The sequence below is a fragment of the Lycium barbarum genome, chromosome 4 (assembly GCF_019175385.1).
Source record: "Lycium barbarum isolate Lr01 chromosome 4, ASM1917538v2, whole genome shotgun sequence".
Classification (NCBI taxonomy): Eukaryota; Viridiplantae; Streptophyta; class Magnoliopsida; order Solanales; family Solanaceae; genus Lycium; species Lycium barbarum.
Genome location: NC_083340.1, coordinates 131,444,828 through 131,577,099, shown reverse-complemented (window position 1 = coordinate 131,577,099; position 132,272 = coordinate 131,444,828). Strand labels below are relative to the sequence as shown.

Sequence of the window (132,272 nt, the reverse complement as noted above, 5' to 3'; positions counted from 1 at the left end):
AGCTATTAGATGGATTTAATGACCCTAATTGTTGCTATTACCTCTTTTCCTAACCTCTACTTTCTTTTCCAAGCAAAGTAATGGTATTAAGGCACAAGTAATGTTGTACACCATCACAAGACATTAATGCTTGAAGATTTAATAGAAAACACCATTAACATACAAATGAGGTATGAATATGAAACCCAATCACATAACTAACACATTTGGTCCCACAACCTTAGCTAAAAAGATTAGCTACTAATATACATTAAAGGTAAAGCAATAATGTAAAGTGTATTCATAAAGCTTACAAAGTATTGAATGGAGAAGATGACAAAAGCAAAAGAATCTCCTAAAAGCTTCACCAACCAATAATAAATGAGCTCCACAAAAAGACAACTTAAAAATCTGTAGAATAATCAGTCCAAAACCCTAGAAAATTTATTTATAGAATGTCCAAAACGGGAACAATTTCCAGACAAAAATACCCCTGCGCATCTGGTGCGAATCGCACTTGGTGTCGCATGTGCAACCTACGAGTCGCAGGTTGCACCAAATCTTCGCAAGTACTGCATCTTCAATCAGCTGTGCTGCGGCATCTGCGGCATCAGTTACGACTCGCATGTACCACATGCGATTCGCATGTGGTGCTCGCATGTGTTGCACCACTGTCTTCCTTTTTAGCAATCTCTGTCAATAGATGTTGCAGCACCTGCGACTCGCATGCAGTACATGCGATTTGCAAGTGATGTTCTGGTTCATTTCAGCTGGTTTTTGCTTCATTTTGCCTCAAGTCTCTTCCAACACATGTTATTCTACAAATTAACACAAAAACATGATAAACGACATCAAAATTACTTGGGGATTTACAAAAGACTAAGAAGTTGGCATCGAATGTGCCGTAATTTCATGGCACGTCAATAATCTATCCATTTGATCCGGGTGACACCTTGTGTGATTTAAGAGCACTATCTTGGGAGAGTCCTTGTTTGAAAAATGAGAGTGTCCTTGTTTGGACATTGTGCTGCATGTCAAATAGAACCAATGTAGAGTTGTATACTTCATATTTTGAATCCATTGGTTTTATTACTTTATTCTCATGTCATGAACCTTTGAAAGATCAACTTCTTGATACCGCATGTGTGCAATTGCTATCCATGATTGTCATTGATATGTGGTTATACCACAAATTTGTTCATCCTTGGCATAAATATGTGATTATGGTTTTGTGTGCTAACCCTCAATCTTTGAGGAGTATGTTTTCGTATGTCTTCCCTTGGATTTTGCTAGGTTCGGATTCGAGGACGAATCCTTTTGAAGAAGGGGAGGATGATATGACCCTACTTGACACACCTTATTTCAAGACTTATATCTAAGGCGAAGATATGGAGCTTCAAGCTCTAGAAGCGGCATGGATGATAAGGATGGTGTTGAAGGCCTTTGGAGACCCATACAATCCACATAATGAGGCCTATGACGTGTGGGAGGTAGCTTGGGCGAGGCTTAAAGATAAGGCTACAAGAAAGAAGGCCGACACTCAAACTGGCTAGAAGCGCAAAAAGGACAGAAATGCAAAAGTGGCCAAACATGCAAAGAAGGGACATACATGCAAATGGTCGCAATTACAAGCTCTGAGGATGGGATGATGGCTATTTGTGCAAGGGAGAGACATTTCGGATTCCAAGCCAACATCCAACTAGCCAAACAAGGCCCTTGCCTCATTAATGTCATATTTGTAATAACTTAGTCTTCTTTAGTCTAGGTGTATAAATACTAAACTTAGCCATTTTCTTCACTTAGACTTTGATGATGAATATTTGAGAGATACTCATATTTTGAGTGATAGATTGTTAGGTAGAATCTAGTGTTAGTTTAGTCATATAATGGTGGATTCCATTGTTGGTTGTAGAACCTTTTATTTCCAATGAATTCATGAAGATTGTTCATTTGTGGATTTCAAGTGAACTTCTTGCCTTGATTCATATTGCTTTGGTTCTTATGGAATCGAGTTCATATTAGAAGGATTTAGGTTTCGTATACCTAGGTTTGTCTATAGAATTCTACCATTCGAGTCAAGTATTTATCTCTATTTCTCATCCCCTTTCTTTCTATCCTTAATTTTTGCATTTTGAGTTGAATTGGTCCTTTCCCCAATTCGATTCGTATCAATTCATACCCATTTTACATGATACGTTGATATGAACTGTGATTGGTACTGGGGATGATAAGTGAGAAAGGAACATCCGAGATTATGGACAGACTTGATATGGAAGCCATCTCTGGGCTGTGTGCGGAGTGACTGATACATGGACTTTGCGGGTCCCCTATGGGTCATGAATATAGAGACGTGGAGGATATCCGTCATAGCATGTGTTACGAAGACAGACAGTTGGCCAGTGCATCTCATTGCATTGCATATGCACTTATTTACTTCACTCATATATATCATTGATTCTGCCTTGGTATTTATATCACGTGTGTTGTTTTGATCTTGGATTGTGTTGTGATTGTACTAGACTGCTCGCATGCCTATCTTTTAGTTTATTTCTTATATATATGTATTATCTAATTGTTGTCGGCCTATGATACCTACCGGTACATGTTGTTTGTACTGAAACTACCTTGTTGTACTCTTTTTCTGAGTGCAGAGTTCATAGCAGGTTCCTCCTCCGCACCTTGTGAGTGATCCCAAGGCTCAGGTTTAGAGTGTCTAAGGTGAGCCTCTGATGGATCCCGCTGCCCGGAGACTCCTCTATTCTACTTGTCTTATTTCATATTCTGAGGCATTTTTTAGTATTTCAGACTTGTATTTCTAGACTTATGTATTTTAATAGCTCTTGTACTATTCAGACCAAATTCGGGATATTATGTCTAGTATTTCCGCGTGTTTAGTTATCTATGATTTGAGACTATTTATCCTTTTATTTACTTTCTTATGCTTTGGATTGGTCGATGAATAAGGGAAGGGTTCGCCCACCAGGAGGGTCAGTGTAGGTGCCCGCTCGACTCACGAGTTAGGTCATGACAACTAGGTGGGACCTAGTGACTTATTTTATTAATGAATGAAAAAGTTCAACAAATACAGAAAAGAAAAGAAAAGACAAAATGCAAAATTAGAAAGACAAAAAGGACATGAGGCGAGAACATCGGCCCTAAAATCTAGGGTTTTCCATTTCATTTGTGATTTCTCACCGGAGCTGCTGGTGCTCAGCGGATTCATGATGTTTCCTCTGAGATTCAGCTGATTTGAGGATATACAAGTGTGGCACTCAACAATTTCTCTGATAATCTTTCTCTCCTCAATTTCTTTCACCGTCGATTGACCAATAGAATTGACTTGGAGTATCTCAAGTGAATCTCGATGATTTCCAACTCGTTCCATCTGATTTTTACTCTGGTAAGCTCGTTCTTCCTCTATCTCTTTATGGCCCTTATTCTTTTGTGTTGGAATTGTGTTGTTCATTTTTTGTCTCCAGTGTTGACTCGGATTGATAATGATCTGAGTAGATTTAATTTTTGTCGATTCGAATGAGCATCTGGTGATGCTAATACCACGAATCGAATAACCATCAAATCTATTCGATATATATATATATATATATATATATATATATATATATATATATATATATATATATATATATATATATATATATTCTGCCAATAATTTCTCTGTATGTGATATTTGTGTTGCCTGTTTCTGTATCCTTTAACCAAACATGTATGATCTAGTATGGTTGATAGTTTTCCGGCACTGCTGTTGCTTTTATAATTTTGTTGTACTGTGGTATCTCTATATATCTTTGCATATGTACCTGCACACATTAACAACAGTTAGAAAATAAATCCTTCACATTCTCTTCCAAAGGATTTGAATGTAAGGATCTCCTCTTCTCCATTCCTCTTCTAGTTCCCCTTTCCTTAGCATCCTTTGATTCTTTGGTATGGTATCCACAACTTGTCACTATTCACTATCCTTTTACCTTGGCTCTTCATGTCGTGAAATGAAGTGAATAGTATATCTTCCAAGGCACTTCCCATGTCCTCTGAATGATGTTTTTCACTAATAATGAATCAGTTTCAATCCTGATCTGATCCATCTGATTATCTCTCATAAATCTGAGTGCCTGTAAAATTGCTAGTGCCTTTGCCTATGTGTTAGTGCTATGAGCATCTTCCATTTCTTTAGCTTGAGCTTGAATGACATCCCCATATTCATTCCTTATACAGAATGCCCATGAACTTCTCCCAGGACCCCATAAGTATTACCTTGATCCATCCACTTTTAGGCATTTTCGACAAAACTTGAGTCACTTTCACCTTAGAATTGTGCTTTTGTAACGCCTCTATCACAACAGTCCATCTATAAGGTGTATACTTAAAGTTTTTTCTCCTCAATTTCATGAATTGGATCAGAGTATGGATCACCTGGTAGATGATGTCTCATGGTATTTCTCCTTTCCACAATTCCCAAATAATAATAGTAGGGACAGCAAGATAAACACATTTAATGTGTGCCTTTCTTGGAAAATCCCACCACCTATTAATTATTTGAATAACTTGAAGATTCTCAATATTTATCCCCACTGGCCCACAAAAATATTTCCAAATAGGTTGAGTAGTTTGAGAATGTAAAAAAAACATGGGAAATGTCTTCTGCTTTTAGATGTTGACAATAATTGCATCTGGAAGGGAATGGATGACCCCATTTCTTTAATTTATCATCTAAAGGTAATTTGAATTGCCAAAACTTCCACATAAAGAAAGATATCTTTATTGGTAATCCTTTTATCCACATTTGCTCATAAAGGATACTAGATTCCTTCCTTTGTCTAAGCAATTGGAAAGCTGAACCTACAATAAATTTACCTCTTGATTCCACTTTACAGTAAACCTTATCTGCTTGCATGCTCTCCTCTAGTGGTTGAATGTTCTATATTATATGATCTGATTTCTCTCAATAGCTCTTCATTCCACTATCCTTCCTCCACTTTTTCTGTTACAAGAATGATAGTTGAATCATATATAAAATCTGATAGAGTAATATGATATAATGCTCCCAATCATGTCCAGCAATCAAACCCGCAATAGGAATTGCCTTGTTGAATGTTCCACATATTTCATGTTCTATGTCATCTCTATGCTTGAGCATTTTCCTCCACACATATGTACATAACTTGATAGGAGCTATCACAGCATGAAACTTCTTCAGACATTTGTTACTAATAAAATTCCTCCAAAGGGATTGCTTGGTCCTCATATTCCACCACGACTTTGCAAAAAGGGCTTTAGATATATCTTGTAAGCTTCTGAATCCCATTCCTCCCTCTTCTTATGGATTACATAATGTTGTCCATGTTGCCCAATGCTTGCTAGAATTCCCAATTGAATTGCTCCAAAAGAACTTTGCAAACAGCCTATGTATCTGTTCAAGAACTCCATCAGGTGGATTACATGCTTCAAGTAGATGTATGGGCATACTCTGTAGGACATGCTTGATCAGCGTTGTCCTTCCCCTAATAGATAGCAACTTTCCAGTCCAAGAGCTAAGTCTATTTTGAATCTTTTCAATCAACTCCTTATAGTGAATATTCAGCCTCTTACCATAGTAAATTGGTACCCCCAAGTAAGTAAAAGAGAGTTCCTTCTCTGGTATTCGTGTGACATTGTACACCATCTCGTTGATAATTTGTGAGGTCAAGTGATGCATGTACACTGCACTTTTCTGTTTATTGATCCTCTGGTCACTCACCTCCTCATACTCTGTCAGAGTTTGCATTACCAATCTCATGGACTGTTCATCAGCGGAGGTGAAAATAATAGTGTCATCTGCATATGCCAAGTGGTTGACTTATGGACTCCATTTTGGCACTCAATTGCTTGCACTATTATTAAATTTTGTTGGGTCCAAAATTACTATAAGGGGATTTCTCTCTCCCAAGCTCACTAGTGACTTCTTGTGATAATTTAGGTGTTCGCTTGTCTTTCTACGTATCATGTCTTCCATTTACAGATGAAACTCTTAGAAATTGATTCACCACTTTATTCTTTTTATGGTCTAACGGGATCAATTTTGAGTTGCTCACATTTCAATAAAGGGTTAGCATTTTGACTTGGTGATAAAGCATCTCTTCCGCCACGACTTAGAATGGTAAAAACTCATTTATATCAGTTATTTATATCAAATTATTAAATGTATGACATGTGTTTCTTTATGATTTTTTAAAACTTAATATATATAGTTAATTAATACATATTTGTCATATAATTAAATCATCTATCTTGATAAATTAATATGATTTGGGATAAGCACCGGTGCAAATAAAATTTTAGCACTTTGAAGTTTGAATAGTTGTTGTTCAAGTAGGGCGGATGTAGCCTTTCAACTACAGGTTCATCCGGATCATAACTTTTGATAGAACACACACACACACACACACACAGATATATATATATATATATATATATATATATATGTGAACCCCATCTAAAATTTACCATGATATCCATATTAATTGACGCATATTTTTAATGGACTTGATAAATTTTTTGGAATGGGTAATTAATATTATGGGTAAAATAGACAAAAAGAAATTGTCTTATCTTGATATGTTAAAAGTGACAAGTAAAAGTGAAAAGAAGAAATAAAAACTTAAAAATTGTACCCATTAAATTTAAATTTTAGATCCGCCACTTAGTACAAGAAGGTGTCTTGGATAAACCACTATCTTGAGGGGAGGAATATTGCATGTTTAATCTTATTTTGTTTAATGTTCGTGTGCATAGTAATGAAGTTTACTTCAACAATAATTGATCATCTAGATAAACAACTTGCCTATTGGTCTATGTCAACGGTCCTAAAAAGGAAAGTCCTCACCATGAGCATGCTTTTTTATTACACATTAAATTTATCTGTTTTTTAATAATGTTAGATATCTCACGTACGTGCTATGTTGACCCAAAGACAGAGAAGAAAATAATTAGTGTTTCTTGCTCCTCATTACCTCATATAACAAACCAATAGTTAAAAAATGTAGTTGGAAACGTGACATAAGAATTTTTTAATTTCTATTTGCTATTCCCCTTGTTGTTTTCCTTTCCTTGTCTTCTGGCTAGCTGTTAAATTGAGACAGAAAGATTAATGTCAAGACATCACCAATTATTTAAAGTAAAAGCTTAAGGATTATCGGTGATTATATATAGCAGCACTACATCTCTGACCCTAATGGTCCTAATTAACCAAACCAAGGGCGTGTTTGATATGAAGGAAATTATTTTTTCATGTTTTGTCGGTCAAAATTTTTAATAAATATTTCTTTAGGAAAACAACTTCCTTAAAAATGATAAAATGATTTCCGTAACGTAGTAGAGCAAAAAAAATCTCATAATTGACATTCCACATTAATTGCTTCTTCATCCTCCAACACACCCCCACCCCCATAATAGGGGCAGAGCCATAATGGTTGACAGGGGTTCATCACAACTAAGTAACTTTAGTTCAAACCCTATGTTTGTGTTTGAAAAATATTCATTTAATATGTATAAAAAAAATCTATCACGAAATCAGTAAGCAAATATAATTGTGGTTAGAACTAATAAACTAAAAATCTAGTCTCTGCCTCCAATCCTCACCATACACACTCCTACCCTTCACCCCACCCCCATTGTATATGCCTAGATTATATAAATACTTTTAAGATAATAGTTCGCTTACTTATCGAACACCAGAAAATAACTAAGAAGCTTCACTTATTTTTCAGGAAGACATTTTCCGTGAAAAATCATTTAAACATTTTCCATTGTATCAAACACACCCTAAATGTCATGTGCATTTTTTTGGTGGTTAATCAGCAAAATAAATAAAAATAATTATCAAGATCAATTATATATTACTAGTATATCTTTAACTAGGTAACCTACCAGCGCTTCGTGCGGTCATGAATAACATCATTAAGCTTAAGGTAATTTTTGGTAAAACTAAAGATATTAAGAACATCTCAGCAAAAATTAGATGATTTGGCATTGTTAGATATCTTAAGAACCGTAAATAATGATTAAAAAGGTCTTGATGTTCGATCGATTTTGTCTTTTACACATATTTTTCGATGCGTAATATTTGTTTATTGATATAATCATCTTCTCAAAATTGATTGATCATTCCTGAAATAATTGATCGTCACTTTTTCTATCTTTTTGAACACGAAAAGGACATAATTGTTAATTTTATGGGTACACTACTCATTTTCAAGAATTTCATGATGTGAAAATTTTCTAAACTTATCACCGATTAAGATTAAAGGTAAGTTTAAATCAGTCAGCCCCGTTAATAAACGATACATACAAAAGAGTTTTGACTAAAATTAAGTTAGTGATTTTGTTGATCGGAAATTGCTAGGCACAACCTTCTTCCGGCAATCTTCACCCTTTAAAGTCATTAGTTGATCCGTGACATTAGTTCAATTATCTGGCTAATAACAAAATGCAAAAAGGGAAAAAGATAAGAAAATAAATTAAAAAACAAAGGCAGGGTACTTAGGAAAAAAAGGCGAACAGATTGCCTTATTGTAAACAACCGCGATTTACTCTCCAAAACAAAACTCTATCATTAATTTAGAAAATACAAGTTTCAACATTATTATTATTATTATTATTATTATTATTATTATTATTTTGTTAGAAAAAAGATAGGAGAACCGGGGGACATGAGTAAAAACTACCATCTTAAGGATTTAGCGTTTAGGAATGGAGTTTATAATTTTGCAAGGGCTAAAATTTCAATACATAGATTTAGAAAAGAACTATTATCTGAGGAATGAATGACATTACTAAAGCTCGCGTCTCTAATATAAACACTTTCTGAGACATTTATATAGTTAACAAAAAGAACATGTGAGTTTGAAATAAAAAATTCCTGGAACTGTTTGAATATTGGAATAATATCAAGGGAAAAGCGAACTTCTAGGCTCAAATTTTTCTACAATTATATGGGGACCAACTAGTTTTGCCAAAACTTTTCTGCAATCAAATAACTCCTCAGCAATAAGACAAACAAAGTAAGCATTTGCTCATTTGATTGGATAACTTCATATTTTCTTGGAGTAATTCATATTATTTGCATGCTTTTGATAATGTATATTTTATTATATATTACCAATAAGTATATTCAAGTTTTATTTATTAAGAAATTCCAAGAACTATTAACAATTAAAAAAAAAATCAAATTGCTGCTTATTATATAGGAAAACTGTAAAGTATTACCAGTTGTAAACTTATTTAAAGTATGTTTGTATGAAAGCATGTGATTATTACGTTAGATATAATAATAGAAGTTAAGGAAGAAAAAATTAGTAAGTATCCAAATAACATTTGAAAATTATAAAATGTCAGTTAATAATAAACTTAGATTAAGCACATCAACAAAAAGTAATATTATTAAAATTCTGAAAGTACAAAAAAAATGATTATTGTCTGACAGTTGATCATCATGCTCTTCATTAGTTAGAACTTTTCAAAATTATAAAAGCATTAGTTAACAAACTATCTTGCAAGAGAAGGAACAAAAACTAATTAATTTCGTTTAATACCTAAAAAAAATAATTAATTACCATCTAATCTAACAATTTTATTTTCTTTTTCTCTCAAACTAAGATGAGACTTGTACTCTTCTAAATTCTAACATTGAATCCCTTCTAAAATAATGAATATGAGTTTTCTTCAAACTTCTTACATTGAATCCATTCTAAAATAATGGATATGAGTTTATAGAGCCCATTTGGCTTAGCTTATAAGTTACTGAAAACAGGTTATAAGCTGTTTTCAGTTTTTTTGAGTGTTTGGCTGACCAGCGTATAAGCTATTTTGTGCTTAAAATAAGGTCAAAAAAATAAGTTGGGGTAGCCCAACTTATTTTTTACCCCAACTTGTTTTTTTTTTTTTTTTGCTTATAAGCTGTTTTTTAAAGCTAAGTCAAACGGGCCCATAATCATCTGTAAGCACAAATAAAAAATTTAATTACCTAAATTATCAAATAAACAACAACATAGTTAGTGGTTGAGAATGATCTTTATTAACTTACACCTTCTCAAGTTTTTATAGCCTCACACTCACCCATATGATAGTAAGTTTTTTTGGTACCCAGACTAAATAATCATCATAAAATTTACCATTTAAAAAGAATTAATAATTCAAATTTGCTCATTCTAAACCAGAATATTATTAAAGTTAGTGATGTTTTCTGCTTTTTTTAGATCAAATTTAAGTGATACGATTATATAGTGTAAACAAAATTTTCTCTATACATATCATAGGCTATTGTAACATGTTATGTTCTTAGATTATCACATTACATATTAACTTAGAAACATCTACAAATTGTCACTGCATATATAGATTAATGTCTCGTTAATTACCCTTTAAATGGCTAGTTGAATGCTTGTATTTCTTGGCACAACTTTTAAGGTGCATGATCCTAGGCTGTCAAAGCCTCCAGCCACTCCGGTGTGTACAACCTTCACGAAACACTTTTCTGTTTGCAAGAGTAAGTTGCTCATTGATAAACTGAATGCTAGATAACATTTTCGATAAAGCCTACAATATGAAAATGAACGTCAAACCATTGAACTAAGACTAAAAGTAGAAAGGATTTTTGTGCATTTACCTTGGGTACCAAAAATCTAAAGTTGAACGCTCTAAATTATTTCAAAATATTCAAAGACAAAAGTACCCAACTCTGTGAAAAAAAAAAAATAATCAATATCTCATGAATAGTTTTAGAGTGAAGTAATATAGAAAAACAAAGAATAAAAGTTGTACAACTAAAACTATAACTTTAGAGAGAATTTACCTTTTCTGTTTGCAAGAGAAAGTTACTGATAGACAAAATTCTAGATAATGTTTTTGACAGAGCCTACAACATAAAAATGAGGCCGAGCCATTGAACTAAGACTAAAAGTAGAAAGGATCTTTGTACATTTATCTTGAGAACCCAAAATCTGAAGTTGGACACTTTAAATTGTTTCAAAATACTCAAGATAAAAATAATTAAAATGTGTGGGAAAAAAATTCAGTATCTCGTGAATAATTTCAGAATAAAGTAATATACAAAAAGAAATAATGAAAATTGTACAACTAAAACTTTGACTTTGGAGAGAAGTTTGCGACGCACATCAGATATAGCAAGTTAACAACCTTGACATGGAGAATTTTATGTGGTAAATAAGCTCCAAACGAAGAGGAGTATAAAATGTACCGTTTGGGATAATAAAAAAAAGTCATCGTGAAGGTGACTGGAGGTTTTAAACTTTAAACATCACCATTATTTAAAAAGTTGTGACCCTTCCATTTTGTAAGTTAAGGATGGAAATTTAATATTTTTTTTTTCTAAAATAGAGGGAAAAAGGCCAAAAAATGACAAAAAAATAAAATAAATGACTTTCTAAGCTTTTGAGACATGCCACGTCACCTGGTCTATGTCTTGCAATTATATATATATATATATATATATATATATATATATAGATATTAAGTAAAATCATCACTTTCCTTCCTCTTTCCTAACTTCCACTCCTCTCCCCTACATCTCTCAGTATTTCTCACAGTATATATCATCACTCTCTCTGCACCATTTTTCTCAAAACTAATTTCCCTTTCTTCTCACCAAAGCAAAACATCCACAACAATTTCATATACAGAAATTAAATGAATATGGAAATGATAGATTTCAACTTTGACAGTGCTGGTACTACTCCTTATATAAGTGCTCCTTCGAGTCCTCAACATTTTGGGACAGCATTCTTTTTCAGTGCCCCAACAAGTCCTACTCGTATATCCGCCCTATATAGAGAAACTAACCTACACATTACAATGACCTTGATGGCGGACATGAATTGGAGAAAAGCTCAGTAATACCAGCAGCTGACGAGCTTTTTGATGGCGGAAAAATCAAGCCTTTAATAAATTCGCCCTTTGAGTCCCCGATATCACCAAAGCGGAGGTTCAAACATAATAAAAAGAGCACAATTGAACCAATTGTAGAAGCCAAGGAAAGAACTCAAAACTCTATAAGAAATAATTCTTCAGGTTCCTGTAGACACAAAGCGACGAGATCAACAAGATCATTATCTCCTCTGAGAGTATCGGATTTATTGTTAATTGATGATGATGATGAAAGTATTGATCAAGAAAAAACAGAATCCTCTGTTTCATCGTTGATATCGCTATGGAATAGTTGGAAGTTGAAAGACTTATTGCTATTCAGAAGTGCTTCTGAGAGTCGAGCAAGTAGCAGTACAGAAGAGTTAAACAAGTATTCTCTAGTGAAGAAAATCCGTCAAGAAAATGTGAAGAATTCATCGGAATTGAGTTCGAGGAGGAAGATGAGGAGACCGATTTCGGCTCATGAATTGCATTACAAGATGAAGAAGGAGATGTTGCAAGATATGAAGAAGAAAACTTCCTTGCCATATAAGCAAGGTCTACTTGGTTGGCATGGTTGCTATGGCCTCGATGATACAATTTCAGCTTACATGACTCCTCGTCAATAGTTAATAATCTGATTCTTTCCATGTGTAATTACATTTATTTGTTTGATATACACTTCTGATTTCCACCTCATCCGATGTGAATGTTTCCAATGATCCCTTGCCGGAGAGTTTGAACTTGATGAGCTCAACTTCTAAAGTTCTTAATATTGAACTCAATTTATTGGGTTCAAAATTTAATATTTTGGTTGCTCTAACCATACAAAAAAGGTCTCTTGGTTGCTCTGAGCTCGATGATATAATCATAGTGTACATGCATGACGCGTTGTCAATAGTTCTTAGGTAGAATAGATTGGGACACCTTGGAACCTGAAGACTTTCATTTAGTGCAGTGTGCACATCCGAACTTACGCTGGCATAGTCACCCTTTTGAACAAGACATTTCAGTATTTTTGACCCTCTTGACAATCCAAGAAACAGAGGGTTTGTAGCTTTCACCAAAGCTGAGTATAAATCAGTCGCTTCCAGTGGTGTTGAACTGTGTTGGGTCCAAAATCTCCTGTCGATCTTATCCTTCTACGTATCTTGTCTTCCATTCACGGATGAAAAATTTGGAAATTGATCACCACTTTAATCATTTTATGGTGTAATGGGGTCAATTTCGAGCTGCTCACACTTCAACAAATTAAAGGATGAGCATGTTGACCTACTGACAAAGCCTCTCTCCTGCCACGACTTCGAATGGTAAAAACTTATCTGCACTAGTAAATTATAGTATCAAATTATTAGATGTACGCCTTGTGTTTCTTTATGATTTTTGAAAACTTAATTATGGTTAACGAATACATATTATCACATAATTAAATCATCTATCATGGTAAATTAATATGATTTGGGTTAAACACCTGGTGCAAATAAATTTTTACCACTTTGAAGTTTGAATAGTTGGAGTCCAAGTAGGGGTGGATGTAGCCTTTGGGCTTCAGGTTCATCCAATTCGGAACTTTCGACATAGAGCGTAGATATTACTACTATATATAAGGGAGAATCCTCATTTTTTGTAGTCCTTACATGATTTTTTTTTATCCCTTTTTACCCTTACTTGAAATTTTTATAACTTTATAAATTGTCACACATTTTAGTAAATTTTAAGAACTTTTAGGGCTTTTTTTATGCCACTAAAAAAGATGATGTCATCAAAAATGTTATAATGACCCCCACAAAGCATACTCATACATACACTACAAGAAATATGATATTTAGCTACGAAAATACTAGCTACGGCGAAAAATTCGTCACTAAATGTTCACTATTCGTGACAAAAGTTTCATTTCGTCCTTAAATACATGAGGCGTATATTTTTAGTGACGAAACACAAAAATTCGTAGCAAAGTTTTGTCCCCTAAAGTTTTCCTCCAAAAAAAGCGTTGGCGCCATTTATTGAGTACTATTAGCCACGAATTTAAAGTTATTAGTAACAGATTATTTTGTCATTAATGATGTACCCAATTTGTGACAAACTAATTTTCGTCCTAAAATAAGTTAAATGTTTTAGACAAAAAACTTTTGTCGCAAAAACTATGTTGATACATTAGTGACAAATTAAAATATGTAGTTAACCATTGTAAACTTTAGCCACATAATTTTATAATTAATTGTGACTTTAATTTTTGTCACTAATAGTTCGAACAATTAGTGACAATTATATTATTTGTCTCTGTTCAACTTACAAATTAGTCACAATGCAATTTTGTCACAAAAAATATAAATTTGAAATGGCTACGACTTAAATTTCATAGTTGAATAGTGCAATTATTGGCTACAAAAAAATTGTAGTTATAAAGAAAAAGATTCAGACACATCTCGATCTAAACAAAATAAAAATTAGAGTTTTATCCGTCAATAGATATCCCCTGCAAGCATAATTTTCTTTGAAATACTAGACCATACTACTGACAAGCGACATAACCATATTACATAATAAAAGAGATAAAATGCCTATACACATATTTTTAACTAATATACCACTAAAATTTGGAGACGAAAACTTTTGTCGCAAAAACTATGTTGATACATTAGGGACAAGTTAGAATTTGTAGTTAATCATTCCAAACTTTAGCTACAGAATTTTATATTTAATTGTGCCTTTAATTTTTGTCACTAATAGTTAGAACAATTAGTAACAATTGTATTATTTATCTCTACTCAACCTACAGTTTAGTCACAACGAAATTGTCACAAAAAAATATAATTTTCAAATGGTGACAACTTAAATTTCGTAGTTGAATAGTGCAATTTCGATTCTATTTTCTTCATCTTTTCGCGTCTTCAATCTACGGATAACTGAAAGAAAAACTATGAGGCCAGCTAAAAGAAACTTTCTGCACTTTTATTAATCAAATAAATGGAAGGCCAACATGTTATACTAAGTCTTGACCACTATGCTTAACAAATATTTTAGAATGAATGGATAAATTTATACTACTGTTTGAACTGGATTCAGAAAGGTAACAAAGATGGTGAGAAGGTAGACCAAGAAATGCAGTTTAACCTTTCACATAATTTAGTCATTTTGCCTTTTGTGGACATTCTTTGCTTGTCAATTTTAGTTAACTCGTTCCAGCAATATAATAATTATTATAACAAGAAGAGGAATCTAAAAGAAGTCTTCTCAACACCTTCAGACCTTCCCAACATCACAAGAAATAGAGGCAACGCTGTAACCCAGAATATGCCATTAATGCACCAATCATCAAGAAAATTGTCTCATGTTTGGTCAATCAAAATGTTTTGAAAAACAGTTTCTCTAAGAAGACAAGTTTCTTAAAAATTAGGAAATGTTTTAGAAAATATTTTGCATAAAAAAGGTTTCCTTTGTACTGAATACACCCATCATCTTATCTTCTGCTTTATTTTTATGGATAGTCAAATGATAGGTCGAGAAAAGCAACACCCAGATGCAGAATATTAAGTGAAAAACTATATAAGATTTTAAAATTTTAACTTAAATTATACAAGTCATAATTACATGATAAACAAAACTGTAAATTGTTCCATTTTTGAACATGCTGAAGATCCACCCGACTAATCCGAACGCGCCGAGAAGGCCCGCTAGGAGGGGGGTGGGTGAGTGCTTCCTACCGAGATGATCCTCATTTCCGAAATTAGAACTCGAGACCTCTGGTTCAAGGTGAAAGGATCCTTAACAACCCACAACATCCTTCGGCGGTAATAAACAGTTAAATCAGCAAAAGCGCAAAGCCGCTTCCAATTCTTTCTCATCATCGCAGTTGTATCCCAGCAAATAGGCTCGAGCTGAAGCAGTATAAGGGAAAAAAGGTGAGTAAAAGGAGTTGAGTGATTAATGAACCAGAAGACAAAATTACAACTAACATACCAAAACGACCCAAGCCCATGAATGGCTCTGCTTCGTCTTGTCTTACAAGCTTGTTGTTGGTCCTGTATTTCCACAAACAAAAGAAAATTAGCTATAAGTTCAATATAGCGATTTATATATTATAGAAACAGGTATTTAAAACATTATACTACTTTGATATCTTTAAAGTAATGCTACAGGGAAGCAAAATATAGCATAAGTAGTGAGATGCTACAACTCTCCCAACTCCCAAGGATGTTTTTCTAGGCTCATCATACAAGCATCAGGTGCAAACCAATCCTCACAAGCATATATTTTGACCTCAAACATGTTGTAAGATGTACTAGATCCTCAAATATTAAAACAAGCTATGTGAACAATAAGAGTTTCTTGCACGGATGGAGATATTACTCCCACAGAAGCTAGGATCTAAAGCATAAAAACTACTAGCAAAACACAATCCAAGAAGCAGTAGACTAATTGTTTATGCCTTCCTCTATTCCTGTTGTCTTACTCAGATTATATTAAGTGGAAAAGGTATACCACACATTTACATTATTACATATAGACACGATTTTCACTTTAGAATTGTAATACTTTTCTTTTAAAGGATAGCACACTCTGTCACCTATAATGACCATCTTTGTCAGAATGGGAAATTAAAATTAAGCGCATCTAAAAAGGACCTTCAGAAACAAGTGAATTTTGGAACATCACTATTCATTGTCTACTTATTTTCAGAAAATAGAATTTCAAAAGTTGGCGCACATAAACTTTTCATGTGCCCTTAACCGTGCACATTTTTCCGGAAACAATGAATTCCAGAATCGCCGTAAGCTACATGCAGGTGCTTACCACAGTGATTGACCATTCAGTTTACTGACAGAATTCATTGATCATACAATAAAATGAAGATCATGTTTATCAAAGGCTCAACTCAAGAAAACAAATAAAAGAATGCAATTCAGCAATTCAAAATTCATGGCTATAGATTAGCATACTGCTCCGTGTAACACTTTTCCTCTCCCCAATTTTCATTTCCTTATAAATTGGTCAAATCTTAACAGAACACTTTAAAGCCAACCGGCACTACCCAAAACGCACTTCTACGCATCTCCTAATTTCACCTGGTTACCTAGACTTCATTGGCGAATGAAATCGTCTTTCAGACAATATATCGAACCGGTTATGTGCATAACTTTAACCAACTTTTTTGTGACAACGGGATAATAGAGTTACCCTCCCCAAAAGTGGTAATTATAGTTCAACAATCATATATTCATCACGATCAAACAACAGCACCAGATTCTCACGATTTGTTATCTAAATTCCACACAAAGAAACCACAGGTATAGAAATGATGAAAACAAAATTCTGCCAGCAAAGAGAAAGCAAGGGAGAGGGAGATAAAGAGAAGAGAAGAGGAGCATACCTCGTGGTCGTGAAAGGTGTAGGGGAGTCGGGGAACTGGGAGTTACAGTGAAATAAATAGGAGAGGTGAATGGTCTAACACTTACTTGGACCCAAAATAAGGCAAACCATCTGAACCACAAAACACTTTGCGACTTCTTTGTGCCTGCCCTCCATGTAACTGGCAGAGAACTTTGCACTGTTTTAAGCAAGAAAACTTTTGCACTATTTTAACCAAGAAAAGTTTTGCACTATTTTAACCAACTTCAACCCCTTAAACCTGTCCAATTAATTCCAAATAACATGAAACTTGGTATATTAGTAAAAAATAATATAATAAACTATTCTAAAAAAGAAAATTTCAAAAAACGACTAAGAATTTTGAAATCGATAGGTTGTCTCCCATCAAGTGCCACATTTAACATCGTGGCACGACGTGATTCAACTTTATCACATTTCTCGCCACTTTGAGCATAAGAAATGGCTCCCCAAATTCATTTCAAATCTAAAAAGGCATATTAACCTATAGACCTCATAATCAAACCCAAAAAGGCATATTAACTATAAGAAATATCAACATATTTTAACAACACAAAAATATCATCATAAAGTACGATCATCAGCCTTACAAACTAAATTTAAACCCAATATTCACTCCAGCCATTCTAACATCCATTCTAACCACACAATCACATTTTCATATATTTAATCCAAATTCAACGAACTTTAATAGTTGTCATTAGGATTACTACCACCGGATGATCTTCTTGTGTCCATGGGTGATGTAGGTTCACCATCTACATCACTTGGCTGCAAAAAGAAAAGAATCAATAAGATCTTTGAATAAAAACCTGATTTTTACCAACTCCTAAGCTTTATTCTCTAGTCAAAATATTTAAACCCAACTCCTACGTTTCACGAACAATATAAGTTATATTCAGAAATCATCCTCCTAATTCACTGAGAAGAAGCAACATACAGGATCATGTCACCACCACTGGCTGAGGACACATAAGGGATGTTATACCTGGAAAATTTTAGCCAACTCTATTACCTTATGAAAATAGTTAATGCCACAACTGAGGATACTTGCATGAAACTAAAATGCTAAAGGGAAGAAACTGAGAAATGACACTAAATTGAAGGTAAGATACAACTCCATTGAACTTTTAATGCGGCAAAAGTCAGAGTAGAGGGTGTTGGGAATAAAATAGACCCGCAAAATAATATTCACGGTATTAGTGATAAACGCGGAACACTCAGTTATGGTTAAATCAGCAAGAATAAAATGCAGCAATAATGACACCAAGATTTTACGTGGAAACCCTTCTGAATAAGGGAAAAACCACGGCCAAGAGGAGCAGCTGATATCACTATAGTAAGGAATTTTACACTGTGTAGTAACGAGTACAAATACTCCTAAGACCACTACACCCTCAAAAGAAATAACACTCTTTTGATTTTCCCACCTCACTACAATATCACTCACACTCTATTTTTCTTCACAGACTATTTTCTTACAGTCTATGGAATACCTCACTTTTGCTCTCACTCAGATGTATTGTCTGAGATTTTGGTGTGTTACAAATGAACCATAAGCTGCCTATTTATAGGAATGAATTTCCTATGGTGAGGTAAGCGCTTACATCACGATTATGATGAGGTAAGCGCTTACATCATGAAAATGTGAACAAAGAAATTGGCTTGTTAGCCAAGTCCACAATTGTTGCCAATGTATAATTTGTCAAAGGAAGAAAAATCTCCCTTTCTTAAAATATGGGATAGGGGACTGGACCCCACAAATCTCCCCCTCCAGTCCCATTCACCTGAAGGAGGGTACACTGGCTTCTAATTTGAGTGCATGCCGACAAGTTCTTTGCACGATTCGAACTTGTCTCTCGGTACCGCCTTGGTCAGCATATCTGCAGGATTTTCATTCGTGTGAATCTTCTTGACTTGGAACAATTCGCTTTCCAATTGCTCACGAATCCAATGATATCTGACATCGATGTGTTTTGTTCTCGCATGGTACATGGAGTTCTTGCTCAAGTCTATTGCACTCTGACTGTCACAATAGACAACATACTCCATTTGCTGCAATCCAAGTTCTTGAAGGAATCTCTTGAGCCATATCATCTCTTTGCCAGCTTCAGTAGCCGCAATATACTCCGCTTCCGTTGTAGATAGTGCAACACACTTCTGCAACTTTAACTGCCATGATATAGCTCCCCCTGAAAAAGTAAACAAATATCCAGTAGTGGATTTTCTGTTATCAAGGTCACCTGCCATATCAGAATCTGTATAGCCCTTCAAAATTGGATTTGATCCTCCAAAACACAAGCATTCATCTGATCTTCCTCTTAGATACCTGAGTATCCACTTCACAGCTTCCCAATGCTCTTTCCCTGGATTTTCGAGAAATCTGCTAACAACACCGACTGCATGAGCAATATCTGGTCGAGTGCATACCATTGCATACATTAAACTTCCGACGGCAGAGGAATAAGGAATCTTGGCCATTCTCTGTTTTTCCTCTGTTGTTGTAGGACACATCTTTTTGCTCAATTTCAGATGACCAGGAAGAGGTGTGCTAACCCACTTAGCACTCTTCATATTGAAGCGCTCTAGTACACGTTCTATGTACTTTTTCTGCGACAAATAAAGCTTCTTTTCATCTCTCGAACGAGTAATTCTCATGCCCAAAATCTGCTTAGCATGACCCAAGTCTTTCATTGCAAAAGACTTACTCAACTGTTTCTTCAACTCGTCAATCCTGGAAGCATTTTTGCCTACAATCAACATATCATCCACATATAGCAGAAGGATGATAAAGTCACCATCAGAAAATCTTTGTACAAACACACAGTGATCTGAAGAAGTCTTCTTGTAGCCTTGCTCCCCCATAACAGACTCAAACTTCTTGTACCACTGTCTGGGAGCTTGCTTCAATCCATAGAGACTCTTCTTGAGTTTGCATACAAGATTTTCTTTACCTTTTGCCTTGAAGCCTTCAGGTTGTTCCATATAAATCTCCTCTTCTAAGTCACCATGAAGAAAAGCAGTCTTCACATCCATCTGCTCAATCTCCAAATCAAGACTAGCAGTCAAACCAAGAACTGTCCGAATGGAGGACATTTTCACGACAGGAGAAAATATTTCGTCAAAGTCAATACCTTTCCTTTGACCAAATCCCTTAACAACCAATCTAGCTTTGTATCTGGGCTTCAAGCTGTGTTCTTCGGCTTTAACTTTGAACACCCACTTGTTCTTCAAAGCTCTCATGCCCTTAGGCAAGTTCACCAACTCATAAGTATGGTTCTCACGCAGAGATTTCATCTCATCTTGCATGGCTTCAATCCATTGATCCTTGTGCTCATCTTCCATGGCCTCCTCATAACATTCAGGTTCTCCCCCATCAGTGAGTAATACATACTCATTAGGTGAATAACGGGAAGAAGGAACATGCTGTCTAGTAGACCTTCTAAGTGGAATATCTGACTCATCCACGACTTCATGAGTAGGAGCATCTACTTCATCAATAGCAGCATCGTTATTATCATCAACATGTTGATCTGGAACATGATTCTGGGCATCACCATCGTCATCGAGCCCACCAACTTCATCAGCATTTGTATGAGGAACTTGATCAAGATTAACTAAACCTTCAGAACTTGAAGATTTTATCTTCTCCGCTTTGTTAATATCTTCAATGGTTTGATCCTCCATGAAGATAACATCACGGCTTCTCACAACCTTCTTCTCAATTGGATCATATAGCCTGTAACCAAACTCATCAAGGCCATAACCAATGAAGATGCACTGCCTTGTCTTGGCAGTTAATTTCGACCTTTCATCTTTAGGCACATGTACAAAAGCTTTACAACCAAACACTTTCAAGTGGTCATAGGAAACATCCTTTCCATACCAAACTCTGTTTGGAACATCACTTTGCAAAGCAACCGCAGGAGATAGATTAATAACATGTGCAGCGGTCAATAAAGCCTCACCCCAAAAGGAATTCGGCAACTTTGCTTCAGAAAGCAAACATCTGACTCTTTCCATCAAGGTCCTGTTCATCCTCTCTGCTAAACCATTAAGCTGAGGAGTCTTAGGAGGAGTCTTCTGGTGTCTGATACCCTGTTGCTTGCAGTATTCGTCAAACGGTCCACAATATTCACCACCGTTATCAGTACGAATACACTTCAGCTTCTTTCCAGTTTCTCTTTCAACTGAGGCCTGAAACTGCTTAAAGACACCCAACACTTGGTCTTTAGTCTTTAAGACGTAGACCCAAAGTTTCCTTGAGCAATCATCAATAAAGGTAGCAAAATAAAGTGCACCACCCAAAGTCCTTGTCTTCATTGGACCACATAAATCTGAATGCACCAACTCAAGCAACTCTGTCTTTCTTGAAGGAGGATGAGACTTGAAAGAAACTCTATTTTGTTTTCCAGCCAAGCAGTGCTCACACTTTTCTAATTTAGCACTTTCGAAATTTGACAATAATTTCTTTTTGGCCAGAACATTTAGTCCTTTCTCGCTAATGTGGCTAAGCCTCTTATGCCATAACGTTGAAGAGCTATTGCTCTCAACTGCATTCACCATATCAACACAGGTAGAGGCCGTAGTCCAGTATAGACCACGACGCTTTTCGCCACGAGCCACAATCATGGAACCTTTAGTAAGCTTCCACTTTCCAGCACCATTGGTACTGACATATCCCTCATCATCCAAAACACCAACAGAGATCAAGTGCAAACGAACATCAGGTGCATGCTTTACATTGTTTAAAACTAGTTTAGTTCCAATACTAGTTTTCAAACAAATCGTTCCAACACCAGCCACCCTGGATACAGTCTCATTACCCATACTCAAAGTTCCAAAGTCACCCGGAGTATAGGATGAGAAAAATTGCTTCCTTGATGTCACATGAGATGCGGCACCACTGTCCACAACCCAGCTTGACTCATCACAAGCAATATTTATCAGATCCGCATCAAGGACAGTAACAAGATCTTCTGTAGTGACAGCGGCAACACGATTGCCATCTTCTTTCTTTTCCTCCTTTTCTCTATTCTCTTTTTTCAAAATCCGACAGAACTTCTTTGTGTGCCCTTTTTTCCCGCAATGATAGCAGTCAATATCTTTAAGTCTGCTTCTGGATTTGCTTCTATGATGTTCTCTATTTTGAGAACCACGATTCTTGCCTCTCCCCCTAGTGTCAGTCACCAAGACATCTGATGAGGAGGAACCTTGAGATTTTCTTCTCATCTCTTCATTTAAAAGACTGCTCTTGGCAAGATCCATAGAGATCACACCATCCGGAGCAGAATTTGATAATGAAGTTCTAATAATTTCCCAAGAATCTGGTAGGGAACCAAGTAGAAATAAGCCTTGAATTTCTTCATCAAAATTAATACCCATAGCAGATAACTGGTTCATGATCCCCTGAAAAATATTCAGATGATCTGTCATTGCGGAACCATCGTGGTATTTTAAACCCAACATTTGCTTTATCAGAAACATCTTGTTATTACCAGTTTTTCGAGCATACAAACTTTCAAGATGCTCCCATAGGGTCCGAGCATGTGTCTCTCCAGAAATATGGTTCAACACATTATCGTCAACCCACTGTCTAATAAAGCCGCAAACCTGCCGATGCAACAAATTCCACTCTTCATCTGATTTATTATCAGGCTTTTTATTTCCAAAGACAGGTTGATGAAAATTCTTGACATAGAGCAAATCTTCCATTTTGCCCTTCCAAATGGCATAATTTACGCCACTCAAAGTAACCATTCTACTAGTGTTGGCTTCCATCGTTTATCACAAATACAAATATTATTTTATTCGAAGACCAAAGTAATTCTTTTCTGATGTGGAAGTTCAGACTGTGCTGCAACCACAGAGCATACTCAGACAGAACCTTGGCTCTGATACCACTTGTTGGGAATAAAATAGACCCGCAAAATAATATTCACGGTATTAGTGATAAACGCGGAACACTCAGTTATGGTTAAATCAGCAAGAATAAAATGCAGCAATAATGACACCAAGATTTTACGTGGAAACCCTTCTGAATAAGGGAAAAACCACGGCCAAGAGGAGCAGCTGATATCACTATAGTAAGGAATTTTACACTGTGTAGTAACGAGTACAAATACTCCTAAGACCACTACACCCTCAAAATAAATAACACTCTTTTGATTTTCCCACCTCACTACAATATCACTCACACTCTATTTTTCTTCACCGACTATTTTCTTACAGTCTATGGAATACCTCACTTTTGCTCTCACTCAGATGTATTGTCTGAGATTTTGGTGTGTTACAAATGAACCATAAGCTGCCTATTTATAGGAATGAATTTCCTATGGTGAGGTAAGCGCTTACATCACGATTATGATGAGGTAAGCGCTTACATCATGAAAATGTGAACAAAGAAATTGGCTTGTTAGCCAAGTCCACAATTGTTGCCAATGTATAATTTGTCAAAGGAAGAAAAATCTCCCTTTCTTAAAATATGGGATAGGGGACTGGACCCCACAGAGGGCTGGAGCAGAGAGGTAATCTAATCTTTTACAAGCAAATAAGCAGAATGGAAAAACACAACAATACAAAATCTGGCACCTGAGAGATTCCAAATAGCTAAAATCATAAGTTCAATGAGAAATTGAGAATCAAAATGATATATATGAAGGAGTGTATTCACACAAGATTCTGGTGATTACATTCACATAACAGTGTCAATTATAAGGCACAACACTATCCAGATATATAAAGTAGGAAAATAAGGTAGTTAAAGAAAATGAACATTTTGTGTACATAACTTATTGTGAAAGTCGGCAAATAAATTATGATAATATTTTTTTCAAATAACTTATTATGAAAGACTGCAAGTAACTAGCTCTTTTCCAACCAAAAGAAAATGAAAAGAACATATTGTGCACAAAAAATCGATAGAGGGCGATATAGATTGATAGATGGCACTGATCTTATAAATTAATTTGCTGGTAAGAATTTTCAAAAGAAAGACATTCTTACCTTCATATTTCAAGTCATTTATTATATGATTCATTTACGAAACGTTACAAAGGAAATTCAAAATAGTAACTTTGGGAATATAGAGTTATTTACTCCGAAGTAGCAAATAGTATATTTAAACGATAACACATAGTCAAGAGTGGCATCTTGGTGATGCACCTTCAAATTCTCCAAGTTAGAAATTAGGGACCCTCCTAACAACATAGCAACCAGAAGCTCATTTTATCAGCCAAAAATTTCTTTCACTACTCTGGTTCTTCTTCTGCTCGATATGTTTTTTTTTTTTTTTTTGGGATAAAAAAAGTGCAGTCATAGCGGATAAATCCATATAAGGTCGCTACTTTTACAGTTTTCAAACACAAGAATATATACAAAATTCAATCAGACAAAATCTGCAAATAACTTATGAAAGTCATCCCCCTGAAATCCGCTAAACAAGATACAAAACTCAGAAGAACTATTAACAGGTAACTAACCTTACTATTATGAGATTACATCACAAGCCAATGTCGTCGCCATCACCTGTGCTATCAGCTTCATCGTCATTAGTACTAGTATTACCTCCATTCTCCTCATTATCACTTATGTACTCTACCATAGTCTCATCCTCTTGGTCAGAATCTTCTTCGATATAATCAACTTCAACTTCTGGTTTTGTTTGAGCCTCCAATTCAATTACATTTGTATACAGGGTAATCGGTTCAACATCATCTCTATGTAGTTTACTCAACATATCCACCGTATCATTGACAATCGAATTACTTTCAAGTGACATGTCTTGATACACATCATTATTTGTAATATGCGACTCATCACTTTCTGTCTCTGAATTTTCCTTCTCCGGGACATCATATAAGTGTCTATCTTGAAATTTGAGCACAATTCGCCAATTTTCCCCCAATTTTGGGTCATCAATGTAAAATACTTGTTTTGCTTGAGTAGCTAGTACGAAAGAATCATGTTCATACCAAAATCTTTTAACACATATGCTCGTAAAATGTTTATCTTTTTGCATCCCTGTTTTCTTGCGAAGATCAAACCACTTGCATTTAAATAGAAAAACTCGATTCTCATCAACATACTCTAACTCAATGATGTCAGTTATAATACCATAAAAATCAATCAACTCATTTTCATGATAGCCTGCAACAACTATACCACAATTCTGACTTTTACGTAATTCATCGCGTCGTTGAATAAGATACCTAACACCATTTATAACATAGCCAGTATGTTTTCTTCCACGCACATCAGATTCCATTGCCAAAGGATATAATTTCTTGATAGACATTGACTTGTCCTTATTATATAATTTCAAAATCTATGATTAAAAAAATATAGCGTTCAATTAGTAAAGAAGAAAAAGATTAAAATTTAAACACAACAACATGATTATTATCTTAAAATCACTTACTTTCCTTTTAAACCATAAAGGAAATTGTTCTCTGTGTTTCTCTTCTATATTCCCAACATCTTGTTTCACCAACTCTTCTTTATGCTCTCTGCATGTAAAAAAAAATTATTTAGAAATAGTATTAAAAAAATAAAAATATCAATATATAAATAGAAAAATTACTCACTGAAGAAAATATTCTGCTTCTTCGCAATTATTCAACACATACCACCGAGCCATATCAAGATCTTTCCTTGGTATGGCATCATAATCTCCATCTCCAAATGGTCTAGCACTCTTTGAATATATGTCTAGAACAGGTTCATCTTTCTTGCTAGATCCATCATCATTTCGATCTTCACGATTAAATCTAGTTTCGATGCCGGTAAGATACATAGAGCAAAATGTCAAACATTCATCAATAATATAGCCTTCTGCAATAGAACCTTCTGGTCGTGCCTTGTTTCGCACATAACGCTTAAGCTTGCACAAGAACCTCTCAATTTTGTACATCCAACGATATTGTACTGGTCCCCCATACATAGCCTCTCGTGGTAAATGCACAGCCAAATGTACCATAACATCGAAAAAAGCAGGTGGAAAGATCATCTCAAGCTTACATAATATAACAATTATATCCCTTTCAAGTTGTTCTAAGTCATCTCGTCTCAATGTCTTACAACATAATCGTTGGAAGAAATCGCCTAACTCAATCAATGATGAAGAGACATTTTTATTTTCAAATCCACGAATAGCAATAGGTAGCACTCGTTGTAACAGGACATGATAGTCATGACTTTTGAGTCTACTTATTTTACCATCATCCTCACTTACACACCCTGAGATATTTGAAGCATAACCATCAGGAAATTTAACATCTTTTACAAATGCCCAAAACTTTTTTTTTCTCTTTTTTTTGACATATTATAACAAGCAGCTGGCATTGTACAACTAGAACCATCATGTTGCAACCATGGTTCTTTTCTTATGTTCATATCCTTAAGATCTTGTCTTGCTTTATATGTGTCCTTAGTTTTCCCATCAATATTTAATAAAGTCCCCAGAATACTCTCACAAATGTTCTTTTCTATGTGCATGACATCTAAATTATGCCGCAACTTCAAGCTCTTCCAATATGGTAACTCAAATAAAATACTTCTCCTCACCCAATTCAACTCTTCAGGAACACGTTTATTTTTCTTATTATTTGAGTGTTTTCCTGGTTTATAAGTACTGAGTAAATCCAATTGTTGCAAGACATCATCTCCTGAGAGCTCTTTTGGTTTTATTCTTTTTTCTGTCTTCCCATCAAATTTCTTGCTTCTTCTCCATGGGTGGCTAGCTTCAAGATACCGATGGTGACCCATGTAACAAATTTTACTTCTTACCCTCTGTGAAGGTGCATCCTTATTGCAAGTAGGACATGCCATGTATCCCTTAGTGCTCCATCCAGATAAATTACCTAATTCATAAAAAAAGATAATATATGTTCAGTAGCAGAAGAAGAGTTCTTCTCCTTGAGAAAATACAATTAGCTGGCTGCGTCTATTACCTAAGGCAGGAGAGGAATCAAAGACTATTTCAGAACACAAAGAGGACAGAAGACACATTGCTGAGGCCAGATCATCCAAGATATCCATTGTAGAGGGACACCAACATCTCGACTAGCAAAACAGCGTGAGAGGTTTAATTTTTATCCTTAGGCTGTTTTAGCTTTGTAGTGCCTATGTAAAGATGATTGAAGTACTAGAACTGGGGCTTTCTGTCCTGTTTCTAGGGGGTCCTGTGTTCGAACTCTGTATCTATTTCCCTGGTAATGCAATATGTCAGTTACAAAAAAAAAAAAACTAAAACTTTGACTCCTTCAACTGTTCTTACAATATGATATCAGTAGTCTAATAATAAATAGTATAGATTATTAAAAATCTGTGAAAGTAAGAAATTTCACAACCTACCATAAGCTGAAAAGTCATTTATGGTCCATAAAACAGCGGCATGCATCTTAAAGCACTCCCCAGTTGATGCATCAAGTGTCTCTACACCATCACTCCATAACTCTTTCAAATCATCAATCAAAGGACGCAAATAAACATCAATATCTTTTCCAGGTGCTTGAGGACCAGGAATAAGCAATGACATCATCATGAATGGGTCCTTAAAACATTTCCAAGGGGAAAGATTATAAGGAACGAGAATGACAGGCCACATACTATACGATGTGCTCATGTTACCGAATGGATTAAAACCATCAGTTGCAAGACCGAGTCTTATATTACGAGGTTCTTGTGCAAACCACTTATGATTCTTGTCAACTCTTTCCACGCTTCAGAATCAGCGAGATGCCGTAACACATTCTCTTCATCAAGATGTTTTTCTTTATGCCACCTCATGTCCACACTTGTTTTTTTAGACATAAATAGCCTTTGAAGTCTCGGCTTTAACGGAAAATAGCGCAAGACTTTATGAGGAATCTTTTTATTCCTTCCATTATCAATTTTCCACCTCGAAGTACCACAATGTGGACACTCTTGTTTATCTTTATGTTCAGCCCAGTACAACACACAATCATTTTTGCAAGCATGGATCGAAATGTATCCTAATCCCATTCCTTTAGATGTATTATTTCATCCAAAAGGCAAAACGCCTTTAAACTACTGCTATGAGTCGCCTGGAATCAGTGGATAAACTCCATCCAGTAATTATTGCAAGAACAAAAAGGCAAGCTGCGGCCAGATTTTTTGGGTTTCAACTTTGGCTTGTGCTTCAGGTGTGAATAAGAGTTTTATTTATAACTTTCTTATTTATTAACTTCCTCCGAATCGCAACCAAATTAATGAAATAAGTACCAACAAATCCACATATAAAAATCAAGCCCCAATACATTCTTATTCATAAATCAAAACTCAGTATTATGATGCTAAGAATCAAATAGAGAGGAAAAGGACAGCGAAAGTATGAGGAGAAAACTAGATTGAAGTACAAGAGAAGATTTACCAGAGAAGACGAAGGGCAAAGAGATGCAGTGTGGAGCGATGGCTGCAACTATTTTTCTTTTGAAAGGAGAAAGAGAAGAAGCTGCAGACTTGCGGCACAATTCCTTAAACAGGAAAAAACACTCCTAAACCCAATAAACTTTCAGTCTTAGAGTTTAATTTTTATATGAATCTAAAGTAGTTAAACGGTGAAACACTCCTAATGAGGAAGTTAGTACTTAATAGAATTGTAGAGATTCTTTTTAATATGAGGTAAAATTCTACTCCCTCCGTCTCAAAATATTTGTCGTCCTTACTAAAAATACTTAACTTAAAATATTTATCATTTTATTTAACCAAGTTAAATTAAGTAGCTTTTTTAAAATAGTCAAAATGCTAACCTAATAAATGCTTTCTTAATGAGCATGTAAATGAAAAATGCGACAAATATTTTGAGACGGAAGGAGTAATTGATTTACAAGTGTTAAATGATAGGACTTCATACTGTAATAATTATAATCCGAGTTTAACCAAAGAAATAATAATAATAATAATAATAATAATAATAATACGAAATTTTAGCTACATAATTCAAATAAGGAAAGGTTTAATAGTCAAATTTTAATGAATTTTTGAGTTTTCAATATTAGGAAAATATTAAATAACTATTTTGTTTATTATAGAGTCTTTTAATGAAGGACAAAAAGTTAAATCAACATTTCTAAGGTCCTTTATGCTTTTAATATAACTAGTTTCTATAAACGTGCAGTTGCACGTTATTGTCAATCGATCTCAATCTTAGTTAATATATATATCTAAAATATTATTTGAAATTAAATATATTTATTTTATGATGTACAAAAATATTACTTGATCATGTCCACTTAATATTTCCCATTAAGGGTGTGTTCGGTATGGAGAAAAATATTTTCATGGAAAGTGTGTTCTGGAAAATAAGTGAATTTTCACCACACAAACTTTCCATTTTAATAAATTTCTTATAAAGGTAAAATTAAATATGAAGCAGACAATTCTAGAGCGATAGGGGTGCAGGCAAGAGGACGGGGATAGAAAATCAAAAAAGAAAACTTTTAAATTTTTTTTTTAAAAAAAAGGTCAATTTTTTTGATAGGGTGGTTTGGTGTTGGGGCGGGGGAGGGAGGGGGTGGGGGTTGTAGGAAACCAAAAAAAAAAATTCAAAAATGTTTTAAAAAAATATTTTCTTGAGGGGTTGGTGGGGTGTTGGGCGGGGGAAGGGGGGATGGTGTAAAAAATCAAAAAAAACTTTTTAAAACTTTTTTAAGAATCTAAAAATATTTTTTGGAGGGGTGGGTGCTCCCCCGGGGGGGTTGGTGGGGATGGGGTGGGTGTAGAAAACCCAAAAAAAAAAAAAAAAACATTACAACTTTCTTTTCGGGTGTGCTCGATATGGAGGAAAACGTGATCTTGAAAAATAAGTGAATTTCAACTTATTTTCTCATGTTCGTTTTGGGTAGTGGAAAATAAGTGAATTTCTTACTTATTTTCTCATATTTGTTTGGTTGGTAGAAAATATTTTTCGAAAAATACCCACCCAAGCCCCGCCAACTCCACCCCAACCCTACCTCCCCATACCACACAAACCCCCCACCCCAACCACCCCCTCCCCTCCCCCCAATTTTTTTTCTTTTTGAAGTTTTTAATTTTTTTTCCTGGTTTTCTACACCACCACATCTCCCCCCCCCCCATACAGTGGACCCATACCACACCAACCCCCACACTCACCCCTCTACCCATTTTTTTTTGAAGTTTTTAATTTTCTTTTCTTGGTTTTCTATACCACAACCCCCCACTCCCACCCCCCGCGGGACACCCCCCCCCCCCCCCCCACCCCCAAAAAAAAAAATTCTTAAAAAAAGTTTTAAAAGTTACTTTTTATTTTGGATTTTTACACCCCCCCCCCGGACACCCCACCCCCCCTCCAAAATCTTAATTTTTAACCACACAAACTTTCAATTTTTATAATTTTTTAATAAAGATAAAATTAAATAGGAAGTAGAAAATTTGGAAGGGGGTAGGGGGTGCATGCGGTGGCTGTAGAGAATCAAAAAAGAAAACTTCTCAAAACTTTAGAAAAAAAAATGGAGGGGTGGTGGGGTATCGGGAGGGGGGGGGGGGGCGGTCGTGGGGATGGGTGGGGTGAAAAAATAAAAAGGGAAACTTTTAAAACATTTTTTAACAAAAAAGAAAAAAAATGGTTGGGGGGGGGGGGGAGGGGGGATGTGTTGGTGTAGAAAACCTAGAAGAAATGTTTTGTAAAAAAAAAAAAATTGGGGAGGGGGGTAAGGTGCGGGGGTGGTGCATGAGTTGCGGGAGTGGTTTGTGGGGAGGGTGCATGGGTTGCAGGAGTAGTTGGAGTTTGGTAGTTGGGGGTGGGGGTAGGCGTGGGTGGTGCAAAAAACCAAAAAAAAAAAAAAAACTTTTTTTTTCAAAACAAAATTATAATTTTTTTTTTTAGGACGGGGGGTTATGGTGTTGGTGTGTCGGGTGGGGGTAGTGGCATGCACTTGTGGACTTATTTTCCCTACTTTTATTAGGGAAGTTATTTTCCTCATTTTTGAGGAACTTGTTTTCCTAAAGAAAATATTTTTCAAATTTTTTGACTAAAAGAACATGAGAAAATTGGAAAACATTTTTCGAAAAATAAGTGAATTTCTACTTATTTTCTCATGTTCGGTTGGATAGTGGAAAATAAGTGAATTTCTCACTTATTTTCTCATGTTCGGTTAGTTCATAGAAAATATTTTTCGGAAAATACCTACCTAAGCCCCAGCCCCAGCCCCACCCCCTATCACCTGCACCCACCCTTCACCACCCAACAATCACCCTTGAACGCACTACATCTTCACCCACCCCTACCCCATACCACCACCCATCCCAACCCCACCTCACCCACACCACTGCTACCCCCAACCACTCCACTCACCCCCTCCCGATTCTATTTTATATATTTTATTTTACTTTTTTTTAAAAAATCATTAAAAATAAAAAAATTCCTTACCCACAACCACCCAACCCACAACAATTTTACACACAAAATTTTCATGTTTTATAAAAGTAAAACAACCGGGGTTTTGAGGGGGGGGGGGGGGATGGTGTAAAAAAAAAAGTCTATTTGAAAAAAAAAATGTGAAGAGGTGGTGGGGTGTTGGGCTGGTAGAGGGGTAGTGGGTGGGGTGGTGTGCATGGAGTGGTTGGGGTTCGGTCGAGTGTGGTGATTGGTGGAATGTCACTTGTGGACTTGCTTTCCCTAGTTTCATTAGGAAAGTCATTTTCCTCATTTTTAAAGAACTTGTTTTCTAAAGAAAATATTTTCAACGAACATGAGAAAATTGAAAAACCATACCGAACACACCCTAAATGATGTACATCCTTTAAGTTTTTACATATGAAAAGATATATTAGAACTAAAACAATCCAATATTAGGAGTTATTAGTTAACGGAAGAGCATTTATATCTTTGTGATTGGTGGTGCGAAATGTAATTAACATTTTAAATTTAAGAATTCAATAATTAATGAAATTCAATCAACCACTTTATTATAATTTTAATTTTTCCAATGGTGTAGCAGTACGTAGAACAAAAAATCAAAGAGCAAACTCGAGCTTGGCTCGGCTCAACTTGAGCTCGGTGATACTTTGACAAAGCTTAGTTGAGCTCGGCTCGGTATTGAAAGACGGAAATATTGATGAACATCTCTCCCCTTTTAAAATATAATGAAATAATTAATGTTAATAATATACAAAAACTTAAATACATTTATAATAGCTAAAATGCTCAGTCATATTATTAATGCCAAGAGCCTTTTTCTTTTTTGGTCTCTTTATTTATTTGTATTTATACTTATTTAGTGGCTTCAAACTTCTAAACCTTTCCAAATTCTTCATCAATATTCATTGATCTTCTAGATAATATTTTTATATATAATATATGATATGAAAGTATTTCTCTCCCAGTCTCCCTGTATATCTCCTTTTTCATATTTATTTTTAGTTAAATACCATTAAGCAAGCTTAGTGGATAATTTATTAATCAAATAATAAAAAGAAGTCCCACTATCTTCAAGCAACACATAACATTAAAAAAGGGAAAGGGGATCAGGTCATAACAACAAAACCCTAAAATGTAGCTTAACAATCGTATATCTAGTGCTGGGTTTGAGCACTTCTCCACTTCCTAAGTTTTTGGGTTAATCAAAGGCACCACTTCCTTCAAATTCGTTGTCCTTCTAATTCCCACCAAAGAGAATTACAGAAAGCTGAAACATGGGAAAAGAAACTGTTTTTTGGCGCTTACATTTTTTCACAATTTTGGCTCCAAAAGAATTTCAGGATAACCACCATATATATGAGAAAATAAACGAAGAAGTTACATTGGAAAGTGAAGCAGAATTTCTGCACCTGAGCAAGAAGACCAGGTACGTATCATTCCTCCTTTTATCTTTAAACAAGATTAAATTGATAGTTATTTGTGACAATGATATCTTGAATGATTTGTTCATTGATTATTTGTTGAACATCCATTCATCTTGATTTATATTTGTCTCATATAATCAATCTAGAAGCTCGAGAAAATAAATTACTATAAGTTTTTGAAACAGAAAGACTCTACTTTACTGTGTAGACTACAATTTCGTGCAGTGTGTATATTTACCGTTGGTGTGTGGCACATAACGAGTGAAGTATGACATTATTCAAGGCATCTATTGAAATAATTTCTCCTCTGTTTTGTTCATATTGGCGTTTTCCCATCGGGTTTCGAGGGAAGGATTGATTGTGAAAACATGGTATTAAAGTATGTGTTTGGGTCAAATGATTAGAATTCGGGTGGGTAATGACAAATTGAATCCGGATGAATCGAACCGATATCTTTTGAGATGAATATTTTGTAGGTTAATTAAATATTTTGTTGAAACCAATGGGTATTTCTTCACGAGGCTCGATATTTATTAGACCACAGCCTCCTGTTAACACTGTAGCCTATATAAGTTTATGAAAAAGTTTCTGTGCTTTCACATTTGGAAATTTCCTGCATAAATATATCTTTGGTATGTTATACTGATTCTTTAGTACGCTAGTGATGCTTGAAAAATTCAATTAGTAATACAACAAGAAGACATTGAACTCTTCTTAATAAATGACGTGCGTGAGACTTTCCAGCTTCATGATTTATGTTCTTTCTGGATTTTCCTTTAGTTATCAGTGATTTGGTGCTTTTATATAACTACTGATTTGTTAATCCAGTTTACATCTTATGAACATACTAAAATTAGATATTGTGTTTTGTAGAATTTTGCAAATCAATGGCACCAGGAGGACGTATCTTCAAACAAACTACACTTACAGGGAAAACTATTCAAGCTACTCAATCCCCGGATGAATCAAATAACCTTACTCCCGTTGTTAATACAGGTAATACGTTGTATTATATTAGTTAGAATTAAATTATTTAGTTATTGGCCAAATTGGAATAAAAACATTAACCTTTGAAACTTTCATTTATGTTAAACTAGTAAAGAAAGAGATAGACATTAGCTCAGTATTTGAGGATGGTGAGAGTGATATTGGGCAAACGAAGTACTAGGATAAATGAAGTTGATTCAGTTCACTCTAGCGAAAATCATTCAACCACGAATGATTGGAATGATAAGCAAGTTTTTTTTTTTTTTTGGGTCAAATGTGTAAATTTTATTCAACCAAATTGAGCATAATTACCCTACTGGTCCTTTATGACTCCAGGAACCAGTTCAAGGCAAGATTAAAATGAAAACTAAGCTATATTACAAGGATTCCTATCTATAGCTATACAATGCTTTTAAGGATATGCTTGCACAGTATTCAATACTCCTGTCCATTTGTACTGTTTTTGTCCAGCGATAGGCAGTTCCTGTGCAATGTCCTTCAAGATGGTCATGCTATTCCTCCTTTTTTGTTGGAACCTCCGACTATTTATTTTTTTTGGTAACTAACTTTCCATTAATCACCAAGTAGTCATTACAAAGCCATTCTTTCTTTTACTAGATACTAGATATCATGAGATGAAGATATAATAAAGATATTTTTGTTTTAGGAGGAACATTTATAGATATTCAGAAGAAAATTGTGTAGCATGGGAGTGCGGGAGATGAGTGTTAAATAGGAAGATTTCTTTCTTTTACTAGATGTCATGAGACGAACATATAATAAAGATATTTTTGTTCTATTGAGCTAGGAGGAACATTTGTAGATATTCAGAAGAAAAATGTGTAGCATGGGAGTGCGGGAGATGAGTGTTAAATAGGAAGATACAAAATTGTATCTATACTATTGTGGCTGTATTGGCCATTTTCTTTTCTTGCTGAAGGTATGGTGCTAGGTTTGTATTTTTAAAAGGATGAGAAATTGAAAAGATTATAAAGGATAGGTTACACCAAATCCACGCGCCTCCCCTTGAACTAGTTCAAATTAATGGCTTATAGGACACTTCGCTACCCGAATTAGGAGGTTAGGATGAAAACGATAAATGTTGTTGTGCTAATTACTGTTTGCTAGTAAAGGTTTGGATGCATCATCTGAACCTTGTCCTATTTTTTGTACATATTGAGGAAAATAGACAATCTATAGGAGGTGCAAGTATAAAACATGCAATATCAATGTATGATCGTTTCAAATGTATAACAGCGCGACAAGGTTCAAATGAATCATCTTAAATACAAAACATGCAATATCACATTATCAGATTGCTTGAAATTGTGAATTTCTTCCTTGAGACTTTGTCTGAGTTTTTTTAACTCATTGTTCCTTTGGAGTTGGATTGTCCTCATCTATGTAAGCAATTCACATCTTTTGCTTCTTTTTGTTGCTCTTTTACTGTTCCTTTACAATTTCAGTTGTGGCATAGTTGGGGAAACCTATGACGAATACCTTGAGACCAAAAATTGCCTTTGTCTTCAAAACAGCTAGAAATTGAACTAAACCATCCATGACTATTTCTTTTGATAAGCAAAAATTATTGTATTAACAGTAGTGCCAAGTTGGAACTAACCTGTTACAACTAAAGCCTTGTGTATTTTCTGCACAAAGAAGAGAAATTTCAGTATTAAGCTTGTCATCACCTCTTTTATTGTTTGTCTGCACACTCGATCTTTATTAATGAGGCTTAAAAAGTGAGTGAGGTTTAAAAACTTGAAGTAACATTTGCCTGTAGAGTTACCATTCTCAGTTAACATATCCCTTGTTAAGTAACTTTTTGAAGTATCTTTTGGTTGTTTCTCCTTGTATTTTGTATGTGCAAATCATTTATGGTTAGGTGCAGGTCATTTTTCATAGCAAAAAAATGATGGAAGCTTTCCCGTTTCCTAATTCCTTTATACCTTGCCATATATATTCATCAAGAGTTCAGTTTCCAACATGCCAATGAAGTTGTTGCCTTTGGCATCAAGTGAAACTGGACATAATCTTAATGTACTGTGCACTCATTTTCCTTGATACTTGGTAATAGATAAAGCTAATGTACTTTTCTTTCTCCAAGTATTAGATGCACACTGTTAAGGGGGTAAAACGTTTTGTTTTCATGGTGAATGTTATTGAATATTTAAAAGTCTACAAATGTTCTTAAGGTCTTGCCATCTTACTTATGTAGCAGAGGATGTTTGGAAGAGGAGAGAAAAAGATACTATTTTAACATTAGAAGATGCTAAGAATATATATTTGTTTGTAATAGTATCTTGAATTCTTGACGGGACATAGAAAGGAAAAATGTAATTTCTCACTTATCATTTACTCCTCTTTCCTGTAACTTATGTGCATATACTTAATTGTAAGAAGGGCTTTTTTTTAAGCAAAGTCCACTAGGCTTTTTGGGCCTAGGGGTAGTTTTATTAATTTTCTAAAAAGCAAAAAATACCCCAAAGGGAGTGTACAAGTAAGAAGGACTAGGCCTTACCTTACTAATCCTATGATGCAAAAGCCTCTAAACTAAAGGAATGGAGAAAAAATGAACTAGAAATGATCAAATAGGCTATGATCATCACAAATTTTATAAGACACTCTGTGATGATATTACACATGATAATACTAAGATAATGAGAAAATAATACAAGAAAGAGAATAGAGTCAAGGCCCTTGTTCTTTGAACTTGTCAAATCTTCTAATTCTTGTAATTCTATCACCTTGTCTTGTTCTTCTAGCCTTTCCAAAATATCTTGGAACTTCATCAATTTTTCTTGGATCTAGTCGACTTATTTGAAATGGTAGGAACTGCCACTTTTTGTTTTGCTTGCCTCATTGGAATATGCCTTGGGATGAATTCTTCAATCTTTCCGTCCCAACTCCCTTTCGTTGTGTGACTTTTATTTCTGAATTTTCCACTTTGCACCTGTCTAGGTGATATATCACCCTCCCTAGCAGCATTAAAAAAATTCTGTGCAGTAGACTCCTCATCCATATCAATTCTAGCCTCTTCACCAACTGGAATTGCAACTTGCAAATTTCCTTGGGACTCAATTTGCACCACCAGGTTCTGCTGCTTAGCATTGTTCATAGGATCTTGCTGCACGATTTGCTTCTGCTTTGTTCCTGAATTCCTTTTATTCTTTATCTGCAAAGAATTCTGAGTAGATGCATTTCCTTTCCCATCAGACTTTGCTACATTTGCATGTTTGTTAGTACTATTTCTATTTTCATAAACTGCAACTAATGGTCCTATCATTCTCCTTTGCTATGTGTTGTTGCTGAGCTTTGACTTCACTTGCCCTCACCATTTCATTGTCACCTACACCATTTATTTTTGATGCACTTTGCTGTTGTTTGTGACCGAATTTCACTGGAGAATTAACTTGAATTCTGTGCACTGCTGGACTGCTTTCATCAACCAAACCTTGCACCTTAGCACCAGATTGAGCTTCAGTACCAGGTTCTACAACCATATTCTCCTGAACACCAATAAATACATCATCCATGTCCTTGCCAAACATAAGATTAATGGGATCTTCTGATGGTTCTGAATCACCAGTCTGCTCATAATTAACTTTCTCCTCACTATTAATTTGATCCTCCTCTAAATCTTCTTCAAACTGCTCACTCCATGTTTTCCTTTCTTCACCAGTTCCATAAGTAGTAGATGGAACTTCTAAGAAAGCTTGTTTCAAAGTAACAAGCTTCTCCACTACTTGGCATTGATTAATAGGAAATATAGCAGTAGTAATATTTTTCATAGATGGCTTCGTGCTCTTTATTGGAGTGTAAGCTTTGGCATTAACATTAACTTGCTTCTCACCAGCCTTATCAGCTACATGAACTGAATCTGCAACCAGTTGTACAGCAGTTGGACTTTCTGCAACCTCCACAAACTTACCATCATCAACAGCTGCAACAATCAACTGCTTCTCCAATCCAATCTTAGCAACATCATTCACTACTTGATCTGCAGGTGTTATAGCAAATTTTGTCTCCATATTTACCACATCTGCAATCTCGCCTTCTTCCACATTTTCTTCAATCTGATCACTCCACAAATTCCTCTCACCACTAAAACAAGTGGTGGAAGGAACTTCATGGCAAACCTTATTCACAGTGGCCTTCTGCACCTTTGGACTTGAAAAAGAGGCTTCAACCCACTGCTTAGTCTCACCAACATTAACACCAGTTTTTGCATTCTTTTGGGCCTCTGGTGTTGCACTCAGTTGCTTATCAGAATTCTCATTCAGTGGTTTTGCCACTACAGGAAATACTGAGCCATCTGCTACCTTTTGTGAAACTGAATGAACTGGTGCATTAACCAACAGTTTCTGAGTATTTCGAGCAGTATTTGTACCAATCGTACCCTCATGAACTTCCACCAACTGGTTTCCTAATACCTCTACCTTTTCCCTATGAGCATCAGAATCTGCTACAACCAGCTGCCTACCGGTAGCATCATCAGCAATTTCCACTACTGATACCTCATCCTCACCCTCCTTTAGTACTGCAAACTTGTTTTTAGTTTTCACAACATCAAAAATTACTGCAGCAACATGTTTACCTGTATCTTTTCCTCTAGTTTCTGTTGTTTGTAAAGCCATTTGTTTTTGCCTTTTGCTATTAGCAGTTAATTGCTTTTCCAACATTTGTTCTCGCACCTGGTCATCTATATTTTCCACAACCTTGTCTGCTATACCATTTGCACCATGAGCCTGTAAGAAGGGCTTAAAAGTTGAATTGTGTGGTTTTTTTTTTTTTGATAAGACTTGTGTGAAAACGTGTTACAAGACCAACTGAAGGATGAGTTGAAGTATTATGTAACAGTTTCTAACTGGATTGCACTTGAGTGAAATTTATCTGGAGGCGAAATTGCTCATATAAGTTGGTAACGAATTGAAATAAGGTCCCTAAGTTATTGCTTTCTTCTTCCTGTTTCCTTCAGATGATTCCCCTAGGATCAGGAATGGTCATGGCAAGACTAGAGGGAAAGTTCTTGAAAGGATGAGGAAGACTATGGGAAGCAAGATGAAAATTGAGATCCCAGTTGGTAAAGGGAGGCCAACTAAGCCAACTCAATCAGCAAAATTATCCAATGAACTAGGGATAATTGCCAGAAATTTTCTTTCGCTTCCAAACAAGTGGAAGGAACTCACAAGAGAGGACAAAGATGCAGCACTAATTAGATGCCACGTAAGGATTCTATACTCTTGTAATTTTATTACATGGTAGTGATTATAGTGAGTTCTCGTCTTTTGGGTATTGTTGTTACTCATCCATCTATTTATTTGGCAAACTCATCGGCTATATCTATCTCCATCGAAAGCTAGTAGTAAGTTAACTCATGTATCCTTCGCTTACTACGTATGGATCTAGAGTACTCACACTTGACCTACAATCATTTTCTGTGATGTAGTACAAATTTTTTGAACTGCAATTTATTCTTCCCTAAGTTTTTAAAAATAATCTATTTGCATTATCTTTTTTTTTTTTTGGCCTGTTTGTATGAAAAAAGGAAGAGTTTAGTTTAAACTCAATCTCCTTTTCACCAAGAACCTTATGATTACTACTTAAATATGACATAGGCAATTTTATCCATACAAGATATGAATTAAAATTACTTTTAAGGTGAAATCCCCGTTTTCCAGGACATATCAAAGTTTTTCACAACGGGTAATTCTAGCTAGTTCTTTAATATCTAGCATCACACTCTTCCTGTGACCTGCTATTGTCCAGTTTTCCCATATTTTTTTTTAATTCAAACTAGGACTCCTTTGATCATTGATGGGCAAAAATGTACATATTGAGTTTGGCATACCAAACTTGATACATGACCATTAAGATGAAGCTAGTGTAATTTGTCCTAACCCAAAGTTTGAAAAAATGGTCTGCTTCATGGGGGTTCATATCTAATGTGGGATGGTTTAGTGAGTTTGATTCTAAATGATGGAAGGTTCCACCTATCCATATTTTCAAGTCCTTTAACAAAACTAGGGAGAGTAGGAAAAGAGTTGAAGGTATGGTCTTCATTAAAATCATGACTCAAAGCTGCAGGATTGTTTGCTGGTTTATTGGCTTCTCTGAAGCAATGACTAATTAGGAAATCATGCTCTTCAAAAATTCTTTGGATCTCCATAATTTGATTGAGAATTCTCCAGTGAGGTTTCCATTTTCTTTTGATGCACTTAGTAAGCAACATGGAATCTGTTTCTCCCCAGATCCTTGTGAAACCATTCTTGGAGCACCATTGCAATCCATAGAGTAAAGCCACTACCTCAGCAAGGTTGCTGGTGCCAGGCACTATCTTCATATAGTAAGCAAAAATGACCTTTCCTTGGTTGTTTCTGATAATTCCTCCTCCTCCACAATTTCCATTCAAGCAGCTTCCATCTAAATAGAGTTTAATATAAGGGGCCTCGGATTTGTACCAGTTGACTCTAGTGATAGTATGACGTTGTATGGATGCTTTACTGGCTTGGCATAGACAGCTCCAGTTGTTTCCTAGCTTTGCATTTCCAAATTCCTTCTTTGTAACCTGCAAAACAGTGTTCAGGATATTAGTACTAATTCTATAGAATGAAGGTTTTTCGAAATCAAACTTGTTGCTACATCTTGTACTCCACAATTCCCAACAAATTATTTGTGGTAATGTTTTCAAGATATAATCAGCAATAGGATTTTTGTTTTTGATATTCCACCAGTTGAGCAATAGCATTTTTAGATTCATGTTCCTGAATTCAATGCCCAATGGTGTTGCAAAGTAGTCCCACATTTTTCTAGCATGTTCCCCTGCACAAAATAAATGGTCAGTATGTTTTCAAGCTCATTAGTCATATTAGAAGGTTCACAACAATAAAGTCATTGCCAATAATCCATTTGATATTGACTTCAACTTCACTTCTAATACCACAAAAAGCTTTCCAAGAATAAGAACCCCCTTTTGACCATTGCACATTAACAGGATGTTTCCCATTCAGATATATTAGCCGATGTGATGATTAATTATTGTTTTAATATAAAAGGAATTTTGATTGTTCGTGTGTTTCTTCATAACATATCTGTTTTTTAGGAGAAGTTTGTAATTGATTTGGACGAGCATTACGTGAAAGATAGTTGTGAGGATATTTTGAAAAATAGAAGCCGACAATGGCGGTACAAGTTAAAATGGCTATTTGAAAGCGCACGTTCGGAGGAAGAAGCTCGTAAAATTGAAGTGCCAGAGTTGACCCGAGAAAATTGGAATAAGCTTTGTGACATGTGGGCTGATCCAGAGCATAAGGTAATTTATATTCATGTTATTATCCTTGTTGATTAAGCTACATATATTTATATGTTCTTTGTAGAAACGATGCGACATAAACAGGGCCAATCGAAGTAAGCTTAAAACTAATCATTTCATGGGGTCAAAAGCGTTTGTACCGGCTCGTGTTGAACTTGTAAGTTATACCATTTTTGTTCTTTTTTACTAACAATATTTTAGTTCTACTTCATATTAATATTTTATTTTATAGGCTGAAAATGGAGTAGAGCCTGATAGAATCGAGTTCTACAAGAGTACTCATTACTCGACTGAAAAAGGATGGTCATCTCTAGAGGCTGAGACAAACTATGTAAGAAAATTATTATTTTAATACCATATCCATTGCATTTGTCCGGGTAAATATTCTTCAGAAGTTGTGTCTTCCTTCTTTTTGTCTTAGAAATCGAGATTAGCCTTGAATAATTCATAATAAAAATTTCTTGTGATTGAACTTTAAAATAATGAAAATTCTACTTTACAACAGAAAAAACTACTCAAGTCAATTCCCGAGCGAGTTTGGTGAATTCCATTTTACCAAGGAATATTGATTTTGTTATAGTCTTCCCAGAAAACTGATTTCCAATCTAGATGTTGTGTTCGCTGAAAAAATTTGTGTGTTGTGCTGCTATTTGGTAGCGTGATTTTCACTGCAATATAGTTGTATTTACTGCTAGATTTATAATTAATTTAAATAATATTACTATTCTTATGCAGTACACCATGAAAGATTTGAAAGATATATATACTTCGGGAGAGCCAGGAGAGCCTTGCATGACTATTGATCAAATTATGGATACTGTACTTGGTACAAAATCGGGGTACATAAAAGGTCTCGGTTATGGTCCGAAACCTGATACTACCAGAGCCACACAAAGAAGAACAGCAGAGTTAGAAGACTCCCTTAGAAAGACGAAAGAGGAAGCTGCTAGTGCCCAACATGATTTACAGAAACGATTAAATGCAGCTGAAGTTGTGGTAGAAACCCAGCAGTCCAAGATAGAAAACCATCATTCCCGGATAGAAACTCAGCAGGCCCAGATACAAGCATTAAATTCTCAATTGGTTACTTTAGCAGCACGCCAAGAGGAAATGTTTAAAAAAATGCAACATTTTGCTAGCTCATCGCCATCAAGGTTAGAAGTAACACAACTTTACATGATAAGTTCTATTTTTGTTCTTTTATTATATATGCCTCTTATACAACTGTACTCATCAAAACTGGAATAAACATGAAGGAAAGAGTAGTACTCCTCATAAATCTAGCTCGACACTTGAAACATAAAAAGAGTTACTGCTATTAGGAGAAGATATTAGAATTGTTGTTGTTGCAGCAGTCTTTGAGATATTTATTTATCCAGGATAATACTCATTAATTGGTGGTCCTCTTTCATATACTAAACTAGACTTGAAGTTAGGAATAGTTGATTGTTTTCATGATTGCAGATTTGCAGTAATTAGTTTATATGTTCCAGTTAAGCTTCTGCAAACTCGTAGTTTTTTTTTTCGGGTAACTAACATTGTATTATTTACCAAGTAAATCTGTACAACTCAAACAAAAGAAAAAAAAACAATCACTACTGTTAAGAATATTACTATTCTTACTCCACATAACCTGTTTAGTGTTAAGAACAGGTCTCAAAAACCACGAATCTACAAAGCTTGAACCGAGACAATGTAGTATCACATTTGGGAAAAGCAATACTAATAGCAGCTTTCATGTTCCAAAAATTGTTTTGTACCTTCTACTCCAATACTATTTATTCTTCTAATGAAAGCAACAGAGTTGTTCAATGTTTTCATACCCATAATGTTGCTTATGTATTGATGATGTTCCAAATTGATAAACCATTTTGATGAACTCAATTTAGCTTTGGATTGTGCGCTCATAACCATTGAGCTTTGAATTCTTCAACTTCTACACTTTAAATCTAATCTTATTTTTCTTCTCTCTTTTCCACAGGTATTAAATGTGGGAATTGAATCAAGACTGATTGCAAGCTAAGTGTCACCACATTATTAGTATTTTGGAAGAAACCTGCACTATCTGTCTTAGTTTAGGAGTAATATTTCGTATATTTCAGTTGGATTGGTACTTTGGAAGAAATTGCATTGTCTATCTTAGTTTAGGAGTAATATTTAGTATATTTCAGTTGGATTTTCTTGTTAGTAGACATATTTTACTTTTATTTAGGAGTTTGTAATAAGATATGATCTCAGTACAATTTTAGTTGTTAATTATATGATCATGGGTGAATTGTATCATTATCTGGCATGTTTTATTATTTTATTTTCAATTTATAGAATTCTAATTTTAAAAAGTATTACCTACAAAATAATTAAACGTCATTGAATGTCTATAATTAGTGACAAATATTTTGTCATTAAAGGATTAATTTTTGGCGACGACTAAACTAAATTTTTCTAGACAAATATATTTTCGTCACGAAACAAATTATTTCGTCATAAGTTGACTACATTTAGCGACAAAAATAGATTTGTCCCAGTATCCTCCTCCTTGTTGGGTACGAATTAATGTTGTATGTTATGACAATTGTAATTGTCACTAATCATGACAATTTATAGTGACAATTTTGTTTTTTGTCAGCAAAAGCAATACTATTAGAGACGAGATGATAGATTCAACTACAAAATTGTAAACTTTGTTTATAACAACAAATTTGTCACTAATCCCTATACGTTTAGGGACGAAACATTTTTTTGTATATAAAAGGTAGTCTTTACTAACGAAATTACATTATTTCAGCTACAAAATACATATAACTTTTGAGACAATTGATATCGTCACTGAACAAACTAAATAGTTAGTGACAAGGTAGTTTCGTCGGTATTAATAGTCTCTTTAGTGACAAAAACACACTATCAACTACGATAATCTATCCTTTTTATGACAAATATGTTAGTCACAAATACTATGCATTTGGGGACGAAAGGAAGATTTCGTAGTTAATAAACTTTATTTAGCGACGAAACACTAAGTTGTCTTTGTATACTTTTAGCGACCCGCTTTTCGGGACGAATGATTGACGAAATGTTTTTCGTCACACAAGATTTTTGGTGACGAAATATGACTTATAAGTGACGAAATTATTTGTCCCTGATAATCGAATTTGTTGTAGTGATATTTGAGTTTTTTATGTGAAAATATTATTAAACTTTTTTTCAATATATCATTGTTAAATACTTTTAAAATTTATCAAAAATGTAACTAATAGCCTTTCCGTTTTCAATCGAAAAATGAAATCCGAAGTATGGTAGTTAATTAATCAAATTTTACATGCACACAATTTTAACACAAAATTATCTAATAACTTACTATATTAAAAGAGGAACTATATTATTTTTATACATATTCTAAAAATGTTTGAAAAACATTGTATTTAAAGAAATAGAATTTCGATACAGTAATAATACTAGACAATTGCAAAAAGTATATTTTTTACTATTAAAATATTTTGTAAAAAATCGGGTAATATATTTTATATAATTTACGAGTAAGAATTTTTTTCATGTTAAAATTAACTATTTTGTCCTAAATTATATAACATATTAATTATCCGGTATTTTGCAAAATATTTTTGGTAAAAAATAACTTAGCCAATATGAGTTCAATTCAAAGAACTCAAATGAAATTAATTTAACATATGAAAAGATCAATTTGGATCATCAGGGACTTAATTTCAAAAGTTAAATTAGAAGAGCTTTCAATTATTGATTTTTTTTTCCTAAAACAAATCTAATATATAAACTTCCGTTAACATGCGTTTTTATACTTTAATATTTTAGAAGTCTTTCAAAAACTGAAAGAATTACTTTCCGTAGTTTCCTTTCATTCCTTGAATTGGTTAATATACAAAAATATCCTACCTAAAATAGGAGAGTATAAAATATTACAAAATATTCTAACCTAAAATAAGAGATTACAAAATATTTACATAATCTATCACACCCCCGCAGTCGAAACGGGAGGTTTACGAACGCTGAGACTGTCACGAAAATCTTCAAAAAGGACCCGAGGAAGACCTTTAGTGAAAATATCTGCAATCTGATATCGGGACGGGACATGAAGGATTCGAACTTGTCCCCGCGCAACCTTCTCACGCACAAAATGAATGTCCATCTCAATATGTTTGGTGCGTTGATGTTGCACCGGATTACCGGACAGATATATGACACTCACATTGTCACAATATACCAACGTAGCCTTGCGAATCGGACAATGTAGTTCCAATAAAAAGATTGCGAATCCAGCAAGACTCAGAGACAACATTAGCCACACCTCGATACTCTGCTTTAGCGCTAGACCGAGAAAAAGTTGGTTGTCGCTTTGACGACCAAGAAATCAAGTTGTCACCCAAAAATACATAATACCCCGACGTAGAACGACGAGTGTCCGGACAGCCACCCAGTCTGCATCGGTATAGGAGACAAGGTCGGTGATCGATGAGGGGTAGAGATGCAACCCATGGTCAAGAGTGCCCTGAACATACCGCACAATCCACTTAAGAGCATGCATATGATCGTCCCTCTGATTATGCATATGTAAGCACACCTGTTGGACAGCATATGAAATATCTGGTCTCGTGAAAGTGAGATACTGAAGAGCACCTGCGAGACTACGATAATGAGTGGGATCTTCATAAGGAGCACCCAAAGTAACACAGACCTTCGGTTTTTTGTCAACCGGAGTGAGAGAGGGCTTGCAAGATGACATACCCGCGCGATCAATGATTTCCTCGGCATACTTACGTTGAGAGAGGAACCTCCCCCCCTTGTGACGGGTCACAACAATGCCAAGAAAATAATTCAAAGGACCTAAATCCTTCATAGCAAATTCGGAACCAAGCCTATCCATGATGGAACGACGGAGAGCGTCTTAGGATGCAGTGAGTATAATATCATCAACATATTGTAAAATGTATGCCATTTCAGTCCCCGTATGGTAGATGAACAAATAATTATCAGACCTGCTATTAGAGAAGCCAAGGGAAAACACAAAATCTGCAAATCGTCTATACCAAGCACGTGGAGCCTGCTTAAGCCCATAGAGAGACTTACGCAATAGGCAAACATAATCAGGATGTGTGCTATCCCGAAAACCCATAGGTTGATGCATATACACAGTTTCCTTGAGCTCACCGTGAAGAAAAGCATTCTTAACATCCAGTTGATGTATAGGCCAATGATTTGACAACGAAAGACTAAGAATAGTGCGGATAGTTGCCAGTTTCACCACCGGACTGAACGTCTCACCACAGTCAATGCCAACCTGCTAAGTTTTTCCATCACCTACAAGTCGGGCTTTATGCCTCTCAAAATCACCATTAGACTTTTCCTTATGAGTAAAACTCCACATAGAACGAATAACATTAACATTAGGTGGACGGGGGGCCAAATCCCACGTTTTATTCCTAACAAGAGCATCAAATTCATCACTCATAGCCATTTTCCAATTCGGGTCACGAAGAGCGGCCAATGGGTTACGAGGTAGAGGAGATTTCGTAACCGTGGTATGTAAGTTAAACTGACGTTTAGGCTTGACAATACCTCGTTGGCTGCGGGTGACCATGGTGGAACGGGGAGTGGGGATAGGCGGCTGGACAGTAGCAAGGGGACGGGGGCTGGCAGTCGGGCTAGCTGGGGGTGGAAGTCGGTCCAGCTGGGGCTGCCTCACCGTAGGACCAACAGTGGTGACGGGAGGCAGTGGAGGAGCAGTGGTCGGCTGGGCAGCGGGCGGGGAGGGGGCAGGTCTCGATTTTTGGAGGTGATGAAAAATATAAGGGGAGATCCCTTCATCCAAAAAATCGTATGTATGGGGTTGAGGAGTAGGAAAGTTAGCAAAGGGAAACCGAGTCTCATCGAAAACAACATGACGACTAAGGATGATCTTATTTGATGATAAGTCATAGCATTTGTAGCCTCTATGGTTTGATGGGTACCCCAAAAATACAAAAGGTGTAGACCGGGCCTGCAACTTATGAATCGTAGTTGACGGGAAAAGAGGGTAGCACAAACACCCAAAGACCCGAAGGTGAGAGTACATAGGTTCCTTATGATATAGAGCATGGAGGGGAGATTTATGGTTCAATAACTTGCTAGGTAAAATATTGAGTAGGTAAGTTGCCATTTGCAATGCATGATGCCAAAAGGAAGGCGGAAGAGAAGCGTGGGCAAGAAGAGTTCGCACGACATTATTGATAGACCGAATCTTCCTTTCGGCCTTCCCATTTTGTGAGGACGTATGAGGACAAGAAAGACGGAAAGACATCCCATTCGACTCACAAAGACGCCAAAAATCATTATTTTCATATTCTTTCCCATTATGACATTGGACATTTTTTATTTCTCATTCAAAATGCGTTCGGACATGAGCCCGAAATTCTAAAAACTTAGCAAAGACATCAGATTTCCTAGCTAAGGGAAAAGTCCACAAATATTTCGAGAAATCATCAAATAAAAGAACATAATATCGATGACCCATGGAACTTAAGACAGAAGAAGTTCATAAATCACTATGAATAATATCAAAAGGCATACAAGTGTTCAAATTAGACGAAACAAAAGGCAACTTAATATGTTTTCCAAGCACGCAAGAACGACAAATACTAGAGCAACTAGAATTATTACATTCAATGCTTTTATTGATCCTAAGAGAATTCAAAACTGACGCTCCCGGGAGACCCAAACGATCATGCCAAAGAGAAGAAGACAAAGCAGCAAAGATTGATGGAAATTGGCTGTGTTTGTGATGGTGGTGGTGATGGGATATAGATCGCCCCGGTTCTCACATCTCATTAGTGGCATCCCCGTCTGAAAATCCTTCACAGAAAACCCATATGGATCAAAATTAACAGTCACAGAGTTATCAGTAGTGAACTTTCTAACAGAGATTAAGTTTTTAATGAGTTTTAGGGCGTGGAGGACATTTTTCAACGATAAAGGAGGGTTTGGGGGAGGCAAATGAGTATGACCACAACCGTGAATTGGAATTGAATGACCATTACCAACAACAATACCATGATGATGATTGCTCAAATTAGAATAAGACGAGAGATTACCATTCGTGGATGTCACGTGAGATGTGGCACCGGTGTCCATGTACCACTTCTGGTCCGAAGGATTCATAGTCATCGTATGCATTGCTGATTCGATGACCGTGGGAGCATAAGACGGGGCATACATCTGCTGATACGGGGCAGCAGCATACATCTGCTGCGGAGGCTGGGGAGCAGGGCCGAGAATGCCCGGCTGTTTAGCCGAGGGGCCTTGCGAAGACGTCAGCCAAGTTGACGGATACGGGCAAGGTGGCACGGCCCATTGTGGAATCCATCCCCAAGCATAATTTGGAAGCTGCCACGGGTGAGGAGATGGGTGACGCGGCCAGTTTCCTGGAGGTGGCTGGGAATTTCCGCCGCTGTGACCACGGCTGCCGCCACGGCTGCCTTTGCCGCCACTGTTTCCACGGCCAGCGCCGTTCCGACGGCCAGAATTGCGGCCTTTGTTGCTGTTTATTTTTGCCCCTGTTATTCACAGTGGGTCGTCTGCATCGCCTGTTCTCGGTCCTCCAGAACGAGTGAGGAGCGCGCCTCGGTGAAAGGAGGCAATGGTTTGCTGTGACGAATCTGCGTTCCCACACCCTTGAATGCGTCGGTGAGACCCGAAACAAGCTGAAGAACAAGGCGGGAATTGGAAACCGGAGCCCCCACATTTTTTAACTGATCGGAGATGCTCTTGAGCCTTTGACAATACGCAGACGCGTTCGGGAAGTCTTCCATCCACTTGTGGAAAACTCTTGTTCTAGCATAACGACACGGGAGTTTTGATGGTCTTGGAAGATGAAGCGATCCCAGGCTTCCATGGCCGTTGCTCCAGGTTCAAGAATAGTAGTAAGGAGGTCATTCGAAATCGTGGACTAAATCCACTGGAGCACAGTCGCATCAAGGGTCGACCAAAGTTCTTTGTCGTCATCGGAGGGAGGGGCTGCCTGCTTCTCTTTCTCTGGTACGATGATATGGTGTATGACCCTATGGGATTTGGCGTGGATTTTAAACAATTCCGCCCATGTATCGTATTGTGCATTCTCCATTTCAAGAACCATAGGAATGTGATTACGGATGTTGGAGACGGCGAAAGCGGGGTGAAAAGATGATTTGGAGTCGGACATGGTGGCGGAAAAAGGTGGCAGCCGACGGAGCCAGGGCAGCGGAGAGGAGAGAGGAGAGGAAAAAAAAACCCTAGACTACTCATACCATGAAAGAATTATTTTCCGTAGTTTCCTTTCATTCCTTGAATTGGTTAATATACAAAAATATCCTACCTAAAATAAATAGGAGAGTATAAAATATTACAAATTTTCTAACCTAAAATAAGAGATTACAAAATATTTACATAATCTATCAAAAACGTCAAACTGTTGTTACAAGAATAAAGACCCAACAACAATTTAAAAAAAAAATATCTACAAATTGAACTTTTAATGTCGGTTTGGGTCCGGGCTTAGCACGGGCCAAGTGACACTAGTGTATATATTCAAACTGATGTTACAAGAATAAAGGCTCAAGAACAATTTTAAAAAAATATATCTACAAATTGAATTTTTAATGTCGGTTTGGGTCCGGGCTTAGCATGGGCCAAGTGACACTAGTATATATATATATATATATATATATATATATATATATATATATATATATATAGATATATGTAAAAATATACTAAAATCTCAACATATATTAAATGTGAACTCATAATTATAATAATAGTACAATGAATTCAATGATAAAATCATAATAGTTGTACTCGTTAAATTTAAATTTTGAATCCGCTCTAAATACAAAGAGGGGTGTCTCGGATCAACCACCATCTTGAGGCTGTGTCAAGAATATTGCATGTGTAATCTATTTTGTTTAATATTCGTGTTTACATAGCAATGAAGTTTACTTCAACAATGATGATCAGCTAGATTCTAGATAAACAACCTGCCAATTCGTCTATGTCTAATAGAGCAATTTAAGGAAACATATCAATGTAAATCTGTCAATCAAATATTGTCTTTCCTTTCTCATAATATTCTTCATTATTGTAGCTGATATTGTGGATCTTGTTTGCACTCAAAAGTTGTATATATATACATGTAATTAGTCATTACTCAATACAAACAATTTTCCTACTTCACAATCTTATTATGGTATCAGCGCCTCTCCAAAACTCAAACGAGTAAACTCCATTCGATCCTTTGTTTTTCTTTTTTTTTTTTTTTTTTTTTTTTCTTTCTAACCGTTTTATCTTCATTGCTCACTCATGGAAGAAACACAAAATTCAGCCACCAATATATCGACCGCTGCCCCTTCACTTTTGGTCAATCCAACCACGCAAATTATCTACTTCAATCCCTCTTCCCAACTGCCTATCAAACTCTGTGGCAGCACCAACTTCGTGACATGGAAGGCTCAACTCCTCACTTTGTTATGGGCTATGACATTCTAGGCTATCTTGAGAGTTCGATTCCTTGCCCATCTGATACTATCACACAAGGAAATCAACAAGTTGCCAACCCACTGTTTAGAACTTGGTTTCGTCAGGATAATCTTATTCGGAATGCTTTACTTGCCTCTGTAGATCCAAACATCGCACCATCAATAGCTAATGCCGCAACTTCCAAGCAAGCCTGGGATGAGTTGCACAATGCCTATGCAAATAAGTCACAGACTCGCATCTATAGTCTCCGCGATTCTCTTGCCAGTCACTCGCGACTCCAAGTCCATCTCTGAATATCTTTGTGTGATCCGCTCAATTGCGAAGGAACTCGCAATAGCAGGATCTTCGATCAGTAATCCAGAACTTGTGGTTACAATATTAAGTGGTTTTGGACCCGAATATCGGGCCATCAGCGCAGCCATTCATGCTCATGATACTCCCATTTCCTATGAGGAACTCTATGACAAGCTTACAGACCATGAGCTTTTTCTCAAACACGAAGATCATAAGAAAATCTCGCCGACCATTATTGCTCAAGTGGCCCAACACACCAGTTTTATGACCAACCAAAACGGGAACAAACAGAACCACAGGCAAGGACAACAAAACTGGAGTACCAACCAAGTTACCAATAGATCTTATCCACAACAATCGCGTCCTCAACAACCTCAACAGGTGCAAGTTCAATGCCAACTCTGCGACAAACCAGTGTTTTCTCTGTGGCATCGTCGATTAGGCCATCCTAATCTTCGTCTTCTACAAAATATTTTGACTTCTAATCATTTACCTTATTCAATTAAAGATAAATTTCAGTTCTGGAATTCTTGTTGCAGTAATAAAAGCCACAGGTTTCCTTTTTCTGTTAACACTTTACAAAGCAAGCAACAATTTGAAGTTCTTTATACTGATGTTTCGGGTCCCTCTCCTATTTTATCTCTTTACAATAAGATATACTTCGTCATTTTTGTTGATCAATATACCAAATACACTTGGTTATACACCATGAAAAATAAAAATGACATTGCAAAAATTTTCGCAGAGTTTAAACCCTTAGTTGAAAACTACTTCAACACCAAAAATCGCACCATTTATTCTGATGGTGGTGGAGAGTACCAAGGCTTAAAATCATTTTTCACAAACTACGGCATACAACATCTCGTGTCACCACCTTATAACCCCCCCCCCCCCCCCCCCCAAAAAAAAAAAAAAACATGTAGCCTTTGCAAAACAGCGTCATCGCCATATCATTGAAACAGCTCGTACTCTACTACACCAAGCTTCTCTCCCACAAAATCTATGGACATTTGCTTGTCAATGTGCAATATATCTCATAAATCGAGTTCTAGTATCTACCCTCCAAAATAAATCTCCTTATCAAGCACTCTTTGGTAACATACCCAATTTTGACTCCATACGTACATTTGGTTGCTTGTGTTACCCCTGATTAAAACCATATACCAAAACAAAGCTTGATCTTAGATCTACAGCTTGTGTAAATCTTGGTTTTTCTGCAAAATATCATTGTCACTAATGTTATGATCCCATAAATTCAAAAATATATCTTTCCAGAGATGTTAAATGTTTGGAAAATATATTTCCTTTTCAAACCATGTTCTCAAACCTCTCCTCTGTGCCCCATACACTATCTTGGCATGATTTACTCTGTTCTACATCCTCATCCATTGATTCTTCCCCTATTATTGACACTACACCTCTGCCAATGCCACGTCCCCCGCGCATCACTCCATTAACCACCCAACTATCTACCTTTGACTTGGAAACACATACAACGCCTACTACAGATGTGTTCATGGAAGGTCTAGTAGTACCATCAGTCACACAAGAAGTAAGTCCAACATCTAGCTTTCTTTCTACTTCACCTACTTCTCAAACAAATCCATCTATGTTACCTGCCCATAACATGCCTCACATGGTCACCCATTCACAAAACAACATTTTTAAACCCAAACAAATTTTCAATTACGCAGCTTCTCTTGTCGAATCTCTTCCAACCTCAACTGTAATTTCATTGCTCAAAAATAACACTTGGGAACTTGTACCACCCAAACCAACTCCCAACATTGTAGGCAATAAATGGATCTTCCGTGTCAAGCGGAAAGCTGATGGCACCATAGACAGATACAAAGCTCGTCTTGTTGCAAAAGGATTTACGCAACACCTAGGTATTGACTTTCATTCTACATTGAATCCGGTTGTTAAACCAAAAACTGTTCGTGTTATTTTGACTCTAACACTGCAACACGGTTGGCCTCTTCATCAACTCAACAACAATAATGCCATTTTTCAAGGTAATCTTGATGATGAAATTTACATGAACCAATTACAAGGCTTTGTGAATCCCAACTTTCCAAATCATGTGTATCGTCTCCGCAAAGCTATCTAAGGACTCAAGCAGGTACCGCGTTCTTGGTATCAAGAGCTCAAAACCTTTCTTGTGGCTTTTGGTTTCATGCGCTCTCACTCCGACAACTCCTGATTTATTTATCGATCTATGGGTAATATTGTCTTTCTTCTAGTATATGTGGATGACATTGTTGTCATGGCAGCAGCCTTCAAGCTATTCATCAGATAAAAGCTGCCCTTTCCAGTCGCTTCTCTCTCAAAGATCCAGGTTCCCTACATTTCTTTCTTAGCATTGAAGTTGTACCTTGTGCTGCTAGATTCTTTCTCTCACAATCCATGTTCATTTCTGAACTATTACATGAGCACTCCATGCAAGATAGTAAAGGTGTTACCAATCCACTAAGCTCATCAATCACTTTGCAACTTGATGATAGTGCTGCCCCGACTGATCCCAAACAATACCGTGCAGCCATCGGAAAGCTTCAGTATCTCTCCTTTACACATCCAGATATTAGTTTTGCTGTCAACAAACTCTCACAATTTATGCACAAGCCTTCCACCATCCACAGACCGATCCTCTACCTCAGCTCATGTGATCTATCTTGGTCACAATCCTATTAGCCGGTCCTCAAAGAAGCAATGGACTGTTGCCAGTGTTGGGATATATACTATTAACCATGTGTTTGGATATAGTATTTATTATAGAACAATTATTTATTCATTGTTTAATAAAGAATTAAATAGATCATGTACCAGTATGTGTGTCCTTTACTTATATAGTAGATGATTTAGTGTATAGAGTTTAGCTTATACACGAAAGATTAAATCGTCGGTTCTTATAAGTATAAAATTTATGTTCACAATCTAAGATGGAAATTGGACAAAGCTATCGGTATGATTGTAGCCCAAGATTAATATAATGTATCTTCATTATGGGAACGGTATAGTTTCGTCTTCTTGTGCTAATACATTTTGTATGTATTGAACGGACCAAATAGAGATAAGTGTTTTTGTACTGAATATATAAAACAAATTCTCTAGTTCATTAAATGTACTTATACTCTTAATCTTGATATAATTATTATGATCACTGTGATTTGTTCATTATTTTAATTTATTAAAAGGTACGACTCAATTGCGGGTCTATGTATTCCTGGTAAATTGGATGATGTCAAATTACATTTGTGAAATAATAATTAGTTGATAGAATCCATGTCTCAACTTTGAGATTGATGATACCCCTTTATGGATGCTTATAAGTCTCATGTGAAAACCCTGCAGGTGGATTTTGTATCCGTCACATGATGTAAATTAAGCAGAAATATAAAGGATTCAATTAGTCAATGAATTAAATTGTCAGTAATTTAATTTAATTGATTGGTATATGTAATCTTAACATGGGGAGTTAAATAAGATTTAATGAAAGATTTCGAAATTGAATTGAGGAGTGCAGTTGCGATTTTTTAGTGGAATAATTCGTAATTTATTATGGTAGAATTAATTCAGATTGTTTGAATTAATTCCATAATAGGAAGCCTCGTTAATTAAATTCGGTGGTCCCTGCTGTGCCCAAATAATAAAGAATTAAATGGAATATTATTTCTTGGTGAAAAATAAAGACCTAACAGGTTTTGAAAAGGGAAAAAACCCTAAACCTGTAGTTATAAAATAGGGTTCTTATTCCATAAGGAGGCTAAGGGTTTTACAAGTTTCTACTCTTTTTCCATAGAAATTCGCCCACACGAATTTCACAAATTCTGGTATTATTCGGGTTACACAGCAGAAGACTGTGGAACTGAAGGATGGTGATCAACTGGATGGTGTGTGCTCGTGGTTGAAGATTCGATTCTTAGTCGCGGACACGCTTCAAGAGATAAGTATCAATTTTATGTTTGATTAATATCTTGATAATGTGTTGTCTATATTATATGCAAGTTCGATTCTGACTTTTTGCTTCCGCTGTGTATGCCTGATTTCCAACAATTGGCATCAAGAGCCTGCTTGCATCTAAATAGATGACCTAGATGATACATACATCTAATTATACATATGTTCATGATTTATAATCTTGCCGAAAACCATGTGTATAGTTTTAAAACCTTGACGTTGAACAACGACATTGGTTGGAACCTAGAGACTAGAGTTGTCGGATTCAACATGTTAGATAAGTTAAAACTGAACTTTTATTTGCTTACCTCTTTATTCTGTTTGTTCTCGCAAATGTGAATATTATTGGGTTCTGTACAATAATAATAATAATTAGTGAGGCAATGGAGAATCATTGTTAAAGGAGAAGAGTGAATTTTGTTTTCTGCTTATGGTATACGTTTGGTTATTGACGGCGGAAATTAGGTCACTGTTAAATAATGGAATCAAATTTTATTTGATTATTGGAGTATTCAGCAACCTATTAAATTAAGGTATAAAATTTCCTTTGCTTGTTCAATTATTCCTAGGCTAACCATAAGCACTTCACGTGCCAGTGCTCAGAAGAATCATTAAAGAGCCTATTTCTTTTCTTGAAAAGTTATAGGAATATTAACTAATGATTTTTTGTGTACTGAAGGGGTTTAGCCCAAGAGAAAAATTAGAAAAAGGTTTTATTATATGGGCTTTACTACACATGTATATAATCGGGTATAAATAAGAATTTTATGATAAATAAATAGTGATTTTCGAGTTGGTCTATTTATTTGGGATTGTTGAAATTAAATTCTTAAAGCTTTATACATGTGAGATTATATTAATACATGGATTGAGATTTTTCGATTAATAAATTGGATCCATTTATATGGTTTATTTATTTGAGTTATTGGAACATTCTCAATGCATTGTGAAAATTATTCTTGAATAAGTGTATACTAGTTGTGTTGCTTTATATACTGATACAAAATTTATCTTTTGTTACTAGTATCACTTAATTAATTCATGAGAAGAAATATCGAGGTTGTCACCCGAAAGGCAGAAACGTAATATCTTGATTCTCAGGTGTATTAATCGAGAGGACAATTTGTTGAAAGTAGGCGTGTTGTGTGTCTTACCCTGAAGAAGGGACACAATGTATACCTTGAGCTCGTGGAATAATTATAAAAGGAGAATAGAAACCTGAATCGGATTATTTAATCCTTAGCGATGCCTAAAACAGTTATTTTAAAGAGTTTGGTTAGTTGTGGAGATTAAAAATTTATTGAACTCTTATTGACCTGAAATTTGGTGTGTTCATTGGAAACGCCTAGTAAGAAATAATCTTTGAGGCTGTTTAGATGGGTTTTAGCTGTTCTTTCGGATTAAAACGTGTTTTAAGTATGAAAAACTATTCTTTATGTCAGTTTTATTTATGTTAAATCTAGAACATGAATACACATGATGATTTAATATGAATTGATATATGATAAGAATGTAGGTCATATTGTTTAATTCTTAAAGATGCTTAAATTGTTTTGAATCTGATTTTGGTTATAGCTTTGGAGATGAATTATTTGGCGGACTCCAATTAACCTGAAATTTAATAGATTCATCGGAAATGACCCATTAAACAATATTCTGTTATGATTTGGAATTGTTTAAATGGTGTTTTAGGTATTTTTTCTATTTCTTGAAAATTATTTTAAGGAAAAATAACTCGGTTATGATCTAATGGTGATAGAGATTCTTCCTTATGTTTTTCATGTCTAAATACTAGTGAAATAATAAATTTATGTGTTGACTTTTGGTCTTCCTCCCCATCGGATGGGTTTATTATGGGTTGTCACTAGGTATAATCACTAGTTATTGATAACTTGTATTAACTCTCCATCTGAGTTACATGTTGAGTCAATGGAACTAGAGATGATGATAATGATATTCACTTGGCTTAAATTAGCAGCATACTCTTCGTTTGAGTTAGCTCTGGTTTTAAATTTATAAAGTGAATATTTGGCATCACATATATATGTTGCATGAATTGTTCTTTTATATTGAAATTTGTTGTGCAAGATGCATGGATATCTATGTGGTGTGTTTTGAATTTTATATTCAATGATTACATAAACATGCTAATTTCCAGAAAGCAACGCTGAGATTATGTAAACATATTTTAAAATTTTGTTCGTTGTTCTTGATTCATGTATATTAGTATGCGAATGATGATATGTGATAAGAGCTACTGAACAAATGTATATGTTTTTTTAAAAAAAAAATTCTATTTTGGCTGAAAAAGAAAAAAAAAACTTTTTTTTTATCCGAATTGGTCATGGTTTCGGAATTCTGATTTTTGACGAACTTCGATTGACTCGAAATTTGGTAGGTTCATCGGAAACGACCCACTGAGAAATACTCACAGATATGCTGTGACCTAGGGGATTTTTTGGCCATTTGGGGTCGTTTAGATGGGTTTTTGGATATTTTTCTGTTTTCTGTAAAAAAAAAAAATTGTTAACTAATTTTTTTTTTAACAAATAATGGTGTTAGGGTTCATTTTCTATGGTCTCCATCGTATATAGCAGTGATATAATGAGTTTATGTGTTAACATAGGTCTTCCTCCCCATCGGATAGATTCATTATGGTTAATTACTGTGTTCTAGTCCCTAGTTAATTGATAGCTTGTCTTGACTCTCCAACTGAGTTACAAGTTGGTTCAATGGAACTAGGGATAATTAAATGGGATATTTACCTAATATAAATTAGCAGTTTACTCTCCATCTGAGTTGGTTCTGTTTCTTTATAGGGTGATATATCTGGCATGACTCATATATTTTGCATGAATTGTTAAGTTTCCCTATCGAATCTAACTGTTCGATTAGCATGGTTATATGTGTGATGTGTGGTTTGAATTTTATTATTCATTCAGCATAACTAATGATCTATTTAATGATTATATCTCAAATTCTCAATAGATTTTATCCAGCCCACTTACTACTAGTCAGGAATTTCTTCTGATAGAAATAAGACATTAATTTAAAGGATGCATTATATGTAACTTCTGTTAGAAAGAATTTATTTTCAGTTTCTAACCAAACAAGAGATGGATAGTTAGTTTATTTTTCTTGTAACTCTTGTGTTATTGAGTTTGATCAACATTTTATCTCTTGTGGTACATTGATGCGTGACCCTTTAAATTAATAACTCTTCTGAACTGAATAGTTTAATCTGTCCCATCAGAGAATATTTTTTTTTCGTGAATTGAATGAACTTATCTGTGACGCTTGTGTCTAGGTCATTTTAATCTGAATAGAATTTCGAAGTTGGTCAATTTGAACTTTTGAGGTTCATTGAAAGTAGAGACACTACCAACTTGTGAGTCCTATTTAGAAGGAAAAATGACTAAGAGACCTTTTCTCTTAAAAGGAAATAAAGTTAATGATAAGTTAAGACAATCCATTCTGATTTGTGTGGTATAATGAACTTCAAGGAAAGAGGTGATTTTGAGTATTCTGTGACATTCATAGAGGATTACTCATGATATGAATATATCTATTTGATGCTCTGTAAGTCCGAATGCTTTTAAAATTTCAAGGTATTTAAGTCGAAAATAAAAAGCATCAGGGGAAATATATTAAGTCACTGCGATTTGATCGTAGTGGTGAGTACCTCTTTGCAGAGTTCATTAATTACTTATTAGATAAAGGGATTGCATTTTCAATTGTCTACATCAAGTATTCTACAATAGATTGGTGTGGAAGAGAAAAGAAATATGACTCTTTTGAAGGTGGTAAGATTAATTGACTTATTTATATTTGCTTTTTCGATTTGGGATATGTCGTAGAAACTGCGAGTTACATTCTTAATTTAATTCCCTCTAAGTTAGTACCTTTGATACCCATAGATAAGTGGATTGGAAGTAAGCCAAATCTGCAACATGTTCGGGTATGAGGTTGTCTAGCACACGTGTTCAAAGGGAAAACAGATAAGTGGAAATCAAGAACGGATATGATGTACGCATGTTTATTAGATATCCAAAGGGAACGAAAAGAGATTTATTTACTGTCCTAAAAGAAAATAAGGTAATTGTTATTACAATTGCTAGATTTTTCAAAAAGGACTATTTAATAAACCAAGTTGCTAGAAGTAAGCTAGTTTTATAGGAATTGAGCAAAGAAATAGCAAATGAGTCATCTAAAAAATTCAGAAGTTCAAGAACATCTAACCGACAAGTCAGGGTTGACGTTCCATTGCATTTAAGTAGTGGGAGAAACGTTAATAGGCGTAAGGAAATTCACTACTTTTAAGTAGTGGGAGTGATGTTGAGCAAATAACGCTATATGATAGTGTGACTATAATAGTAGTAGTACTTAGTCGTAGTGGGAGAATAATAACCAAGATCGGTTCGGTGTATACTCTTGGGAGAATTTCATGATAGGATTCCTGAAAAGAAATACATTTTTTTTTTTGGAGAGTTTCATGATAGGATCCCTGAAGATCTTAGTACAGAACTGGTCATTTACGACGAAGCACTACTAGACGGAATTGCATCAGAAAACAACTTGGTAAGTTAATTTTAGCAAAGAGCTTAGTCGCTAAGACTTTTGGTAGTCGTGCAAAAGGAATACATGTGAAAGTTGTAAATGCATGGTTAAAAGTCTAAGTGGGAGATTGTTGGGTATATACCATTAACCATGCGTTTAGACATGGTATATTCTAACAATTGTCATGGTTAAAAGTCTAAGTGGGAGATTGTTGGGATATATACTATTAACCATGTGTTTGGATATAGTATTTATTATAGAACAATTATTTATTCATTGTTTAATAAAGAATTAAATAGATCATGTACCAGTATGTGTGTCCTTTACTTATATAGTAGATGATTTAGTGTATAGAGTTTAGCTTATACACGAAAGATTAAATCGTCGGTTCTTATAAGTATAAAATTTATGTTCACAATCTAAGATGGAAATTGGACAAAGCCATCGGTATGATTGTAGCCCAAGATTAATATAATGTATCTTCATTATGGGAACAGTATAGTTTCGTCTTCTTGTGCTAATACATTTTGTATGTATTGAACGGACTAAGTAGAGATAAGTGTTTTTGTACTGAATATATAAAACAAATTCTCTAGTTCATTAAATGTACTTATACTCTTAATCTTGATATAATTATTATGATCACTGTGATTTGTTCATTATTTTAATTTATTAAAAGGTACGACTCAATTGCGGGTCTATGTATTCCTGGTAAATTGGATGATGTCAAATTACATTTGTGAAATAATAATTAGTTGATAGAATCCATGTCTCAACTTTGAGATTGATGATACCCCTTTATGGATGCTTATAAGTCTCATGTGAAAACCCTGCAGGTGGATTTTGTATCCGTCACATGATGTAAATTAAGCAGAAATATAAAGGATTCAATTAGTCAATGAATTAAATTGTCAGTAATTTAATTTAATTGATTGGTATATGTAATCTTAACATGAGGAGTTAAATAAGATTTAATGAAAGATTTCGAAATTGAATTGAGGAGAGCAATTGCGATTTTTTAGTGGAATAATTCGTAATTTATTATGGTAGAATTAATTCAGATTGTTTGAATTAATTCCATAATAGGAAGCCTCGTTAATTAAATTCTGTGGTCCCTGCTGTGCCCGAATAATAAAGAATTAAATGGAATATTATTTCTTGGTGGAAAATAAAGACCTAACAGGTTTTGAAAAGGGAAAAAACCCTAAACCTGTAGTTATAAAATAGGATTCTTATTCCATAAGGAGGCTAAGGGTTTTACAAGTTTCTACTCTTTTTCCATAGAAATTCGCCCACACGAATTTCACAAATTCTGGTATTATTCGGGTTACACAACAGAAGACTGTGGAACTGAAGGATGGTGATCAACTGGATGGTGTGTGCTCGTGGTTGAAGATTCGATTCTTAGTCGCGGTCACGCTTCAAGAGATAAGTATCAATTTTATGTTTGATTAATATCTTGATAATGTGTTGTCTATATTACATGCAAGTTTGATTCTTGCTTTTTACTTCCGCTGTGTATGCCTGATTTCCAACAGTCAGATCCTCCACGGAGGCTGAATATCGCGTTGTTGCTAGCGCTATAGCCGAAACCAATTGTATTCAAAATCTCTTGTCCGAACTTCATGTGACCCTAGCAGAACCTCCCAAAGTCTATTGTGACAACCTAAGTACCACTTACATAAGTCCAAATCCCGTCATCCACAGCCTCATGAAGCATATTGCCATTGCTTTTTCATTTGTACATGAACAAGCACAACAAAATCGTCTTCATGTCACATCAAGTGCGGCTAAATCATATTGGGCCTAAGGTCAAATTCTAATGAGGGGCCTTAACTTAAAAAAATAATTATATATATTTATATCTCTAAAATTTATTTTTCTAGCTTTTTGAGACGCAAAGTTACTAATAATTTTTTTATATTAATATCATCTAATAGTTCTTTTTCAATCGACAAAATAGCTCATCCGTTCAATTTTTCTTGAAACACATACAAATGAAATATTAATATCAAAAAAAGTATATAAAAGATAGAAAGATAGAAGATTGAAAGATAGAACCTGATTCATGAGATGAATAACTTGATTTTAAAATAATTTTCACTCTTCAAAATCCACAACCCTTGAAACTTGAAAAAGAAATTCAAAGTATATCTTCGACTCTTTTTATCTCAAAATAGTGTTTGATCAATTGATTTTGAGCATATGGAGAATAAAGATTGAAGAGTTTAATTGGAGATTGAAGAATAAAAAATCAACGAAAACTTTGTGTTTGATAAATGATGAGTGCTGAGGAAAAGTTAAAAGATGTTTAGAAAAAACTAAAAAGTTAAAATATAAAGTACAATAAGTTTTTAGAGAAAAATTATATGAGCTACATTCTAGGTATGAAATCAAGTGTCCCTAAAATATTGTCTTTATGAATGTTACTTTTCATCTTTCTCTCTCAAACATTTCTTATTATCTCCCAATCCCAATCACAAACGATCACTTTTCTTCCTCTTTTTATGATTTTTTTATTCCCTTTTTGCAACAGCCCAGTATGTGGTAATTTTTTTTTTTTCTAAACTACCAGATATTTTTTTTTAAAAGTACTACATAGTATAAAATAATGTGGGGCCCTCATAACTATGGGCCCTAGGCAATTGCCTATGTGGCCTATAGGTTGAGCCGGCACTGTGTCACACATGTCCACACCGCAGACCAGCTCACCCATGCCCAAGAATCGTCACCAACAACAACTTATCAAGTTAGGTGTTGTTGAAACACCCCCTAACTTGCGGAGGCATAATAGGGCCATTTAAGGAAATATATCACTGTAAGAGCATGTTTGGATGGGCTTATGCTTATAAGTTGTACAACTTATAAGCTAAAAAAATAAGTTATGGTAGTCTAATTTTTTTTTTTTGACTTATAAGCTGTTTTAGATAAGCTAAGTCAAATGGGCCCAATTATTTTTTTGAGCTTATTTTAAGCACAAAATGACTTTAAGCTGACTAGCTAAACACTCAAAAAAACTGAAAATAACTTATAAGCAACTTATAAGCCAATTCAAACGGGCTCTAAATCTGTCAATCAAATACTGTCTTTCCTTTCTCATAATATTCTTCATTATTGTAGCTAATATTGTGGATCTTGTTTCCACTCAAAAGTTGTATATATGTATACATGTAATTAGTCATTACTCAATACAAGCAATTTTCCTACTTCAGAATTTTATTAATGTCAACAGTACAAATGATTTATAAAAAGGAAAGTGCCCACCATGAGCATGCTTTTTATTTTTTTATTTTTATTTTTATTTTTTATAACATATTAATTAAACTGTTTTTATAGTGTTATCAATCTCACGTGCTACGCTGACCTAAAGACAAGGAAGAAAATAACTTGTGTTTCTTGCGTCTCATTGCCTCATAGTGTAACAAACCAGCAATTAAAAAAGAGAAAATCATTTAGTTGAAAACGTGACAATAAGAACTTTTTAATTTCTATTTCCTTTGTTGTTGTTTTCCTTTGCTTGTCTTGTCTGCCTGAGAAAAAAAGATTAATGTCAAAGTCATCCCTAATCCCAAATATTTAAAATAAAAGCTTAAGGATTATATATAGAAGCACTACATGTCTGACCCTATATGTTATGTACATCTTCTTTTGTGGTTAATCACCAAAAGCAAAAAACTGTTATAAAATAAAACTATGAAGTAAATACACAGAAGAAATATGTAGAGAGAATATGTAGAGAGATATCAGATTATATTACTTCTGCCCACTCAACATTGCATCTGTGCATCCTATTTATAGGAGCAACATACAAAGGATTAACATATTTAATTGACATGAGATATTTTGGGATATTTTGGGATATTTATAACTTAATGGATATCCACTACTTGGGATATTTTTAACACTCCCCCTTGGATGTCTATTAATAGATGTTGTACCTCGTTAAAACCTTATTAAAAAAAAACCCCGTGAGAAAAAGTCCTAATGAAGGAAAAAGAGTGCACATATCTAGAAATACGCTTTGAGAGCTGTCTCATTAAAAACCTTACCAAGAAAACCCAATGGGACAAAACTTGGTTAAGGAAAAAAGAGTACAACACGTATTTCACTCCCCCTGACGAAGACCAAGATTCAGATGTCGGAGTCTTCGCATTCTAATCTTGAATATCATCTTCTCAAGAGTTGAAGTTGGCAAAGATTTAGTGAACAAATCTGCAGGATTGTCACTTGAACGGATTTGTTGCACATCAATATCACCATTCTTCTGGAGATCATGTGTGAAAAATAACTTTGGTGAAATGTGCTTTGTTCTATCTCCTTTTATGAAACCTCCTTTTAATTGAGCTATGCATGCAACATTATCTTCATATAATACTGTGGGTATTGTTGTATCACACTTCAAGCCACATCTTTCTCTGATGAAATGTATCACTGATCTCAACCGCACACATTCTTTACTTGCTTCATGAATAGCGATTATCTCAGCATGATTTGAAGAAGTAGCAACAATGGACTGCTTGGTCGATCGCCATGATATAGCAGTACCTCCGCATGTAAACAGATAGCCCGTTTGAGATCGAGCTTTATGTGGATCAGATAAATAACCTGCATCTGCATAACCAACAAGACCTGTACTACCTTTGTTAGTATAAAACAGACCCATATCGCTAGTTCCCTTCAGATATCGCAATATATGCTTAATCCCGTTCCAATGCCTCTGTGTAGGAGAAGAGCTATATTTTGCTAGCAAATTAACAGAAAATGCTATGTCAGGTCTTGTAGCATTAGCAAGATACATAAGTGCACCTATTGCACTAAGATATGGTACTTCAGGACTAAGTAGCTCTTCGTTTTCTTCCTGAGGTCGAAACGGATCTTTGCTCACTTCAAGTGAGCGAACAACCATAGGAGTACTTAAAGGATGCGGATTTTCCATGTAAAACCGATTTAAAACTTTCTCAGTATAGGCAGATTGATGGATAAAGATCCCTTTTGCGAAATGTTCAATTTGCAGACCAAGACAGAGTTTTGTCTTTCCGAGATCTTTCATCTCAAATTATTTCTTCAAATATTCAATCGCCTTTTGGAGCTCTTCTGGAGTTCCAATAAGGTTTATGTCATCAACATAAACAGCAAGTATAATGAACCCTGATTTTGTTTTCTTAATAAAAACACATGGACAAATGGCATCATTTATATATCCTTCATTTATCAAGTACTCACTTAGGAGATTATACCACATACGCCCTGATTGTTTTAAACCATATAATGATCTTTGTAATCTGATTGAATACATTTCCCGAGACTTTAAACCAAATGCTTCAGGCATTTTATATCCTTCAGGAATTTTCATATAAATTTCATTATCAAGTGAACCATAAAGATAAGCTGTAACCACATCCATAAGATGTATTTCAAGGGTTTCATAGACAGCTAAACCCATGAGGTATCGAAATGTTATAGCATCCATAACTGGTGAATATGTTTCTTCATAGTCGATGCCGGGTCTTTGAGAGAATCCTTGTGCAACAAGGCGTGCTTTGTATCGTACAATTTCATTTCTCTCATTTATTTTCCGTACAAAGACCCATTTGTGACCAACTGGTTTTACACCATTAGGCGTTTGGACTACAGGTCCAAAAAACTCACGTTTAGCAAGTGAATTCAATTCTGATTGAATTGCTTCTTGCCATTTTGGCCAATCATAACTTCGTCGACATTCTCCGACAGATTGAGGTTCCTGATCCTCAATGCCTTTTATAATATTTAGTGCAACATTATATGCAAAAACACTATTCACCACAATTTTTGAACGATTCAAGTTGTCCTCATCACCAGTAAAACTTAATGATAGTTCTTCACTCACTGAATTCTCGGGTTTACTGATTTCTTCAGGAATATCAGAATTAATCAGATCTTGAATCTCTTCATGAGATCCTTTCATAGTGTCATTCTGATCATTGTTTGTATTTCTTTTTCTTGGATTTTTATCCTTGGAGCCCAATGGCCTACCACGCTTCAGGCGTGGATGAGATTCAGAGGCTATGCACTAGTAGATTGTCCCTTTGGAACATCAATTCGAATAGGCACATTCTCTGCAGGGATATGCGACTTAGTTATTCTTTTCAAATCAGTAAATCCGTCTGGCATTTGATTTGCTATTTTCTGTAAGTGGATGATCTTCTGGATCTCTTGCTCACATATAGGGGTACGTGGATCAAAATGAGATAGTGATGGAATTCTCCACGCAATTTCTCTTTTGATTTCTTTTCTCTCTCCCCCTAATTGTGGAAAATTTGTTTCATCAAATCGACAATCTGCAAATCGGGTAGTGAATAAATCTCCCGTCAATGGCTCAAGATAGCGAATAATGGAGGGTGATTCAAACCCAACATATATTCCTAACCTTCTTTGGGGGCCCATTTTAGTGCGTTGTGGTGGTGCTACAGGCACATATACAGCACAGCCAAAGATTCGGAGATGAGCAATATTTGGTTCATGACCAAATACTAATTGTGACGGGGAGTATTTATTATAATGAGTCGGTCTAAGACGAACAAGAGATGCTGCATGTAAAATAGCATGACCCCAGACGGTTGTAGGCAACCGTGTTTTCATAAGTAATGGTCTTGCTATCAATCGCACACGCTTAATAAATGACTCAGCAAGGCCATTTTGGGTATGAACATGTGCTACAGGATGTTCAACCTTTATCCCAACTGATAAACAATAATCATCAAAAGCTTGGGATGTAAATTCTCCAGCATTATCAAGACGTATAGCCTTTATAGGATAATCTGGGAAGTGTGCCCTTAAGCGTATTATTTGTGCCAATAATTTCGCAAACGCCAGGTTGCGAGACGATATGAGGCACACATGAGACCATCTCGAAGACGCATCTATTAGAACCATAAAATATCTGAATGACCCACAAGATGGGTGAATAGGTCCACATATATCCCCATGTATACGATCTAGAAAAGCAGGGATTCAATGTCAACTTTCATTGGTGATGGCCTGGTTATCAATTTGCCCTGATGACAAGCGACACATGAAAATTCACTACTTTCAAGAATCTTCAGGTTCTTAAGTGGATGCCCTTTTGAATTTTCAATAATTCGTCTCATCATTATTGATCCAGGATGACCCATTCGGTCATGCCAAAGCACAAAAGTTCCTGAATCGTTAAACTTCTGGTTTACGATTGAGTGTGCTTCCACTGTACTAATTTCTGCATAGTACAGGCCAGAAGACAAAGTTGGTAATTTCTCCAAAACATATTTCAGGCCGGAGACATTCTTTGTAATGATAAGATATTCATCATTTGTTTCATTTAATGTCTCGACGTGATACCCATTACGGCGGATATCTTTGAAACTCAACAAGTTTCTTGGGGATCTAGAAGAGAATAATGCATCTTCTATAACAAGTTTCGTCCCCTTAGGTAGAAATATTGTAGCTCTTCCGGAGCCTTCAATTAATTTCGAATTGCCAGAAATTGTATTAATATTTCCCCTTTTTCTACGCAAGTGAGAAAAGTATTTCTCATCTTTGAATATAGCATGCGTTGTTCCACTATCAATTACACAAATATCTTCATGATTGGTCATTGATCTAAATAATATTTGAAGATTTTCCATATATTCTTCAAAACGAAAGAATAGGCAAAGTAAACATCGAAGTAGATATTTTGATTAGACAAAGTATTACACACACTTTATTACTTATATATGGAATCATAACCACATTAGATAATACAAACGACATGTATGAAACATCTAAGTTAATACAGATCCATCACCGATCAGATGATCTATTTTCCCTTCAGGGATTTCAAAGAAATCTGCCATATCTAGATGCATGGGCTCAACATTATCTTCAGAAATAAAATTTGTTTCGGCATCCTTTTCTGCCTTTTTGAGGGAGGCTTGGTATAGCTCAACAAGGTGCTTTGGCGTACGACAGGTACGTGACCAGTGCCCTTTTACTCCACATCGGAAGCATTTATTTTCTGAATTTTTCTTTTGCACAGCTTCATGCTTTTCATCCTTCCTTTTACACTGCTAGTGGTGAAGGGTATTATATGGTGCAAAACGAGAATCATGATTAAAATTCCTTCCTCGATCACGACTATGACCACGACTGGGGCCACGACCTCTTCCACGCCTAGAATGGCGAAATTTGCCTCATTCACTTCAGGGAATGGGGCAGTACCAGTGGGTGGGCTTTCATGATTTTTCATCAGTAATTCATTATGTTGTTCAGCCACTAGAAGATGTGAGATTAGATCAGAATATTTCTTGAACTTCATCTCTCGGTATTGCTGCTGCAGGAGCATACTCGAGGCAGGAAAAGTGGAGAATGTTTTCTCCAGCATATCATCATCAGTAATATTTTCACCACATAATTTCAATTGAGAAATAATTTTAAACATTGTAGAATTATATGCCTTAACAGATTTAAAATCTTGGAACCTTAAATGGAGCCAATCAAAACGTGCTTGTGGAAGTATGACCATCTTCAGGTGATCATATCTATCTTTCAGATCATTCCACAACTTAAGAGGATCTTTAACCGTGAGATATTCCATTTTCAAATTCTCATCAAGATGATGGCGGAGGAATATCATTGCCTTAGCACGGTTTTGGTTTGATGCCTCATTTTTATCTTTGATGGTGTCTTCCAGACCCATCACATTAAGGTGAATCTCGGCATCAAGAATCCAAGACATATAGCTATTGCCGGATATATCTAAGGCTACAAATTCACGTCTAGAAAGATTTGCCATTAGTAATGGAAAACAAAGAAATCAATACCTTCGAGGCTTGTAAAGTATTTGCTCGAGATGACAGAGTCTCGTGCTGATAACGTGTTATAAAATAAAACTATGAAGTAAATACACAGAAGAAATATGTAGAGAGAATATGTAGAGAGATATCAGATTATATTACTTCTGCCCACTCAACATTGCATCTGTGCATCCTATTTATAGGAGCAACATACAAAGGATTAACATATTTAATTGACATGGGATATTTTGGGATATTTTGGGAAATTTATAACTTAATGGATATCCACTACTTGGGATATTTTTAACAAAAACAATATTAAGACCAGCTATTATATATTTAGTTAAAGACAAATCATATCCCTTTCCTTCCTCTTTCCTAACTTCCGCTCCTCTCCCCTACATCTCTCTGTATTTCTCCATGTATATATCATCACTCTCTCTACTCCATTTTTCTCAAAACTAATTTCCCATTCTTCTCACCAAAGCAAAACATCCACAATAATTTCATACACAGAAATTAAATGAAGACGGAAATGATAGATTTCAACTTCGACAGTGCTTGTACTACTCCTTATATTAGTGCTCCTTCAAGTCCTCAACATTTTGGGACAACATTCTTTTTCAGTGCCCCCACTAGCCCTACTCGCATCTCTGCCCTTATGGAGAAACTAACGTTACCCGTTACAACGATCATGATGATGATAATGCAGATGATTTCGCTTTTGAATTTAGCGGACATGAATTGGAGAAAAGCTCAATAATACCAGCAGCTGATGAGCTCTTTGATGGAGGAAAAATCAAGCCTTTAACAAATTCACCCTTTGAGTCCCCGATATCACCAAAGTGGAAGTTCAAAGGTAAGAAGCACGCGATCGAGCCAATTGTAGAAGCCAAGGAAAGAACTCAAAATTCTATAAGAAATAATTCTTCAAGTTCCAATAGACATAAAGCAACAAGATCATTATCTCCTCTGAGAGTATCGGATTTATTGTTAATTGATGAGGATGATGAAAGTATTGATCAAGAAAAAACAGAGTACTCTGTTTCATTGTTGATATCGATATGGAACAGTTGGAAGTTGAAAGACTTATTGCTATTTAGAAGTGCTTCCGAGAGTCGAGCAAGTAGCAGTATAAAAGAGTTAAATAAGTATTCGCTAGTGAAGAAAATCCGCCAAGAAGATGTGAAAAAATCATAGATATTGAACTCGAGGAGGAAGATGAGGAGACCGATTTCGGCTCATGAATTGCATTACAAGATGAAGAGGGAGGTGTTGAAAGATATGAAGAAGAAAACTTTCTTACCATATAAGCAAGGTCTACTTGGTTGGCATGGTTGCTATGGCCTTGATGATACAATTTCACCTTACATGACTCCTCGTCAATAGTTAATAATCTGATTATTTCCATGTGTAATTACATTTATTTGTTTGATATACACTTTTGCTTTTTACCTCATCCGATGTGAATTTTTCTAAAGATCCCTTGCCGGAGAATTTGAACTTGGTGAGCTCAGCTTCTAAAGTTCTTAATACTGAACTCATTTGTTGGGTTCAAAATTTAATATTTGGGTTGCTCTAACTATATAGGTCTCTTGGTTGCTCAAGACTCGATGATATAATCTCAGTGTACATGACTCATCGTCAATAGTTCTTAGGAAGAATAAATCGAGGCACCTTTATTAAAGGATTGGAGATGAATGAGTGAAAATCTTGTTTCATTGTATTATGATGGTCTCCTATTTATACAGCTGATTGGGAATTGAATCCCAAGATTACAGGTAAGGGAAAGAAAAGATATTAAACTACAGATACATTCCTGATATTAACAGATTACAATCAATCAAGTGAGATATTTACAAAATAAAATAAAATCAGATTTGTATTCAAGTTGTTGATATTGTTTAGTTATGAACTTTAAGGTGTTGATATTGTTCCTTATGCCCTTTCAAGTTAGGAGAGGTTTCAGCAACTCCTAATTTGATGAGATTACATTGAAAAGATGCAGCGGGCAGTGGCTTAGTGAGTGTATCAACAAGTTGATCAGCAAAGTGAAAATGAACAATTTTGATGTGGTGTTGTTGCACTTGATCACGAACAAAGTGAACGTTAATTGGAATTGGATTTTGGCAGAGATAAGTGGTGCCAATGTTGTCGCCATAAACTTTTGGAATAGTGGGAAGTGGAATGCAGAGTTCAGTCAACAAATTCATTATCCAATTTCCTTCAGCAACCGCTCCAGTAATTACTCTCTATTTGGTTTCTGTGGATGAACGAGCAACATAGCATTGTTTCTTGGAGGACCAACTGATGGGATTTAGACAAAGATACATAACATAAGCAGAGGTGGATGATCGATCAGTAAGGTCACCTGTCCAATCAGCATTTGAATAAATATGGAGTGCATGATCTGATTACTTGTGGAAGAAAAGGCCAAGCATTACTGTTTGTTTCAGATAGTGCAAAGCACGCTTAACAGCAGTCCAATATACTACAGTAGGACGATGCATGAATTGAGAAACCTTGTTCACAACATAACTTACGTCAGGGAGTGTAAAAGCCAAATACTGTAATTTTTTGATAGCAGAGCAATACTGCTTTGCATCAGCGAGAGGAGAGCCATCATCCAACTTAAGTTGCATGGAGGTAGATAGCGGTGAGTGGACACCTTTGCTTTCTTGCATTGAGAATTCTTTGAGCACATATGTGATGTAGTTACATTGAGAAAGGATCAAACCATCTGCATTTGGAAGGAATTCCACACCTAGAAAATAATGCAGTAGCCTAAGATCCTTAAGAGAAAAATATTTAGATAAAGCATCCTTGATATTGTCGATAGTTGTCACATTGTCTCCTGTTACTACAATATCATCGACATAAACAAGAAGATATATCATTATACCGATTGAGTGAAAATAAATAAGAAGCTATCAGAGTGTGATCTTTTAAAACCAAGCAAGACAAAGAATTCCTTGAGTTCATTGTACCACGCCTGTGGGGCTTCTTTAAGCCCATAAATGGCCTGTCGAAGGCGACATATGTGATTTGGATAGTCTGGATGTTCAAAACCTTTTGGTTGCTTCATGTATACACCTCTTCAAAATGAACTTGAAGGAAAGCGTTGTTGACATCTAGTTGATGAAGAGGTCAACCAAAACAGGTGGAAAGAGACAACACAATGCGTACAATTGTTGGCGTGACTACGGGACTGAACGTGGAATGAAAGTCAACATTAGGACGTTGTGTAAATTCCTTGGCAACTAACTGTTCTTTATAATGATTAATAGAACCATCAACCATTTGTTTTTTATGAAAGATCCATTTGCTGTCAAAATTGTGGTGCTTAGGATCAGGAGGTATGAGCTCCCATGTTTTTTTTTTAGCAAAGCATCAAACTCCTCTTGCATGGCCAAACACCACTTTGGATCCTTGGATTCCTGCTTCACCATAGAACTTGGGAGAAGGGAGGGTAGGATGGCCATATAGTCAAAGAGACGTTTGGGTTTAAAGATTTTATTTTGTGATCGGGTAGTAATACATACAGGTGAAGGGTGAGATAGAGGTGGAGGTGAATATTGATGGGAAGGCAGGGAACTAGTTGATGATGAGGAGGTATTCAGATCACTTAGACTGGAGGAATTAACATGAGAAGAAGTAGAGTTAGAATGACTTATCCTTGGAGAAGTAGATGGCATCGACACTAGAGGTTCAAGAGAAGCATTGGACGCAGTCATTGGAGCACTTGTAAGAGCATCCATTTGTAGAGATGCACATGCAGAGATTGCAATTAGAGGAATAAGATCAAATTGTGTAGGGTCTTGAAAATTGTTTTATTTAGAGTTTTCTGAATTTTTGGATGGGAGAAGATTATGCCATGATATTCTGGAGTTTGAAGATTTGAATTTTGAAAAAATATTTTGATAAGGAAAGATATTTTGCTAGAAAATTAACATCTATGGAAGATAAACTTTGGATTTGACCAGATCAAAGCACTGATAACTGAATTCTATTGAAAATCCAAGGTAGACACATGGCATTGATCTGACTTCTAATTTATTTTTGGAATATGGCTTTAACCATGGGTAATAGAGACAACCAAAAATACGAATTAGTTTAAAATTTTGTTGCTGTCCAAATAAAGCTTGATAAGGAGAATGTTTATTTCTGATATTTTTGAAAGAAGGAAATCGATTAATTAGATAAATAACCGCTTTAACTACGAAACTCCAAAAAGAATGGGGCAAAGATGCTTGGTGGAGTAGTGTTCTAGCTGTTTCAATGATATGGCAATGTCGACGTTGAACCAAAGCTATACGCTGAAGGGTGTAAGGATGGGAAGTTATGTGTTGAATTTCATTGACAGCTAAAATTGGTTTGAGAGCTTGAAGTTCTCCTCCACCATCAAAATAGAGGGAGATAAGTTTTGTTTGAATATAGTTCTCAATTAAAGGTTAAATCGTAATTTTTTGAGACATCACTTTTGTTTTTGACAGTATAAAGCCAAGTGTACCTTGTGAATTTATCAACGAAAATAACATAATATAACTTTTGATCAACAGAGAGAACTGGAGAAGGACCCGACACATCTGTCTAAAGAATATCAAGTAGTTTAGAACTATGTAAAGATGAAGTAGAAAAAGGATGTCTGTAGCTTTTATTGCATTAGCAAGAATTACAAAAGTCTAACTTAGAGGCATTGGAATAAGGCAAATGACAGCTATGTGGGATAAAATTTAAAAGATCATTATTTGGATGTCCTAATCTTTGATGTCATAGAGTAAGAGAAGGAGTGACGCTAGTTGAATGCGCTTCTGGTGGATGGCTTGAAGTGCATGTTTTGTAGTTGGCCACTTGTAAGGGTTGTCCCTATTCTGGACGCATAGCAATGGTGCCTCCGTTTTCAGTGCCTTCACAATAAAATGAAAAGGAAAAAACCCAATAGAAGTTTTATTTTGTTTACAAAATTTAGAGACAGATATTGGAAAGCGGAAGGTGCACACAAAATATTATGGAGGAAAAATGAAGAATTAAGAGTTTGTAGAAGAGATGATCCCATAGGTGTAATTGGGATCTTATTACCATTGCCCATTGAGATTTCTTCTGAAACAGAATAATCATGTGGTGAGACTAAAGTTTGTGAATCAGCAGTGATATGATGAGAGGCTCCAGTATCAAGGATCCAAGGTTCGGTGTTGGTCATGGTGCGAGCCCATAATGTGCCTCGGCTTCAAAGTGATTGTGAGACTTGGATCTGCACACATTAGCCACATGCCCAAGATTTCCACACAATTGGCATTGAATTTGTGACTTGGAGTTTGATGGAAAAGTGGGATGCCAATTTGATGGAAACAATCCATTATTATTTGCGAAGTTCTTGTTCAAGTTCAGATTGTTGAAAGGCATACTAGATTGGCACCCCTGTTGATTTTGGCCGTTTTATTTGCGGGTGTCTTAGGACCAACACTTTGATTGATGCTTTGTGGTGTTGTCCGTTGAGTAACCTGGGCTGTGATGAGGTTTGCTGCCTTTTTCTGCTCCTCATGTTTGAGGAAGATTTCATGACCAGAAAGTTTATCACAAAGTTCTTTGTATGTGATTGGGGTGTCACGAGCTTGAATTGCAGCACTTATTTCACGATATTCTGGTCCTAAAACATTAAGGATTTTGATCACAACTTCTTCATTATTGATTGGTACTCCAATAGTTGCAAGTTCATAAGCGTTAGAGCGAATTTCATGAAGATATTCAGTAATTGTCTTATGATCTCGTGAGATTTTTCCGAGGATGTCTCTCAGACGGTAGATGAATGTGTAAAAAGTTTGTTTTATCAGTATTATGATGGTCTCCTATTTATACAGCTGATTGGTAATTGAATCCCAAGATTACATGTAAGGAAAAGGAAAGATATTAAACTATAGATACATTCCTGATACTAATAGATTACAATCAATCAAATGAGATATTTACAAAATAAAATAAAATCAAATCTGTAATCAAGTTGTTGATATCATTCAAATATGAACTTTAAGGTGCTGATATTGTTCCTTTACTTTAAACCCGACGACTTTCATTTAGTGCACATCTAAACTTTATGTTAGCCGAATTACACCTCTGAACAAGACATTCAATAACCTTGACCCCTCTTGATAATCCAAGAAGCAGCGGATTGTAGCTCGCTACTTCACCAAAGTTGAGTTTATATATTTTTATTAATTCAAGGTCACTAGTGTAACGACCCGTTTGGTCGTTATTGCACTTTTGACTTATTTACTCCCATTGACCCTTCGCCGAGCCTTGTTAGTATGATTTTGACCCGTGGGGATGGATGACATACTTCCCGAGGTAATCAGGCGAGTTTTATTATGACTTATGAGAATTAGAACCTTAAAGTGAAAAACCTTTGACCGATAGTTGACTTTTGGGTAAATGGACATTTTCAAAAAAAATTCAATTTTGTGAGGTCTGGAGGGTCGATTATGGATTTATGGGGTGTTCAGTTCGGTCCCCGAGATACACGGGAGCGCTTTGTACTAATGGTTAGAAAGTTGGTTTTTGGCAGTTGGGGGTTGACCTGATCAAATAAACCTCCGATGGAAATTCCGAGACCACGAGTGAGTTCGTAGCGTACTTTTACATATATGTGCATATCTGTTTTGTAGCAGGGAGGTCTCGAGTAGACGTCGGGATTTGGGGTGAACTTGGATAAAAACCAGAATTATGCTGGTTTCTAGTGCCTCGCCCCAGCGAGACTGGGTGCACCTCAGCGGACCTGCCTCAGCGAGGCTTGGTCCGCAGGCGCGGGAGTCCTAACTATGTTACTGAGATCCGCCCCAGCGGATAGTCCCCCGCCGAGGCGAGTCCGCGGCAACGGAACCTCTTCCGCTGGAGCGAAAATCGCTGAAGCAGAATCATTAAATGCCCTAATTCAAACCATTCAGTTTTCATTCCCAAAATTAATTCTCCAAAGTGACTCACTGGCAATTTGAAGTGTTTTCAGATTTGATTCATCTTGGGGTAAGTCTCTTTCACCTAGTTCTTGTTATTTACCTTCCTAAACTAGAAATCTATGGTGGAATCTGGAAAAGCTAGTTGGAGAAGATGAGTCTTAACCTCAAGTTTGTTAATTGAACATTAGGCTATTAATGTTAGTTTAATTGATGAATTTGGCTAATCTAAGCATGAAATTGCATTAGTTAGTAGTAATAAGCTTGAATCTCCAATTTGGGTTAATGATTTGATTACGGAAAAACTAGGGTTTATGCCTAACTTGGGGGTTTTGTTTTGGATGATGAAAGTGATCAATAATTGAGCTTAATTAGTAATTGGAGAGTAGAATTAAACTTCTAGAATGTTGGGTTACCAATTTCACTCTTGAAATACCCATTTTACCCTTGTGGGTTCCATTTTCCTCTTTTCTTTGTTGATTTTCCATTCGAACGAATGTGTAGCAATATGGGTAGCGTTATTCCCCATTCCTAATTTATATTTCTAATAATGACTAGACTTTCAGTATTCGGAGGCTTTTCGGAAGGGCAAGGCTCACATTTGACGGTTCGTGGCACTAGGTCGGCATCGAGGTAGGTTACGACTTATCTTTAGGGTAGACTTTAGTTAGCGAAGCTTATGTAGAAGTTAGTTATTGACGGAGAAATAATGTTAACCTTCGAGTATGAAGTTGGGATGGATATTCTTAAGTTGGTATTGTTGATGCCTTTGTAGGCTTGTGGCCTCGTTTATTGTGATTTCTCTTGTTGCCATGTGTGTGGTGTTGGGATTGCTTCTCATTTGCTATGTTGTGGTTGTGATACGTTCGTCTCTCACTTATCTTGTCATTGATCATTGATAAAGGAAAGAACTTGATTCGGTATTGTTATTGTGATGTGTGCTCATGTAGAGGCACGAATGAGATTTGATATGATTAAACTTGATATTGATATCCTGCACACCATCCATACCTATTTTACATGATACATTGATATGAACTGTGATTGGTACTGTTGATGAGAAGTGAGAAAAGAACATCTAAGATTATGGACAGACTTGATATGGAAGCCATCTCTGGGCTGTGTGCGAAGTGGCTAGTGTTGTGAAAGTCATCTCTGGGTTGTGTGCGGAGTGATTGGTACATGAACTTCGCGGGTCCCCTATGGGTCATGACTATCGAGACGTGAAGGATATCCGTCATAACATGTGTGGATGAAGACAGACAATTGGCCAGTGCATCTCATTACATTGCATATGCACTCATTTACTTCATTCATATATATCATTGATACTGCCTTGGTATTTATATCACGTGTGTTGTTTTGATCTTGGATTATGTTGTGATTGTACTTGACTGCTTGCATGCCTAACTTTCAGTTTCTTTCTTATATATATATTATCTAACTGTTGTCGGCCTCTGATACCTACCGGTACATAGTGCTTGTACTGATACTACCTTGTTGTACTCTTTTTCTGAGTGCAGAGTTCATAGCAGGTTCCTCCTCCGCACCTCGTGAGTGATCCCGAGGCTCAGCTTTAGAGTGTCCAGGGTGAGCTTCTGATGGATCCCGCTTCCCGGAGATTCCTCTATTCTACTTGTTTTATTTCATATTCTGAGACATGTTTCAGTATTTCAGACTTGTATTTCTAGACTTACGTATTTAATAGCTCTTATACTATTCAGACCAAATTCAGGGGATTATGTTTAGTATTTCCGCATGTTTAGTTATTTATGATTTGAGACTATTTATCCTTTTATTTACTTTCATATGATTTGGATTGGTTGATGAATAACGGAAGGGTTTGCCTATCGGGGGGTCAGTGTGGGTGCCCGCTAGACTCACAGGTTAGGTCGTGACACTAGGTGGGACCTGGTGACTTATTTTATTAATGAATGAAAAAGTTCAACAAATACATAAAAGTAAAGAAAAGACAAAATGCAAAATTAGAAAAACCAAAAGGACATGAGGCGAGAACATCGACCCTCAAATCTAGGGTCTTCTATTTCATCTGTTATTTCTCACCGGAGCTGCTGGTGCTCAGCGGATTCACGATGTTTCCTCTAAGATGCAACTGATTTGAGGAAATACAAGTGTGGCACTCAACAATTTCTCTGATAATCTTTTTCTCCTCGATTTCTTTCAGCGTCGATTGACCAATAGAACTGACTTGGACTATCCCAGTTGAATCTTGATGATTTCCCCTCGTTCCAGCTGATTTTTACTCTGGTAAGCTCGCTCTTCCTCAATTTCTTTATGGCCCTTATTCTTTTGTGTTGGAACTGTCTTGTTAATTTTTTTGTCTCCAGTGTTGACTCGGTTATGTCTCTTTTCCTTGATCGATTCACTGTGTCACCTTCATATTTTGATAATGATCTGAGTAGATTTAATTTTTGTCTATTCGAATGAGCATCTAGTGATGCTAATACCACAAATCGAACAACCATCAAATCTATATATATTGAGGTTTTGTTGGGGATAAATTCTGCCAATAATTACTCTGTATGTGATATTTGTGTTGCCTGTTTCTGCATCCTGTAACCAAACATGTACGATCTTGTATGGTTGATAGTTTTCCTGCACTGGTGTTGCTTTTGTTATACTGTGGTATCTCCATATATCTTTGCATATGTACCTGCACACATTAACAAACAGTTAGAATATAAATCCTTCACATTCTTTTCCAAAGGATTTGAGTGTAAGGATCTCCTCTTCTACATTCCTCTTCCAATTCCCCTTTCCTTAGCATCCTTTGATTCTTAGGTATGGTATCTGCAACTTGTCACTATTCACTATCCTTTTACCTTGGCTCTTCATGCCTTGAAATGAAGTGAATAGTATATCTCTATTATCCAAAGCTAAGTTAGCCAGATCATATGCTAACTTGTTTCCTTCCTTATAAATGTGTTCAATCACCACCATTTTCTCTTCCATAATCTTCCATATTTCTTCCACCATGATGAAAATCTTCCAAGACACTTCCCAAGTCATCTGAATGATGTTTTTCACTAATAATGAATCAGTTTCAATCCTGATCTGATCCATCTGATTATCTCTCACAAATCTGAGTGTCTGTAAAATTGCTAGTGCCTCTGCCTCTGTGTTAGTTCTCTGAGGATCTTCCATTTCTTTAGTTTGAGCTTTAATGACATCCCCATATTCATTCCTTATACGGAATGCCCATGAACTTCTCCTAGGATTACCCCTAGAAACCCCATAAGTATTTATCTTGATCCATCCACTTTCAGGCATTTTCGACGAAACTTGAGTCACTTTCACCTTAGAATTATGCTTCTGTAACGCCACTATCACAACAGTCCATCTGTAAGGTGCATACTTAAAGTTATTCCTCCTCAATTTCATGAATTGGATCAGAGTATGCATCACCTGGCAGATGAGTTTCGTACCTCATGTCTCGTAGTAATTCTTCTTTTTCACAATTCCCAAATAATAATAGTAGGGACAGCCTGATAAACACATTTAATGTGTGCCTTTCCTAGAAAATCCCACTACCTATTAATTATCTGAATAACTTGAAGATTATCAATATTTATCCCACTGGCCCACAAAATATTTTCAAACAGCTTGAGCAGTTAGAGAATGTAAAAAACATGGGAAATGTCTTCCACTTTTGGATGTTGACAACAATAGCATCTGGAAGGGAATTGATGACTCCATTTCTTTAATTTATCATCCAAAGGTAATTTGAATTGCCAAAACTTCCACATAAAGAAAGATATCTTTATTGACAATCTTTTTATCCACATTTGCTTATAAAGGATACTAGATTCCTTCCTTTGTCTAAGCATTTGGAAAGCTAAACCTACAGTAAATTTACCTTTTGAATCCACTTTCCAGTATGCCTTATCTTCTTGCATGCTCTCCTCTAGTGGTTGAATGTTATATATTATATGATCTGCCAAGTCGGCAGGCAAAATTTCTCTCAATAACTCTTCATTCCACTGTCTTTCCTCCACTATTTATTTTACAAGAATCATAGTTAAGTCATATATAAAATCTGATAGAGTAATATGATATAATGCTCCCAATCCTATCCAGTAATCAAACCAGAAATAGGAATTGCCTTGTTGAATCTTCCACCATATTTCACGATCTATGTCATCTCTATGCTTGAGCATTTTCCTCCACACATATGTACCTAACTTGATAGGAGCTATCACTGCATAAAACTTCTTCAGATATTTGTCACTCATAAAATTCCTCCAAAGGAATTGCTTGGTCCTCATATTCCACCACAACTTTGCAAAAAGGGCTTTAGATATATTTTGTAAGCTTCTGAATCCCATTCCTCCCTCTTCTTGTGGATTACGTAATGTTTTACATGTTGCCCAATGCTTGCTAGAATTCCCAATTGAATTGCTCCAAAAGAACTGCAAACAGCCTGTATATCTGCTCAAGAACTCCATTAGGTGGATCACATACTGAAAGTAGATGTATGACATGTTGAAAGTAAATGTATGGGCATACTCTGTAGGGCATGCTTGATCAGTGTTGTCCTTCCCCCAATAGATAGAAGCTTGCTAGTCCAAGAGCTAAGTTTATTTTGAATCTTTTCAATCAATTCCTTATAGTGAATATTCAGCCTCCTCCCATAGTAAATTGGTACCCCCAAGTAATTAAAAGGGAATTCCTTCCCTGTTATCTGTGTGACATTGTACACCATCTCCTTGATACTTTGTGAGGTCAAGTGATGCATGTACAATTCACTTTTTTGTTTATTGATCCTCTGGCCACTCACTTCCTCATACTCTATCAGAGTTTGCATTACCAATCTCATGGACTGTTCATCGGCAGAGTTAAAAATAATAGTATCATCTGCGTCTGCCAGGGGGTTGACATATGGACTCCATTTTGGCATTCAATTGCTTCCACTGTTATTAAATTGTGTTGGGTCCAAGTTACTATAAGGGAATTTCTCTCTCTAGCTCACTAGTGATTTGTTGTGATAAATTAGGTGTTCTATTACCTTTCTACGTCCTGTCTTCCATTTATAGATGAAACTCTTAGAAATTGATTCACCACTTTATTCTTTTTATGGTCTAACAGGGTCAATTTCGAGTTGCTCATGTTTTTAATGGATTCGAAAAATGATTTGAAAAGGGTAATTAATACTATGGGTAAAATAGGAAAAAAAATTATCTTCTCTTGATATGCTAAAAGTGACAAGTAAAAGTGAAATGGTCTTTTTAAAATACTGAACAAGTAAAAGTGAAAAGAGAGAGTAAAAGCTTAAAAGTTGTACCCATTACATTTAAATTTTGGATCCGCCTCTTAGTAGAAGAAGGTGTCTTTGGATCAACCACCATCTTGAGGGGAGGAATATTGCATGTTTAATCTATTTTTTTAATGTTCGTGTGCATAGGAATGAAGTTTACTTCATGATCGATCATACAGATAAACAACTTGCCAATTGGTGTATGTCAACGGTCCTAAAAAGGAAAGTGCCCACCATGAGTACGCTTTATTAAGCTTATAAAGCAATATATAGTAGGAGAAAAATGAGGCATATAAAAGAAGCTATAGTACATTCCACATCACCCCCTCAAGTAGATAAGCAATAAAGACAACTAAAAAATTGAATTTGGAAGAGAAGCCTTTTGGTTAGTAACTATTAGTTAGAATCTAACTAAGTGACTACAAAATCTTTAGATTTCCCCTTATTATAAGTAGTAATATATATCACTCTCTCTTCTCCATTTTTCTCAAACTAATTTCCCATTCTTCTCACCAAATCAAGAACCCACAAATTCATATACAAAAATGATAGATTTCAATTTCGACAGTGCTTGTAGTAGTTATATAAGTGCTCCTTCAAGTCCTCAACATTTTGGCACAACATTCTTTTTCAGTGCCCCAACAAGTCCTACTCGTATTTCCCCCCTTTACGGAGAAACTAACGTTACCCGTTACAACGATCTTGTTGATGATAATGCAGATGATTTCACTTTTCAATTTAGCGGACTTGAATTAGACGAAAGCTCAATAATATCAGGCGCTGACGAGCTTTTTGATGGCGGAAATATCAAGCCTTTATTTGATTCCTCGATATCACCAAAGTGGAGAAATAAAACTATCCCCAGGTATTTATAGTATCTGATCGACGCGGGTGAAGTATGGGCACCAGGTACGTCCCGTACTTTGAAGTACGGGCCGTACTTGCAGCCCGTACTTGGATGTGAATTTCTAATGGGAATCGTTTTTTGACGGCGAGGTACGGGTTCAAGGTACGTCCCGTACCTTGAAGTATGGCCCGTACCTTGCTGCCCGTACATGGATGCCAATTTTCAGTGGCTTCTGTAATTTTCCAACGAGGTACGCCCTACCATGTATGTCCCGTACCTTGAAGTATGGCCCGTACTTTGGTCGTAAAATGTACTTTCACCGTGATAAAGGAACTTTCGAATTCCTACACGTCCATCTTGATGTCTAAGTCTCGAATCATGAACGTAGCCTAGTTTAAGGTACGAGGTGTTACAATACCTCTCCCTTGGGATCATTCGTCCTCGAATCATGGGTTGTGATCAAGATTGGGACTGGACATGGCTTGAATGCATAAACGTGAAGGAAACATGACATGAAACATGGGGACTAAGCTGAAATAACATGATTACATGGAAATATGAGTTCTGAAGCATGAGACATGACTGCTGAATACGTTAACGTGAACGTGAAACATGAGACATGAATACATAAGGGACATGACATGGATACAGAGGTTAGTTACCTTGGACGTTCTCCGCTGGTTTGTTAAACAAGTATGGGTACTTGAATTTCATATCTTCTTCGGCTTCCCATGTAGCTTCTTTAACTTTCTGACTCTTCCATAAAACTTTTACTGAAGCAACTTCCTTAGTTCTCAACTTGCGAACTTGACGATCCAGTATTGCTACAAGGATTTCTTCATAAGTCAAACCATCTTTAACAGCTATAGAATCTGCAGGAACAACCAACGATGAGTCTCCTACATACTTCCTCAACATCGATACATGAAACATTGGGTGCACAACAGCTAAATCTTGTGGCAACTCAAGTTCATAAGCCACTTGACCAACCCTTCGCAGGATTCTGTAAGGTCCAATGTATCTGGGACTAAATTTTCCTTTCTTGCCAAATCTCATCACATCTTTCATAGGTGAAACTTTTAAGAACACCCAATCCTCAACTTGAAATTCTAAGTCCCTTCTCCTTATATTTGTATAGGACTTCTGGCGACTCTGAGTCATTTTCAAACGCTCCTGAATTAACTTGACTTTCTCCATAGTCTGGTAGACCAAATCTGGTCCTAGTAGTTCTGCTTCACCAACTTCGAACCAACCAATGGGTGATCTACATCTCCGCCCATAAAGATCTTCAAACGATGCCATCTTGATTCTAGCATGATAACTGTTATTATAAGCAAATTCAATGAGAGGCAAATGGTCATCTCAATTACCTTTAAAATCAAGGACACATGCCCTCAACATATCCTCAAGAGTCTGAATAGTAAAAATGGGTTGATGAACCATTCGCCACGCACCGGCGGATGGCGGCTTAAGATCAGCCTCATGAAAACGCTCTTCCTCGGCATCTGTCTAAGGATGAAAAGTTGTGTTGATGTTCACCTTGGTACCCAATCCTTTCTGAAAGTATTTCCAGAAGTTCGCTGTGAAATGAGCATCACGATATGAAATAATAGACACTGGGGTCCCATGCAATATGAAAATTTCATTATTATACAACATGGCGTAATGTTTTGCTAAATCTGTGGTCTTGACTGGAAAAAAGTACGCTGACTTAGTAAGCCGGTGAACGATCACTCAAATAGAGTCATGCCTACGGGATGAACGAGGTAGACCTATTATAAAGTTCATATTTATCATTTCCCATTTCTAGACAAGAATATCAATATTCTGTGCCAAGCCACCAGGCCTTTGGTGTTCGGCTTTCACTTGTTGACAATTGGGCATTTAGCCACAAAATCCGCTACATTCTTCTTCATATCATTCCATCAATAAATCTCCTTAAGATCATGATACATCTTAGTTGAACTTGGATGAATGAAATACCTGAAATGGTGAGCTTCCGATATGATTTGCTCTCTGAGCCCAACGATATCTGGAACACATAATCTGCCTCGGTACCTCAAGGTATCATCATCTCCCCCTTGTTCAAAAGACATTGTCTTATTATTTTGGATCCCCTCCTTCAGCTGTAACAAGTAGGGATCACTAAACTGCTTCTCTTTGACTTCAACCACTAAGGAGGAATGAGCTCTGCTCTGAACAACAACCCCACCATCCTTGGAGTCTAAAAGTCGAACTCCAAGACTGGCTAAACGGTGAACTTCTTTCATCATAGTTCTCTTATGTGCCTCAACATGGGCTAAACTTCCCATGGAACGCCAACTAAGAGCATCAGCTACAACATTCACTTTCCTCGGATGATAGAGAATATCCACATCATAGTCCTTAAGCAATTCCAGCCATCTTCTTTGCCTAAGACTCAACTCCCTTTTCTTGAAGATATACTGCAGGCTTTTATGATCAGTGAAAATATCTACATTCACTCCATACAAATAATGACACCAAATCTTAAGCGCAAAAACCACGGCTGCCAATTCTACATCATGAGTCAGGTAATTCTTTTCATGAGCTTTGAGCTGAAAAGATGCATAAACTACAACCTTACTATGCTGCATTAAGACATATCCGAGACCAATTCCCGAAGCATCACAAAATACAATGAACCCTTCGGTTCCCTCTGGTAGTGTCAAAACTGGAGCAGAAGTCAATCTCTTCTTCAACTCTTCAAAGTTTTGCTCACAAGCATCTGACCACTGAAACTTAACCTTTTTCTGAGTCAACTTAGTCAACGGGGCAGAAATAGAGGAAAGTCCCTCCACAAAACGTCTATAATAACCCGTCAGACCCATGAAACTCCTTATATCAGAAAATGAAGTGGGTCTGGGCGAATTCTTTACGACATCTATTTTCTGAGAGTCAACCTTCACACCTTCACTCGATATTACATAGCCTAAGAGTGTCACTAACTTAAGCCAAAACTCACACTTTGAGAATTTTGCAAAAAGTTCGTGATCTTTAAGAGTCTGCAACACTATTCTGAGATGTTCTGCCTGATCATCCTCACTACAGGAATATACCACAATATCATCAATAAATACAATTATTGACAATTCAAGATACGTCTTGAAGACCCTATTCATGAGGTCCATGAAAACAGCCGGTGCATTTGTCAACCCAAATGACATAACAATAAATTTAAAGTGACCATAACGGGTTCTGAAAGCAGTCTTCAGAATATCAACTTCCTTAACCTTTAACTGATGGTAGCCTGATCTGAAGTCAATCTTGGAATAATATTGGGCACCTTGAAGTTGGTCAAATAAGTCATCCATTCTGGGGAGAGGGTATCTGTTCTTAATGGTGACTTTGTTTAACTGGCAGTAGTCACTGCACATGCGTAAGGAACCATCTTTCTTTCGGACGAACAAGACTGGCGCACCCTAAGGTGAAACACTAGGCCTGATAAATCCCTTATCAAGGAGATCTTTTAACTGGGCTTTTAACTCTGCTGGAGCCATTATGTATGGCAGAATGGATATCTACTGAGTGTCGGGAAGTAGATCAATTCCAAGTCAATCTCCCTATGAGGAGGGACTCCGGGAAGATCTTCTGGGAAGACCTCTGGAAACTCATTAACGACTGGTACAGACTAGAGATTTGGGGTTTGGGCATTTGAATCCCTTACTCGAACTAAGTGATGGATATACCCCTTAGAAATCATCTTTCTAGCTTTAAGATAGGAAAAAAATCTACCCCTGGGTACTACTGAATTACCCTTCCACTCTATGACTGGTCTGTTAGGAAACTCAAATCACCATATTTTGGTTCTACAACCCACTGTAGCATAACATGAAGATAGCCAATACATACCCATGATTACATCAAAGTCTACCATTTCTAATTCTGCTAAATTAGTGTTGACACCCAATTTTGTCCCACCTTTCCTCCGAAATACCTATTTTACGCTCCCAATATTTTTGGCAATTAAAAAAATAACTATTTATATTTTACTATAATTATTAGCTTTTATTAATACAAGCATTCATTCTCCTGTTGTAGTCACTGCTGTTATTATTACCATTATTATTATTATTACTATTATTATTATGATTATTATTATTATTATTATTATTATTACCAGTATTATCATAATTTGCGTTTCAGCATTTTTTACCACCTTATGCATACGCATCGCATTTATTTCGCACAATTAAATGATAGCATTTATTTATTTTTTAAAATACTGTTGCACGGCTATTACAATGTCATACAATTTTATTACCTGAGCACTAATAATTACATATTTTATATTAGGTAATATTTTAGCACACTTAGTATATAATTAATTAAAACGGGTCCTTTATTTCAAATTTATAAAGCCCCATATTTTAAATCCATCAGCCAAATTGCGGACTCATCCGTTCCGATTAATCCACAAACCTTCTTGGACAAGTCCATTAATGACCAGCCATATTTATATCCATCAACCCCAATTTTCAGATCAGTCCAAAATTTAATACCCAACCCAAAAGAAGTTGATCCAGTCCATTAACCCACAACCCGGCCCACTACTCTTACCCGACCCATTTTTGTTCAAAACAAGGGAACCACTAGGGTTCCCTTCCCATTTTCAGCCGCCCCTGTTCTCTCTCTCCCTTCTCCCCTTCGTTTCTCTCTTCTCCTCTCATCCCCACCACCGCCGTTCTCTCCCTGTTCCCCGCTGTCCCCCACTTCCCTTTGTCCCCCGCTCTTCTCTCTCTCCCGCTCCTCCTTCGCTCTTTCTTCAACACAAAAGCAAAACCCTATAAATAGGGGCGGGTTGAATCGTTTGAGGAGATCAAAATCCCCTGGACAGAGCTTGAATCCCAGAAATTCCCTAAAAACGAGTTTGCAGTCGCCATTTTCTAAAAAATAATAAGTTTCTTCAACAGCCTAAATCCCCGAGAGGATTTTTTGGAATCACAGAAACCCCCCGAAAAATCAAAGTTTCCCAGTGGCCAAAATCCCCTAAGCAATATTAATTTCATCAGTCTTAATATGGAGTGAAAGTATTGAATCATTTTTTTGTTTTTTCGTTTATTTTAGGCTTTGAATCCGAGCATCGCAAGCTCGGATTTGATAGTGTTCGAGCGTGAATCGAAGGCCCTCGTACCCACTTCGCTGCACCCGAAGCAGGTAATTCCCCTTTTCCATTTATTTCTGCATTTTTTCGTTTTTTTTTTAGTTGCTATGTGTTAGCTTAAATTTGTCATTTTTTTTGTGATTAAGAATGTTCATGTGATGAGTTAATTAGCTAAATAATGTTTTTTCTGTGTTAGTTCATTTTACTGTTTCTGTGTGATTTGTGTACGTAGTCTAAACATATGTATATGTGTTAGAATAGTTGGTCCGTGTTGAGTCATATTCGTGTTCAATCTTGATTTTAGATTGAAAAGGAATAAAGATTATATGAATCAATTTAACTAGTAATTTAATTAATGATTACGTGAACTAATTTAATAGTGGTGATTAGTTTGCTGTTGCATTCATTAGAAAGTATACTATGTTTAGTCTGCTCATATAAACATGCTTTAGAAGCCATTTGGTCTAGGCTGTTTATGCTAAGTATACATTATATATTGGTTGTGTTCTAGTTAATCATGATTTACAGGTTGTTTTGTTAGAATTGATTAAGTAGGCAGATTTAGATGTTGTTTGATCAAGCGAGCTAGTAAGGATTTCAATATGTTGTATTAAATGTTCAGGATGTCTGGCATAATACCATGACTTCTTAAAGTTGATTATGTCATAGTTACTGTGCTGCTTGTTATTTCCCTTTAGATAGGAGTTGATGGTATATTGTGTACCAAAGAGTGTTCATTTGTATCTAATTAATCTGTTACTTTTTTTCTTAGAACAATAATAGCTTTTGTCACAATTGGATGCTAACCTTTATCTCTTTTCCCCTTTCTTTTACATGTACACATCGGAGTAAATAGAGTCTTAATTCGGGACTTTATCAAAACAAAGTCTCAAGATGAGACTCGGCACACCCATCCATGGAGTCATCTCGTTCCGCAATTCTTAGATCACATCGGGCAGGAGAAACTCGTTAGAGATCGCCTATAACATTTTATTCTTTTTTTCCTTATCATTCATTTCCTCTCATCCATCTTTTATGATTGCTAATTTGTCTGTGTTTTGGATTGTGTGTGGTTTAAAATTAGGTGCAGAACCTATGATCCACGTAGGATTAGAAAGGGGTAGATTTTATCATTTGGATTACCGCTCTGAACATTAAGTACTTATTTTCACCATATAGAGTGCATCATTCATATAATAACATTTTAAACTTTGTTAGTTATAAGTTATCTTTTTTTTTCTTCAAAGCTATTTTCTTAAATTTTAAACCTTAATTAATTAACCTAAGCTTGGCCGGATAACCGTAGTTAACGGATTCTAAAGGATGCCTAATCCCTTCCCTTTAGGATAATATAGAACCCTTACCTAGAATCACACTGATTAAGCAGACTATTAACAGAGGTTTAGTTAGCTTTACCTTAGTTAATAATTAGGTGCCCTAATTCACCTTAAAATCAATTAGGTGACGACTCCTTAAAATAAAGCATTATAGGAATCTCCAATATATTGTACTCTAATTTAATCCGGTTAAAATGGGGTATAACAATTAGCTATGGTTTTCCGGTAATAGACTAAAACTGGGCAACCCTATAAATACGTATGGCTATAACTGATTCCCCATCTGGGGTGGACACCTCAAAGGGTTCATACAACTTTTCTGGTTCAATCCCAAATTTCTTAGCAACAAATGGGGTTACATAAGATAAGGTGGACCTTGGGTCATGATAACATCTAAATCCACTCCTCAAAGAGAAAGTGTACACGATCGTATGCAATATAATTTACCCAACTATGAGTCGGGGTCGATCCCACAGGGAACAATATAATAGGCGATTTAAACAAGTAAGGAATTATCACCAACTACGCTAAGCCAAACACTTTTTCAATATTTAATTTTTGTTTTAACAACTAACAAAGATAGAATTAACTAGAAAGCGGGTAAAATTATCAATAGCCACAAGTATGGATACAAAGGAAATTACGCTCAAGTAACTATCCAATGTATTTCACAATTTTACAACTAAGAGTGAGTTTATGCTAATTAGATAATGATCTCTAAAATCTCATCAAAAGTCTCTCGACCAAATCAGTGAATTTCACTCTAAGCTTTCTCAAGCCTTAGAGTATGATATTAAGCACAATCAATATAATCTCAAGTAACTTTACTATCTCTAGCTCAAGTTATTTGATGGGTTTTAAAGCCCCAAATTTTTGTTAATTAATCTTTCCCAACCTCAATCTTTCTCTCTCGAGCTCAAATCAAAGTAAATGGGCGGGTCTTAGGGTTAGTTAATCCCTCAAGAAACATTAAAAAATAAGATTAATTAAAACAACAAAGACCCACTTCAATAGAAATAAAAATCATTCAATACATAAGCATAACAAGAGATTTCATCCAACTTTGCAAATGAATATTTTCATAAACAAGATTAGAGTGATGGAATAAAATTCTACACCCTTAGATATACAATACAGAGCAAGGAATTAAAGAAAGGGTTAAGAAATTTATCATTAAAGTGCTCCAATCTTCTCCTCTAATGGTGTGGTTGATGAATCCTAGCTCTCCAACACTTGTATGAAATGGCCAAAGATGAAAAATGATGTCTTCAAGTCTTGCCTTTGTAGTCCCCCCCCCCCCCCTCCCCCCCCCCCCCCCCATTTTTCCAAGTCAAAATATGACAAAATAAACCCCAAAATTTCAGTTTTGCAAATCTATCCCTTTTTTGCAGTCTTAGCCACTTTTTCGTTTTCTTCAATCTGGTCTCTTTTTGACTTTCACATGGTTTGTTCCAAAGCTTTTCTCAATCATATAAACCTATAAAATGGAAGTAAATGACATTAAATGCACTATTTTCTCAATCAAAATATAACAACAACATAAGATTAAAGAATAAATAAGTTGTAAAATACCAACTTATCATGTCAATAAGGGCATAGACGCCAAAGTGAAAACTGTTAGTGTACCTGTAACAACATTTGCACGTGCCTCTGTATCTTGGCTACCTGCTAGTGCATACAAACGGTTCTGACCACCGCCCGTATTACCGGACTTTGCGGCTCCACGCCCTTACTGACCTTGAGAATTACGAGGAGCTACTGAATTTGTGGACTGGACCACATTACCTCTGGTACCTTGTCTAGCTGACGGACAATCTCTCTAAAAATAGCCCTACTGGCCACACCCATAGCAAACATCCATACCCATGCGACACACCCCTAGGTGTCTCTTACCACACTTGTTGTAAATCGGACTGTCATAGGTCTTCTAACTCACACTAACTTGAGAATAGGAGTAAGTTGGCCTGGAATTTTGTCTCTTCTTATCATTCCTGAACTTTGGGACTGGGGCACTGGCTGCCGATGGAGCGGATCCTGATGACCTGTTCTTAAAGAATTTTCTACCTCCACCTCCCCCATGCCTAAAGTTACTTGCAGACTTAGCTCTTTACTGATTTCCCTCTCTTTCTCTTTCTGAAAAGAGCTTTTTCTTCTTTCATTCGGTCCTCATTACCTTGCACAAAAGCAACCATCTTGGCAATGGTCATGTTGTTGTTCTGAGCAGCCGTATTTGTTAACACCTAATTATTGACCTCCCATAATTTATTTTTATTGCTCAAAGTACTTGAATACTAAATGGGGTAATAAATATTTTTTTAAGTAAAAATCAGGATGATTTTATTAGCTATGCAGATAATATTTTACCTTTATTGTTTGGTAAAATAATTTCTATATTAAACTATTTGGAAATTACTTTATAGCAATTAATGATGCATTTTACTAATTTCAACTAGAAAATAATGTAAAATAGCTATTTATTTAATTGTGCAATTATCAGAAATTAATCACCAAACATTTACCCCATTTTAATTCAAGGAAATGGATTTGATTAAAATAAATAATCATTTTTACCCCCCCCCCCCCCCCCCCCAAAGTTTTATTTCTGCATACTCCATTTATGTGGGCAATTCTTAAATTAATTATAATTAATTTAGAGAATTAATTATAGTTATATTTGTAAATTACTTATTATATGTTTAATTATGGCTACAATTGAAATAATCAATTAGTCAGTCAAATAGGTCCACAATTGAAAATAGCAAATTTATGCTTTAATTCAATTAAGGTCAAGCCTGTAAGTTCAATAATTTTTTTTGAAAAAATATTTTTGCTTTTAGGGTCGATTTAAGGCAACACATTAATTGCCTCCTTCGATTTTCACCTATCTCTACCCAAACGAGGTCTTATCTCGTCCTTGTTACCGTGTTTTCTTTATTTTTATTTTTGAATGTTGAACGTTGATACTCTACCATGCTTTAATTATTTTTTGTTGTTTGTGGATTTTGGGTCTATGAATCTCATTGGTCCATGAAGAACCAATGGATCAACCCTTCAAGGTTGAGATCTGACCCTTCATTTATTTTTTATCTAATCCTAACCCTACAATGCATACATGAGGAGGAAACCCCTAAAGAAGGGAGTTATCCCACATCGACTAAAGAGGGTTTTTGGGGCTTTGAGGTTTTCTATTTAAGAAACCTAAAATAGTATCTGGCCGACGCTGGTGAAGTACGGGCACCAGGTACGTCCCGTACTTTGAAGTACGGGCCGTACTTGTAGCCCGTACTTTGAAGTACGGGCTGTACTTGTAGCCCGTACTTGGATGTGAATTTCCAGTGGACATCGTTTTTTGACGGCGAGGTACGGGCTCAAGGTACGTCCCATACCTTGAAGTACGGCTCGTACCTTGCTGCCCTTACATGGATGCCAATTTCCAGTGGCCTCTATAATTTTCCAACGAGATATGCCCTACCATGTACGTCCCATACCTTGAAGTACGGCCCGTACTTTGGTCGCAAAACGTACTTTCACTGTGATGAAGGAATTTTCGAATTCCAACACTTCCATCTTGGTTTCTAAGTCTCGAATCATGAACGTAGCCTAGTTTAAGGTACGAGGTGTTACTCAAATACTCTGTAAAGAAGAAGACAAACTCAACTAATTCTTCTCAAATTCAAATTGGTGTGTTTGAAGATGGCCTGCAAGTTCACAAAGGCAAGTTGCCAACTTGATTGGCAGAACTTCTTGTGGCACAACTTGTTGTGATAGAACTTATTATGGCAACTTGTGACAAAATTTGTTATGGCAAAACATGGACACATAACATATAACTTAGGTTTTATATGCATGCTCATCAATCAATTTGCAAATTATGTGAACTCATATATTTCCGATACATGCATTTCCATCATCTCGCTATACTTTTTTTCGTTTAGTCCTGTCGCATCATACGTTCCTAAGTAAGGAATATAAAATGATATCTTTCTAAAGGAGTTTTGTTCTGTTCTCCTGGAAAGGAAATAATTGAATGGTAATTAAAACTTTGTGATTATTTTAAGATAATGATTCCCTTTATCGACAACGATATGGCCCAAAAAGTCAGCAAAGGAAGAAATGCAATTGTAAGGCAGCCCCTTGTTGTCAACTTGTGAGGACCGATAGCTATATGGCTCTTATACAATAAATACTTTCCCACGTTTAACCAACCTATTAAAGAAAATGACATCCACATTCAACACTCCAGCTATGCTTTAATTAACTCTCATATAAGATTAAAAAAAAAAATACATGTATAAATTTACTATTATTAGAACGTGTAACTCGATGCACTAAATTTTCACAAGCACGAGGTGTTGGTATGTAATTACCATATACCTTGAATTTCCGCAACAGTCTCCTATATATCATTGGACCGAAACTCCCAATTATATGAACATTATTTTTTCATATATAGACATATATCATCATATCTCTATATAACAGTTATCCTTTATAACAATATTCATTATAGAAATCATTTTTTTTTTTTTTTGGATCAGTTTCGATGTTATGTTATATTAAATGTTATCTATATGCAATATCATTTCGTTATAGCAGCAAAAAAGTACATGAATAAATAACATCATTATAAAGAAGTTTGACTGTATATATAAATATGCATATGCGCACACACACGTTTGTGTGACGTATATCTATCTTTTCTGTATCTCATGAATGCATTTTTTTTTCCGTAATTTTTCTCTGTTACTCCAGAAGCATTTTCCTCTATAATCCAAAAGCAAAGTTTTTTTGTTTTTTGGGAATCAAACTTTCCATTAATAACCAAGTGCAGAATTACAAACCCATAGCTAGCTACATCACAGCTTAGCTATCTCATGAAGTACAAGTAAACAACTGTCCAAGTTTCAGACTATGTTTCACGCAACACTAGGCTACTCAGAAGGAAAATCTATGAAAATATTGTTGCATTACTGGTGCAGCTTGTACCCTTTTGCAATCCCTTTTGCAATGTTCTCGTAGGCAGTTGACTTTCCTTCAAAACGCCTGGCATTTCTTTCAATCCAGGTAGAGTAGACACACTCAGCCAATATGATTTTAAAGGACCTGGCATGCAGAGACTTCCCTTTAGCATTAGAGATAGTCCAGTTGATATAGTGGTCCCATGTTGGAGCATTCATCTGTGGCCTTTGCAACCAAACTAGCAAATTTCCCCATAAGTTCCTGGTATAAGGGCACTGCACAAACATATGTTCCTGATTTTCATCATGCGTCAAACATAGCACACACTTTGGGTCAGCTTGTATTCCCCACTTGAGCAGCCTATCTGCAGTCAACAGTCTTCCATGGAAGTGCAACCACATAATGAATTTAGCTTTTGGTCTAGCATTGTTGTTGAATATCAGGGATTTCCATTGGACTCTTGGTAGGGTAGGCAGCAACTGCAGGTAAATATTTCTTATCAGGATATGTTTAGTACTTTGAAGATGTTGAACCTGTTGAAGAGTATGTTGAGCCTGTATTATTTGTCTCACCATCCATGACGCCTGTTGAGGTATATCAAAGTCCCCCAAATGTCTCCCTTTTATGTAGTATGTATGTATCCATCTTATCCAGAGCTTGTCTTGTTTGTGAGCTAAATCTCAACAAGTCTTTTCTAATGCAGCCACATTCCATAACTTGAGATTGATCAGATTTAGTCCACCTATAGACTTGGGCAAACATACTTTATCCCAAGCAACAAGTGCCTTTTTAGTAATAACATTTGTTCCTGACCATATGTAGCTTCGACAATAGGCATCAATTACTTTCAACTAGCCTTTTACTTTCTTCTTAGCTCCAAAGCATATTTCATGCTTAAATATTGGCTATCTCATATACTTTTGGAAAGTTGACGCAAATTATTTGATTCTTAAATGAAGTCAAGGAACTGCAGCTCCTTTTATTAAAAGTAAAACTTTTAACATAACTATCATAAAGAAAGATCGACTAGGCCTCTTTTCTTTGTAGTCACTAGCTAGTAGAAATAGTGATAAAAAGCAGAATAAAGAGGAGCTGGTGATAAGTGTCACGGTCCAAATCCTAAGGCAAAATGATCGACCGTAGGAAATAAATCAAGAGTGGGAAACCTAAGTTGTTTAGGATTTAGTTTATTAATTCGTGTCTAGTTAGGATTTTTTATCAAATTCATATTGGAATAGGTTTTTCTAGTCCTAGTCTATTTTGGTTTATAGTATTATAAATAGGGATGTTATGTCACATATTTTCATTGTAGCGAGATTCAAGAGTTTTGAGTTATTAAGTAAAGTCTCCTACCTTCTCTCTCTAGTTTGATAAATTTCTTCAATATAGTCATTGTTGAGTCTTCCGCTTGTGCTTATATTATTCCTTTGAGTATTTTTATTTTCTTCAAATTGTTATCAGAGCCTGTGTGAGATCCGACCAAAGCCTCGTGCAAGATCCGACACATATAAAAGAATATGGATATTCCCTATTTACCAAATTGTCCTGTTTTTGTGTTTGATGGCAAAAATAATTTTGAGAGTTGGTATCAACAGATGAAGATTTTTTTCAATGTTGTTGGACTATGGTCCATTATTGATACAGGGTTCGTGGAAACCCCAGAAGGCACAACATTGACCGGTGAAACAGCTACAGATTTGGAGAAAAATAGACAATTGGATTATAAGGCACGTTTCTACCTTGACAGCAAGGTCGAATTGCATATGTAAAATAAATTTTTACATGCAAAGTCGGCAAAGGAGGCTTGGAAAATTTTGGTGAATTCACATCGAGGTTCCGCAGACGTAAGAAAAGTCAAATTGTAAGAGCTTAGAAGACAGTACGAGTTGGCCCAAATGAAACCTACAGAGTCTGTCAAAGAATTCTTTACAAGAGTTATTAATATTGTCAACGATATGATGACTAATGGAGAAGCATTAGACCAAGTTAAAGTTGCTGAAAAAATATTGCGGTCCTTGAGTATAAAATTTCACACTAAGAAGACAGTTCTTGAGGCAACCAAAGATCTTAGCACTTTGACACTTGATGATTTAGAAGGTGAATTGGTGACATATGAGATGTCCCTGAATCAACAAACAACTGAAAAAGTAGATGAGGCATTGCAAGCAAAGGTGAATCAACCTAAAGAAAAAGAAGAAACATCAAATCTGGCTGAAACAAATCAACGAGGTCATAATTTCAGAGGTAGAGGACGAGGTGGTAGAGGTGATTATCGAGGCCGTGGTAGAGGTAATTTTTCCTATCAACAAAGAAATGATAATAATTTCAGGAGGGAACAACAGAGTAATCAAAATTTTCAAAGACGTGATAAATCAAATGTTCAGTGTTATAATTGTGGAAAATATGGACATTATCAACGTGATTGTTGGTACAATGAATCTGAAAATAGGGAAGAACATGCAAAGATGGCTGAAAATTATGGAGATAAACAAGATACATTGTTGTTTTCTAGCTCCGCGACTGAAGAAAATAAAGGGAATGAATGGTTTATTGATTCTGGTTGGAGCAATCATATGTCTAGAAATAAGGAATTATTTGTTGATCTGGATGAATCATTTAAAGCTACAGTAAGACTTGGCAATAATGCAAAGGTGCCTGCTGTTGGAAGGGGGAAAATTCCAATTACTTCGAAAAATGGATCTTCTCATTTTATATCTGAGGTATATTATGTTCCGAGTCTTCATCACAATTTATTGAGTTTGGGGCAACTAACAGAAAAAGGTTATGATTTGCGTTTTAAGTACGGAATGGAAACTATCAGTGATGATAAAATAGGACCAATTGCAAGAATAAAGATGAATAATAGTCGTTTATGGTCTCTTTATCTCAATCGTGGTGATTTACCTTGCTTTAGTTCTGTGAATTGTGATGATACTTGGCTGTGGCATCTACGCTTTGGGCATCTGAATTTTAGGAGTTTGAATTTTCTTGCAAGAAAGAATTTGGTTGATGGTTTGCCTTCTATTGATTTTCCTAACAGAAGGTGTGAGTCTTGTATTTTGGGAAAGAAGTACAGAGAACCTTTTCAAAATGCAAATCTAGGAGGGCGAATGCACCATTGGAGTTAATCCACTCAGACTTGTGCTTAGTTGAAATTCCTTCTAATGGAGGTAGTAAGTATTTTATTACTTTCATTGATGATTTCAGCCGAAAGACTTGGGTATATTTTCTGCACCATTGGAGTTAATCCACTCAGACTTGTGCTTAGTTGAAATTCCTTCTAATGGAGGTAGTAAGTATTTTATTACTTTCATTGATGATTTCAGCCGAAAGACTTGGGTATATTTTCTGAAAAATAAGTCTGATGCATGTGATGTTTTTAAGAGCTTCAAGGCTTATGTAGAGAAGCAAAGTGGATATTTTATTAAGACATTGAGAAGTGATAGGGGAACTGAGTTTCTTGTGTGTGATAATTATTTGAAGAAGTATGGTATTAAGCATCAATTGACAGCTAGTTATACTCCTCAACAAAATGGTGTGGCTGAAAGGAAAAATAGAACAGTGATGGATATGGTGAGATCTATGATGCATTCCAAAAATATTTCTAAAGATTTTTGGGCAGAAGTTGTTTCCTGTGCAATTTATGTTCTAAATAGGTGTCTGATACGCCCAAATTACACCTTTAATATCAAGAGTAAGCGGTCGTTGTCAAATGTAGAACCCAACGAGGTTGGGGTCGAATCCCACAGAGAATACAATGAAGAAATATACTTGTTAAGTGTAACACTCGACTATTAGTCTATATTTCAAGGGAGAGGGGAATATAATAGTAGTTTGATTGTTTTTTGCTCATTAAAGACTGAGAATGGTTATAAGATGTAAACTATTGGTAATGGGACTAAGGTTGTGGTTCCAATGGAAAGTAATGCGATTGGGTATCAATTCAACTTATTTATATGCCTAGATGCATTAAACCAAGGGTCACGCGAATCTTGCCAAAAAATTTCCAACCAAATTAGCAAATTTCATCCTAGGCTTTTCCAAGCCCTAAAATGTTTTATAAGAGAACACCCATGTAGTCTCAACTAGCTTTCCTATTCCTAGCTCAAGCTATTAGTTGGATTTAATGACCCAAATTGTCGCTATTAACTCTTTTCCTAACCTCTACTTTCTTTTCCAAGCAAAGTAATGGTATTAAGGCACAAGTAATGTTGTACACCATTACAAGATATTAATGCTTGAACAGTTAATAGAAAACACCATTAGCATATAAATGTAGTATGAGTATGAAACCCAATCACATAACTAACACATTTGGTCCCACAACCTTAGCTAAAAAGATTAGCTACTAATATTCATTAAAGGTAAAGCAATAAAATAAAGTGTATTCATAAAGCTTACAAAAGTATTGAATGGATAAGATGACAAAAACCAAAAGGATTCTCTTAAAAGCTTCACCAACAAATAATAAATGAGCTCCACAAAAATCTAGACTAAAAAGCTGTAGAATAATGAGTCCAAAACCCTAGAAAATCTATTTATAGCATGTCCAAAACGGGAATAATTTCCAGACAAAAACACCCCTGCGCATCTGGTGCGAATCGCACTTGGTGTCTCATGTGCAACCTGCGAGTCGCAGGTTGCACCAAATCATCGCAGGTGTTGCATCTTCAATCAGTTGTGGTGCAACATCTGCGGCATAGGATGCGACTCGGAGGTACCACATGCGACTCGCATGTGGCGTCGCATGTGTTGCACCACTGTCTTGCTTTCTTTCGCCATCTCTGTTAGCAGATGCTGCAACACCCGCTACTCGCATGCAGTACATGCGATTCGCAGGTGATGTCCTGGTCCATTTCAGCTGGTTTTTGCTTCATTTTGCCTCAAGTAGCTTCCAACACATGTTATTCTACAAATTAACACAAAAACACGAGAAACGACATCAAAAGTACTTGGGGATTTATAAAAGACTAAGTAGTTGGCGTCGAATGTGCCATAATTTCACGGCACATCAACACCCCAAAACTTATACTTTTGCTTGTCCTCAAGCATTTAAAACAGAACTACAATATATGCCAATTGCTAAGGTCCTACAATGATGATCGTGATCAGTAAAAACATAATCATTAAAATATGAGTTCCCTCCCTCTTGTTGCGAAACATGGTGCCTTTCCTCAAAGGGCGAGCATTAACCAACCGTTGCACTTGGTGACACAATGTTACTCTATCTTTTAAGGAAACGGGTTCAAATGAAGCGTCAAGAAGTAATTCTTTCGTTGAGCTTAGTAATCCACATGCCCTCACAAAAGACCAAAGAAAGTCCCACACACACATATTCACAAATAGCAACTGGGACAAAAGACGAATAAGGGAAGAACAACTCACACTCTGAAAAGATAATGTACAAGTACAAAAATGTGGTGCCATAAGCTTGCCCTTTAAGTATTTCTCCACTAATGTAAACACACTTTGTTCAAAATCAATTAGGACTTGCGGGTCATAGCTAAGGTTCGGGGTTAAGGTGGAATGTAATTTGGGTAAGAGTGACTTGACTTCTGCCTAAGCATTTTCGAACACGCTTTTTTCACCTAATCTGTCCCTTCTTCAACATTTAAGCATTACCCGCCCATTCGTGCCTCCTTTAGCCAATATCTTTATTGCCTCTCTAGTTTCCCCATTTATTTCTTACGTCACAACCATTATTCACAACTAAACATAAAATTTATATGTACATATACGCACCCTTTTTTTTTTGGTATTTTCTACTCTCCATCACATACCATGCCTTTTTTTTGCCAGCTACCACCCTCAAACTTAAGCGCTTTAGCCTATTTTAGCATATTCGATTTTCTTAGGGAGATAGGGTGCCAAAAGGTGGGTAAACAAAGGTAAAAGGGACGGGGCTTGTCACAAGGTTGTAGTAAAAGAAAAGAAAAAAAACAAAGTTAAGGCTCAAAAATGGGTTAACTAGGATATCAATGCAATGGGTAGGAATTTTTAGGTTTAGTGGCGGTCCAAAGAGAGCCTAATATCCTTTTTCAAACAAGTGTAGTTTAGTCTTTCTCCTTGAGACACTTTCCGGGCAAGTTCTAGATCACAATTATGCACAAGACTAAAACAATAACCTCTCACACACATGGCACATGGATTACTTTGTTATTTTCTAACTACTTCTCAACCCATCATTCTAGGCTTTGCAAAACATCTGTGTGTCACCAAATGAGTCATGTTAGTGTTGCTCCTCCCCTCTGAGTACATATGCACAAATTTTGGGAGAGGGGTGTTATTAAAATACGATAGAAAACCGAAACAAGACAAAAACATTTATGCTAAAAATCGATCAACCATCACTATTATACTTGGCAATGACAAACTACAAGTGCACAAACTTAAACATGAGCTATCCTACAACAATAAAAACAAACATATGAAGCTTGAGCTTTCCCACCCCCAACAAAAGGAATATGCAGTGTCCCCAATGCATTAAATGTAATACAAGAGATGAGTAACTCACGATGGACGTGTCAGGCGTCCGATGGTGTCTGATCAGCAGGGAGGACCTCCAACGGAGGTACTATCAATGGAGGCAGCGCAGTATATCCCTCCAGCTCGGGTGTCACTATCTCAGGACCTACAGACGGGGGCAATCGTGTGTCAGCTGGAGAGGCGGCGGATGAACTGGCCCCACCCGCCCTCGGGGGTCGGGAGGCCCCCCTGGATTTCCTGCTCGCCTCATAGGACTGCTGCATGGCCACATATATGTCAACCTCATCCTCAGCAATACCAGCAGCCCGGGCGGAAGTACGTTCCTCTTCAACAGCTGGGTCACCCTCCAGCTCCTCGTCAAACTCTTCCTCACTTTCTTCCTCCTTTTCTTCCTCTTCTTCCTCATTTTCTTCTTCCTCCCCAGTGGGCTCCTCAACCCCTTTTCCCGAAGGCATGGCAGGTGTTGTGGTCCTAGTGGAGAATAAAGAGGCACCGGATGGTAGAATGGGTGCACTGAGCTCAATGTCGGGGACTTTCAATACTCGAATATCCTCCTTGACCTTAGCTAGGTCCACCTGAATGGCTGGGACTCCGCCTTTACTACCCCCTTCAATACGCTCCAACCGACGATCGATTTGGTGAACATGCCCCTTAATTTTGTCCTGATCTTTCCTAATATTTGTGACAGCCTGAGTGTAGGGTGCCATTTCTGCCTCAATAGCCTCTTTCACAAAATTGGGAAGCTTCTCAACCAACCAATTGACCTTAGCATCCGCTGCCCGAAGCACTCGCATACCCTCACTAGACATTCCACGAGCTGCTGTGGTGGATGGTGGAACAGGGGCAGAGGGAACTGTAGTAGAAGAACTCGGAGGGTCAGGCCCCGGAGCTAGAGGCACAGTGCTAGGAGCTGTCTCCTCATCGTCTGTGGCCAAGTGCTCGGGCTCAAGAATATGAGCATCAAGTGTTATTGCCAAAGCTCTTGGCTCTGACCTCACCCGCTTTCTCTTTCTAGTCCCCGATTCTGACTTGGTGTAATCTATCGTTTGGTCAGCCTTTAACATCCTGTCCACCCGAGGAATATCACGAACTTTTTTTCGTCGGCACAATTCAGTGATTAAGCAAGGAAAAGGGAGTGATGTGCCCTTTTGAGTGGACTTATTCTTGATCTCGTCTCGGATAATTAACCCCACATTGACGAGGTACCCGGACATGAGTGAAGCAATGAGAATACACTTTGCAATGGGTATGTCGGTGTTATTCTTAGAAGGAATCACCCGCGATGATACTAGGGATAGCCAAAACTTGGCTTCGCAGTTGAAAGTATTCTTCTCAATCGAGACAGATGGATCTAGCCATGGTGGGGTCCCTGAGGCAATCATCGAAGCGACCCACTCTCGCTGCTCCTCCGAGTTCTCCATCCTCAAATCATATTCATAACTCACCGGAGGCCAACCTTCAACAGGGTCTGTTTCGCTGCGTTGCTCATATAGGATAGAAGTTATGGTATCGGCAGCACAATCAATCTCCTTCCCCTGAACCGAAACCCAACAGAAGTGTTCCATGTTTTTCTTTGGTCGGCGGCCCGACCTCTTCGCATTCAATTTGGCCCCATAAGCTGCATAGAATTCCATCACAAGGGTCGGGCAGTATTCAGCGGGCTGCATGAAATAGGTCCATCTCAAGGCCTCAAGCTTGCGAATGATGCCCGGACATTGGTCGTGTAGACCATGCAAAGTGACCCTTTTTTATACAATGAAGCCCCGGACTGGATTTCCATCGGGCTTAATGACACTCCACGCCTTATACAGTTCCCTGGATCCAGTCACGGTGAACCGTTGCTCCATTTCTTCCTTTCGTTCACCTCTGGTGATGGCATCCTCGGGCTCAGGGGAGGAAGCCTCATGTGTCCCCTCTTCAGACTGGGGGACGGGATCCGCAGGTGCCTTTTCTTTTCTTCTAGAGGTGGAGGCTTGTCGTGTTACTCGTTTTCCTCCACCTTGAGCTTGATTAGATCGAGCCATCCTGCACAACATACAAAAATATACCCATTATTTATGGTGTTCCTTTAGCAACAATAAAGAGGTATGAAAAAAAAACATAGCATTGCAGGGTGGCACCACTTGCGAAACACCACATGCGAGTCGCATGTGTGACATGCGACTCGCAGGTAGTGTCGCAGGTGATACTTAATTATTTGTTCTTCACTGTCAACACCTGCTGCAGCAGGTGCGATTCGCATGTCAAACATGCGAATCGCAGATGCTGCTCGCAGGTGAGTCACTGAAGGAAATCTTTTGTTGTGTTTTGTATTTTTTTTTATAAACACACAACACAGATGCACACACACAAGAACATACTTATGTAACTTTTTCCCTTAAGAGGTCTGTCACCTCGTCTATCATTGGGAAAAGCTGTTTAATTACTCACGCCTATGTTCCATGGTCGTCTCTCACAAAAGACAATGACACTTTACAAATCAGAAGGCATCACGGGTCCTATTCTACAGGTAATGTGCCGTGGGTACTCAAGAATTCCCTATTTTTGGCGAATGATCATATTTCCACAATATCCAAACATTCACAGGGTCTTTTAGGCATTTCATCAAACAAGTTACGAGCGTGCATCAACTATAAGTTCTTACAACAAATGGGTACTCAAGAATTCCCAGTCTCTATCTAACTCTGCCTCAACAACCACTTCCTAGAAGGACTACACAAGCATGGGTACTCAAGAATTCCCCATTGTTCATCAATTTCCAACAACCCACATAATGCATAAGATAAATCTACCCAACTAACTAATTACACCAAGTGGTAGGGCATGATATTAACATGAGATTGAGCAATTCGTAGATACCACCTAATGTAAAGAAGAGAAAAGTTGACATACCTTGAGAGTTGATGATAGTTGGAAACCTTGAATTCTATTTCAGGGTAAAAGGAAGGGAAACACTATTTAAGATTTTGTGATGTTATTAAGAGTGATTGGAGTGAAATGGGATTATGGGATGATATAGGAGGAAAGAAGGAGAAAGGGGAAAGGGAAAATGAAGATCGTAACTGATGAAAACATCAGTTATGATTCTTTTATTTGACAACATATCGATTCGAGTCGGGTCGAGTCGACCCATGAATCCCACTTACCTGCACAACATGCGAATCGCATATGGTGTCGCATGTTATGCCATTCCTTCGCATCTGCTGACGGAGAGTGTGGCTTTCTTGGCCTGAAATGTTGCCTCACCTGCGAGACGCAGGTGCTGCAGCAGGCACGACATACGAGTGGCATGTTGTTCAGCATGTTGTGCCTGTTGGCAATTTTCCAACTCTTCTTCTTTGTGCACACAATTTATTCCTACACACTTGGACACACATCAAAAACATCACAAAAATAAAAACAACAAACATATGAAAATGAAACTTGGGTTGCCTCCCAAGAAGTGTTTGGTTTTACGTCGCAGCACTACGTTGGCACCTATTCAGCCCATTCATGGCTCATTGAGGAGGAAAACCTCGATAATCTTTGCTTCATTCTGAGATCCCAAGTAATGTTTCACCCTTTGCCCGTTCACTTTGATTTTATTTCCGCTTGGGCAAACAAGTTCAATTGCTCCACGTGGGAATACTTATGTGATTTCAAACGGGCCGAACCATTTGGATTTAAACTTTCCGGGAAACAACCGGAGCCTTGAGTTGAACAACAATACGCGATCCCCGATGCTGAATTCTCTGTGCAAAATCTTCTTATCATGAAAGTCCTTCATGCGGACCTTGTAGAGTGAAGAGCTAGTGTAGGCTCTAAGTCGAAATTCATCAAGCTCATTGAGTTGTTCCGTCCTCAAGTTTGAGGCATCACTCCAATCTAGATTCAACTTTTTCAAGGCCCATAATGCTTTATGTTCGAGTTCCACCAGAACATGACAAGCTTTTCCAAACACCAATTGATATGGAGACATGCCAATTGGGGTCTTGTAAGCTGTTCGGTATGCCCATAGAGCATCATCCAATTTCTTTGACCAATCAGTCCAATTAGCATTCACTGTTTTGGAAAGTATGTTCTTGATCTCTCTATTTGAAACTTCAACTTGGCCACTTGTTTGGGGATGATATGGGGTGGCAACTTTATGCTTGACTCCATACTTCTCAAGAAGAGTCTTGAATAATCGATTGCAAAAATGAGAACCCCCGTTACTAAAGATTGCCCTTGGAGTTCCGAACCTTGAGAAAATATACCTTTTCAAGAATGAGGTGACACTTCTTCCTTCATTGTTAGGGAGAGCGACGGCTTCCACCCATTTGGACACGTAGTCTACTGCCACAAGAATGTACTTGTTGCTGTAAGATCTTACAAATGGACCCATAGAGTCAATACCCCATACATCAAACAATTCGACCTCAAGAATCAGGGTCATCGGTAGCTCATGCCTCCTCGAGATGCCTCCATGCCTTTGACATTGATCACAGGCTTTCACAAAGTCATGTGCATCTTGATATATTGTAGGCCAATAAAAGCCACATTGAAGAACCTTAGCCGCCATTCTTGCACTACTATGGTATCCACCAACCGGGGATGAGTGACAAGCTTCGACGATGGGCATCATTTCTACTTCGGGTATGCACCTCCTTATGATGTTGTCGGCGCAAACCCTGAATAGATATGGCTCGTCCCAATAGAATTTTCGGGAATCACTCAAAAACTTCTTCTTTTGGTGGGAGTTGAAATCCTCCGGCATAATGTCACTTGCATGGAAGCTAGCAAAATCGGCATACCGAGGGATCAAGTCATGTGACCCCGCCATTACTTGCCCATCTGGAAATAATTCATTGATTTCTAGGCCATCCAGTGGATGCCCACCCTCTTCAAGACGAGACAAGTGGTCCGCCACTTGATTTTCACAACCCTTTCTATCTTTGACTTCAAAGTCAAACTCTTGCAAGAGAAGGGCCCAACGTATCAACCTCGGTTTTGCATCTTTCTTTGTCATGAGGTAACGTAGAGTTGCATCATCGGTGCGAACAACCACATGGGTTCCCAACAAATAAGCCTGGAACTTCTCAAAGGCAAACACAATAGCCAGCAACTCTTGTTCTGTGACAGTGTAATTCATTTGGGCACCGTTTACAGTCTTGCTTGCATAGTAAATTGGGTGGAAGATCTTATCACGCTTTTGGCCAAGAACAGCCCCCATGGAAAATCCACTTGCGTCACACATCAACTCAAAGGGTTGAGACCAATCCGAAGCAATGATGATAGGAGCCGATGTGAGTCTCTCTTTCAAACCCTCAAATGCCTTCAAACAAGCATTATCAAACACAAACTTCGACTCCTTCTCCAACAATTTGCATAGGGGGTTGGCTATTTTCGAGAAATCCTTTATGAATCTTCTATAAAACCCGGCATGCCCGAGGAAGCTACGAACACCTTTAACGGAAATTGGAGGAGGAAGCTTAACAATAACCTCAATTTTAGCTTGATCGACCTCAAGCCCCTTTTCCGAAATCTTGTGTCCTAAGACAATGCCTTCTCTAACCATGAAGAGACACTTCTCCCAATTTAGAACCAAATATGTCTCTTCACATCGTTTCAATACTTGGGCAAGATTCTCCAAGCATTCATCAAAGGAATCCCCAACCACGGAAAAGTCCTCCATGAAGATTTCGATGGACTCCTCAACCATGTAGGAGAAAATAGACATCATGCAACGTTGAAATGTTGCGGGTGCATTACATAACCCAAAAGGCATTCTCTTGAAAGCAAAGGTCCCATAAGGACAAGTGAAAGTGGTTTTCTCTTGATCCTCGGGGGCAATGGTGATTTGGTTGTACCCGGAATACCCATCAAGGAAACAATAATAATCCCTTCCCGCAAGCCTATCAAGCATTTGATCCATAAATGGCATTGGGAAGTGGTCCTTTTTGGTCCACTTATTCAACTTCCGATAATCCATGCAGACTCGCCATCCGGTGACCTTGCGGGTGGGGATCAACTCATTTTTAGCATTTGTGACAACGGTGATTCCATCCTTTTTAATTAATCTTTCCCAACCTAGATTTCCTCTTCCAAGCTAAATCAAAGTAAATGGACGAGTCTTAGGGTTAGCTAATCCCTTAAGAAACATTAAAGAACAATATTAATTAAATCAACAAAGACCCACGTCAATAGCAATAAAAATCATTCAATACATAAGCAAAACAAGAGTTTCATCCAACACTTTAATCATAGAATATTTCCATAAACAAGATTCAAGTGAAGAAAATAAATACGACACACTTAGATATACAATACAAAGCAAGGAATTGAAGAAATGAATTAAAGGTTTAAGAAATGCTCAACCAAATCTTCAACCCCAAAGTGTGGTATAGGAACCTAGTCTCCAAAACTTGTATGAAATGGCCAAAGATGAGTTTTACAAACCCTAGCATTCTATTTATAGAAGTGCCAAAACGAGAATAAAATCTGGACAAAAACACCCTGTGTGCACAACATGCTACTCGCATCTTGTGTCACATGTGCAACATGCGAGTTGCATGCAGATGTTGCAACACCTGCGACTCGCATGCAGTACATGCGATTCGCAGGTGATGTCCTGGTCCATTTCAGCTAGTTTTTGCTTCATTTGGCCTCAAGTAGCTTCCAGCACATGTTATTCTATAAATTAACACAAAAACACGAGAAACGACATCAAAAGTATTTGGGGATTTACAAAAGACTAAGTAGTTGGCGTCGAATGTGTCGTAATTTCAAGGCACATCAGTGTCCTACTCGATCTAATTTTGGAAAAACTCCACAAGAAGTTTGGACAGGTAAGAAACCAAGTATTTCTCATCTAAAAGTATTTGGTTGTCTTGCTTATGCTCATGTTCCTGACGTTTTGAGAAAGAAATTGGATGATAAGGTAGAAAAGTGTATTTTCATTGGCTACAGTCATGAGACAAAGGGTTACAAATTATTTAATCCAGATATAGGAAAAATAATTATTAGCAGAGATGTTACCTTTGATGAGCAGAGTGCCTGGGATTGGTCAAAGAAGGATCCTAAACCTTCCACGTCTCAACCAATAATTCCAGTCATTGAGGAAGGAAGTTCTAGCAGACATCAAGAGGAACAACTAGCGCAACCTGCTCAAACAGAGACATCCAATCGCCCGCAAAGACATCACCATTTACCAGCCCGTTTGCAAGACTATGTTGTGGGTAATGATATTGATTTATCAGACGAAGATATTGTGAATTTTGCTCTATTTGTAGACTGTGATCCAGTTACTTTTGAGGAAGCTGTGAAAGATGATTGTTGGATACATGCAGTGAATGAAGAAATTCATGCTATTGAGAAAAATAACACATGAGAATTGACTGTTTTACCACCTTCGAAAAGGCCAATTGGAGTCAAGTGGGTATACAAGACCAAATACAAATCAACTGGAGAAGTTGATCGCTTTAAGGAAAGATTAGTTGTTAAAGGATACAAGCAGAAAGCAGGTATTGATTATTTTGAGGTATTTGCACCTGTTGCAAGACTTGATACAATTCGTATGATTATTTCTCTTGCTGCCAATAATTGTTGGAAAAATTATCAAATGGATGTGAAATTTGTCTTCTTGATGGTGTTCTTGAGGAAGAAGTGTATGTTGAGCAGCCTGCGGGGTATGTCAAAAAGGGTCAAGAAAATAAAGTTTACAAGTTGAAGAAGGCGTTATATGGGTTGAAACAAGCTCCTAGAGCTTGGTATACTCGTATTGATTCTTATTTTATTGGACATGGTTTTCATAGATGTCCCTATGAGCATACACTATACATCAAATTCAATTCTGATGGAGACATTCTCATCGTGTGTTTATACGTGGATGACTTAATATTTACTGGCAATAATTCCAAACTAATTTCTGAATTTAGGGAGGCCATGATTAGACAGTCTGAGATGAGTGATTTGGGACTAATGTCTTATTTCCTCGGCATTGAAGTTTCTCAATTGGAAGGTGGAATTTTTATCTCTCAGAAAAAATATGCTGGTGATATTTTGAAAAGATTTAATATGGACAAATCCAAGCCAATTCTGGCCCCTGTTGAAGAAAAATTGAAGTTGACTAAAAATTGAACTGGTGATTTTGTTGATGCTACATATTTTAGAAAATTGGTTGGGAGTCTAAGGTACTAGACTTCTACTAGACCTGACATTACTTATGGAGTTGGATTAATTAGCACATTTATGGAGTCACCTCGTCAATCACACTTGCAAGCAGCTAAGAGAATTTTGAGATATATTCAAGGTACGCAATCTGATGGTATATTTTATTCAAAGACTAATGATAGTAGTCTTGTTGGATTTACAGACAGTGATTAGGCTGGTGATATGATGCAAAGAAAAAGTACTTCTGGATATGCATTTTATTTGGGGTCTGGTGTATTTTCTTGGTCTTCAAAAAAGCAACAAGTTGTTGCTTTGTCAACAACTGAAGCAGAGTACATGGCTGCAACAAGTAGTGCTACACAAGCATTATGGTTGAGAAGGATGCTTGGATTTCTTCAACACAAGCAAGATAGTCCTACAAAAATATTTTGTGATAGTAAGTCTGCGATTGAGTTAACAAAGAATCCAGTTTTTCATGGCCGCTGCAAACACATTGACATTAAATATCACTTTATTCGTGATTTGGTTCAAGATAAGGAGATAGTTGTTGATTATTGCAAGACTGAAGAACAAGTTGCTGATGTTTTCACAAAGCCACTAAAATTGGAGTTGTTCATAAAGTTGAAGATGATGCTAGGCATGGTCAAGTTTGAAGATCTTGGTTTAAGGGAGGCTATGTAGGAAATAAACCAAGAGTGGGAACCCTAAGTTGTTTAGGATTTAGTTTATTAATTCATGTTTAGTTAGGATTTATTTATCAAATCCATATTGGAATAGGTTTTTCTAGTCCTAGTCTATTTTGGTTTATAGTATTATAAATAGGGATGCTATGTCACATATTTTCATTGTAGTGAGATTCAAGAGTTTTGAGTTATTAAGTAAAGTCTCCTACCTTTTCTCTCTAGTTTGATAAATTTCTTTTATATAGCCATTGTTGAGTCTTCCGCTTGTGCTCATATTATTCCTTTGAGTATTTTTATTTCCTTCATCGACATTCAATTATTCCCTAATCGAGTGTAACCATTACCTAGAATATAATTAAGAATGCATATTAAACGAAAATTTATAAACTCTAGACCGACGAATAAATAACATGCACTAGTTTGATAAATCCATAGTATAACAAAGTCTAACAAGCCCAAAGTTACTAAGTTAGACTAAGCAGAAAAAGAAATGGGAAATGTGAGTACAACGGTACTCAATATGCATCAACCATCCCCTAAACAGAGAAATGGGATTTACATATACTGAAATTAAACTGGACGTGAATCTAAATCATAAACAATAATTAAAATAGTAAGATTAGGTATAAACTGGCCGCTGACTTACATGTACGAGAATATGTATAACTGAAACTGAATCCAAAGCGTAATGACATAAGTAATTAAATGTAAATTAAGAAATTGTACTATTCTGGTCTTTTGTGCAATTGTCTTGTACACTGATATCCGAGGTAAACCGCAAATATGTGGCTCATGGGGGATCATAGATTTAACACCTCAGACCTTTAACTTAAGCTTTGACCATGATTTTAGACTTAGAAAATCAGATAAATAATGTTCGAGTTGGAATTTTGCTTCAATTCAGCAGATGGAGTTTTACGCCCAGAATTACGGGTAGTAAAACAGATTACAGACCGTATCTCGGTCCGTAAAAGTTCATGGGAGCTAACTTCACTTACCAAAAATTTAGATTGTTTATTACGGAATTGGAATTACGGCCCGTAACTTGTGGAAGTAATTAAGGAGGGAGTTAATGCATTGCACTGTTTTAGGACATTGTTAATTACGGTCCAGTTTTACGGATCGTAATTTGGTCCGTAAAAACCCAGCCCACACCAAAACCTATAAATACCTAGTTTCAGTTCTAATTTTTAATTTTACAAGTTCCTGAAACCCTAGAACGACCTGCTCTCCTCCTCCACCATCATGAATACTAAAGTAAGCTATCCTAACCTATTCCAAGTGGATTTAATCATGTGTCCATCTAACCTAATTAGGGAATCATTGTTCTTAACCTAGGGTTTTCAAGAAAACCCATATTCAAGGTTTGAGACACAAGCTTTTGGGATTCGTCTAAAAAATTCAGACTTTTATTGTGGATTGTGAAGCAGCTAAGGTATGTGAGGCTAACTATCTACGTTAGAAAACGTTTATGATTCTCCGTACGCCTCATTCTACATGCTTATCAGTAATTTGACTCAGAATACAGTTTAGCCCTAGTTTCTTGAATAGTTGTAGAACTACTATCTTTTAGGATTATAGTTTCATAATTCGTTCATGGTGATCATTTTGAATATCATGAACTCAGTATGTAATCATTATAGACTTGTGCATTGATATCACATGAGTCTCAGTCAGTGTATAATCAGTTATTTGCTTAAGTTCCATAATCAGAAACAGTTATCCTGTTATCAGCTATAGCCAGTCTCAGTCTTGTAAATTGTTTTAATTTTGAACACCTGTATCTATATTTTTGCGCCCTAGGCCACAATTTATGCATATTAATTGCTTGGGCCTGAGGCCACATTTTTTGTGCACATCTATTTGGGCCCTAGGACACAGTTTATATTTACAATTATACAGGTGATTATTCATTCATAACATGGAGTACCTCAGATTCTTGTTTTCCTGTTTAGTTCAGTTTCAGTTTTAGTACTTATATTTCTTTTTTTTAGTTGCTTTACATACCAGTACAATTCAAATGTGCTGATGTCCCTTTTATTGTTTGGGGACCTGCATCTCGCGATGCAAGAAACGATATACAGGTTGATGATCCAGATAGCTAGGACTTGCTTGTATCAGCTATTGGTGAGCCCCAGTTCCTCCGGGGCGTTACCCCGCTTCAGTTTTCCCAACATTTAGACAGTTATCTTTAAAGGCTTCATAGATATAGTCTAGTCAGTCAGATATTAGAAAACTTTTATGTTTTAGCCTTGTTGGCTATTTATTCAGATGTTTTAGACTTAATCCAGTAATTCTGCATTTAGTATGTTTTCAGTCAGATTTTTAGTAGATCAGCATGTCTTAGTCTTATTTCCTTATTATTGCATGTTTTGCTATCACATGTTGATTCTACCAGCCTATGGGTTCACTCGGTCATATGCAGTTAGGCATCGAGTGTCGTGTCATGCCTAGGCCATGGTTCGAGGCGTGATAATAGATCGACACAATATTTGAGAGTCATGGAGTAAAAGGGGTTCTCTTTAATTATATATACTTTTCTACTTTGTGAGTCACGAGACTCAAACATAAATCTAAAATGATATTGTACTACACTAGCTAGGATGAACAATGTAGTCATCTAAGCTTAGAACCCCAAAACATGGAACAAATTCCAAAAATTGGTGTCTGTTATATCAAGGTTTGCTGCAATTGCAACCCTGGTGTGATCGCATTGAGTAAAAATTTGGTTTGGGCCTTTGGGCTATGCAAACGCGATTGTCCGTGCTTCAATGGCTGGTAACATATTGTGATCACTCTCCTGCCTTCGCGATTGAGTTGTATGGGGGGATTGTCTATCTTTGTGATCACGCTTGGTGACCGGAATGGCGGTGCACCAGTTGACAACATAAATCTACAATATGAATTTTGGGTCCAAGTGATTAACTCAAACAACCCCTAATTATAAGTCCCAAATGATAAAACTAACTTGTACAAAATTTGGAAATATTAATAGAGACATTAATGCTCAAAATGAGGGGTTAGATTGTATTGAGTGAAGTAGTTAGTAAGTAGTTAGGGGTATATTAGTAATTAGCTTGAGTTATTATCTCTTCTTCTCCTCTCTTCTTCTGTGATTCTTCTCCTCCTCCTCCTTCTTCTTCTTCTTCTTCTTCTTCTAATGCTCAAAATGAGGGGGTTAGATTGTGTTGAGTGAAGTAGTTAGTAAGTAGTTAGGGGTATATTAGTAATTAGCTGGAGTTGTTATCTCTTCTTCTTCTTCTTCTTCTTCTTCTCCTCTTCTTCTTCTGTGATTCTTCTTCTTCTTCTTCTTCTTCTTCTTCATGGCATCAGAGCAATCACCGATTGAATCAGTATAAATCGATCCAAATCAGTTCATACAGTTCGAATCTGTATTGAATCTTGCTATTTCTTGTTAAATCTTGTCAATCTTCTTTCTACAAAAATTTACGGTTACATTTGCGAAGAATAAACGTCAATTCGAAGTTGATTGATGATCTGTAATCGATCAATTGAAATTACATATATAATTAAATTGAATACTGGAATAATTAGAGATATGACAAATAATGATGCAACTGCTGCTAACAATGCTACGTCTACAACCACTGCTGCTAACACATAAGTAATGGATCACAATTATCTACTGTACTTGGCTTCTACTGATGTAATTCGTATCACTATCATCTCATTTCAATTAAAGGTAGTGAAAACTATGTACCATGGAGTAGATCAATGAGACTAGCATTGTTAGGAAGAAACAAAATAGGATTTGTTAATAGAACATGTAAGAAAGAGAGTTTTCCTGAGGAACATTGGAATTTGAGGGTAAATGCAATAGTTTTGTCGTGATTGATGGATGTTGATTCTAGCACCTTGATGCCTGGTATAATGTATGCAACAGATGCATGTGAGAGATGGATTGATCTAAAAGAAAGATTTAATAAGACTGATGTCTCTAGAACTTATAATTTGCATCAAGAAATTGCATCTTTAAGTCAAAGAGTTGAGTCTGTATCTGCTTATTTTTAAAAACTGAAATTTTTGTGGGTGGAGTTTGAGTCTACGGTTCCCTCACCTGCTTGTAATTATGAGAAGTCAAAGGAGTTTGTGTTATACTTGCAAAGGTTGAAAGTGTATGATTTTTTGATGGGATTGAATGACATATATGCACAAGCAAGTAGCCAAATTCTAATGACGATACCACTGCCTTCAGTAAATCAAGTGTACTCTATGATAATTAGTGATGAAAGCCAGAAGGCAGTTGCACAATTTGTTAGTAGTACAGGTTTGCTTGGTATAGCACCACCTGGTACACAAGATGTGGCTATGTACTCTAAAACTGGCTATCAGAAGGGGAACAGCCTTACAATCCCAACTATAATACAAATGTTTTTTTTTGTGATCACTGCAAACTTAAAGGAAATTACAAAAGGGACTGTTATAAACTGCTAGGATATCTACCAGATCATCCAAAGTATGATGAACAAAGAAGTAATGACAATAGGAATTATTCCTATAGAAACAATTATTACAAAAACTTTGAGCACATGGACAAACAAAGAAGAACATGACCTAGTGCTCACAATGTAGTAGCAGAAGGAGAGTGGAATTCTTAGAACTATAATCATAATTATCAAAATAACCACCACCAGTACTAGAATCAGATGTATGGTCACCAGAGTCAACAAGGTCAATTGAGCACTTACAACATGCAATGAGGTCAAGAGGTAATTACTAGTTCAAGTGCAAGAAATATTATGATGCCGCCTAAGTTCACTCATGATCAATGTGATCAGATATGCTAGATGGTTGAGCACAATCAAAACAACAACATTATCTCAGCTACTTCAGTGAATGTTGTAGGTAACAGTAGCACCCTGTATTTTATTCATGGTCCTGCACTTTTGATCATTGACACAGGGGCTACTAACCATATGGCTTCTAATGTTGAATTGCTAAATAAGAACACTATTTCAAAAATTGCTAGTCGAAGAAAAGTGTTCTTGCCTAATAGTGATGTGTCACATGTTACTCACACCGGTAATAATGACATGTTAGCGAGGAGCACATTACATAATGTACTTCATGTACCTCAATTCAAATACAATTTACTTTCAGTATCAAAAGCAACTAGACAGTTACAGTGTCAAGCTAGATTTTTTCCTAACTTTTGTATATTTGAGGATCTCTACGATGGGAAGGTGAAGGAGGTTGGTGGAGTGGGATGACCTATATTTCTTAGTCAACCAAAGGCTTCCAGGAAATAAACATGTTTTCATTTATGCAAATAACACAACTGTGTCAGCTACAGAGAAATTAAGTAAAAAAAAGATCAGTACTTGACATAGGAGGCTTGGATATGCTCCATCTAACATCTTTCTCAAGCTGTTTCCTGGACAAAGACCTTATGTAGTTGGTATAATGACTGAATGTACAGTGTGTCCTAAGGCTAGACAAACTAGACTACCTTTTCCAATTAGTTCATCTTTTAGTATAAGAGCTTTTGAACTTGTTCATATGGATCTATAGGGGCCTTATAAAGTTGCTACTTATGATGGTTATAAATCATTTCTTACTATTGTGGATGATTTTTCTAGAATGACATGGATATTTTTGTTGAAACTTAAATCTGATGTAATTGTTATTCTTAAGCATTTTCTGAATCTCGTGCAAACTCAATATACTGCTAGTGTTAAAACTATAAGAACAGACAATGGTACTTAATTCATAAACACCATGTGTAGTGGATTATTCAGTAGTTTAGGTATCATACATCACACATCTTGTGCATATACACCTCAGCAAAATGGCATAGCTGAGAGAAAGCACAGATATATCTTAGAAATCAAGAGAGCTATTAGATTTCAAGCTAATCTTTCACTAAAATTTTGGGGATATTGTGTGAAAGTCGCTACTTACCCGATTAATAGAGTTCCATCCACTGTCATAGGAGATATGATCCCCTATGAGAAACTATATGGGAAGAAACGTTCTCTTACACATCTTAGAATCATAGGATGTCTATGTCATGCAAAAGTAAACCATGAAACTAACAAAATGATGCCTAGATCAAAAGAAGCAGTTCACATGGGATATTCTGAAACTCAAAACGGTTATGTTCTCTATGATTTGACTAACAAAATGTTTGATGTAAATAGGGATGTCATAAATGTTAATACTGAATCATCTCAACTGCCGCACATTTTCATCTCACCTGATCTTAGCTTCACAAATAAAGATATACAAGCCACAAGGACTCAAGTGCATGGTGCTTACCTATTACAGAAAGCAGAGAGCAGCAACAACCAATTATAACTTTTGTAGAAGAGACAAACCAACAACCACAATTCATAGATCAGCAAATCTAGCAACCTCAACCTGAGAATCAAATTGAGTAAATTGAAGTCAATATAGGAAATCCACTTGCAGTAACAGATACAAGAAAATCAAGCAAGGGAAAATATCCATCTGCATGGATGAAAGACTTTATATCCTTAAATGTTCATGATGATATACCTTATGCATTATCTAAATATATCTTATATGAAAATCTATCACCAAAATATCAAAGTTACATTACTGCATTCTCTAACATTGTTGAACCTACTTCTTATACAGAAGCAGTTAGGGACCCAAGATGGGTGGATGCAATGAAAGCCGAAATAGATGCACTAGAGAATAATCAAACATGGCAAGTAGTTTCACTTTCAGAAGGCAAGAAACCAATTAGTTGCAAGGACAAGGTGAAGTAAAAGGCTAATGGGGAATTTGGGAGATTCAAAGCAAGATTAGTGGCAAAAAGTTATAGTCAAATAAAAGGAATTGATTATCAAGAAATCTTTAGTCCTGTAGTGAAGATGGTCGCTTTAAGAACATTTCTATCAACTGCAGTAGCTAAACAGTGGCACATCATGGATATGTACAATGCATTCTTACAAGGAGATCTATATGGAGCCGCCACAAGAATTTAAGAGTCAAAGGGAGGAGAATAAGCAAGTATGCAAACTCACTAAATCCTTGTATGGATTGAAGCAAGCTCCAAGACAATGGAGTGCAAAGCTAAGTGAAGCTCTAATCCAGTGTGAATTTCATTAAAGCCAGTATGATCATTCTTTATTTGCACGAAGGACAGAAAGGGGAGCAATTATAGTCCTAGTTTATGTTGATGACATGCTCATAACTGGGGATAACCTTGATCAGATTATTGAAAAAAAATACATTACACAAAGCTTTCAAAATAAAGGACCTTCGGGATCTAAAATACCTTCTTGGCATTGAATTTGCAAAATCAAAACAAGGTATTGTAATACATCAAAGGAAGTATGCATTGGAGCTAATATCTAAGACAAGCCTAACTGCAGCAAAGCCAACAAACACACCTTTGGATACTGTCACAAAGATGACAACCAAAGAACATGCTGAACACTACAAAAAACTAACACCAGACCTGGCATTGCATACAGTGTACAAACACTGAGCCAATTCCTCCAACAACTAAAGAAATCTCACATGGATGCAAAATCATCAGATATGTGAAAGGAAAACCAGGACAAGGAATCCTTCTTTCAAGCACCAAACATGATGTTCTAACTGCATATCGTGATGCAGATTGGGCTTCATGTCCATTCTCAAGAAATTATTTTATAGGGTTTGCAATAAAATTAGGAGACTCATTGATCTCAAGGAAATCAAAGAAACAATCTACTGTGTCCAAAAGTTCAGCAGAAGCTGAATACAGAAGTCTTGCCACAACTGTTGCAGAGTTAACTTGGTTAATTGGTCTGACTAGAGATCGTGGAGTTTAAGTACACTTGCCAATGGTTATACACAGTGATAGTAAAACAGCTCTACAGATAGCAGCCAATCCAATCTATTATGAACGAACCAAAAACATTGAGATAGACTGTTATTTTATACGAGAAAAGATACAACAAAGGCTAATAAAGACTCAATACTTTTCAACTCATAACCAACCAGCTGATGTACTAACCAAAAGCATAAGCAGGGTGCAACATGAATATCTACTTTCCAAACTTGGTGTTTTCAATATCTTTGTACCACCAAGTTTGAAGGGGAGTGTTGAGTGAAGTAGTTAGGGGTATATTAGTAATTAGCTGGAGTTGTCAATATAGCCATTAGAGTATAATTAGTTAGTTAAGTATCCTAACTAACTACCTATATATACATACTCATGTACATATATGAAGACAAGTTGTGTGAGTGAAAAATGATCTCTTCTTCTCCTCTCTTCTCCTCTGATTCTTCTTCTTCTATTTTCTCATTGATGAACAATCATCATTCTTCAGATTGTGATATAGGGATCAACAACAAAAAAAGTGTATAATATAAATAATAATGCACGAGAGATTATTGGAATTTTCTACTACTCTATCAACTTTGTAATGGACGATAGCACAATTAATATTGCGCATATTGCGAAATGTTCTATTTTCTTACCTCAGCAATTATTTCTCTTACATTAGCAATACCTGATTTTTATTTTTTCGGTTCTATCCACAAAGATATTAACCATAGATGTTGGAAATATACCATATGAATGTTGAAGATTAACCTAAAATTTGGCTTGTCATAGCCTAATTTAATATGATTTGAAACCAAGCAAACTACAGACATTTTTATATGAACTTAAGGCATAAGTGCCTGAGTTTCAACCCTTTTTAACTGAAGTTCAGCCCTTTTTGTATAAACATATATAACACACATATTCATGAAGTTCAACCATTTGTTGTATGAACATAAGGCACATAGGCCTGAATTTCAACCATTTTTCCTTGTACTTCAACCTTCTTTGTATGAACTTATAAGGTGCATATGGCTGAAGTTCAATCAATGTTTACTTGACATTAAGAAACATATGTCTTGAGTTCAACCAGTTGTGTTTGCTTAATATTCAATCCAGAAATAATTTGTTTTAAATTTCTAACAATCCAGCACCCGATTCAACACTCAAATCTACTCCAAATAAACATCAATTTGAAAACATAAGTTTGAAATACCATAATGAACGCACAACCTAGAGGAGGAGGGGGAGGAGGAGCCACCGTTTGAAACGTCATTGAAAAATAATTAGTTTTCAATTATAAAAGACTTTTTTTGGTCTGTATCTTCTTCACTTGAAAGTGTAGAAATTCACTTCTTCACTTTTTCTGAAATTGCAGCTATATAATTTGAATGTATACCCTAATTTATATGTGAGTTCCTCTTCTGAAAAGACGAGTTTCCTCCCATTGTATTTTGATTAGAAAAAAAGAAGAAGAGAGGCTCTATTTCTTTAATCCATGACACTTTCCTGGAGTTGCATCTATACAATTCCAAGCTTTAGTGTATTGTTCTGAGTTTATTGAATAAGTTCAAACTCCAGAATATTATCTTGGTGCTGACACTGTTACGGCAAAAATGGAAGCACATTTTATATGTCCTCAAGACATGAACGTTTATCCTTGCCAAGCGAAATTCCCAAAATTATGCATTGATGATCCCTCGGAGTACATCAATATTTTACATTTCGTGAAATTATTTTAAATATTTGAGATGGACTAATTCAAGTTAACCCCTAAATTGAGTTAAAGTCAGTGTTCAAATTGGCAAGCTCCAAATATTATCCTGAATTTCGAGCTTATAAAATTAAAAATTGATCAGGATGATATTTTGGAGTTTGAATTTATACAAGTAAAATTTCATATCAATGTCTAGAGATAATAATTATGCTGCATGATTTACTCAAACGTCACGAAAAATTCTTGGGGTTTGAACCATTTTTCCTGGAAAGTGAACCATGACAGTTCTATGGAAGTAGGAAAGTTAAATAACTACACTGTAAGGGTAGTTTAGTCTTTTCAGTGTATCCGGATTAGTTAAGTTAGTCAACCTTCCATTTATTAGTTAATGATGTAATTAGTTAGTTAGTAATATAAAGTTAGTTAATGAGTGTGTATATATTTATATACACAGAATTGTGTACTCAATTCAATGAATAAGAAATACACAACATTTATCTCTCTAAACTTCATCTTCTTTCTCTCCTCTCTCATGCTTTCTTCTTCTTCTCCATGAACTTGAATTAGGGTTCATGTTACATTTCAATTAATCACATGGTATCAGAGCGATTAACTAGAAATTCTAGTTCTTAAATCGATCATAAGTTTCCGCATTTCAATTTCGAAAGATTCTTGTTCAAAACTGGAAATTCTTCAAACCTTGAAAAATAACAACAATGGCGATTGATGAAAGCTAAAGTAATCGTGTGCCTTCAACAGTACCAAATGTTGGTTTATCTGGAGTGGATCGAGCAGTGAAAATCGATTATAATCATCCTCTTTATCTTACACTTGCGGATCAAAATGGTATTCAGGTTATCTCATTTCAATTGACTGCAATTGAAAACTATGCAATGTGGAATCGATTAATGTGATTGGCATTATTAGGAAGGAACAAGTTAGGTCTAATTGATGGAACAAGGAACATTTCTCAGAATATCTGTGGAATTGATGGGAAAGATTAAACGTAATTGTTCTTTCTTGGGTAATGAGTGTTGTTGTGAAGGGCTTATTAGGAGGCATAGTGTATACAACAAGTGCACAAGTTGTATGGGAAGAATTGGCCGAAAGATTCAACAAAGTTGATGGATCAAGAACATTCAACGTGCACAGGGAAATAGCAACTCTGACTCAAGGGACATCATCTGTTTCAACTTACTTTTCATGACTTTCAGATTTATGGCAGGAGTTTGAGGCCTTGATCCTAACTTCTAAGTGTAACTGTGAGAAGTCTAGGGAATTTTCTATCCATTTACAAAATTTGAAACTATTTCAATTCTTGATGGGGTTGAATGAATCTTATAACCAAGCAAGGAGTCAACTGTTGTTAATGAGTCATATGCCTTCACTTAACCAAGCATATGCTATGATCCTAAGTGATGAAGGAGAAAAGGCAATTGCAACAAATTCTGGTGTGTTAGGTGTTAATCGTGCCTCTGTGGGAAATATGGATATGGTTATGTATACTAGAAATGGTGGAAATGGTCAGAAGTTCAAGGAACCATCCGGTAACACTAACAACACTTACAATAATGGACTATACTGTGATTTTTGTAAAATGAGGAACCATAATAGACTTGACTACTGGAAATTGCATTGTTATCCTCAAGAAACTAAACAATCAGATGCTAGATCAAAAAAGAGACCATACAACACCATGAATGATTCAAACAACAAGTACAAGCAGTACCATCAGTCTGGGAATTCTACTGCTTATAATGTGATGACAGTTGAGAGTGATGGTCAGTCTGCTGCAGTTACTAATCCTATGCAGTTTCAAAATACTAGTCTCTCAAGTGGTCAAATTGGAGTAATGGAGTCTGGCATAAGCCAAAACATGCATATGGGAGCTTATCCTTTCTCAAGGCAACAATATGATCAAATTATGGGATTGCTGAACAACAATACTCCATCAGACATAGCTTTTTCTACAACTGCAGCAGGTATTGATACTGATGTTTGTAAATCTTTATTAGTTTCCAAGAGTGATAAAGATTGGATAATTGACACTGGTGCTACCAATCACATGGTAGCTGATAAGGAGTTGCTAGATAAAAACTCAATAACTGAGACTGCTACTCCAAAGTAGGTGTTCTTACCTAATGGAGATGTTTCCTTAATGAAACATATAGGTTCAAGTACCATTTCAGATAGAAGCATATTAAAGAATGTGTTTGACATACCTCAGTTTCAATTCAACCTCATGTCTGTTTAAAAAATTACCAGAGAATTAAGTTGTTCAGTTAATTTCTTTCCTAATTTATGTGTATTTTAGGATGTATACAATGGCGAGGTGAAGGAGATTGATAGAGAGATGAAAGGGCTCTACATACAAGAATAAAATGATTGCACTGATTGCAGATGGATCATGAGTCATTAGCTAGATAGATGTGCAACTGTGGCATAGAAGACTAGGACATATGTCAACTACATGTTTACATAAAGTTTTTCCATTAAGAATTGATGATATTGCTGAAACTGTCAAAGGATGTACGATATGTCCTTGTGCTAAGCAAGCTAGACAGTTTTTCCAACTAGCTTTATTAAGACTTGTGTTGCATTTGAGTTGGTTCATATGGATATATGGGGTCCCTACAAAACTACTACTTTTGATGGTAATAAGTACTTCTTAATGGTTGTGGATGATTTTACTAGAATGACTTGGGTGTTTTTACTCAAATTGAAGTCTGATGTATGTGTGGTGTTGCAATACTTCCTCAACTATGTGAAACTCAGTTTGACAAAAATGTGAAAATAGTTAGATCATATAATGGTACAGAGTTTGTCAACTCAGTCTGTAGACAACTATTTTAATCTTTTGGTATCATTCACTAAATAAGTTGTGCTTACACCCTTTAGCAGAATGGTGTTGCTGAGAGGAAGCATCGACACATTTTAGACGTAACCAGGGCAATCAGGTTTCAGGGCAAAATACCTCTAAAATTATGGGGATTGTGTGTTCAAACTGTTGTTTATCTGATAAATAGAATGCCAAGTGTGATACTACAAAACATGTCAGCTTATGAAAAGTTGTACCTCAAAAAACCAAATATTGCACATTTAAGGGTTATATAATGCCTATGTTATGCTAATAATTTACAAGAACATGATAGACTCAAGTCCAGGTCAAGAATAGCAATACATATAGGATACTCATCCACTCAAAAGGGATACATTTTATTTGATATGGAGTCAAAAATACTATTTGTAAGCAGAGATGTTCAATTTAGTAAAGATACTTTCCCTTTCACAAACCAAGGTTCAAACTCATTTACCTTATTTCCTTCAACACCATCAGACTATAGCTACAGGAGTCACTAGACAATACTACACCAACCACCTCAGATACATGATCAAAATCTAATACAATCAAACACATCAACAATTACTGAAAACCAACCAAATCAAAATCCGATACAGTCATCAGACACACCAACAACTGCTGAGAACACTGTAATATCACCTCAGTGTCACGACCCAGCCCCGTGGGCCGCGACTGATGCCCTACTTGGACACCCAAACGGACATACAAACTAAATAATCATTTTTAAACAGAGTTGAGAACGAATATTATCTTGCGCGATTGCGCGTACAAAACATTATATCAGAATCAGTAGAGGCGGCGGAATATACATCGCCGAACATATGCACATATATCAAAAAGCCGGCAAGGCTATCAAATATGTCAAAAGCCGACAAGGCTGTCAAATGGCACAACGGCCCAAAACGCATATACAAATGCACGCCGACAAGGCTGCCACAAACATATACAAAATGCACGCCGACGAGGCTGCCATAACGAATAGAGTCATGCAAACACATCCGTACAGAAGTAGGCAAACACACCCACAAATACGTCTACAGACCTCTAAACAGACAAACCGAATCATATGGCGGGACAGGGCCCCGCCGTGCCCCTGAACAAATACATATATACATGGCGAACGAATATATACCAAAATGTGTGCTCTGAAATGAGAAGAGCACTCCAAACAGCAGAAGAGGGTGTCCTAAATGGGTAGATCACCAAACTGTGCGTCTGTACCTGCGGGCATGAAACGCAGCCCCCGAAGAAAGGGGGTCAGTACGAAATATGTACTGAGTATGCAAAGCAGAATATACAGAAAGCAAATCTGAGACATAAACGAAATGGAAGTACCAAACATAAGTGCAAATCCAACATATCAAAATTTGCTTACTTTAAAAAATATGTAAGGAATGCATAGGGTACAGAAGAATATGGTCGCCCACCCGTCGATGGCGCCATAACACAGCATAACACCAGAAAGTTTCAAATCTCCGTATCCCCGTCACATATCACATCACAACATAACGCCATACACAGCATAACACCAAATATAGGTGGAACCCGACCCTCTTTTGCGAGTAGCTCGGTGAACCATAAACACAGCATAACTCCGGAGTATATCAAAATGCGCACGACAACAGAACCGGCCCGGGACTCGGCGAAAGGAATAACAGAATGCACGAGTAGAGTCGTGAGTAGTCATGTGCATAAAATCATTATCATAAATTCAAACATAAGTAAAATGATCATATTTGAAATCGGAATAATAATCATACCAAATTCTTTCAAAGATTCTCTGAATTACATAAAGGAAAGTCGCGGGACCCACGGACGGGTATTTACCCAAGTCGGGCCCGCCTATGAAAAACATACGTATCATACATAATGCAAACTTTTATAAAAATATTGGAGTAATCCGAGCATTTATGTGAAATGTATGGCATTCAGAAATTCCGAAGTTCTTTAAAGTGAAACCTTTTTGCGCAAAGTTTGGAAAGCGATTATTTCAAATACATAAAGGTTCATATTTCATCAAATCATACATAAGAGTGCCAAGGAACATATATAGATCATATCATGCTCGGATTTCGGATTTGGAATTTCCTTAAGGCTCTAATCTAGCCTATGTAAAACTAAGACATGCCAAAAAGAAGGGAGGTTGCTTTACATACCTCGTACGCACTCCAAGATGGCCAATATAAAGTAAATTCCAATCTACGCCTCGGGCTCCCCAAGGTCTACAAATATGCCAACGAATATCCAATATTAAACATAGGCACTTAAGCCATTTATTCCAACTAACATTAAATTCTACAGACAATTCGGCAGCATTTCCCCTATAAATAGGTCATCCCGAGAATTTAACTCGCTCAAAATCAACAACAACAACCACAATAACCAACCTAGCAACATCGATAATCAATTCGAAAGGCAAAATAATAATAGTAGCTCTCTTTTACACCATTCGACAACTTTCCAATTATTCAATTCAATGGCTTACTTTCAAGCCACAATATCGTTCGTACATTCGATTATTAACCCAAACCCATACTAACAACATTCAAGAACATTCTAAACAATTCACATAATTTTTCCAACAATCCACAATTTCTCCAAATTTTTGGCCGAAAACAGCCCCTACCCGTGAGCAGCCCACTGGGCACACTTCCGACTTTCAATTCATGTTTTGTATCACAATTCACAATATAACGATACCATTTTCATAAAATATACAAATTACATCAACGCACAATAACCCTCAAATCAGCCCGTACAATCTCAACATCAATCTTAAGTCATTAAATGCTCAATTCCAAACTAAAATTCGTAACGACGACACGAAAGCGCTTAAGCGATAATAATGCGATATTCGGCATAATCTATGACTCACATTCATTCACACTACACATATTCATATGTTAATGGTTCTCATATATAAGGATTGCATTAAATGCACAAAGTTCTCCAAATCAGTCCGCAACGCTTACTATATCAATTCGGGACATTTAACTCTCATTTCCAACATACAAATCATCACAACAACCATTACGACGCTAAGCGATATTAATTCATTCTTTGCTACCATTTGGAGGCTATATACACGGCTACACTACACATATACATGTATCGATGATTTTTATTCTCTTCTCCACTCTACGACAATCAATATGCTACAAGCAATTAATTCATCAACCCAATACCACACCACACACATATACTTCACACGGTCAACACACCCAACACAAGACCCAACTTCAACATTCCATATTTCATGATTTTTATCCATTTTAGCATACTACAATATGCATACAACATTTATAACTCCAAAAACAAGATTAGAACTCACCTTTATTCTTCAATCCACCAATAGGCTAGGGTTTGTAAATGGGCAAAATGAGTGGTTGAATGACCCAAACAATACTTCCACGCTACTTAGGGACCTCCAAATAGTGGGTTTATACCAAAGAAATAATTTTAGAGAGGCAAAAATGGGACTTGATTTTTCTTGGTTGTGGCTGAGAACCATGGGGGAGTGGAGGCTCTCCAAGTCTTGTTATTTTTCTCTAAGTGTAGAAGTGGGAAATGAGAAAGATGACTTAGTCTTCTTTTTTTTTTTTGTATCCACAAATATCTCCCTTTGTTTATGGCCCACACATGTGTTGGACCAATTAAAATTGGCCACACAATGTGTGGGACCATTTCAAGTCCACACGGCCACCATGGCTTTTGGTGCAAGACTTTTAAATTCCATTTTTATGAATTGTGGTCCCAATTTTTCCTAAGTGTCCAATGCCATCAATTTCATATTCAACTTATGTCTCAAAATAAAATCAAATGGTCAAAAGTCCCGACGTCAAATCCCGGAATAGTCTTGGCCCTTAATTGTCATAGTTAATCCGGGTTGTCCCAATGTATAAAAATACGGTACGTAACATCCTCCCCCCCTTAGGAACATTCGTCCTCGAATGTTGGATTAATGCTACTAATCTTACTCAAATTCGGGGGAGTTTCTTTTATAGCCATCATATACAAATCGATCACAAATCAACATAATCAAACAAAGAATTTGGATTACCTGAAGGTGCCGAAAATAGGTGAGGATTTTTTTTTTCATCATCTGCTCCTCAGCCTTCCAGGTTAATTCCTCGCGGTTATTATTATTCTGCCACAGTACTTTAACAGAAGCCACATCTTTATTCCGCAACTTTCTTACCTGACGATCCAATATGGCTATAGGTTGCTCTTCATAAAATAGCTCCTCGGTGACCTGTATATCGTTTGTAGGAAAAATTCTGGAAGGGTCACCAATATATTTACGAAGCATAGGAACATGGGATACCGGGTGTACCGCTCCCAAATCAGCTGGCAAATCCAATTCATAGGCCACCTTGCCTATTTTGCGAACAATCTGATAAGGCCCAATATATCTCGGACTGAGCTTTCCTTTCTTGCCAAATCTCATAACGCCTTTCATAGGTGACTCTTTCAGAAATACCCAATCGCTAATCTGGAACTCTAACGGTCGACGTCGTTTATCAGCATAAGATTTCTGTCGACTCGGGGCCGCTAATAGTCGCTCTCGAATCAGTTTCACTTTATCGACTGCTTGCTGGATCACATCTGGACCAATTAACTGAATCTCACTCACGTCAAACCAACCAATCGGAGATCTGCTTTTCCTGCCATACAAAGCCTCATATGGTGCCATCTGAATACTGGAGTGATACGATTTTTATTATAAATAAATTCACTTAGCGACAATGATCACCCCAACAACCTCTAAAATCAATAACACAGGCCCATAGCATATCTTCCGGTATCTGAATAGCACACTCGGCCTGTCCGTCGGACTGAGGATGAAATATTGTGCTATGACCCATCTGAGTCTCCAGTCCTTCCTGGGACGATCTTCAGAAGTTAGCCGTAAACTGAGCACCTCAGTCGGTTATAATAGATATAGGAATCCCGTGAAGTCTTATTATCTCATTAATATACACTCTGTCATAACCTTCAGCCGAACAAGTAGTCCTGCCTGGAAGAAAATGGGCTGATTTCATTAATCTATCAACAATACTCCGAATAGAATCGTATCCGCGTTGAGTGCGCGGTAAGCCTATAATGAAGTTCATGCGAATCGTTCCTCGTTCCCAAACTGAAGTTTCTAATTCCTGAAGCAACCTGTCCGGCCCTTGATACTCGATCTTGACTTACTGACAATTTGGGCATTGGCCAGCGAACTCTGCAGTGTCCCTTTTTCATACCATCCCATCAGCATAAATATTTTAGATCATGATACATTTTTGTGGATTCAGAATGAACAGAATGTCGAACATTAAGTGCTTCGCCCATAATTGATCATCACAGCCCTGCAACGTCAGGCACACATAATCTGCCTCCGTATAATAATATCCTTTTCAGACGAAATTTCAAACTAAGTCTTTTCTTTATCAAAGGTCGTATCTTTGTACTGTACAAGTATAGGATCCTCTTCTATAATCGACGATTCAGCAACTTCTCGAACAAAATCCCAATATCTCCAGAATCGACCAAACGGACTCTAAGGCTAGCTAACTGATAAATTTCCACGAACCAATTCTTTCTCATCAAACTGTACATCAGTCAAACTACCCATGGACTTACGGCTAAGTGCATTAGCTACCACATTGGCTTTTACGGGATGATATAGAATATCGACATCATAATCTTTCAATAATTCAAGCCATTTATGCCGCAGATTTAGCTCCCTTTTGCTTAAAAATGTACTGGGGCTCTTATGGTCCGTATAAATACCAGCGTAGACCCCATGTAAGTAATGCCGCCACATTCTCAAAACATGAATCGCCGCGGATAATTCCAAATTATGTATGGGATAATTTCCTTCGTGCGATTTGAACTGCCGGGGAGCTTAGGCCATAACTTGACTGTGCTGCACTAATTCATAATCTATCCCAATACCAAAAGCACCATAATAAGTAACATACCCGGCTGGCCCTTCGGGAAGAGCTAGACTGGAGTTGAAATTAATTTTTCCTCCAGTACTGGAAACTGCATTCACACGTACCGGTTCACTGAAATTTCACGGTCTTCTGAGTTAACTTCGTTAATAGTGCCGTAATAGAAGCAAAGTCCTTCACCACTTTTCTGTAATACCTGGCTAATCCCCAAAAACCGCGTATTTCGGTCTATGTCGAAGACCTAGGCCAACTTTTGATCGCTTCAATCTTCTGTGTGTCAATTGTTTCTATTTCTACTTATTTTACTTCACTTTCCTCCGCTCCCCCTCTTTTGGGGTTGTGCTTATACCGTATCCATGTTTTTCCTTTATAATCTATAACTTGATTACCTTCGTACGAGATATTAACAAAATTACGAAGTGATGAAATTCTCATTCATAAAGTACAAATCTTATCTAATAGCTGGCACTCGAATAATTTAATTAATATAGCAATTTATCCTTTAATAATCATATCCTTCCTTCATACCCGTTCCTTATCCGTCGTTCTATTTTCTCGATAGTCAAATTACTTAATATTCGCATGATTCATCATTTCATGCCATAGGTTTTTTTTTTCTTTTGCCCTGCATTATTACATTCCAGATCGTTTTTCGCAAGTAATTTCGTGCTTTGCCCGTCGTCTCTTTTAGAAGCTCTGCTTAATTACGTTTCTTACGGTTCACTTTTGCTAACACTTTGATCTCTTTACCTTCCACTCAATTATTCTCTTTTCCTTCCAAAATATCGTCGTATTAGCATCTTCCAATCTCAACCCATAGCAAAACCAATATCTGTTTATCTCGTAACATCTGTATCATACCTTTCACTTTGTCTCATAAATTCTATTCTGTTAATGTCTCCCATATATTATAACGCTGACTATTAAGGTTCACTAAGCGATCGACATAGTCATAAATGGGGAGTCCTATACATACATATATATATATATATATATCACTAGCATTTCTTTTACAAAGCGTCTTCAATCATCTGTTCAAACTCATTCTAATTCTGGAGCTGCGTTGCTCTTTCTCCCTTTTTCACTAATCTAATCCGTCTCAGCCCACGCGACCTTTATAAAGTTTCTAATCACTCCACATACTCTAATTTCCTTTTTGGTTACTCCAAATTTCCTATTTGTCTCTTATGTCCATATTTGCAAAATATTTTGTACATTTCCCGGGGGTCACCCATCCCAGAATTGCTCTGGCCCTGGCACGCTTAACCTTACAACTTTAATGCATTTAGACACGTTAAGGCCGGTATAATTGCATCAATTTCCCTGCACGACTTTTATCACGTAATTTAAGGCAAATCGGGGTCTTAACAACTTTCAAAACGTTCTCGTAGCGGGTCCCACCCCGATCTAGAGAGAATTCTTTTACTTTTCTGACTATATAGTCACCGTGTCGCCTCCTGTAAATCCTCAATATTTTTCTCCTCATGCATATACATATATAATTTTAAACAGCCCACAAATTTAAGTTTTTATTCCACAAATTCCATCTCCAATTAGTCGATGAAGGCTGATAAAATATTACTGTAAGGCATTCTCCAACCACCAGCAAAAGAACACTAAAATCCGACGAACATCGCGAAATCCGTTGGTACTTAATTCACATAATTACCTCCATATTTATACATATGTATATATATATTTTTTTTTTTGAGTCGTAAGTGAATCATTCAATTCCCAACTGCCTGTTATACATTTAGTATTCTTCAAATGAATCGAAACTTAATCGTTGGACATTTTTGCCTTTCACATAAGCTTTTCTGAAGCAACATGTGGTTGGAACATATTCTGATTCATTTAGATAAATTACGAATTTGCTACTCATATATGCTTTCTCGGAATAAAATTTCCCAATCAAGGATAATGCTTCTTACGAATGCCATGGAGGGTACCTCTTAACTTTAATCCAACATAACAGATTCACCCTATCGGTATCGACTTTCAAAACATGTTAAGAACTTATATCTCATTTTCTCTCTTTATATTTCTGGCAAAATTTGGGCAGAGGTTCCTCTGTATTTCTTACTATCCCAAAACCTGTACACAGGAAATACCGACCATGCCTCACAGGGCCAACACATATACGTATTTATATATCATATCGTAGCCACACAGGGCTAACAATTGCAAACAAAAGTACACAGATGTCGAGACTTACCTCACGTGCCCAACTCAAACGGCACCAGTGACATCTTCCTGTTTATTTTTCTTTTCAATCTTCAACTTTATATTTCCGTCATACTTCAAATAGCTTCCCCGACATACATCTTTCATACCATTTCTTACCTGTGTACGGTATAGCTTCCAATATCATCGGTCACTTTCTTACGTCGATACCGTCCTCAGCTGAAATTAAAGGTTAGCAGAAAAAGATTCATTTCCTACGGCTGGCTCTATCGCACGATCTAAGATTCAAAGAAAGGAAACATCCTAAATGCCCTGTAGCCTCCTGTTTATCGATGTGGTGCACAACACACTGATAAACAAGACTCTACTAGGCACGGCCTGTAGACATCCCAAGGACAAACCGCTCTGATACCACTTCTGTCACGACCCAGCCCCGTGGGCCGCGACTGATGCCCTACTTGGACACCCAAACGGACATACAAACTAAATAATCATTTTTAAACAGAGTTGAGAACGAATATTATCTTGCGCGATTGCGCGTACAAAACATTATATCAGAATCAGTAGAGGCGGCGGAATATACATCGCCGAACATATGCACATATATCAAAAAGCCGGCAAGGCTATCAAATATGTCAAAAGCCGACAAGGCTGTCAAATGGCACAACGGCCCAAAACGCATATACAAATGCACGCCGACAAGGCTGCCACAAACATATACAAAATGCACGCCGACGAGGCTGCCATAACGAATAGAGTCATGCAAACACATCCGTACAGAAGTAGGCAAACACACCCACAAATACGTCTACAGACCTCTAAACAGACAAACCGAATCATATGGCGGGACAGGGCCCCGCCGTGCCCCTGAACAAATACATATATACATGGCGAACGAATATATACCAAAATGTGTGCTCTGAAATGAGAAGAGCACTCCAAACAGCAGAAGAGGGTGTCCTAAATGGGTAGATCACCAAACTGTGCGTCTGTACCTGCGGGCATGAAACGCAGCCCCCGAAGAAAGGGGGTCAGTACGAAATATGTACTGAGTATGCAAAGCAGAATATACAGAAAGCAAATCTGAGACATAAACGAAATGGAAGTACCAAACATAAGTGCAAATCCAACATATCAAAATTTGCTTACTTTAAAAAATATGTAAGGAATGCATAGGGTACAGAAGAATATGGTCGCCCACCCGTCGATGGCGCCATAACACAGCATAACACCAGAAAGTTTCAAATCTCCGTATCCCCGTCACATATCACATCACAACATAACGCCATACACAGCATAACACCAAATATAGGTGGAACCCGACCCTCTTTTGCGAGTAGCTCGGTGAACCATAAACACAGCATAACTCCGGAGTATATCAAAATGCGCACGACAACAGAACCGGCCCGGGACTCGGCGAAAGGAATAACAGAATGCACGAGTAGAGTCGTGAGTAGTCATGTGCATAAAATCATTATCATAAATTCAAACATAAGTAAAATGATCATATTTGAAATCGGAATAATAATCATACCAAATTCTTTCAAAGATTCTCTGAATTACATAAAGGAAAGTCGCGGGACCCACGGACGGGTATTTACCCAAGTCGGGCCCGCCTATGAAAAACATACGTATCATACATAATGCAAACTTTTATAAAAATATTGGAGTAATCCGAGCATTTATGTGAAATGTATGGCATTCAGAAATTCCGAAGTTCTTTAAAGTGAAACCTTTTTGCGCAAAGTTTGGAAAGCGATTATTTCAAATACATAAAGGTTCATATTTCATCAAATCATACATAAGAGTGCCAAGGAACATATATAGATCATATCATGCTCGGATTTCGGATTTGGAATTTCCTTAAGGCTCTAATCTAGCCTATGTAAAACTAAGACATGCCAAAAAGAAGGGAGGTTGCTTTACATACCTCGTACGCACTCCAAGATGGCCAATATAAAGTAAATTCCAATCTACGCCTCGGGCTCCCCAAGGTCTACAAATATGCCAACGAATATCCAATATTAAACATAGGCACTTAAGCCATTTATTCCAACTAACATTAAATTCTACAGACAATTCGGCAGCATTTCCCCTATAAATAGGTCATCCCGAGAATTTAACTCGCTCAAAATCAACAACAACAACCACAATAACCAACCTAGCAACATCGATAATCAATTCGAAAGGCAAAATAATAATAGTAGCTCTCTTTTACACCATTCGACAACTTTCCAATTATTCAATTCAATGGCTTACTTTCAAGCCACAATATCGTTCGTACATTCGATTATTAACCCAAACCCATACTAACAACATTCAAGAACATTCTAAACAATTCACATAATTTTTCCAACAATCCACAATTTCTCCAAATTTTTGGCCGAAAACAGCCCCTACCCGTGAGCAGCCCACTGGGCACACTTCCGACTTTCAATTCATGTTTTGTATCACAATTCACAATATAACGATACCATTTTCATAAAATATACAAATTACATCAACGCACAATAACCCTCAAATCAGCCCGTACAATCTCAACATCAATCTTAAGTCATTAAATGCTCAATTCCAAACTAAAATTCGTAACGACGACACGAAAGCGCTTAAGCGATAATAATGCGATATTCGGCATAATCTATGACTCACATTCATTCACACTACACATATTCATATGTTAATGGTTCTCATATATAAGGATTGCATTAAATGCACAAAGTTCTCCAAATCAGTCCGCAACGCTTACTATATCAATTCGGGACATTTAACTCTCATTTCCAACATACAAATCATCACAACAACCATTACGACGCTAAGCGATATTAATTCATTCTTTGCTACCATTTGGAGGCTATATACACGGCTACACTACACATATACATGTATCGATGATTTTTATTCTCTTCTCCACTCTACGACAATCAATATGCTACAAGCAATTAATTCATCAACCCAATACCACACCACACACATATACTTCACACGGTCAACACACCCAACACAAGACCCAACTTCAACATTCCATATTTCATGATTTTTATCCATTTTAGCATACTACAATATGCATACAACATTTATAACTCCAAAAACAAGATTAGAACTCACCTTTATTCTTCAATCCACCAATAGGCTAGGGTTTGTAAATGGGCAAAATGAGTGGTTGAATGACCCAAACAATACTTCCACGCTACTTAGGGACCTCCAAATAGTGGGTTTATACCAAAGAAATAATTTTAGAGAGGCAAAAATGGGACTTGATTTTTCTTGGTTGTGGCTGAGAACCATGGGGGAGTGGAGGCTCTCCAAGTCTTGTTATTTTTCTCTAAGTGTAGAAGTGGGAAATGAGAAAGATGACTTAGTCTTCTTTTTTTTTTTTGTATCCACAAATATCTCCCTTTGTTTATGGCCCACACATGTGTTGGACCAATTAAAATTGGCCACACAATGTGTGGGACCATT

The 132,272-nt window shown here is 36.5% G+C and overlaps 6 protein-coding genes and 1 long non-coding RNA gene across 15 annotated transcripts in view; 4 read left to right on the top strand and 3 right to left on the bottom strand.

Moving 5' to 3' along the window:
* Positions 1-11,831: 11,831 nt before the first annotated feature.
* Positions 11,832-13,694, top strand: LOC132637795 (uncharacterized; the record flags this gene model as incomplete). The annotated part of the gene is made up of 1 exon (XM_060354832.1): positions 11,832-13,694. A coding segment is annotated over one exon (693 nt), but the record flags the coding sequence as incomplete, so codon positions are not given.
* Positions 13,695-15,419: 1,725 nt separating this feature from the next.
* LOC132636500 (uncharacterized) lies at positions 15,420-28,283 on the bottom strand. Of its 8 annotated transcripts, none has more exons than XM_060353397.1 (9): positions 27,640-28,283; positions 27,237-27,494; positions 25,872-27,146; positions 25,706-25,793; positions 24,768-25,612; positions 18,227-18,274; positions 17,355-18,057; positions 15,859-15,920; positions 15,420-15,776 (listed from the first exon to the last, which is right to left on the bottom strand). In XM_060353397.1, the coding sequence occupies exons 3-5, from the start codon at positions 26,291-26,293 to the stop codon at positions 24,788-24,790; spliced, it is 1,335 nt and encodes a 444-aa protein (XP_060209380.1). In that variant the 5' UTR covers positions 26,294-27,146; positions 27,237-27,494; positions 27,640-28,283; the 3' UTR covers positions 15,420-15,776; positions 15,859-15,920; positions 17,355-18,057; positions 18,227-18,274; positions 24,768-24,787. The 8 variants fall into 8 exon arrangements, with proteins under 8 accessions (XP_060209380.1, XP_060209384.1, XP_060209378.1 ...); XM_060353401.1 differs by having other exon boundaries at positions 15,859-17,527; positions 18,000-18,057; XM_060353395.1 differs by having other exon boundaries at positions 15,859-18,057.
* A 4,475-nt stretch (positions 28,284-32,758) lies between these two features.
* LOC132636498 (uncharacterized) lies at positions 32,759-43,693 on the top strand. Of its 2 annotated transcripts, none has more exons than XM_060353394.1 (8): positions 32,759-33,113; positions 33,985-34,107; positions 39,077-39,324; positions 41,207-41,410; positions 41,475-41,567; positions 41,643-41,741; positions 42,146-42,564; positions 43,392-43,693. In XM_060353394.1, the coding sequence occupies exons 2-8, from the start codon at positions 33,999-34,001 to the stop codon at positions 43,396-43,398; spliced, it is 1,179 nt and encodes a 392-aa protein (XP_060209377.1). In that variant the 5' UTR covers positions 32,759-33,113; positions 33,985-33,998; the 3' UTR covers positions 43,399-43,693. The 2 variants fall into 2 exon arrangements, with proteins under 2 accessions (XP_060209377.1, XP_060209376.1); XM_060353393.1 differs by having other exon boundaries at positions 32,760-33,113; positions 41,201-41,410.
* A 25,365-nt stretch (positions 43,694-69,058) lies between these two features.
* On the top strand, positions 69,059-69,912 carry LOC132637794 (uncharacterized). Its single transcript, XM_060354831.1, has 3 exons — positions 69,059-69,198; positions 69,258-69,674; positions 69,741-69,912. The coding sequence occupies exons 1-3, from the start codon at positions 69,059-69,061 to the stop codon at positions 69,910-69,912; spliced, it is 729 nt and encodes a 242-aa protein (XP_060210814.1).
* Positions 69,913-93,015: 23,103 nt separating this feature from the next.
* Positions 93,016-93,582, bottom strand: LOC132637793 (uncharacterized). The gene has a single exon (XM_060354830.1). The coding sequence runs from the start codon at positions 93,580-93,582 to the stop codon at positions 93,016-93,018; it is 567 nt and encodes a 188-aa protein (XP_060210813.1).
* A 24,725-nt stretch (positions 93,583-118,307) lies between these two features.
* On the top strand, positions 118,308-121,120 carry LOC132636497 (uncharacterized). Its single transcript, XM_060353392.1, has 2 exons — positions 118,308-119,809; positions 120,142-121,120. Exons 1-2 carry the CDS (start codon positions 119,149-119,151, stop codon positions 120,171-120,173), a joined length of 693 nt encoding a protein of 230 aa, XP_060209375.1. The 5' UTR covers positions 118,308-119,148; the 3' UTR covers positions 120,174-121,120.
* A 1,303-nt stretch (positions 121,121-122,423) lies between these two features.
* Positions 122,424-132,272, bottom strand: part of LOC132636496 (uncharacterized) — an 11,845-nt gene continuing 1,996 nt past the window's right edge. The window contains exons 1-2 of the long non-coding RNA XR_009581293.1: positions 130,744-132,272; positions 122,424-122,912 (exon numbers count right to left, since the gene is read on the bottom strand). The exon at positions 130,744-132,272 is cut by the window's right edge and continues 1,996 nt beyond it. This is a non-coding gene — a long non-coding RNA (uncharacterized LOC132636496). The remainder of the gene's footprint in view (positions 122,913-130,743) is intronic.

What these genes read in the sequence shown, in the direction of transcription:
- LOC132637793 (XM_060354830.1), bottom strand. Translation starts at nt 93,582, where the DNA reads ATGGTGAGACAAATAATACAGGCTCAACATACTCTTCAACAGGTTCAA.
- LOC132636498 (XM_060353393.1), top strand. Translation starts at nt 33,999, where the DNA reads ATGGCACCAGGAGGACGTATCTTCAAACAAACTACACTTACAGGGAAA. An exon ending in TACTCCCGTTGTTAATACAG is followed by an intron (nt 34,108 to 39,076) that starts GTAATACGTTGT and finishes TGTTTCCTTCAG; the next exon opens with ATGATTCCCCTAGGATCAGG. An exon ending in CAGCACTAATTAGATGCCAC is followed by an intron (nt 39,325 to 41,200) that starts GTAAGGATTCTA and finishes TCTGTTTTTTAG; the next exon opens with GAGAAGTTTGTAATTGATTT.
- LOC132636497 (XM_060353392.1), top strand. Translation starts at nt 119,149, where the DNA reads ATGGGGTTGAATGAATCTTATAACCAAGCAAGGAGTCAACTGTTGTTA. An exon ending in TTTTTCTACAACTGCAGCAG is followed by an intron (nt 119,810 to 120,141) that starts GTATTGATACTG and finishes TGTGTATTTTAG; the next exon opens with GATGTATACAATGGCGAGGT.
- LOC132636500 (XM_060353395.1), bottom strand. Translation starts at nt 26,293, where the DNA reads ATGATCTTTCCACCTGCTTTTTTCGATGTTATGGTACATTTGGCTGTG. An exon ending in GAAGCAGAATATTTTCTTCA is followed by an intron (nt 25,794 to 25,871) that starts GTGAGTAATTTT and finishes TTTTACATGCAG; the next exon opens with AGAGCATAAAGAAGAGTTGG. An exon ending in CTTTATGGTTTAAAAGGAAA is followed by an intron (nt 25,613 to 25,705) that starts GTAAGTGATTTT and finishes TTTTAATCATAG; the next exon opens with ATTTTGAAATTATATAATAA.
- LOC132637794 (XM_060354831.1), top strand. Translation starts at nt 69,059, where the DNA reads ATGATAGATTTCAACTTCGACAGTGCTTGTACTACTCCTTATATTAGT. An exon ending in GCCCTTATGGAGAAACTAAC is followed by an intron (nt 69,199 to 69,257) that starts GTTACCCGTTAC and finishes TTTTGAATTTAG; the next exon opens with CGGACATGAATTGGAGAAAA. An exon ending in AGTATAAAAGAGTTAAATAA is followed by an intron (nt 69,675 to 69,740) that starts GTATTCGCTAGT and finishes GAACTCGAGGAG; the next exon opens with GAAGATGAGGAGACCGATTT.